We start from the raw sequence: 112,312 nt of genomic DNA, 5'->3' as shown, positions 1-112,312 counted from the left end.
GCTATGTACGAATGACAATAAAAGCCTTGAATCCTTGAAGAAATTGCATATTTCAACACAAGGCAATTTAAAGTGCTTGACAAAAATTATAAAAGCGTTAAGAAATAATGCAACAGAACCATGCGAAGAAACGCTATGGCGTCAGATCAGTTTTAATATAAATGAAAACCCAGAGAATGACTTTAAAAATCTATATAATGTATATATATATATATATATATATATATATATATATTTATTTTCTCTCACAGATAGTTTTTTTGCTATAAATTATTTAAAAAATATATAAAAACATCCACATGTATAAACTTAAGTTTAAAATATATCATTCTGATCCAGACATACATATTTCTTGTTTTAAATACATGTGAAATATTTGTTGGTATATATAATATTTATTTTAAACAAGAAATATTTATGCGGGGATCAGAAATATATTTGTGGAGTTTTTAAATATTATTTTTTTATTTGTGGATTTGTTTTTAAGCAATGATAAATATCGTGTGTGCACATTGAAAACACATCACTGCATGATGTTTTTTGTGGGCACCTCATGACCATCAGTAATCCAGAATAATACCCATCATCCTGCAGGAATGACTCCTTCACCAAACTGCTGAAATGTGAAAGGGTGGCATTTGATTAAAGCCATCTGGAAGAGCTCAGTCGCAGCCCAAATTATTCATTAAACGACCTGGCTATTATGCAGAATAATCGCCTCAAACCGCGGGAGAAACAACGCCAATCTGTGCATGAATGTTCTCTCTGTTCCGTCAGGCTTCAGAATCGGTTATATGACGTCTCCGTGGTGGTTTCAAGCGAGGGGAACGGGAACATTTTGGGGATAAAAAACAAACAGTTAAGTATCCATGGCTTCCCAACAGCCTCTTAACTGGCAGAGGACATACTTGCTGTTTTTATCGCTCTGCAGCAGCACCCACATGTTGCCTCTAACCGCCCTGATGTGTGGACTTTGGCTGAGGAGCACTTTGTTCCTATAGACTGCTTTTAGTTCTCCCTGGAGCTCCGTAAAGTGGCAAATACATCAGAGGGCCAAGAGGGATCGAACCGGATCGAGAGACATTTGGTTTCAACTTCAACACGTCTGCATTGTGTTCATTCCTGATACTGATGCTGAAGCCATGTCAAGGATCCAAACACAACAAATCAATGTGTCATCTACTCTCATATTTTAAAGGTTGTATCATGATCTATTAAAACAATTCTGACAAACACATGCACATCATTCCTGCTGTTTGCCAGGAGTAAAGGTCTTAGATTGTTTTGCTTTCTGCCAAGTAGTGAGCACTGCAGTTTAGACTCAAGATGGTCTTCATCAATTACAAGTTTATAATATTCCGGTGGTAAAAAAGTGGGGAGGAAAAAGAAGAAATATCAAAGATTAGGTGCTGATTATGTGCTAGAATACTTCAAAGTAAAACAACGGTTTTTAAATATTATTTTTGCCCTATTTTCACAAGTTTTTTATCAATCAAAACATTTTTTTGAATTTCATTTGAATAATAAAAAATACTTAACCCTAAAATTCACGAACGTAAACTTAATTAGGTTAATAATGAAAAAAAATAAGAAAATAAAAATCACAATGCTCACTATGTTACGGAAGTAAACAAAGGAGATGATGCAGAGAAACAGGGATTTTAGCCTCTGCAGACCATTTACATGCACCAAAACCTTTAAAAGCACACTAAAGGAAAGGGGAAAACCACCAAAATCATAATAGATGAGAGTAACACCTGCGTCACTTCCGGGCAAAAAGTACGGCTCCGCCCACTTTTGGGGGAAAACAACGCTGTCATTTGAATGGCGGTCAATACAAATTCTGAAGTTTTTGCCAATCCGATCAGAATTATTTGAAAACCGTGGATTTGTGGATCTTCAAAGAACCCGATTACGATGGCCAGTCAGGCAAACAATTACATTCAATCATTTGAAATCGACAATCGGTCTCGATATATGGTTAAATTAAAATCAGTAGGCGAGGCTGTAATTTCTCCAGCTGTTACTCTCATGAGCGAGGCGGAAAATAATAGTTGTATCATGCCAACATGCTGCTGTGTCGTTTATTGCACCTCAAACATTAAAACAAATCCAGAGTTACGTTTTTCTGTACTTCCTCTAAGAAGAAAGGACAGTAGAAGAACAGCTCTGTGGCTTCAGGCTTGATCGCCATTCAAATGACAGCGTTGTTTCCCCCAAAAGTGGGCGTGGCCGTAAAGTGACGTTGATGTTACTCATCTATGAAAATCGATAGCCTACTGCTCTATTTAACCATATATCGAGCCCGATCGTCCATTTCCAATGGCTTAATGTAATTGTTTGCCTGTCTGGCCGTTGTAATCGGGTTCTTTGAAGATCCAAAAATCCACGGTTTTCTTACATTTCTGATCGGATTGGCAAAAACTTCAGAATGTGTATTGACCGCCATTCAAATGACAGCGTTGTTTTCCCCCAAAAGTGGGCGGAGCCGTACTTTTTGCACGGAAGTGACGCATTAGTTACTCTCATGTATAGGACCTCTGATCAGACTTCCTGTTTCACTCTGTATGAACTGTTCTCTGTGACATGTTGTGCATTCTCAGACATCATGGATTAAAGTTGACAGTTCACATTTACTGGCAAAATTACCCCTCTCTCTAAAACCTGGCGTCTGACCTGCAGTTTCTTTCTGGCCCCCTAATGATGATGAAGTGGCAATAAAACACCGCGCTGCAGACGTTACTGAGGCCTTCATGTTTAACCTTAGTGGGTTTCTTTGACAGAACAGCATCACCAGATCTCCAGTAACAGCTCCTTTAGTGGCTAACAAGTCTCTGCTCTGTAGCATTTAAGTGCTTTCTATGGCTGGAAATCAAACTGTGCTTCATGTGCTGTGAGGCCTTATGCTTTACATGTTGAGCCAATTCAGAGCCGTTAGAAAGGCGACTCTCTACATGCATTTACTCAATGCCAAGGGGGTCCAAACTACGGCCCGCAGACCATTTTGAATCGGCCCTCACTCAGCAAATTAAAAAAGTATACTGACTTAAGTATAATAAACTTCTGCATGTCTTATATTGTACTTCTTAAATATATATGTTCAAATATATTACACAGTATTCATGTGTTAATAGGCCCAACTTTCAAATACATTCAGTCAAGTGGAAAACATGTTCTAACTAATCTAAGTTGATAAGAAAAAAGCCCAATAACTTATTTACATAACAACCTTGAAATAGACCCTTCATATTTCCTCTTATGATGAGCAATCTGAAGCTTTAGTTTTAAGGAATGAGCTGCCAACACAATAAATGAAACCCTCTGGAGAGCTGTGAGCTGGTTTTTTCTTAAAGCATTTTCAAGTATCAAGAATAATTGACCTACATTGGATTGATTTTTCCAATTTATAACTTAAGTTATGAGTCAAAATACCTCTAGTGAGTGACCCAGCGCTTCGTATATTTGTCTGTATGTGGCCCTCGGTGAAAAAGGTTTGGATACCCCTGCTCGATGCTAATCTTCTGTCTCAGGCTCTCTTTCAATGGGATTAGGAAGTCATTAAGCAATGAAGTGATCAGCTATTCAGGTACTGGGTTTCACTGCAGAATAATCTTCCTCTGACAAAGAGTTGTAACACGAACTGTGACGGAAAAATAAATAGCACTTAATTGGTGTTTTCAGTATCTGGCACTTCATGCAGAACTAATATCCTTCTTGAAATGCTGTAGGATTATGGGATTCATGTTTTGATTGGGATCAAATAAAAGTCACTTGGAGTTAAAAGGAATAACTAATCCAAGCTTTAATCACATTGATAGATCTTGAAAAGCATGTTTGACGATACTGTGCCGTCGGCCAAAGAAATCACTCTGATTGGCTGTTCAGCTTAGCGAATCAGTGCATGAGAAGCGAAACGGAAGTGAGGGACCCAAACAAACTATTAAGAAGGCAAATCTGAGAATTCATTTAACTCCAGCTCTCGACACAGGTTGGGGAAAGCCCCATGAGCTTCTCGCTGTAGAGTGAAAATGGAACGCACACGCTATTTGTTGTTTGTTTATATCACGCAGTCTGTTCTTCTTCTCTCGGTGTATCACGCAGTCTGTCTTCCGGTTGTTGCCTCTTTTGAATGACGAATACACACTACCGCCGCCTGCTGGTAAGGAGAGTTATTGCCACTCACGCATGCGCAGTTCGTACGAGCTACTTGGCCGTCGGCTGAAGTCTTTGCGGTGTGTTCCAGTGCGACTGTTGGCTAAGACGCAGGAGACGCGAGGCGACACAACAGTCGGGTCCGTCGGGACGTGTTCTTTGGTGTCAGTTTGGTGTGTCTGGGCCTTAAGAAGGCAAACCACAGCTTGGTTGGTAGTTGCCTTCCAATTGTTGATCATTTAATAATACTTATACTGTAGTAGAGGAGTTATTTCCTACCTGTAGTGGCAGAGGACCGTGAGGAAGAGAGGAAGAGACGTCCGGTGAGTTTCTGTCAGGAGTCGAGCTAAGCCATGGAGTCAAACCTGGGAGGAGAGAGAAAGACGATAACATAAATATCACAAATGCAACTTTAAGAGATGATCTAGCAAAACCAAAGGATTGCAGTTAAATGGCATTTTCAATCCTGGTACGTATTTTAAATGAAAGGCTAAAGTGAGTTTAGTTAGGTTCAACTCTTTTCTCTGAGTCCAGAGACTCCAGACATGTTGGCTTTCGCTGGTCTCCCTTTCTGTGTTTGTTCCAAAAAAAGGCAACTTTTGTCAATGGAAATTCAAGAGACGTTAACTAAAGATAAAGCTTTAATATTAGAGACACCACTAAGAAACAACCCCAAAACTAATGGTATTTTCTTAAAACGGTTGAGTCAAATATATAATAAAAACAGATTAGATCTCAGAGAGTAGAGACCAACTACAAGAAAGTAAAGCGGTATATTGTCAGGTAGATTTCAAATACAAGGGATTTGCTTTGGTGTGTTGGTGCAAAGACAAGAGACCTAAATGCAGAATAGAAAAACATGAATTTAAAATGAAAAATAAATATGTACATACATGACTTTTGGAAAACAAAGAGCCACGGAGAACATTTTAAGAGTAAAAAGGCTATACACTTACACTGCACTGTAACTTTGATTAATGTACCTGTGAGTGTTATTCATGTTTTATTATCTTTGCTTTTTAATGTTTCTAATGTGTTTTATACTCTTACGGCCCGTCCACACGGCGGCAAGCTTCAACGCAGCTTCCCATTCACTTTGAATGGGGTGACGTCACGCTTTGCCGAACTGCATTGTGGTTCCGTCGTGGCGCTTTGTCTCCGTTGCTCGCTTCAAAAGTTGAGAAAAGTTCAACTTTTCAAGCTTCGACGGAAGCGTCAGCCAATCAAATCATATGCCGGTACAAGCTTTAGCCAATCAAACCATGTGCTTGTGTGTCCGGGGCGAGAGATTCATGTTGGTCGAGCTTCAGACACGCCCACCGGCAAGCTTCAACGCACGCCGCCGTGTGGATGCTCCGTAAATGTCTTTCATTTTTGTAAAGCACTTTGAATTGCCTTGTGTTGAGAAGTGCTATATAAATAAACTTGCCTTGCCTTGCTTATACTATAATATCATAAAAGTCCAGAAAGATGTGCATTTATGTAACACAAATGAAAATCCATTGAAATAGAAACACATTTACATTCAGAGTACAAAACCTTGAATACATGTGTTTGAAGGTGAGTGGAGAGTAAAGCAGACGATAAGCACCACTTAAAGAGGCCTGAATGAAACTCAGGGTCTCATCACTGTGATGTGTCGAGGTCTCTATGAAGTGGATCCTCCGTGCAGAGACAAAGAAACTCTGAGTATCAACGAGTTCAGAGCTGTAATGGAGCATCAGGCTGCAGCGAATACAAATCAATCAAATGCACAGAAGCTTTCAGGACTCTTCAGGACGATTGCTTCTAAAACTAGATTACGGTTTGCTTTATGTGTCAAATTACAGACACTCAGCAGATAAAGGTCTTGTATATATGATATCATATCATATATGTTTGTATTAATGTTCCTCCCTCACTGCAGCATCATTAAGACCCGCATTATCTTTAGACCTTGATTTCCTAAAAGTCTTTTTTAGTACATTTCCCTAGAAATATAGTATTTGCGCAAAAGTACACACTTTGCGGCGATTGATGTTGACTTCCTGCAGGTTTGTGACATAGAAATAGGAAATATAATGGCATACTAATATGAAAAGATGTATTAAATTGATCTGATATCGACATGGTGATGCGAGATTACATTAGTAATTTAGTATAAGTGGGTTTTTTCTGATTTTAAAGGCTGTTATACACTAAAGTGATGATACAAATTGGGTTTTTATTACCCAATAAGTCATTATATCCCCATTTCTGATCATTAATCATCAAAAATCTCATTGTGTAAGAGCAGAGTCAACCCAGGTGTATTTCATATCAACCAGGCCTAGTATTAAATGATAAATAAAAAGTACAAAAACCCCCTTTTTTTGGCTTTTTTCCGTTTGCTTTAGTAATTTGAATAGAAAAACGACACCTTCTAATCTTTTGTAACACAACATACATTTCCAAAAGTTAAATATGTTAGAAAAAAACGAACACACTTGATCAAATTGCTAGAAAATGCATTTAAATCTTCAGAAATAAAGTGACAGAAGTATTCCAACCGTCAGAGCACTACATGTTGTTTGTGTATATGAACTTGTATATGGAAACAAGGCTAGGTGAACAAGTGAAAGGGAGAAAGGAGGCTCAAAGGAAACAAACAGTCACGGCTGTGGGATAAACATCAGAATCTCAGAGCAGATCCAGATGGCCGCGCTGCGTGTTTCTCTTCTAATGGCAACCGGTACCATGTGTTTCATCAAAGAGCACACATACGGTAAACAAACACACACCAGTAAAGTCAGAGGTGGGCTCAACAGCAGAGGGAATAGAGTGGTGCAGGAACGAGTCCTAAAACCAGGAAGTGAGTCAGCATTTTACCATTTCCGGTTCCCTCGTCTCAGAGTCGATGGGTTTTTTTAACTAGTTTTTGGAAAATAGCTGGAAATAAGGTTTGTGGTTGACACGCATTGAAGAGACGGGTCACGTTTTGTTCTACGACATTAAATCCATCAGCAGTGACCCCACTGGGGATTCTTGAAGAGTTGACGTGTCTTGAAAAACGATGGTTGTTAACATGTGGCTGAATAGGACTGCAGAAGTTGTCGAGGCCGTTGTACGTCGTTACGCCGAACACGTAAACACTCCCGCTAAGTTTGTTTGCCCCTGTTCTGATTGAAAGCAAGTACCTGCCTCCTGAAAACTGTTCAAACAAACGCTTCAACTCGTACCATTTAGAATCTGTATGTTTGAATACGGATCTTAAGTTGGCGTGACGTTGAAGACGTGCGACCCTGCTGTACTCGGCTGTAGTTCCTTTATAGCATAACGTTAGCATTTTGCTTCTGGCGATTAGATTTATGATTAGAAAATTATAAAAGTAGGGTAGACAAGTGGAGATTATCCGGCTGAACAAAACGTGCATTTATCAAACCGGTTTGTTTTCCACAGATCTTATCTTTTTACAATATTCCAAAATCCTATGGAGATATCCCGTAGCTTTTTTGTGGAGGGAACCCATGCGCAGCTTACTTCCGGGTCAGCCTACAAAAATACATCTTCCCTGCACCACTCTATAGAAATGTTAGCACAGTAATATTTGATTCTGCTCAGAGGGAGGCAGTGCTGTGTTTTCCTGTCACTGGGTGTGTGTGGTATTTGAAACCTTGGCACAGGTGATGAAGCAGCTTTGTATTGTGCTACAACAATAAATATCAACAAGTGTACCCATCCCTTCCCTGTCAGCACGTAACCAACGCACTTGGTAAACATGTGGGCCAACAACCTGTAACCTCTATACAACATGTATTTAAGACTAATTGATATCCTGTGTTTCCGCTGCACCTTGATCATTACAATCTAAAATACATAGAAATAAAGCTCTTCCCTTTCCTCTATGAAGCTTAGACACTTACAAAGAATTGGATTATTTAAAAGTTGCAGGTGGTTGCTCTTCTGAATGAGTATCTTGATGGTTGATTGAATTTATTGCAAGTTTTTGGATAAAAGCATGAGCTAAATGAAAGTCAATATGAATACAAAAATAAAGTATATCGCTGCCATCAGAAACAAATAGCCCTTTAATGCATGTATTACTCTTGAAACACTGGTATTGGGTATCAGTGCCACACAGACAATGATTTCCAGAAGCTAAATAAGTTAATTTTCAATCAGTATTTGTACAGCTAGTGAAGAAGACAGAGAGAAGAGTTTACGGAGCATCAAGAGTGGAAAAAGTGGACAACCTGCTAGGGCTGTCCCGAATACAATTTTTCGGGCTCCGGATATTCGGTAGTAATCAGCAGCGAATATTTGGCCCATGCGGGGGGGGGGGATACGTAATAATCAGCAGCGAACCGCTTCAACACGTGTATTTCGGTTTATTCACGGCATTCATTTTGTTATTCTACAGTATTGTTGTTTTATAGTTATTTGTTAATGTATATAACCCAATTTGTGTTCTTTGAAATTGAAAAGGATATTGCATTGTGTTTGTTACTTTTGTTGCAGTTAAGTGTAATTTGGCTTGGCTTCCTATTTTGTATGGACATGCTTTTATTTTGAAGGAGAGTTAGCGCTGTTGATAGGAAGTTGTTGTTGCTATGGAAACAACGTGGCGGAGATTAACGGAGGAAAAAGTCATATCTACATATAAAGGCGGAGAAAGTAAACAATAACGTTTATGGTTAAGTGTTAGCACCCCCCGAAGAGGCACAAGCTCTTACGTTGATATTGGAGATTTCAATAAATTCAATTTAAAAAAAAAAGAGAGAAAAAAAAAAAAAAAAATCCGAAAAACGAAATTGAAACCCGAATAGTACTCCAACGAACGAATAATCGGATATTCGGGTACAGCCCTACAACCTGCAAGGGCCTGAAAAGTCAAAAAAGTCCCGCCAGACTCCATTTACATGCACTAAAACCTATACAACATGCTACAAGAGAAAACCCCAAAAAGCATAATCGGGGCCCTTTACCTTGAGGGACACTAACATGGACTTCTGTGACGGTTGTTTTTTAATATATACCTCCTAAACACCCAAAGCTCATTGTGGAACTCAATACAATGCCAGCATGTCAGAAAAAGCCAAATTAACCAGGTTTCTAACTGAGAACAACAACTGGTTTCAGGTCTGTGTTTTATTATCTCCAGCAGATCAGAGTTCAACTAGGTAATCCATTGAGTGGGCATTTTGCCAGCATGATGGCAGTATCTGGGAGTGTCTTTCGCCCCAAGGCTGTTCTTTCTCTAGCAGACATATAAAAGATTACACATTTGCAGTGCAGGTTTGACGGTTTATGACCTTTGACTGCAAACATCTTCTTTGTAATTGTCTTAAGGCTGATCGGATTGAATGACAAACACACTAAAGCGCTTAAATACATGTGGATTCAGGATGTTAGGCAATATTCAAAGTCTAACCAGTGTTTTACAATCCTGTTTTCAGCGGAAGAACCAGCGAATCGATACTTTAGCAGCCATTCAGAGAGCCACGTATCCACAACAAGGAATAAACAGACTCTTGGTATCTTCCTGAGAAATACCAACACTTCCCAGTCTCTGGCATACCAGGTCAAGGGTTAACTTTACTACAAATAGGCCTGGCTGTGAAGCATTCGTGTTATGAAGTACCCACAAGCACTCACACTCGCACATCCACTGACAGCAGGTGACAACTGAACAGTGAGGTCTGTAAGAGCTGGTGAACCATAAACAATAAGGGGGTCTGGATTCTGTTAAAGGACATCAACACACCTCTGACAATTGTCTACATGAAAAAGAACATGTGTTGAAACAGTAATAACAGCCCTATTGTAAACTAGAATACCCCAATCTAGTCAAGTTGCCGCTAACATCCATGTTTGTCCAAAATGTCATCACTTCAGCATTTTATCCCATTAGAAATTGGTTCAAAATGTCATAATTAGCATTTGAAATTATTGAGTTGTATCCAGAAATATGTTTTGCGAGGCCTCGGTGATCTTGACCCTTCACCATCAACATCTTATTAGTTCATTCTTGAGTCCAAGTGGATGTTTGTGACAAATTGGAAAACATTCCTTCAAGGCATTACTGAAATATCCTGTTAACGAGAATGGGACAGACAACCCGAAAACATGATGCCTCTGGTCACTGCTTTCATCGACGCAGAGGCATCAAAACAAAAGGCCTAGGATCATAGTAAAAGCCTTTGTCTAAAAATCTAGATATCCCATGTTCTGGATCACTGGGAATACTCTTAGCATAAAAAGACTTGCTCATTTAAGTCTCAGAAGAACAAAGGGGGATGCTTAGAAAAAAGCGTGTTTTTAAAACCTCATATCATCAAAGATTTTGCTTGTTAAGTTGTATTAAAGGGTGACACATCAACATAAATACTGTTGGGATTAGTGCAAATTGCTCTATAATCCAATAATGATTTAACTATGTGAAGGATACTAAAATAAATGTACCCAATAGGAAACGCACACACACAAAGCATGAGAACCACTCTATGCCAAACTCTAGATTGAGTGTGCAGTTTTCTGGGCCTGAAATAGACCACGTCTGGTTCCAACAAAAATGTCTTCTTTATCCAAAGATAAGAAAGAAATGATGTCATCTGTGGCTCATTCTCCAGAGTCACCGCTCTGCTCTGTTCCCACAGACACACATGTCATTTCCTTCCTTTGTGGACTTTGCTCAAAGGAGCTTCTAACAAGAGTACAAAGGTATCAATGGCTGGAAGCCAAACACAATGGCCCTGCCTCACCTAAAGGCCCTGACACACCGAGCCGATTTCGGCCGTCGAAAGATGTCTGGCCGTCGATGAGCGTCCTGTCGCCCTACTCGGATTGGTGTGTCCCGCACAGTCGTGTCTTTTCGGTCGTGCCGACACCTTCCACCCCGATTCAACATGTTGAATCGGGAGGCTGTCGGCAAAAGAAATCACTCCGATTGGCAGTTCAGCTTAGCGAATCAGTGCATGAGAAGCGAAACGGAAGTGAAGAAGGCACACACAGACGGCTATTATGTTTCATTTCCCAGTACCCCACTAAACATGCTTTCGATTACAAGTCGTTATGTGAAACAGTCTGTGATGGACGAGAGTGAAAATGGAACGCACGCTATTTGTTGTTTGTATATATCACGCAGTCTGTTCTTCTTCTCTCGGTGTATCACGCAGTCTGTCTTCCGGTTGCCTCTTTTGAATTAAGAATACACACTACCGCCGCTTGCTGGTAAGGAGAGTTATTGCCACTCACGCATGCGCAGTGCGTACGTGCTACTTGGCTGAAGTATTTGCGGTGTGTTCCAGTGCGACTTTTTGGCCAAGACGCAGGAGATGTGAGGCGACACAACAATCGGGTCCGTCAGGACGTGTTCTTTGGTGTCAGTTTGGTGTGTCAGGGCCTTAAGAAGAGACTATTAAAGCAGCTAACAAACCTTAATAGAGAGTGGCCTGCAATAAAGACAATGTGTAGGCTGGTTATGTAAAGTAGTTTCTGATACTATGGGTTGCACGCTTTCCTGTGGGTAGATAACCCTCAGTACTAATGTCTCCTGCAACTCTTTCCACTTGGAGGATGGAAAAACTGTCAGAAATAGGACATTTTCATATATTTAATAAGTCTCTAGTGCCATTTAATTTGACACAAGAGACACTGAACCCCTAGGCTAAAGGGATCTGGGTAGACGGTCTTCCTGCAAGCTTATAGTGCACGGGTGGCTCTAAAATAAGCAAGAGATATACGACACACAGCCTTTAAGGATAATAACTTTCCCTTCAGCCTTACACAGTGTTTAGGTTAACTCTAATAATTCACACTTTTCCGTGTCAGACTTGGACAGCAAAGGGCCGCCTGTGAAACAACACATCCTGCCAGTCTTTATGACTCACACACACCACAATGTGTTTGGATTTGCTGCAGCACTACCTCACTTTTCTCACTTCAATCAATGGGGAAGGCAATAAGATAACATCATAGGGTTTAAGAGGAAGGGAGGGGGGGGGGGTCTTGTTAACAGTGTGCATGGTTAGTAATATTTAGTAGTGTTACTTTAGAACCACATGCTTGTCATCCCCTCTCTTTCCTTTTTCCAACCTATCTGTGCCATCTATAACAAAGGTAAAAACACCATCTATAAGAAAACACGAGTTCAGTAATAGCAGGGTGATAAGTCTCCCAAATCACAGCATGCCCCAGCCTTTGATAGCATGCTAGCTCAAGTAATAAGCATGCAGTACCAGTGGTTTAAAGTAAATAAGTACATTAACCAAAGTACTACTGAACTTAAGTACAATTCTGAGGGACCTTTTTGCTACTTTCTACTCCTACCCCACTATTATTCAGAGGTAATTCATGGACTTTGACTCCACCATATTTACAAAATATCTTAAATTACTTAGCAGATTTGGATTAATGATGTGAAACATAAAAAAACACCTTAGTACACCTGGAGTGAATTAACAAGCTACCCTGCAGTATACAAAGTCATTCAAACTAGCTGCACCTTTACCAGCTTTGATAACACTTTAATGATCAATCATTATTAAACATATCATATATATATATTCATCTGAAATGGGCCAATGTGCATAATGAGTACTTTCACTTTCGGTACTTTAAGTATCTTTTTGTACTTTTACTTGAGTCACATTTTGAATGCAGGACTTTTACTGTAACAGAGTATTCCTACATTTGGTACTTCTACTTTTTACTCAAGTACAATATCTAAGTACCATCTCTCCTTGACAACTAGATAGCATTAGGAGAAAGGACACATATGTCCTATAGAGGTGTTATTGCCTGGCTTGGCTGTCTGCAGTGTCTGTTATCGCAGAGGTGGGTGTGGGATCAGCTAACGTTGTTTAGCTACTTTAAATCTGACAGGTGAGTGCAGACAGTGCCAATAATTAAAAACATGATGAAGCGGCCATTATTACAATGACTTAAAACACCTCAATATGAGGAGCAGTCAAACCCTTAATGTCCACATTGCTGTGTTATTGCACCAACCCTCGTCTGCTTATCACAAACGCTGCTCAACAACAACCACCTCACAGTTAGCTCGGCTAAGCTAACACATGCTAACACATGCTAAAAACAAGACAGCGTCGCCCCGGGTCTGTGGACTCACCTATTTGAGAATACTTGAAACCGGATTGTGTTCTGTTCACAATGAGATATCCATTATCCCGGGGGAATTGTCGCGTGTGTGTTGTTTTGTTTCCTGTAGCTGTGAGATTGAAGTTTATTTCGCGGAGTAAAATGGCTGCGACTGGGTCTAGGTTCGGATGCGGAGTGACGTAATGACGAAGCCTTGGGGGGGAGTGGCGGAGGGATCTGTCCTGTTTACCGGTCAGTCAGCATTTATCGTCCTACCATCAGCATGACTCGATTTTTTCAAACTAAACTACATCACAACAACACTCATACGTTGAACACTCATAAAGAATATCCTATGTCTGTTTTTTCCCCTCACATATGAGTAGTGTTATGTAGTGGTTGCTGTGTAAATCTGGTAGATATTCGAGGTGACACAAATCACAAATGCTCATTCTCACAACACTATACAGTCAAACTAATGCAGGAAACTCCTTTTAGATTTCATGATGTAATCCCAGGACTTCCTTGTATGTATGTACCCAATAATACAACTAATTGTGTGTCTTTTTTCTTGAATGAATGCAGTTTTTCAGAAACTGAGCAACATAGAAACACCATGCCCAGCTAATGGGTGATTTTCATTTTACAATTTTTTTTGACTTTTTACAAATCATAAAGTGGAGTTTCTAAAAGGGTCTAAGTACAATAAAGGGGTTATAAAACAGCGTTGTTCTAGATAGATTTATTTATTTAAACAAGAGGTAAACAAAACAATTATAAAATATTTGATTCTGCCAAGTTATTTAAGAACATGTCCCATTTTCAGAGTAGTTTACAAAATACAATAGAAAAAAACATTGCAGTATATCAGTTCATTCTGTACATAAATATAATACTTTTTGATGACAGACTCATTCTGTACGGTGTGAATTTAGTCTGCATCATTTTACATCATGCCATTATCATCAAAATGTACATTGAAAACTAATCCTCCTGATACCAGGAACATTATAATTATATACATAAGTCCGATGCTTTGAAGAAGAAGAAAGCCCATTTGATTAATCCCTCTTGAAGCAATTCAATTTCCACACCCATCATGTCCACTTGCCCTTCTGCACAGGAGCAGGGACATCAGCATCATTATGCAGAAACTCAAACAGCTGCTTAGCATTTTTAGCATTCTCCAGTATTTCTGCCAACCTTTCCTGGCTGAGTTGGGCTAAATCTGCCAGGCTGTCTGCGTTTTTCACAAGAGCCCTGTAGTTTTTCATATTGACCCCAGGCATTTTCAACAGGAAGTCATACGGCCCGGGGTTGTAGAGGTCAGCTGATTCGGCCACCATGTCTGACTCGGCTGTGATGGCCTGAGCGGCGGCACCATCCGGCTCCAGGCGACCTTTCTTCAGATCCTCGAAGAGCTCGGCAGTGGCGTGGGGGGACGGGCACCAGAGAATACGGAGCCGAGGGAAATGCAAAGTGAGTAAGGTGAGTTTGGAAGAAATGTCATTGGCCGATATCTCATGACGGAAATCTGAGCGTGCCATCAAGGAAAAGGGTTTTGCTGGGTCAAACTCAATGAGCAGCACAGGTCTTTTGTAGTATCGAGTCATGGAGAGACACTGAGTGTAGAGGCGGCCGCTCTGCAGGGAGCCAATCAGATCACTGACGCTCTTCCGCTCGACGCACGTGTCCGGGGTCAGGATGTAGTCGCCCACTTCCAGGGTGACGGGCTCGATGTCCAGCCCGCGGCGGTGCAGCAACGAGGGCAGCTCACTGCGAAACTCACGCATGTCAACGATGACTCGGGACGGCTCTTTGGGCTGCTCCTGACCTCCTGGGTTAGTGGACAGGAAATGGGGAAAAAATTAGACACTTATTTAAGAAATCGTGGGGACTTTTATAAGGTAAGACAAAATAAACTGTCCAGGGGAACCAATAGATGTTTGAAAATGACAAAAAATAGAGGAAGGAGGTGAAGGTAGTGGTTAAAACTTTAAAGAACAATTATATATAAAAGAAAAATGTGGGAATGTGGGAAAAAACAAGTATCCTAAATATATAAAAGAAATCCAGAAAACAATAAATAAAAAGGAATCTGACTCTTTTAACAGAAATGCACAATGTCCTTGCACGTATTTTTCTTAGTAGATAAAAGCCTACTTTTACTGGCATCAGAATATTTATCTTCAATACCAATTATTTTCGACATTTTATTTTAATTTAACGTTATAATATATCTTTAAGTACAGAAAATAATAAAAAGTTCCATTCCAGTGTCCGTATTTCTCTCTGGAATCTGCCATTTTTGCAAGAAGAATAACTAACAATTAATCACTCATCAAAATAGTTGAAAATAGCGACTAGTCGTTTCAGTTCTATAGACATGCCTGCTTTGCGGGTGTTGGTGGTGGCGTTTGCAGGCTCTAAATTCCTTGCCAGGTCCAGGTTAGTGTCTGCCCGCCCCTCCCTCTCCTCTGGGATCACCATGGTAGCCTTTTCTCTGCGGAGAAACACACACAGTCACCAAAGAGAAACCAACACAACAAAACATCACCAGACAGAGAGAAGCGTGTTTCTGACCTGATGAGGTGTTCGAAGGCTCTCTTTTCCCTGGACAGCGCCGTCAGGTACTTCTGTTCCTCCGTGGAGCCTCCGTAGATGAGGAAATACACCCTCAGTGTTTTCCCGGGCCGGCTAGCTTTGTAGATCTCCAACTGGCGGACGAAACTGATCTCAGCGTCGTACAGCACCACGAAGCTGGGCTCCACCTCGTGCAGCACCCTGGTGAGGCTGTGGGGGTCAGTGAGGCCCTTCAGAGGGTGGATGACAGTCAGCGGCTCCTTCAGAACTCCATAATAAGCATCTGATGACAAATCCAGCTTCATCTGTTCCTCCTCCTCATCCTCGTCCTCGTCTCCACTGCTGCCCATCATCTCCGCCTCCTCCGCCTCGTCTTTCCCCACCATCTGGGTCAGAGTCAGCGAGGGTCTTTTTTTACTCTTTGTGGGTTTTTTCTGCGCCGGCTCTTTTCCCTTGGCTCCTTTTTTCGGCCAGCTGTTGCCCTTTTTGTGGCAATCGAGATCGAGGGCGGCGGCTGCAGCGGCGTCACTTTTGCCGACGGTGCGGGCGTAGAGGCGGTGGAGCAGCGAGTCGGAGCCGAGCCGGATGTACTGCTGCAGCTGGGCACAGGTCCGGTCATCACTGGCACAGATCAGAACCCGACCTGGGGACACGTTAGGAATGTTCCCTTTTCAGTGTAATGCAGAAAATGCAGATAAAATACTGCCATATTTAAAGTGGACCTATCATGCTATATTTGAATAATATAGTGTAGGGCCATACCTATATAAGGCATATTTATACTTTTTTTTTTTCAAAATACCAAACAGATCATGCATTTTAGCCATGCCTCAGTTTGCCTCATTTTGACATTTTTTAGCTCTGTGTTTGTAAGGGCTGATTCAGTGAGAACAGCACCATCTAGAGGCCTGGCATATGTACTACAGCGTCTCCAGCGCTTTCGAACGGCAATGGCCGTGGCTGTCTCCTGCTGATTGGTGGAGTTGGCCCAATAGCCGTAGCGCCACCGTCCTGACGTCAGGACAGTGTTCAAATCTGGATCAGTTTTTATCAGATCCGTTGCAGCCCCTTTTTTAGAGATTTGGGTATGGAGGAAAATAGAGAGGGTTGTGTTTTCTGACACTTGGTGAGTTCCCTGGAACACCGGGGACACATATTCATGTAGAAAAGACGTACAAAAGTGCATTTTGCATGATAGGTCCCCTTTAAGTTAAGTCTGTACAATAATATAATACCTTTCGCTTTTTGATGACAGAGACTCTTTCTTAATGGTGTGAATACAGTCTGCAACATTCTACATTGTGCCATTATCATCCAAATGTATCCCAAAGATATTGAAGTGACTGTTATTTTGTATATATTGATTGTTGTGCTTTTATTTATGTCTTAATGTGTGCATATGTATAAATGTGTCTGTTGATTGTGTATATATATATATATATATATATATATATATAGGTATATACATATTTTTGTATTCGGGATTGTGGGAAACGGTATTTCGATCTCTCTGTCTGTACACACAAACTGAAAGATTGACAATAAAATTAAAGGGGCCCTATTTTGTTCATTTTGTGTCTCTACTGTGACATGTTTACATGCTTTAATGTTAAAAAAGGTTCTTTTTTTTCTTCTCATACTGCCTGGGGGGGTGGGGGACTTTAGACTTTCCAGACCATTTACATGCACTAAAACCTTTATAACACACTACAGGAAAGGGAAAACCCCCCAAAAAAGCATAATAGGGCCCCTTTAGATTATCAGTACTCCACTACAGCGCGGAGCGTGGTTTAAGCGTGCCGTGCCGTGCCCGGCCTGTTTTTGGTTGCGTTTCCACTAGGCGTAGTTCCGGCTAGCGGGTACTTTTTCACAGTTTTTCTGGCCCTCCAAAATCGAGGTTCTTTCCGGGCCAACAACCGGGCTGAGTATGCTAAACTAGTGAGAGAATCGCTGGCAACTACAACAAAATGAACATATTTGACCGTGATTTAATTGTAATACACGTTTCAAAATGATGCCGAAGTAACAACATACTGATACCGGTTAGTAAAAACCATGAATTAATGCTTTGACAAGTCTGCAGACAGACGGCAGGCGAAAAACCTTTTAAAATGCGTGTTTTCTAAATGGAGATTGGCTAAGCTAACGCAGTATATGCTCCGACCGTCCACACTCACAACAACGGCCTACAGACATAAATAAAGCAGCGACTGTATTCGCCATGACACAGACAGTCTGTGGTTTGTACTTGTTTAACTTTTGTCTAGTTTCTGAACAGATATGAGGAGCTGTGAGCTCTGAGTGCTAACAGCTAACGGCTGATGTTGGTTTTGTGTTTCGCATTGAAGATGACGTCACGGCTCCGCCTACACTGCGTTACTATAGTTACTGCCCCAGTTCCTAAACTGTAATGGAAACGCAGCATAAAGTGAGCCTGGCCTACCAAGGCCTAACTATACTGTACTAAGCCGTGCGAGGCCCTAAAGTGGAAATGCGCCATAAGACTGTCCTCTTTTGTCGATTAGTCAATTTAAAGGTCATTTTTGTCCTAGTCAACAAAGATTCTACAAAACATATTTTTTTAATGCTGTCCAACCCTTTTCTGACAAATGTATAAACTCATCTCTAGGAAACTCAACACATAAAGAGGTGCCTTTGCACGATTCTTTGTAGAGATCTGATAAATCGAGTAATCAATTAGTCTCCCAAATCGTATTAGTGCGAGAGGACTAAGAGTTTCTTATGTCAAGGACAGCCCTAATTGGCCGTAATTCAATTGTTAATCCATCCCTTTTAGCCGACTGTTTCCTCTGCAAATACGTTTAACCTCTGATGTTCAGGTGTTAGAGCTAAACCCAAATCCTTATCTCTACCTCTTTCAAATTACTTGAGCTACTCCTTACTCTTTCCATGTACCCGCAAATAAACTTCAGAAAAAGGTACAAGTAGTCCTGATCTTAGATAACTGGCTTACTGACACACTCAAATTGAATGCAGCCATTGGTTATTAGTGAAGGTATTTAGTTATAAACATGGGCTTCTCCTGCTTTGACACCAAAAAAATATATACTGGGAGAAAGCACTGTTCTATTGTCGTATTTTCTGCAGATTCAGGGGGACTAGTTTGCTTTTACTGCATGTGTAACGTGTATAAGACGAACCAGTGAACCATGACAAAGCAGCATACCCTGAAGAGGATGACTTTGAAATGTCAGAGCTGCGTATGCTGGCCTTTCTGCTGGATGTATATTAAAAATAGAATTGTAGATTTCATTTTCGTATATGCTTTTCCTATGTAGATTCATTTCAATGATTACCAAAAACGCCTTTGGGAAACTAAAACGTGGTTTCTATGAAATTCTGTAAAAGTAGTACATTATATGCTAATCTAAATGATAGAAAATGAGGTGCAGTGTTGACATAATGGACCTGTATATCACTCTGACCTGGTTCATGTTCAGAGCTCTTGTTCTCCTTCTCGATCTCCTGCAGTACTTCGGTCAGAGCCTCCCACTTCGGGCTCTTCTCCAGCACCAGTTGCCGTTTCACCTCTGAAACAAAAACATAATGTGAGCGTTTAGCAATCTAATAAATACACATGCAAGCAGAGAAGGATGCAGATGTCAGGTACCTGAGGATGGCTTTGGTTTCTCTGCCTCCACTCCCAGTTTGACTTTCTTCTTGCTCTCTGGGTAGCGGTACACTCTTCCCCTGGTGTTCATAAACATGGAGGTACTGGAGTCGAGGAATAACCACCCTGATGGTAGCATAAACAAACGAAACTCAGATGAAGGTGCTGAATCAGAACCAGAACCAGAACCAGAATACCATTATTAGTCCCACAGAGGGGGAATGTACATTGTTACAGCAGAAAAGAGCCAAAGACATGCATACAAATCTCTTAACCCTTATGTTGTGTTCGGGTCTCCCGTGACCCGTTTCAAGTTAAAATTATATAATAACTACGCTCTAGTTTTTTGTATCAGAACAAGGCTTCATGATATCCTCCACCACAGATATATAAACACTACAAAACTGATTTTGACCATTTTAGCCAAGTCTGAAGGTCTCTTGTATAAAAAAAAGTGTATAATTTGGTGTTCGGGTCGGGGGAGACCCAGCAGAATTGTTGTGGGTGACTCGAGGTCAAATTTGGCCCAATCAAGATTCATCTTTGACTTTAGACACCCCTCCCCCCCCCCTTCATACACTGTAACAATAATTTTTCGCAACATGCACCTGGTCTCCCCTTCCTCCACAGGAACTCCACCTTTCTCAAAGAATATGTACACTAACACTTGAACCTGAACACACACATGCACGTGTGCAATATGTGGTGTAATGTGTTTTGGGGCCATAACATTACATTACAACAGGATTGTACGGTTATGAATGCATTATAAGTTAGTTATGATGGAGTTAAAACAATATTGGATGATAGTCATTTTTCTTTTGTGTTTTGGACTGAGATAAATCATGGGTCAAAATTGACCCGCGAGCACCATGAACGGTAACAGCTTTTGAACACAACACAAGGGTTAATCACAAATATTAGGTTCAATATTCACCCACAGTATTTCAAATTAAGATGTAGTTTACCTGAGTTGGATCCAAAGTTCTTCTGGCTGGAGCGCAGAGACTCGAGCAGATTGAGGAAGGTGACGCAGTCGTACTGGGTGAGGTAGAGCAGCAGCACCCTCAGCACCTTCAGGTCCTGGACCAGAGCCTTGGTCTTTGAGCCAAGCTGGTGCCACAGGGGGTCCAGGTAGTGACGGATCGTCTGGATAAGAGTAAGCCAAACACAACCAAACCTCAAATACAGGAAACTCAGCTTTCCAAATTAGACACCTAATCAGATAAAACACCTGTCATAAGAATGCCATGTTTGCTGTCTTTAAAGGTCACCTATCATGCAAAATGCATTTTTGATGTCTTTTATAAATATGTGTCCCCGGTGTGTCAGGGAACTAACCAAGTGTCAGAAAACAAAACCCTCTCTCTTTTCCTCCGTGAGAGACAATGCGTGACGTGTTTTGGGCGTAATATGGTCTTTGTTTACATTAGCAAGCATCGCTAACACTCAGAGCTAAGCTGTACTGGAGAGAGTATGTTTAAAAAAGCCTGTTTCATTTTCTTGTTTTAGGTTACATTTGGCTTTCTAAATAAACAACAAGCAGACTTTTCATTTCAACATCCAACTCCATTTAAATACCTTTTCGAAGGCGTTTCCCAGCGTGTTCTCCAGGGAGAGGTCCTCGGCCTCCAGGCTGGGGTTGTAGCGCTTCAGCTCCTTCAGGCAGGCGCTCATGATGTCCAGGATGGAGCTCTGGATGGCCCTCATGGCCGGAGTCAGAGACACGTTGAGCTCTACCACCTCCGGCTTGTGTCTGTCCAGCGCTGTGTTCACTGACGCTTGAAACCTGTTGAATACAGCAGGTTACAGATTATTATTATATACTGTGATATCTTGTTTCAACAGTTACTTTATCACTTTATTAAAACAAATTGTGATCACATTTTTATTGAGATGAATACACAACATGTACAACCAAAAGCACAAAATATTTTCTTTTAAAAAAAATGAAAAAATAACTAAAAGTACATAACAAAAATAAAAATTAGACAACAGACTACTTACAAAATGCAGAATACATACTGTATTTACGCTAAAAATAATAACAATACAGAAATCTCCCAGACATTGAATACACACAGACACACTTTATTTTAAAAACATTTGGTATTATTATTTAAATTTTTTTATTCTATTTTGTCTTTATTTGTACCTTGTGTGAATCCTGTTTTTAACTCTGACCCTGTTGCTGCTATAAACGCCTGCATTTCCCCAAGGGGATACATGAAGTTCCATCTTATCTGATCTCATATGTGCTTTTCATGCGATGAAGTGTCTAAATGTGCAGTGAAATAGGTCTCATACCTGGGCCACAGGTAGAGCTTCTTGACGAAGAGGTTCCTCATCACACGCTCCACCTGGCAGAATCCGGAGGAGAAGGACGTGGCCTTGTCAGTGAACGCTTTAATGAAGCCCGTCTTGTTCTTCTGTCTGAACAAACGGAGGATGAAGGCCTCCTGACACGACTCGATGATTGTATGAGCACGATACACCAGGATGCCTGAGGGCGAGATGCAGAGAGAGAGAGTGTGCATGTTAGTCTGGGTTTCTGTTTGCTATGAGACCACAGGATTCAAAGGTTTAATTCTCATGTGCACAGTAGAAATTAACACAAAAAAACCCATAAATAACCAGCAAATTCATGAAACAAATTTATATTTTTTAATCAATTACTAATTCTACAATAAAGCCATAAAAAAAATATAATTAAACACAGGTCAAAGAGATAGTAATAACCACCATTATGGTCTAGAATGCAAATAAATGACAACAATTGTTCCATGTTTAGAAATAACTAATATGTTCAGAAATAACTAATATTATTGACATGTATATAGACTTTTTGCGCTACTTTTTATTTTGTATTTTTGTATTTTATTATACATGTTGCATTGTTGGAGGAGCTCAGGTCAGAAGAATTTCATTGCCATTTCTACACTGTAGCTTTGTGCATATGGCAATAAAACCTTTGAATCTTTGATCAATAACATCATACTATGTAACAAAATATCATTGTATCCATGATCTGACCTGAGATCAGATGAGCGGGGACGCGGTCGGTGAGGAAGTCGACCACCAGGATCCTGCTGGTGACGAACAGCACCCCCCCCTCGGTGTACACGTTGTATCTCTCAGCGCTCTGCACGTCGCTGGTCACCGTCCTCGGCAGGTGGGTCACACCCTCCGCTCGCAGCTGCTCTGTGAAATACTCCTGAGAGAGAGAGAGAGCATTTTGTTCATCTTCACATGGAGGAGCTCGGGTCAGAAGAATTTCATTGCCATTTCTGCACTGTAGCTTATGTGCAGAGTGCAGCAAAAAGTATCTAACATCTGTACCCAGGAGTCATATTATAAAACTGTTCTACTTAAAGTTATCTTGCCTAGATTATACAATTATAATGTCAAGTTAAAAATGTGATTCCATAATGGTATTAGAATTTACCACAAGCATTTTCATTCTCACTTACTTATATGGTAGTTATATGACTTGTGAAAGGTATGTTACACAGTTCACTTTCAGGGTCATACCTGGCTTTACAGTTGACAACATTAAAATGCAATTCAAATATAAAAAAGTAAATGCTATGAGGCTCAAAAGTCATTTACTGATTTTCCAATTTGTGCAAGCAATATTAAAACATGACATTGGATTTATAAAGACTTAGGCTGCTGTACGATGGACTATTGACATTTGAAAATGGTGCAACACAAGCAATTCAAACACATTAAACAAATAGTTCAAATGAAAACGGCATTTAACCAGCTGTAAAATGGAACAATCATAATATTATTCAAGTGTCATTTAAGAAACGTCCCTCATGAGCTTCCGTAGTGGCGCCTTAATTCGCGTACTGAGCACCTGGCTCCTTCAGAAGCCTTCATAACACACGTGATCTCCCTGCTCACCTGCTCAGGTGTGGTGGTGTTCAGCAGCAGGACCAGGCTGCCCTGCTCGGAGTAAACCCGCATGAACTGCAGCAGGATGCGGTCTATCCCCATGCCCTCCGCCGCCACCAGCAGCCCGTCAACCTCAAACAGACTGAGGAACATCTCCGTCTCAAACTCCAGCAGCGGACCCGCCATGTTGGAGGGAATAAAACACCAACAACTACAAGGTTTCTGTTAATTCCGGTGAAAAATGTCAGCTAAAAGCAAGAAGGCAACAGAAGTCATCGTGAGACAGCTGCTTGGTGCCGCTGCAATCTGTGGTCCTTTGTTTTTAAAATGCACTTCCGGTCATGTGACAGTAAACCAAGAGAGCGTGACGGCTTCACATTGAGGATCGAGAGCGTCATCTCGTGACATGGAGGATGATAGCAGATGTGATCCATACCTGCTATCATCCAATATCATCCACTATGATCCACTTATATATATATACGCAGTGGCGGTTCTAGAACATTTTACATGGGGTGGCAAAGGGTCATGCCAGGGTGGCAGTACGTGGTATTTTATACTGTATATAACCTATTTATTGTTAAATCATGCCCTAATACAAGTGTTCTTAATGCACAAGAGAAACAAGGTGTTAGCTGGGGAGTGACGCCCCCGATCACTTATTGAGAGGAGAGAGAGAGTAGTAACATGTAAATAGTAAATGAATGAGTAAAGACGGTCTTCCTGGTTGAACTTGCGCTGAGCTTCATTTAGTCTCAGATCACTTCCACATGTTCTCCATCAGCTTCGTATGGCACCTTGGACATAACACAAGAAGAACATCCTGTTTTTGTTTTTGAAAGACAAACCTTTATTAATGATCTAAACATTTAATTTGATCACACATCCCATCAGTAAAGTCTGTTCAATGATTTCATGATCAGTTTCACTTTATCCACACCATGTGTTTCATCTCAGCTATTTCAAACAGAATCATACATGATTTCCTTATTGATTATTATCATGATAAGTTATGTTCTATAAAACATCAGAGTACCCACTTTCTATTTGGACAACAACAACAACAACAATTAGTCTGCAAAAAAAAAACATTTTATTTCCCAAGCAAAGACTCTAAGCTATTTACAGGAGAATAATGAATGATGTACTTATTGATTATGATCATGACAGTAAGTAATATCATTTTAAATAAACATGTTATGATGAAATAAGTGTTAGAACCATCTGGGAACTCATTTGTTTGTTAATTTGGGCAACAATAACATTTCATCTGTCAAAATAATACATGTGATTATAAATGCCTCTATTGTTTTAGAAAGTGGGCAGAATAAAATGTGTAGAATAAAAGAAGCTCTGCTGCTTTCTCTCTGAAGACTCGTGCACTACAAGAGAAACAACAACATGAATCAAAAGAAATATCCAACACATATTTAGAGCAAAGTTTACATATCAGTTCAGGTGAACAAGGATCCTCCTGAGCAGTGACAGCCTCCATGGCTACACAGACACAGGAAGGAGCCGGAAGAAAGTCCAACCTTTACAGAACAACTCATGAGGAGATGTTGAAGCACATCCCATCATGTTTGATTGACAGCTGATCTCTGCACAGTGAAGACATGAACAATCAGCTCTGATGGACACACGGTGAGTTTAAGAAGTAGAAGAGTTCCTCCAATGACTTCAGGCTATTTGAGTTTACACAACTCAGCAGTGTCTCCATAATTATAAGGCCGAACTCCAGCATGTAGCGGCTGAGTGAATGTGGTCTGCACTCTGTGGAGGAGAGTCATGGTTTCAGAGACGCTGTAGAAGGACAGAACACCTGCTCTGTGATCCAGGTACACTCCTACTCTGGAGGACTGAGGATCTGAGACGGGAGTGTTGATACTGTTGTAACGAAATGAATATCTGTTTTGGTTACAATCTAAGGACCAAGATTTGTCATTGAATCCAAATAAACCTTCCCCTGCTCTGCTGATATTCTTGTATGCGACTGCTACACTAACTTCTCCCCCTCTCCGCTCCACCTCCCAGTAACAACGTCCAGTCAGACTCTCTCTACTCAGGACCTGAGCATAACAAGTGAATCTGTCTGGGTGACTAGAATAAGACTGTGATTGTTTCATGAATGTTGCTTTTCTGCTCCCCTCAGATAATAACAGCCGTGTGTGTGCTGTGTTTGGATCCAGAGTGATCTCCTGTGAATATTGTAAGAACCCAGCTCTGGTGGTGGGCTCTGCTGCTGACAGTAAAACCTCCACCTCAGTCGGTGAGACGTTTGTCCATTCCTCTCTCAGGACGTCCTGTAGTTTGTCTCTGACTGCTGACAGGGCCGCCGTCACGTCCTCAAAGTAGCTCAGAGGACGGATGTTGATGCTGGAGGAGTGTGTAGGTTCACTGAGGGCTGGCAGTGAGGGGTAGCTGTGCAGAAACTGGTTGTGATCCTCTGTGTGAGACAGCAGCTTCAGCTCAGCGTCTCTCCTCTTCAGCTCAGAGATCTCCTGCTCCAGCTTCTCCTGAAGCTCTTTGACCCGACTCACTTCTCTCTTCTGCTGGGATCTGAGCTGCTGCTTCACATCAGAGCTTCTTTTCTCCATGAGACGGATCAGCTCAGTGAACGTCTTCTCACTGTCCTCCACTGCTTTATCAGCAGAGCCATTGACGGCCTCCACCTCCTGCTGAAGCAGCTTCACCTCCTTCTCTCCGTCCTGGATTCTCTGCTGGATGTTTAGTCGACTCCCCTCCAGCTCTCTCTGCCTCTCAGTCCTCTCTCCTGCAGCTGACACCGTGTCGTGGCCCTTATGGTCATCCATAGTGCAGATTAAACAGATACACTGCTGATCAGTGCGGCAGAACATCTTCATCACCTCGTCGTGACGAGAGCAGATGTTCTCCTGGAGCTTCTTGGAGGGCTCCACCAGCTTGTGTTTTTTTAATGGAGCTGCGTCATAATGAGGCTGGAGGTGTTGGTCACAGTAAGAGGCCACACACTGCAGACAGGACTTACATGCTCTCAGTTTCCTCCCAGTGCAGACATCACAGGCCACATCTTCAGCTCCAGCATAGCAGAGATCAGCAGGAGCAGGTGGGGGTCCAGTCTTCTTCAGCTCCTCCACTAAAGCTGCTAACATGGTGTTCTTCAGCAGGACAGGCCTCGGTGTGAAGCTCTGCCTACACTGAGGGCAGCTGTGGATCTTCTTCTCATCCTCTCCGTCCCAGAAGCCTTTAATACACTTCATGCAGTAGCTGTGTCCACAGGTAGTCGTCACCGGATCCTTCAGTAGATCCAGACAGATCGAACAAGATAAGGTTTCCCGCTCCAGCTGAACTCCTTTCTGCGCCATTTCACCTTTCAGTAGCAGCGAGTGTGTGAGTTTCACTTCCTGAGAGCTGAAACTAGTGTGACAGGTTATCTGAACAGGATGTGTGTGGGTGGTGAATGTGGCCTATCAGCTCTTGTTCTTTACCCACATGTTGGTTACACCCATCCTCCTCAGTGTGGATCTGAAGGGGAGGAACCAGGACACGCAGAGTGGAGCTGGCTGTGTCTGAGAGCAGGAAGGAGGAGGAAGGAGAGGGAGGAGAGGGAGACAGACACAGAGCCTCGGTTACAACCTCCTCTTCATTTGAAAAGAGCTTTTAGTTGTAAAATAAGTTGGTAAACTTACAAAATCTGAAGGAGGTTAAATACTTGTTTCCTCCACTGTAAATGTATAGCCTCAATGTCCTGAGATAGCTGATTGATTTAATAGTTGAATGTACAGTAAGTCGTTTTTTACTGTCTTTAAAGGTCACCTATCATGCAAAATGCATTTTTGATGTCTTTTATAAATATGTGTCCCCGGTGTGTCAGGGAACTAACAAAGTGTCAGAAAACAAAACCCTCTCTCTTTTCCTCCGTACCGAATGAGAGACAATGAGTGACGTGTTTTGGGCGTAACATGGTCTTTGTTTACATTAGCAAGCATCGCTAACACTCAGAGCTAAGCTGTACTGGAGAGAGTATGTTTAAAAAAGCCTGTTTAGTTTTCTTGTTTTAGGTTACATTTGGCTTTCTAAATAAACAACAAGCAGACTCTTCATTTCAACATCCAACTCCATTTAAATACCTTTTCGAAGGCGTTTCCCAGCGTGTTCTCCAGGGAGAGGTCCTCGGCCTCCAGGCTGGGGTTGTAGCGCTTCAGCTCCTTCAGGCAGGCGCTCATGATGTCCAGGATGGAGCTCTGGATGGCCCTCATGGCCGGAGTCAGCGACACGTTGAGCTCCACCACCTCCGGCTTGTGTCTGTCCAGCGCTGTGTTCACTGACGCTTGAAACTTGTTGAATACAGCAGGTTACAGATTATTATTATTATATACTGTGATATCTTGTTTCAACAGTTACTTTATCACTTTATTAAAACAAATTGTGATCACATTTCTATTGAGATTAATACACAACATGTACAACCAAAAGCACAAAATATTTTCTTTTTAAAAAAATGAAAAAATAACTAAAAGTACATAACAAAAATAAAAATTAGACAACAGACTACTTACAAAATGCAGAATACATACTGTATGTACGCTAAAAATAATATCAATAATACAGAAATCTCCCAGACATTGAATACACACAGACACACTTTATCACTTTATTTTAAAAACATTTGGTATTATTATTTTAATTTTTTGATTCTATTTTGTCTTTATTTGTATCTTGTGTGAATCCTGTTTTTAACTCTGACCCTGTTGCTGCTATAAACGCCTGCATTTCCCCAAGGGGATAAATGAAGTTCCATCTTATCTGATCTCATATGTGCTTTTCATGCGATGAAGTGTCTAAATGTGCAGTGAAATAGGTCTCATACCTGGGCCACAGGTAGAGCTTCTTGACGAAGAGGTTCCTCATCACACGCTCCACCTGGCAGAATCCAGAGGAGAAGGACGTGGCCTTGTCAGTGAACGCTTTAATGAAGCCCGTCTTGTTCTTCTGTCTGAACAAACGGAGGATGAAGGCCTCCTGACACGACTCGATGATTGTATGAGCACGATACACCAGGATGCCTGAGGGCGAGATTCAGAGAGAGAGAGTGTGCATGTTAGTCTGGGTTTCTGTTTGCTATGAGACCACAGGATTCAAGGGTTTAATAATTATCATGAGCACAGTAGCTACAGTGTAGTTAAAGAGAGGCCGAAACAATATAAAACCCTTAAAATGTTGTAACACCCATCAATAAATACGGCATCATTTAAAATGTTTAGTAGTCTATATATGGTACATTCACCTTTATACTTAACATTTAAAGTGCCTTTACACAATTACGTAGATTTACAGGGACAAAGCGGGGAATGTTAGGAGAAGAAAGGCATAATTTCCCCCAAAAATCTTGAAAATCAACACCAAAAAAAACAGTAAATTCATGAAACAAATATATATTTTTTAATCAACTACTAATTCTACAATAAAGCCATAAAAAATATATAATTAAACACAGGTCAAAGAGATAGTAATAACCACCATTATGGTCTAGAATGCAAATAAATTACAACAATTGTTCCATGTTTAGAAATAACTAATATGGCTCCCTGTTCAATCCCGCATCAACTTCAAAAACCTACTGCTCACTTACAAAGCCCTACATAACCTGCCTCCCCCCCCCCTATCTGGCTGACCTTCTTCAGGAGTACACCCCGTCTCGCTCCCTCCGCTCCTCTGCTGGTCTGCTAACCGTCCCCACCCCACACCATGGGTGCTCGGGCTTTTAGCTGCACTGCTCCCAGACTCTGGAACTCCCTCCCCCCGCACATCCGACAGTCAGACACAATCACCATATTCAAATCCCGATTAAAAACCCACCTGTTCAGATCTGCCTACTCACTGTAGTGCTCACCATTATAAGTTTCATTTGAGTCCACTTGATTGTCTCCTCCATGATTTCCTGTTTGTGTTTTTATCATGTTCTGTTGCCTATTAGCGTTTTCTTTTTTAACAAATTGTACGGTGTCCTTGGGTGTCATGACAGGCGCCTAAAATAAAATGTATTATTATTATTATTAATATGTTCAGAAATAACTAATATTATTGACATGCATATAGACTTTTTGCGCTACTTTTTATTTTGTATTTTTGTATTTTATTATATATGTTGCATTGTTGGAGGAGCTCAGGTCAGAAGAATTTCATTGCCATTTCTACACTGTAGCTTTGTGCATATGACAATAAAACCTTTGAATCTTTGATCAATAACATCATACTATGTATCAAACAATCATTGTATCCGTGATCTGACCTGAGATCAGATGAGCGGGGACGCGGTCGGTGAGGAAGTCGACCACCAGGATCCTGCTGGTGACGAACAGCACCCCCCCCTCGGTGTACACGTTGTATCTCTCAGCGCTCTGCACGTCGCTGGTCACCGTCCTCGGCAGGTGGGTCACACCCTCCGCTCGCAGCTGCTCTGTGAAATACTCCTGAGAGAGAGAGAGAGCATTTTGTTCATCTTCACATGGAGGAACTCGGGTCAGAAGAATTTCATTGCCATTTCTGCACTGTAGCTTTTGTGCATATGACAATGAAACCTTCGGATTTGAATTTGAATGTTATTTGCAGCAAAAAGTATCTAAAATCTGTACCCAGGAGTCATACTATAAGACTGTTCTACTTAAAGTTATCTTGCCTAGATTATACAATTATAATGTAAACTTAAAAATGTGATTCCATAATGGTATTAGAATTTACCACAAGCATTTTCATTCTCACATACTTATATGGTAGTTATATGATTTGTGAAAGGTATGTTACACAGTTCACTTTCAGGGTCATACCTGGCTTTACAGTTGACAACATTAAAATACAATTCAAATATAAAAAAGTAAATGCTATGAGGCTAAAAAAAAGACAAAGTAATTTACTGATTTTCCAATTTGTGCAAGCAATATTAAAACATGACATTGGATTTATAAAGACTTAGGCTGTTGTACGATGGACTATTGACATTTGAAAATGGTGCAACACAAGCAATTCAAACACATTTAAAAAAAAAGTTCAAATGAAAACGGCATTTAACCAGCTGTAAAATGGAAAAATCATAATATTATTCAAGTGTCATTTAAGAAACGTCCCTCATGAGCTTCCGTAGTGGCGCCTTAATTCGCGTACTGAGCACCTGGCTTCTTCAGAAGCCTTCATATAACACACGTGATCTCCCTGCTCACCTGCTCAGGTGTGGTGGTGTTCAGTAGCAGGACCAGGCTGCCCTGCTCGGAGTAAACCCGCATGAACTGCAGCAGGATGCGGTCTATCCCCATGCCCTCCGCCGCCACCAGCAGCCCGTCAACCTCAAACAGACTGAGGAACATCTCCGTCTCAAACTCCAGCAGCGGACCCGCCATGTTGGAGGGAATAAAACACCAACAACTACAAGGTTTCTGTTAATTCCGGTGAAAAATGTCAGCTAAAAGCAAGAAAACAACAGAAGTCATAGTGAGACAGCTGCTAGTGTGCCGCTGCAATCTGTGGTCCTTTGTTTTGAAAATGCACTTCCGGTCATGTGACAGTAAACCAAGAGAGCGTGACGGCTTCACATTGAGGATCGAGAGCGTCACCTAGTGACATGGAGGATGATAGCAGATGTGATCTATACCTGCTATCATCCAATATTATCCACGATGATCCACTTATATATATATACGCAGTGGCGGTTCTAGAACATTTTACATGGGGTGGCAAGGGGGGGGCAAGAGGTCATGCCAGGGTGGCAGTATGTGGTATTTTATACTGTATATAACCTATTTATTGTTAAATCATGCCCTAACACAAGTGTTCTTAATGCACAAGAGAAACAAGGTGTTCAGACCAACAAACTAAAATATAGTATAAAACAGCAGAAAATACTTTTGATACCCTAGAATTCTGCTTACTGTAAGTAGCCTACAGTAAAAGTACTTAGTTATAATGAAGTACACAAATGACATCACCCATCTCTTCCGAGAGCTAAAGGGGACCTGTGAAGCAACACATTTCAATACATATTTGTCAATACTAAGAGCTGCTAGATTGTGCTGCTGTAATGGAATATGCAAGAAGAATAAAAACATACCATGTGGTCCAGATGGAGTCTCATCTGCCTCCTGATCCCTGCCTCTGTCCCTCTTTCTGACACTTCATCTTTATTCCTCACATACATTTATTCTTCTTCACTAATGTCTTCATCTCCTCCTCTTCCTCCTGCTCTACGGTTTTGATGTAAGAATACATATTTATTGCCAGGAATACACAAATGAATGTGATGGAGTTTTGGTGATTAGGCCCCGTTGTGCAGGAGTATCATTCGGGAGGGGAGAACCGATCCGGTGAACCCCCACGGGGTCTAAACCCTGGTGGTGGTGAACGGATAGTTGGGTTCGGTCTGAAGGGGAGGGGCTTAGCTTGACCCTGGTGGTGGTGAACATAGATATATATAAACATGTGTTTATATATATCTATGGTGGTGAATGGATAGTTGGGTTCGGTCTGAAGGGGAGGGGCTTAGCTTGACCCAGGATTCAGAGGGACAGGAGGTGAAAAGGGTGGAGGAGGGTTGCGTCGAGTCACCTGAAATGACAGCTGTCAGAGGGGGGAGCAGATTTAAAAGGGTTAGCAGAGTGCTATGATAGGCTCTTGGGAATAGAGCGAAGTGATTGGTTAAGCTGGGGAGTGACGCCCCTGATCACTTATTGAGAGGAGAGAGAGAGTAACATGTAAATAGTAAATGAATGAGTAAAGACGGTCTTCCTGGTTGAACTTGCGCTGAGCTTCATTTAGTCTCAGATCACTTCCACATGTTCTCCATCAGCTTCGTATGGCACCTTGGACATAACACAAGAAGAACATCCTTTTTGTTTTTGAAAGACAAACCTTTATTAATGATCTAAACATTTAATTTGATCACACATCCCATCAGTAAAGTCTGTTCAATGATTTCATGATCAGTTTCACTTTATCCACACCATGTGTTTCATCTCAGCTATTTCAAACAGAATCATACATGATTTCCTTATTGATTATTATCATGATAAGTTATGTTCTATAAAACATCAGAGTACCCACTTTCTATTTGGACAACAACAACAACAATTAGTCTGCAAAAAAATAACATTTTATTTCCCAAGCAAAGACTCTAAGCTATTTACAGGAGAATAATAAATGATTTACTTATTGATTATGATCATGACAGGAAGTAATATCATTTTAAATAAACATTTTATGATGAAATAAGTGTTATAACCATCTGGGAACTCATTTGTAGTTAATTTGGGCAACAATAACATTTAATCTGTCAAAATAATACATGTGATTATAAATGCCTCTATTGTTTTAGAAAGTGGGCAGAATAAAATGTGTAGAATAAAAGAAGCTCTGCTGCTTTCTCTCTGAAGACTCGTGCATTACAAGAGAAACAACAACATGAATCAAAAGAAATATCCAACACATATTTAGAGCAAAGTTTACATATCAGTTCAGGTGAACAAGGATCCTCCTGAGCAGTGACAGCCTCCATGGCTACACAGACCCAGGAAGGAGCCGGAAGAAAGTCCAACCTTTAAAGAACAACTCATGAGGAGATGTTGAAGCACATCCCATCATGTTTGATTGACAGCTGATCTCTGCACAGTGAAGACATGAACAATCAGCTCTGATGGACACACGGTGACTTTAAGAAGTAGAAGAGTTCCTCCAATGACTTCAGGCTATTTGAGTTTACAAAACTCAGCACTGTCTCCATAATAATAAGGCCGAACTCCAGCATGTAGCGGCTGAGTGAATGTGGTCTGCACTCTGTGGAGGAGAGTCATGGTTTCAGAGACGCTGTAGAAGGACAGAATACCTGCTCTGTGATCCAGGTACACTCCTACTCTGGAGGACAGAGGACCTGAGACGGGAGTTTTGATACTGTTGTAACGAAATGAATAACTGTTTTGGTTACAATCTAAGGACCAAGATTTGTCATTGAGTCCAAATCCACTTTCCCCTGCTGCTCTGCTGATATTCTTGTATGCGACTGCTACATCAACTCCTCTCCCTCTCCACTCCACCTCCCAGTAACAACGTCCAGTCAGACTCTCTCTACTCAGGACCTGAGACCATGCAGTGAATCTGTCTGGGTGACTAGAATAAGACTGTTGTTGTTTCATGCGTGCTGCTTTTCTGCTCCCCTCAGATAATACCAGTCGTGTGCTTGCTGTGTTTGGATCCAGAGTGATCTCCTGTGAATATTTGAAGAACCCAGCTCTGGTGGTGGGCTCTGCTGCTGACAGTAAAACCTCCACCTCAGTCGGTGAGACGTTTGTCCATTCCTCTCTCAGGACGTCCTGTAGTTTGTCTCTGACTGCTGACAGGGCCGCCGTCACGTCCTCAAAGTAGCTCAGAGGACGGATGTTGGTGCTGGAGGAGTGTGTAGGTTCACTGAGGGCTGACAGTGAGGGGTAGCTGTGCAGAAACTGGTTGTGATCCTCTGTGTGAGACAGCAGCTTCAGCTCAGCGTCTCTCCTCTTCAGCTCAGAGATCTCCTGCTCCAGCTTCTCCTGAAGCTCTTTGACTCGACTCACTTCCCTCTTCTGCTGGGATCTGACCTGCTGCTTCACATCAGAGCTTCTTTTCCCCATGAGACGGATCAGCTCAGTGAACATCTTCTCACTGTCCTCCACTGCTTATCAGCAGAGCCATTGACGGCCTCCACCTCCTGCTGAAGCAGCTTCACCTCCTTCTCTCCGTCCTGGATTCTCTGCTGGATGTTTAGTCGACTCCCCTCCAGCTCTCTCTGCCTCTCAGTCCTCTCTGCTGCAGCTGACACCGTGTCGTGGTCTTTGTGTTCGTCCACAGAGCAGAGATAACAGATACACTGCTGATCAGTGCGGCAGAACATCTTCATCACCTCGTCGTGACGAGAGCAGATGTTCTCCTGGAGCTTCTTGGAGGGCTCCACCAGCTTGTGTTTTTTTAATGGAGCTGCGTCATAATGAGGCTGGAGGTGTTTGTCACAGTAAGAGGCCACACACTGCAGACAGGACTTACAGGCTCTCAGTTTCCTCCCAGTGCAGACATCACAGGCCACATCTTCAGCTCCAGCATAGCAGAGATCAGCAGGAGCAGGTGGGGGTCCAGTCTTCTTCAGCTCCTCCACTAAAGCTGCTAACATGGTGTTCTTCAGCAGGACAGGCCTCGGTGTGAAGCTCTGCCTACACTGAGGGCAGCTGTGGATCTTCTTCTCATCCTCTCCGTCCCAGAAGCCTTTAATACACTTCATGCAGTAGCTGTGTCCACAGGAAGTGGTCACCGGATCCTTCAGTAGATCCAGACAGATGGGACAAGATATTAAGGTTTCCCGCTCCAGCTGAACTCCTTTCTGCGCCATTTCCCCTCTCAGTAGCAGCGAGTGTGTGAGTTTCACTTCCTGAGAGCTGAAACTAGTGTGACAGGTTATCTGAACAGGATGTGTGTGGGCGGTGAATGTGGCCTATCAGCTCTTGTTCTTTACCACATGTTGGTTACACCCCTCCTCCTCAGTGTGGATCTGAAGGGGAGGAACCAGGAAATACAGAGTGGAGCTGGCTGTGTCTGAGAGCAGGAAGGAGAGGGAGGGCTTATCAAACTCTGAGTCATTCCAGGACGAGGAGCAGCGCTCAGACTCTGACCTACACAGAGCCTCGGTTACAACCTGCTCTTCATTTGAAAAGAGCTTTTAGTTGTAAAATAAGTTGGTAAACTTACAAAATCTGAAGGAGGTTAAATACTTGTTTCCTCCACTGTAAATGTATAGCCTCAATGTCCTGAGATAGCTGATTGATTTAATAGTTGAATGTACAGTAAGTCGTTTTTTACTGTAAGTAGTAGTAGTAGTAGTAGTAGTAGTAGTAGTAGTAGTATTAGTATTGTGTGTGTGGGGGGGGGCTTTTATATAGAAATCCTTATCCTCTGCATTCACACTAGCTATGAACCTGAAAACTAGACACGTCCTCTTTAATTGACACCAAAATGATGATTTGTGGTTGAAACCTTCTTTTAAATCTTTTCTTTTTACACCTTGTCCATTTAGAGCTTTGTATGTGAGGAGAAGCTCCTTCAAATCAATTCTAAAAGTGACAGGAAGCCAGTGTAGAGTAGCTAAGACAGGACTAATGTGTTCCCTCCTTTTGGTATTCCTTAGTAGTCTAGCTGCAGAGTTTTGAATGAGCTGGAGTCTTTTCATCGTGTTCTTGGGGAGACCAGTGAATAGTGCATTGCAGTAGTCTAGTCGGCTAGATATAAAAGCATGAATTAGCTTCTCTGCATCATTTTGATTTATGAATGGTCGTACCTTCGCTATGTTTCTGAGATGAAAGAAAGCTATTTTGGTCACTTTGTTTAAATGGGCGTTGAAGTTCAAATCTGAGTCCAGGATGACACCGAGACTTGTCACCTCCGGTTTAATCCAAGTGGTTAAGCTTCCTAGATTATTTGTTAGCATCTCCCTTAGAGTCCATGGAGGTGAGTTCCTCCGAGGAGACGTCCCCCGCTGTGTCCCCTTCCCAGGATCCCCCCCACAGGACCCCATCACAGAGACACCCCTACCTAACGTGATCCAGGAGACTGAACCTCCTTCCTCACTCCCTTCCTCACCTCCTCATCTCCTTCCCTCCTCTCCTCTCAGAGGACCCTCAGACCTCCACAGACCCCCCCCCCCCTCTCCTCCCTGAAGACCCAGCAAACATAGCTCTGTTTGTGGACGTTTCTCAGAGCGCTGACCTCCTGAACGTCCTTCCACATGTGGACGCCTCTGCCTCCCCCCCTCCAGAGTTTCCTCACCCTTTCTCCACGGCAGCCCCCACCCTAAAGATCCCTCTAAGCACCGCTCTGACCGGGGTCCCTGTTTGCGTCACGTTCCAGTTCTACACCCCCGAACCAGAACCAGAACCCAGAGGAGACAGCAAGTGATCCAAAGAGACTAAGTGAAGTGTTTTGGCCGTGCTGCTTTCTGACAGAGGGTCTGTGAGGGTCTGAACGTAATCTGATTTTAAATAAAATACATCATTGCGGTCTGGTTATTATGTACTTTATGACTCTATCATCTTTATTTTCCATTTCATTGTATTTTTGAATGATTTTTTTAATTGTTTTTAATCTATTTTATTTTCACATTTGTATCAATTGCTTGTCAAACCCTTTGAAGTGTATCAGAGGAGCTCTAAAAGGTGCTATATCATTGTTTTAAATGTGATAATTGGTCATAATGTCATCGTTATTTTTACTTTACTTCCTTTATTCTACCTATTTCTATCATTAAGATTTAATCACTGTATTTTCACTTAAATGTTGTTTATTATGACTTTCATTAGTTTTATTTTCAACATTTTACCACTTTTTAACATCCTCGTGTTTGTCAATTGGTCGTCAAACACAGATTAATAAAGTTTTTTTGTTATATCATCAGTTTTATTTTCTATTTCCCAATAATTGTCGTTGATCATTATCCAATCCAATCCACTTTATTTCTATAGCACATTTAAAAACAACAGAGTTGACCAAAGTGCTGTACATCAACAACTGTATAAAAACATAGCATAAATACATGAAGAACAGACAGGACATGAAACAAATGTAAAACACGAGACAATGAAACCAGATCAGAAGCCACAGACTGATAACTCTCCTACATGACGTACAAACAGTACAAAACAGAAGTAAGATAAAAACCCAAATGTAAAAGCACAAGTGTCACCTGGTCTGTAAATGCCAGGGAAAAGAAGTGGGTTTTTAAACGAGATTTAAAAACAGGCAGAGTTGGAGCAAGTCTAACCTGGAGGGGCAATTCGTTCCATACTTTTGGAGCTGCAACAGCAAAGGCTCCGTCTCCTCGCTGCTTCAACCTTGATTTAGGGACGACCAGAAGGAGTCTGTCAGCAGACCTCAGTGACCGTGTGGGTGTGTATGGTTTCAAAAGATCTGCCAGGTACGGTGGGGCTAAACCGTTGAGGGCTTTGTATGCAAACAATAACATTTTAAACTGTATTCTAAAACTGACTGGTAGCCAATGTAAAGAGGCGAGTCCAGGCGTAATATGTTCACGCCTGCCTGTCCTTGTAAGGAGGCGTGCAGCAGCATTCTGGACCAGCTGTAGGCGAGACAGGGAAGCCTTGCTTACTCCAATGTACAGAGCGTTGCAGTAATCCAGTTTAGTGGATATAAAACAATGTATTACTTTCTCAAAGTCATTCAAAGAAAGGAAAGGCTTGACCTTTGCTAAAACAATGTATGACTTGTTTTATTTTACACCACTTTTAACATCCTAATTGTTGTTGGATCGAGAGCGTCATCTAGTGACATGGAGGATGATAGCAGATGTGATCCATACCTGCTATCATCCAATATCATCCACTATGATCCACTTATATATACGCAGTGGCGGTTCTAGAACATTTTACATGGGGTGGCAAAGGGGGGGCAAGAGGTCATGCCAGGGTGGCATGGGAGGGCGGACAGCACGTGGTATTTTATACATAACCTATTTATTGTTAATTCATGCCCTAACACAAGTGTTCTTAATGCACAAGAGAAACAAGGTGTTCAGATGAACAATCAGGTGCCCTTTGAGTCCCCCAAGCTTACTTCAACCATTTTAAATAAAAGGAAACTACAAAATGTATTTTAAAGCAATGAATTAATGGAACAGGTTGTTTTGCATTACAATGTAAAACTAAATATATATATATTTTGTTTTTAAAAAATGGGTTGTCTTAGTAGTAGAGAACAGACATATTTGCATGTCCTCACTAAGCATTATTACATATTAATTTAATATTAAACAAATCAAAATGGCCAATCATCCCAAAATGTTGCTGCTAATATAATCATATGCTTGTCAACTTTAACTGATCAAAAAGAAATTCTGAATAAATACTTGAATTATCTATGAAATTACAATATTGACACACGTCCCTCAGTTTGTTTCAACCCCGTCACGCCATACCATTTACCCTCCTATTAAAATAATGGATCAGTCCATGTGTGATCTGCATTGAGGGAATTACATCACAAAAGTCTTCTGAAGAAAAGATGGCAAAGAAAGGCAAGTGTCAGTTTCTTCTCTTACCTATATTTCAGTTTTTGTATTGTCCGATTAAGATTGACAAGCTCAACATTTCAACTCTGTTGTATGAATTAATAAAAGTAAATAATTGTTTATTACAAAATAAACAATAGTTTTGCAAAAAATTACAATTTTGTAATGTCCTTGACTTCCATGTGGTGCCATATCTTAGCTAGACAAGGTCTCATGGCTACTTTTTGTCAAAAACTTCAACCCTGTCACATTTTTTCAAGGAAATTCCTAGTAATTATTTATACTTTGTGCCTGAGGTGGGAAAATGTAACTAGTCCACGAACAGATGTTATGACCAAACATTTTGGGTTCATTTTTCAAAGATGTAAAGACCCAAAAGGCACCCGATTCAGAGAATACTCAGAATTCTGCTTATTACTGTAGTACAGTCAAAGTACTTAGTTATAAGTACACAAATGACATCACCCATCTCTTCAGAGAGCTAAAGGGGACCTGTGCAGCAACACATTTCAATACATATTTGTCAATACTAAGAGCTGCTAAATTGTGCTGCTGTGATGGAATATGTAAGGAGAATAAGAACATACCATGTGGTCCAGCTGGAGTCTCCTCTGCCTCCTGATCCCTGCCTCTGTCCCTCTTTCTGACACTTCATCTGTATTCCTCACATACATTTATTCTTCTTCACTAATGTCTTCATCTCCTCCTGGCTTCCTCCTGCTCTGACCCTCCTGGTCTCTTCATCTCCTCCTCTTCCTCCTGCTCTGACCCTCCTGGTCTCTTCAGTGTACTCTCTTTTCCTTTTCCTCTATCTGTTCATCCTCATCACTTCTCAGATGTCTTTGTGTTGTTGTTGACTCACTCTAGCTACTCTGGCCTGCAAGAGTCTACTTGTGAAAAGCACTGGTACAAATGCTTGTATAACTTTACACGTTAGGGCCATGTAGCTAATAAGTAGCATATCATAAATATAACATCAGAAAGTATTTATCAAACGCACACAGGCAGCTGTGTTTAGACCCAGTTTGACGGTAAAGGATGTATCCTGGTTTCATTGATCTGGCCTCATTGCTGTGATGTGTAATTTACGTGGATTTAATAGTACCGCATAGTTTAGCAAATAAAAGTGATCGATCTCCCAGCTAGCGCTGTCTGTGAAGTATTTTGTAACGTGACGCCCCAAACAGCGACCGTCTGTTAAACGCTATCGATTCAAACGGCAGCGTTTTATTAATAGTTTTGTTTCAAGCTCCCTTATTAAAAACAAAACTAGTGGAAGGGGAAATGCTCCCAGGGGAAGCTGATCCACCTTCAGGTGCTGGGACAGCTCGCTCCCTCTCTGCAGCGGTGTGAGCCGCGGTCTGTGTGAACGCCGCTCCGCAGTTTAATGCAGGGCCGTAGCTACGTTTTTAACGGGCCTAAGATGATATTTAAAATGATTCACTTTTAATTAATGTAATGCTTGTTTCACTGCTTGAGAAGCTTGTGGACATAGTGTAGGTTTGTTTCTACAAGTACAGTTTTAGGGAAACAAAAGTTAGGGGGGCAGCTGGGGGGGCAATGCTCTACAGTGGGGGGGCAGCTGCCCCCCCTTGCCCCCCCGTAGATCCGCCCCTGCAGCGCTGTCATCTGCCGGTGCGTTAAGACCACCTCAGTGTCGGATTTTGGAAACTTGATTTTGAGTTGTCTCATGGTAGCAGTGGCGTTTTCTCCCGGAGGCCAAGGGAAGCCAGGCTTCCCCTGTTTTTTCGGATTGTAGTTATAATTTAAATAAATAAATAAAAACACTTTGTTTTGTTTCGATAATTCTCCCTTGCTGTGTGTTGCTGCCGGCCCGTCTCTCCCCCACTCTCATTGAGTATTTTACAAAGAGTGAAACAATCAGCGCCCCTCTAGATGTTATGGTGAAACAGTAGATTGCATTCACTGTTGCGAGAGGAGGCCAGTCAGATTGGGTTTCCCTTGGTGAAAAAAATTGAGGGATTGACCAATCAGATGAGGCCCACGTGATGCCCCTGCCAACCTGTGATTGGTCAGGGCCATGCCAAGGGAAGCCAGCTGCTTCTGGCTTCCCTTCAGAGGCGGCTGGCGATTTCACCTGAATAGATGAGATTGTTTATATTTTTTAGTCACTTTTGGACTACGGACTGAGCTAATTACAGAGACGAGGACTGTTGCTGCACTTGCCGTGTGTTAGAAAGGAAAGGGAAGAGAAGGTGGACTATTGCATGCAAATGTTTCTGTACAAAATTGTTTTTGAATTCATGTGTTTCATACACGCCTACTGATACTTTGATGTGAACGTAAAACTTTAAAGGTCTCCCGATTTACTTTGTGAATGAATGCACTGCGCATTGAGCGGCTGGTATTGCATTTGGGGGGGGGTGTGTCTGCATAAATTAATAAGAAAATGCTTAAATTAATAAAACGAGAGTTTCGGCTGGAGAGTGCGTGCGGACCTGTCGGTTAGATAACAGGCGTGTGCAAGTCCTGCATCTGTGTGATACAAATGTGTGTAAAATGATACCGGGCGCTGTAATCACTCATCTGGTTACGTTATTGACCCCCCCAACCAACCCAAAAAAATGGGCTTCCCCTAAAATTTTTTAACAATAGCTGGGGATTGTGGGTAGTGTAGTCTCTTTGGCGCTCCACATTTCAGAGAAAACAAGTTGTCTCAGAATTGAAGGGGAAAAACACAAAAGCATTGCACACAATTTAAACCTATCAATGTCGTTTAATTAACAAAGGTAATCTGGTGTTTTTGAGTGGATGAGTAGTGGAGATATCACTGTCAAATCAATCGACAGTGAGGAGAATACTTACTTCCGGGTGTACAATTCTCCGTTATCCAATGGGAATGGACGCTCACATTGCCTTTAACAGCTGCCGACACAAACGAATGCCGTGCTTCCCTAAGCGTCAAATACCGCCGCCGATGGGAATACATTGCAATCAGTTGAAGCTCTTTGCATCCGTTTATGAAGCTGATGGAGACTTGGCGCGTCACAACTGGACGCCACGGAATTCTGACCAAGCGTCGCTCCTGGACGCGTTGGGAGTGAGAGTGTGTTGTCCAAGTTGCCCATCCCTGCTCTAGAGTCTTTCTTTTAGGCTTTCATTTGTCAGTAGAAAGTGAAAACGGTTGCTTTTAGGAACACCCAACCTCTATAAATTATGATTTTCTCAATTACTGTTCCTTATATAGATATTTACCAGTGGGCATCAGATAAATCTAGTTTAAAAAATCTAACTTATAAACACAAACTAACCCAAACCATTTCTTCAGAGGTGGATAACAGTCAACTTTAAACTATAACCTAAGTGGTTTTCAAGTACAAACCTTACCAAACATTTACTATTGAATGTAATTGAACGTGGTAATGATAAGAGCTTTATCTAAATAGATGCTCTCTGTAACAAAGAGGCACTGCTGGGAGTTGAACCCAGGATCTCCTGTTTACTAGACAGGCGCTTTACCGTTAAGCCACAGCACCGCTATCACAGTTTCTGTTTTTCTCAGATACTGTGCTCAGTAGTTTCCTCTCATTCTTCACAGGCGCTTTACAACTTAGCCAAAGCACCCGTGTCTCCATCCACTACCTCCTTACCTTTTTAACTTCCAGTGTGTTATTTTATTTCAACAAATGTTTATTCATGCTGTAAAAATGTGCAGTCATTAAGTCCCAAATCGAAAACATGTTTAGTTGTCATGTTGCATCCTGTTTGTCCGTTTGTCAAAGTCAGGTATTAGATTGGTAATGCCCTATTATAGTTTACACCCAAACTAAACCAAACCCTTATCTCAGAGGTGGATAACACACCTAATTCAAGAGATATTTTCTGCAACACAGAGGCACTGCTGGGATTTGGACTCAGGATCTCGTGTTTACAAGACAGGCGATTTGACCGCTAAGCTACAGCACCTCCTTCACCACAATTTCTGTTGCAAAAATACAGTGAGATAGCAGATTGAAAAACTACTAGATCAAAAATACTCAGCTTTGCAACAGTTTTTTTGCTAAAAGGAAATTGATGTGACTCTTTTTTAAACCCTATAGATCCTCACAATGAGTTTGGGTGAGTAACTCTGAATATAAACGTAACTTTGTTTGAAAGAATAATGAAGAGGCCACTTTTACCTGCTCCTTGTTGGATGTGATTAGGTGGACTGGTGGGATGTGAAACTAACTTTTTTTGAAAGTAAAGTGCATTCAGTAATGTAGAGATAATCTTGGTATCAAAGAGGCACTGCTGGGAATTGAACCCAGGACCTCCTGTTTACGAGACAGGCGCTTTACCACTAAGCTACAGCGCCTTTTTGTACTATTACTACCTCCTTACTTTGTAGCTTCCATTGTTTCTCTGTATCTCTACAAATGTTCTTTCAGGCTGTTAAATATTGTATTGATAAAGTCCCAAAATAACAATATGTTGAGCTGTAATGTTGCATCCTGTCATGGTCAAGTAATAGATGGGGAATATGGCCCTAATATAGTTTACGCCCAAAGTAAACTAAACCCTTATTTCAGAGGTGGATAACACACCTAATTCAAGAGATATTGTCTGTAACAAAGAGGCGCTGCTGGGATTTGGACCCAGGATCTCCTGTTTACAAGACAGCCGCTTTGACCGCTAAGCTACAGCGCCTCTCAATAGTTTTCTTTTCATTCTCTCTCCTGAATTTATTTATTATAACCAAAGTAAACCAAAGCCATATGACCATATTTACCGTGTGTCCAATGCATATGGCTTCTGTCACATTCATCAATATTTGGCCTGTGAGATTTAATGAATGACTCAATGAGCACCGAAAAACTCTTTCCGTCTGCTTCACTCCAAGTAGTTTAACTCAGATAATATCCTTTGAATGCAGGTTAAAACTTCTCTGCTCCAGGTGAGACTTGAACTCACAACCTCTGCATCACTCTGCAGGTTACTGTCTTATAAGTACCGCGCGCTGACCGATTGCGCCACTGGAGCACAAAATGTCAGTAATATCAAAAACAATAGCCATTACTCTTGAATTTTCTAAATGTATCTGTTATAATAACCAAACACTCTCCTATGCTCTAGAGCAGGAATGGGCAAATGGCGGTCCGGGGGGCGCATTTGGCCCCCACTTCCTCTTTTTGCGGCCCTCAGATCAATTTAGAAACAACGTAATTAATCAAAAAAGTAAAACATATTTGTTTTACTTGTAGTACTGATACCGTCCACTAGACTCCTAGTTACGTCGCAAACTGCGTACACGATGTCATCTTAATGTTTCATCTTAATGCACACGCATGTTCCATGCTTCCAATAGTTTAAAATAGTTGTATTCCACTGTTAAATAACCTGTTCAATACAAACATGCCACTTGTAAAAATTAAATAACATTTCTGTGAACTGATATTTGTTTCGTGAGCTTATTAGAGGATGTTCCCTGAAAGATTGAAACATGTCAATGAAGATGTCAGACTTAGTATATTTGTTAATAATTACACACAATACATGGAATTTGTGTGTGTGTTCCAAGTAAATCTGCGGCCCCCTGGTGGCCAGCATATAAATGATGTGGCACCCCCCCCACCATCCAAGTTGCCCATCCCTGCTCGAGAGTCTTTCTTTTAGGCTTTAATTTGTCAGTAGAAAGTGAAAACGGTTGCTCTTAGGAACACCCAACCTCTATAAATTATGATTTTCTCAATTACAGTTCCTTATATAGATATTTACCAGTGGGCATCAGATAAATCTAGTTCAAAAAATCTAACTTTAAAAAAAAAAACTAACCCAAACCATTTCTTCAGAGGTGGATAACAGTCAACTGTAAACTATAACCTAAGTCATTTTCAAGTACAAACCTTACCAAACATTTACTATTGAATGTAATTGAACGTGGTAACGATGAGAGCTTTATCTAAATAGACGCTCTCTGTAACAAAGAGGCACTGCTTGGAGTTGAACCCAGGATCTCCTGTTTACTAGACCAGTGGTTCCCAAACTGTGTGCCGCGGCACACTGGTGTGCCGTGAGGCAAGTCCGGGTGTGCTGTGGGATTTTGTGACAACCATACATTATTATTGCAATATACAACTACACAAAAATAATTATTTTTTAATTTACTATATCAGTACTTTGTATGCACTCATTTCATAATACAGAGGCAAACTCTATACCTAAAAACAATTATTTTAATAAAAATCCTCACGGAACCCCATATTTCGCAGGTAACGCAGTTGCAGGTGGGAATTATACGACCGTGACACACCGAAGGCTGAAGGACAACATTAAAACAAAGAAACACGCAAGAGGGAAAATGGAGCGCTTTCTTGTGCGGAGCAAACCACCAACCACCAGTGCAGAGATTGCCGAAAACCCACCACCGAAAAAAAAGAGGAAAAAAACTGTCAGCAGACAGTATCATGACAGTTACCTGTCTTATGGCTTCAGTTGGACCGGGGATGGCAACAATCCGAGTGCGTCGTCTGTCGGGAGAAGTTAGCTAATGCGAACATGGTTCCAAGCAAGCTGAAGAGGCACTTGGAAACCAAACATCCCTTCCATGTTCAGAGAAACTTGGCCTACTTCATAAGAGCGTGGGATCTGAACCAGAGGCAGCAAGACCGTTTGTTGGATTGTGTGAAAGTGTCTGAAAAGGCAATGGAGGCTAGTTACATGCTAGCGGAGCTCATTGCAAAGCAGAAGAAACCTCACACAATAGCGGAGACACTCATCCTCCCCGCTTGCAAAAAAATTGTAGGTATCATGCTGGGTCCAGATGCCGCAAATGAGCTATCCAAAGTGCCGTCGTCTGATAATACCATCAAAAGAAGAATCGACGACATGTCAGAAGACATTGAGCAACAATTGACAGAGAAACTGCAGGCGAGCGGCAGATTTTCCCTACAAATAGACGAATCTACAGACATAAGTGGGGCTGCCCAACTTCTGGCAAACGTCAGATATGTTGATGCTGACTCTATCAAAGAGACGTTTTTCTTCTGCAAAGAAATGGAAAGCCATACTACGGGAGAAGAAATATTCAGGGTAACTCATAACTATTTAAAAGAGAACAGTCTGACCTGGAATATGTGCGTCAGTATTTGCACAGATGGTGCAGCAAGCATGACGGGGAGAGTGAAATGATTTATTGCTAAGGTGAGAGCACAAAACCCACATATCGTGACAAACCACTGCATTTTGCATAGAGAGGCATTAGTTGCCAAAACCATGCCCCTGGAGTTGACTGAGGTGCTGAATCAGGCTGTGCAGATGGTGAATTACATAAAATCAAGGCCCCTGAAATCTCGCCTCTTCTCCCAGCTGTGCGCCGAGATGGGAGCCGACCACCAAAGCCTGATCCTCCACGTTGGCTGTCACGGGGGAAAGTCCTATCCCGTCTTTATGAGCTTCGGGAAGAGCTTTTGGATTTTTCACGTGAACACGCTGTCCCACATAAAGACAAGCTCGCGGATGAGAGGTGGTGCGCCAGGCTGGCTTACCTCGCTGACATATTTGGGCATCTCAACGAGTTAAACGCCAAGCTTCAGGGCAGGAATGAAAACATTTTAACATCCACAGACAAGATTCGGGGGTTTATGGGCAAACTTATCCTGTGGCGCGAGGCTTTGGAACAGGGCTCCATGGACATGTTCCCGCTGGCAGGCAGCAAGGGAGCGCGCTGTATATGCCGAACACCTTCAGACCTTAAAAGAGAGGTTTGACCGCTATTTTCCACATGTGGCTGACATCGAGGACTATGACTGGATCCGAGACCCATTCCACCCGGAACTCTCATCAGAAAAGCTCACTATGAAAGGGAGAGAGGAGTGCGCAGAGCTCCGTGTGGACCGCACACTGAAACTCAAATTTAGTGAGCTCCCACTGGATCAGTTTTGGTTGGCTTCTGCATCGGAGTACCCAAGCATCTCCCACCACGCGATTGAGCAACTTCTTCTTTTTCCCACGACCTACCTGTGTGAGTTGGCGTTCTCTACTCTGGTTTACATGAAGAACAACAGGAGGTCACGGCTCTCTGTTGAACAGGACTTGCGAGTGGCCCTCTCCTCAGTGCCACCAAGGATTAAAAAAATCTGCGCGCCCCGACAGGCACATGTATCTCACTAATTTGTAAATCGGCAAAAATATTTACAATAGCACATGTTTCTATGCTGATTGCTGAAATGTTATATTTATAATTTGTAGTTCAGGACCATGGACAGTGCCGCTTCCTTGCATTGACAGTTCTCTGTGCTGAATTTCTGTTGAGTCTTTGCCTCATTTTTTGTGTGACCTGTCTGGTTTAAATGAGTGTGTTGCTGCTTTGATGAAGCCTAATTTCATAAAGTTTCAAATTAATTGAAATATTTCGTTAATAAATATTTCATGAGTAATATAGTTGTCTTTGTCACATTTTATTTGGCATTAGTAACTAATTATGCACATTTACAGATATTTTACATGATATGAGTGATAACATGTGTTATACGGGCTATTTTGCAAAATAGGTGTGCCTTGAGATTTTTTTTTGTCCTTTGGTGTGCCTTGGGCCCAAAACGTTTGGGAACCACTGTACTAGACAGGCGCTTTACCGCTAAGCCACAGCACCGCTCCAACAGTTTTTGTTTTTCTCAGATACTGTCCTCAGTAGTTTCCTCTCATTCTTCACAGGCGCTTTACAACTTAGCCACAGTGCCGTTTCTCCATCCACTACCTCCTTACTTTTTAACTTCCAGTGTGTCATTTTATTTCTACAAATGTTTATTCACACTGTAAAAATGTGCATTCATAAAGTCCCAAACTGAAAGCATGTTTAGCTGTCATGTTGCATCCTGTGTGTCCGTTTGTCACAGTCAGGTATTAGATTGGTAATGCCCTAATACAGTTTTACGCCCAAACTAAACCAAACCCCTATTTCAGAGGTGGATAACACACTTAATCCAAGAGATTTTAAATCTTTTCTTTTTACACCTTGTCCATTTAGAGCTTTGTATGTGAGGAGAAGCTCCTTCAAATCAATTCTAAAAGTGACAGGAAGCCAGTGTAGAGTAGCTAAGACAGGACTAATGTGTTCCCTCCTTTTGGTATTCCTTAGTAGTCTAGCTGCAGAGTTTTGAATGAGCTGGAGTCTTTTCATCGTGTTCTTGGGGAGACCAGTGAATAGTGCATTGCAGTAGTCTAGTCGGCTAGATATAAAAGCATGAATTAGCTTCTCTGCATCATTTTGATTTATGAATGGTCGTACCTTCGCTATGTTTCTGAGATGAAAGAAAGCTATTTTGGTCACTTTGTTTAAATGGGCGTTGAAGTTCAAATCTGAGTCCAGGATGACACAGAGACTTGTCACCTCCGGTTTAATCCAAGTGGTTAAGCTTCCTAGATTATTTGTTAGCATCTCCCTTACGCAGCCTACACACGGCGGCGTGCGTTGCCGCTTGGCGGTGGGCATGTCTTGAGCTTGGGGAGTTTACGCGAGCAACGCGACCAACAACCAATCACATGAATCTCCCGTGTCTCTCCCCAAGGGCTGGAAAATTGAAGAAGTGACCAGAAAGTCGGGTTTGTCAGCTGGAAAAAGCGATGTCTATTGTTTTAGGTACTAAACGAACGGGGGCTTGCAAAACTTTTAGCTGCTGCAGGACACAAGAGTTTGCGGAAACAAGACAGGAGTTGATAATTGGAAGGGGGGGTCTGTGTAAAGTTTGTGATGGGAAGGGGGGGGGGAGGGGGGTTCTGTTTGCAGCGGGGTAAAAAGGCTTTAAAAAGGCTCCCGTGTATGAATCTCACCATAGACATTAATGTCTAAAAAGCGATTTTTAATTAATGTCTATGGTGCTATTTTATGCAACATTGCATGGTGGCTAAATATACTGTCTATGCCTGCTGTCCATTCAAACGAAGTACACTGGATATAAACTCCCCAAACAGGCGAAAACCTACCAGTTTCACCCACTGTCTCTGCCACCTCCCTCCATGCCTGACTCCTCCGGTTTGTATCCCGGTAGGTGAACAGGGACTGAAAGCACCGGGTGATTCCCTACCGCTACGATTATTTTCTCGTCCATTTTTTGGCATATGAGGAAATGAACTGCGGTCTGGCTCTCTCAGCATACACGCGGTTTGATTGGCTAGCGCTTGAACTGTCAGATTTGCATACGCGGGATTTGATTGGCTGCCGCCTCCGCCTCAGCTTCAAAAGTAGAACATTGCTCTACTTTTGCAGCGAGCACCGCGAGGAAAGCTACGCTTTGCTCCCAGAATGCAGTTCGGCGAATCGTGACGTCACCCCATTCAAAGTGAATGGGCAGAAGCGTTGAAGAGTCACCGCACGCCGCCGTGTGTAGGGGCCGTTAGAGTCCATGGAGGTGAGTTCCTCCGAGGAGACGTCCCCCGCTGTGTCCCCTTCCCAGGATCCCCCCCACAGGACCCCATCACAGAGACACCCCTACCTAACGTGATCCAGGAGACTGAACCTCCTTCCTCACTCCCTTCCTCACCTCCTCATCTCCTTCCCTCCTCTCCTCTCAGAGGACCCTCAGACCTCCACAGACCCCCCCTCCCTCTCCTCCCTGAAGACCCAGCAAACATAGCTCTGTTTGTGGACGTTTCTCCGAGCACTGACCTCCTGAACGTCCTTCCACATGTGGACGCCTCCCCCTCCCCGCCTCCAGAGTGTCCTCACCCTTTCTCCACGGCAGCCCCCACCCTAAAGATCCCTCTAAGCACCGCTCTGACTGGGGTCCCTGTTTGCGTCACGTTCCAGTTCTACACCCCCGAACCAGAACCAGAACCCAGAGGAGACAGCAAGTGATCCAAAGAGACTAAGTGAAGTGTTTTGGCCGTGCTGCTTTCTGACAGAGGGTCTGTGAGGGTCTGAACGTAATCTGATTTTAAATAAAATACATCATTGCGGTCTGGTTATTATGTACTTTATGACTCTATCATCTTTATTTTCCATTTCATTGTATTTTTGAATGATTTTTTAAATTGTTTTTTATCTATTTTATTTTCACATTTTCATCAATTGCTTGTCAAACCCTTTGAAGTGTATCAGAGGAGCTCTAAAAGGCTATATCATTGTTTTAAATGTGATAATTGGTCATAATGTTATCGTTATTTTTACTTTACTTCCTTTATTCTACCTATTTCTATCATTAAGATTTAATCATTTTTTTAATCATCATTTTTAATTCACTGTATTTTCACTTAAATGTTGTTTATTATGACTTTCATTAGTTTTATTTTCAACATTTTACCACTTTGTAACATCCTCGTGTTTGTCAATTGGTCGTCAAACACAGATTAATAAAGTTTTTTTGTTATATCATCAGTTTTATTTTCTATTTCCCAATAATTGTCGTTGATCATTATCCAATCCAATCCACTTTATTTCTATAGCACATTTAAAAACAACAGAGTTGACCAAAGTGCTGTACATCAACAACTGTATAAAAACATAGCATAAATACATAAAGAACAGACAGGACATGAAACAAATGTAAAACACGAGACAATGAAACCAGATCAGAAGCCACAGACTGATAACTCTCCTACATGACGTACAAACAGTACAAAACACAAGTAAGATAAAAACCCAAATGTAAAAGCACAAGTGTCACCTGGTCTGTAAATGCCAGGGAAAAGAAGTGGGTTTTTAAACGAGATTTACAAACAGGCAGAGTTGGAGCAAGTCTAACCTGGAGGGGCAATTCGTTCCATACTTTTGGAGCTGCAACAGCAAAGGCTCTGTCTCCTCGCTGCTTCAACCTCGATTTAGGGACGACCAGAAGGAGTCTGTCAGCAGACCTCAGTGACCGTGTGGGTGTGTATGGTTTCAAAAGATCTGCCAGGTACGGTGGGGCTAAACCGTTTAGGGCTTTGTATGCAAACAATAACATTTTAAACTGTATTCTAAAACTGACTGGTAGCCAATGTAAAGAGGCGAGTACAGGCGTAATATGTTCACGCCTGCCCAGTGGCGGTTCTAGAACATTTGACATGGGGTGGCAAAGGGGGGGCAAGAGGTCATGCCAGGGTGGCATGGGAGAGCGGACAGCACGTGGTATTTTATACATAACCTATTTATTGTTAATTCATGCCCTAACACAAGTGTTCTGAATGCACAAGAGAAACAAGGTGTTCAGACGAACAATCAGGTGCCCTTTGAGTCCCCCAAGCTTACTTCAACTATTTTAAATGAAAGGAAACTACAAAATGTATTTTAAAGCAATGAATTAATGGAACAGGTTGTTTTGCATTACAATGTAAAACTAAATATATATATATTTTTTGTTTTTAAAAAATGGGTTGTCTTAGTAGTAGACAACAGACATATTTGCATGTCCTCACTAAGCATTATTACATATTAATTTAATATTAAACAAATCAAAATGGCCAATTATCCCAAAATGTTGCTGCTAATATAATCATATGCTTGTCAACTTTAACTGATCAAAAAGAAATTCTGAATAAATACTTGAATTATCTATGAAATTGCAATATTGACACACGTTCCTCAGTTTGTTTCAACCCCGTCACGCCATACCATTTACCCTCCTATTAAAATAATGGATCAGTCCATGTGTCATCTGCATTGAGGGAATTACATCACAAAAGTCTTCTGAAGAAAAGATGGCAAAGAAAGGCAAGTGTCAGTTTCTTCTCTTACCGATATTTCAGTTTTTGTATTGTCAGATTAAGATTGACAAGCTCAACATTTCAACTCTGTTGTATGAATTAATAAAAGTAAATAATTGTTTATTACAAAATAAACAATAGTTTTGCAAAAAATTACAATTTTGTAATGTCCTTGACTTCCATGTGGTGCCATATCTTAGCTAGACAAGGTCTCATGGCTACTTTTTGTCAAAAACTTCAACCCTGTCACATTTTTTCAAGGAAATTCCTAGTAATTATTTATACTTTGTGCCTGAGGTGGGAAAATGTAACTAGTCCACTACCAGATGTTATGACCAAACATTTTGGTTTCATTTTTCAAAGATGTAAAGACCCAAAAGACACCCGATTCAGAGAATACTAAGAATTCTGCTTATTACTGTAGTACAGTCAAAGTACTTAGTTATAATGAAGTACACAAATGACATCACCCATCTCTTCAGAGAGCTAAATGGGACCTGTGCAGAAACACATTTCAATACATATTTGTCAATACTAAGAGCTGCTAGATTGTGCTGCTGTGATGGAATATGTAAGGAGAAGAAGAACATACCATGTGGTCCAGCTGGAGTCTCATCTGCCTCCTGATCCCTGCCTCTGTCCCTCTTTCTGACACTTCATCTGTATTCCTCACATACATTTCTTCTTCTTCACTAATGTCTTCATCTCCTCCTCTTCCTCCTGCTCTGACCCTCCTGGTCTCTTCATCTCCTCCTCTTCCTCCTGCTCTGACCCTCCTGGTCTCTTCATCTCCTCCTCTTCCTCCTGCTCTAAGGTTTTGATGTAAGAATACATATTTATTGCCAGGAATACACAAATGAATGTGATGGAGTTTTGGCGATTAGGCCCCGTTGTGCAGGAGTATCATTCGGGAGGGGAGAACCGATCTGATGAAACCCCCCGGGGTCTAGACGCTGGTGGTGGTGAACGGATAGTTGGGTTTGGGCTGAAGGGGAGGGGCTTAGCTTGACCCTGGTGGTGGTGAATGGATAGTTGGGTTCGGTCTGAAGGGGAGGGGCTTAGCTTGACCCTGGATTCAGAGGGACAGGAGGTGAAAAGGGGTGGAGGAGGATTGCGTCGAGTCACCTGAAATGACAGCTGTCAGAGGGGAGAGCAGATTTAAAAGGGTTAGCGGAGCGCTATGATAGGCTCTTGAGAATAGAGCGAAGTGATTGGTTAAGCTGGGGAGTGACGCCCCCGATCACTTATTGAGAGGAGAGAGAGAGAGTAACATGTAAATAGTAAATGAATGAGTAAAGACGGTCTTCCTGGTTGAACTTGCGCTGAGCTTCATTTAGTCTCAGATCACTTCCACATGTTCTCCATCAGCTTCGTATGGCACCTTGGACATAACACAAGAAGAACATCCTGTTTTTGTTTTTGAAAGACAAACCTTTATTAATGATCTAAACATTTCATTTGATCACACATCCCATCAGTAAAGTCTGTTCAATGATTTCATGATCAGTTTCACTTTATCCACACCATACATGTGTTTCATCTCAGCTATTTCAAACAGAATCATACATGATTTCCTTATTGATTATTATCAAGATAAGTTATGTTCTATAAAACATCAGAGTACCCAATTTCTATTTGGACAACAACAACAACAATTAGCCTGCAAAAAAATAACATTTTATTTCCCAAGCAAAGACTCTAAGCTATTTACAGGAGAATAATGAATGATGTACTTATTGATTATGATCATGACAGTAAGTAATATCATTTTAAATAAACATGTTATGATGAAATAAGTGTTATAACCATCTGGGAACTCATTTGTTTGTTAATTTGGGCAACAATAACATTAAATCTGTCAAAAATAATACATGTGATTATAAATGCCTCTATTGTTTTAGAAAGTGGGCAGAATAAAATGTGTAGAATAAAAGAAGCTCTGCTGCTTTCTCTCTGAAGACTCGTGCATTACAAGAGAAACAATAACATGAATCAAAAGAAATATCCAACACATATTTAGAGCAAAGTTTACATATCAGTTCAGGTGAACAAGGATCCTCCTGAGCAGTGACAGCCTCCATGGCTACACAGACACAGGAAGGAGCCGGAAGAAAGTTCAACCTTTAAAGAACAACTCATGAGGAGATGTTGAAGCACATCCCATCATGTTTGATTGACAGCTGATCTCTGCGCAGTGAAGACATGAACAATCAGCTCTGATGGACACACGGTGACTTTAAGAAGTAGAAGAGTTCCTCCAATGACTTCAGGCTATTTGAGTTTACACAACTCAGCAGTGTCTCCATCATTATAATAAACCCGAACTCCAGCATGTAGCGGCTGAGTGAATGTGGTCTGCACTCTGTGGAGGAGAGTCATGGTTTCAGAGACGCTGTAGAAGGACAGAATACCTGCTCTGTGATCCAGGTACACTCCTACTCTGGAGGACAGAGGACCTGAGACGGGAGTGTCGATACTGTTGTAACGAAATGAATATCTGTTTTGGTTACAATCTAAGGACCAAGATTTGTCATTGTATCCAAATCGACTTCCCAACCCTGCTCTGCTGATATTCTTGTATGCGACTGCTACAACAACTCCTCTCCCTCTCCGCTCCACCTCCCAGTAACAACGTCCAGTCAGACTCTCTCTACTCAGGACCTGAGGCCGTGCAGTGAATCTGTCTGGGTGACTAGAATAAGACTGTGGTTGTTTCATGAATGTTGCTTTTCTGTTCCCCTCAGATAATAACAGATGTGTGCTTGCTGTGTTTGGATCCAGAGTGATCTCCTGTGAATATTTGAAGAACCCAGCTCTAGTGGTGGGCTCTGTTGCTGACAGTAAAACCTTCACCTCAGTCGGTGAGACGTTTGTCCATTCCTCTCTCAGGACGTCCTGTAGTTTGTCTCTGACTGCTGACAGGGCCGCCGTCACGTCCTCAAAGTAGCTCAGAGGACGGATGTTGATGCTGGAGGAGTGTGTAGGTTCACTGAGGGCTGACAGTGAGGGGTAGCTGTGCAGAAACTGGTTGTGATCCTCTGTGTGAGACAGCAGCTTCAGCTCAGCGTCTCTCCTCTTCAGCTCAGAGATCTCCTGCTCCAGCTTCTCCTGAAGCTCTTTGACTCGACTCACTTCTCTCTTCTGCTGGGATCTGACCTGCTGCTTCACATCAGAGCTTCTCTTCTCCATGAGACGGATCAGCTCAGTGAACATCTTCTCACTGTCCTCCACTGCTTTATCAGCAGAGCCATTGACGGCCTCCACCTCCTGCTGAAGCAGCTTCACCACCTTCTCTCCGTCCTGGATTCTCTGCTGGATGTTTAGTCGACTCCCCTCCAGCTCTCTCTGCCTCTCAGTCCTCTCTGCTGCAGCTGACACTGTGTCGTGGCCTTTGTGTTCGTCCATAGAGCAGAGATAACAGATACACTGCTGATCAGTGCGGCAGAAGATCTTCATCACCTCGTCGTGACGAGAGCAGATGTTCTCCTGGAGCTTCTTGGAGGGCTCCACCAGCTTGTGTTTTTTTAATGGAGCTGCGTCATAATGAGGCTGGAGGTGTTTGTCACAGTAAGAGGCCACACACTGCAGACAGGACTTACAGGCTCTCAGTTTCCTCCCAGTGCAGACATCACAGGCCACATCTTCAGCTCCAGCATAGCAGAGATCAGCAGGAGCAGGTGGGGGTCCAGTCTTCTTCAGCTCCTCCACTAAAGCTGCTAACATGGTGTTTTTCAGCAGGACAGGCCTCGGTGTGAAGCTCTGCCTACACTGAGGGCAGCTGTGGATCTTCTTCTCATCCTCTCCGTCCCAGAAGCCTTTAATACACTTCATGCAGTAGCTGTGTCCACAGGTAGTGCTCACCGGATCCTTCAGTAGATCCAGACAGATGGGACAAGATATTAAGGTTTCCCGCTCCAGCTGAACTCCTTTCTGCGCCATTTCCCCTCTCAGTAGCAGCGAGTGTGTGAGTTTCACTTCCTGAGAGCTGAAACTAGTGAGACAGGTTATCTGAACTGGATGTGTGTGGGCGGTGAATGTGGCCTATCAGCTCTTGTACTTTACCCACATGTTGGTTACACCCCTCCTCCTCAGTGTGGATCTGAAGGGGAGGAACCAGGAAACACAGAGTGGAGCTGGCTGTGTCTGAGAGCATGAAGAAGAGGGAGGGCTTATCAAACTCTGAGTCGTTCAGGAGGAGGAGCAGCGCTCAGACTCTGACCTACACAGAGCCTCGGTTACAACCTGCTCTTCATTTGAAAAGAGCTTTTAGTTGTAAAATAAGTTGGTAAACTTACAAAATCTGAAGGAGGTTAAATACTTGTTTCCTCCACTGTAAATGTATAGCCTCAATGTCCTGAGATAGCTGATTGATTTAATAGTTGAATGTACACTAAGTCGTTTTTTACTGTAAGTAGTAGTAGTAGTAGTAGTAGTAGTAGTAGTAGTAGAAGTCGTAATAGTTGTAATAGTAGTAGTAGTAGTAGTAGTAGTAGTAGTAGTAGTAGTAGTAGTAGTAGAAGTCGTAATAGTAGTAGTAGAAGTCGTAATAGTAGTAGTAGTATTGTGTGTGTGTGTGGGGGGGGGGCTTTTATATAGAAATCCTTATCCTCTGCATTCACACTAGCTATGAACCCGAAAACTATACATGTCCTCTTTAATTGACAGCAAAATTATGATTTGTGGTTGAAACCTTCTTTTAAATCTTTTCTTTTTACACCTTGTCCATTTAGAGCTTTGTATGTGAGGAGAAGCACCTTCAAATCAATTCTAAAAGTGACAGGAAGCCAGTGTAGAGTAGCTAAGACAGGACTAATGTGTTCCCTCCTTTTGGTATTCCTTAGTAGTCTAGCTGCAGAGTTTTGAATGAGCTGGAGTCTTTTCATCGTGTTCTTGGGGAGACCAGTGAATAGTGCATTGCAGTAGTCTAGTCGGCTAGATATAAAAGCATGAATTAGCTTCTCTGCATCATTTTGATTTATGAATGGTCGTACCTTCGCTATGTTTCTGAGATGAAAGAAAGCTATTTTGGTCACTTTGTTTAAATGGGCGTTGAAGTTCAAATCTGAGTCCAGGATGACACCGAGACTTGTCACCTCCGGTTTAATCCAAGTGGTTAAGCTTCCTAGATTATTTGTTAGCATCTCCCTTAGAGTCCATGGAGGTGAGTTCCTCCGAGGAGACGTCCCCCGCTGTGTCCCCTTCCCAGGATCCCCCCCACAGGACCCCATCACAGAGACACCCCTACCTAACGTGATCCAGGAGACTGAACCTCCTTCCTCACCTCCTCCCCTCCTCATCTCCTTCCCTCCTCTCCTCTCAGAGGACCCTCAGACCTCCACAGACCCCCTCCCTCTCCTCCCTGAAGACCCAGCAAACATAGCTCTGTTTGTGGACGTTTCTCCAAGCGCTGACCTCCTGAACGTCCTTCCACATGTGGACGCCTCCCCCTCCCCCCCCCTCCAGAGTTTCCTCACCCTTTCTCCACGGCAGCCCCCACCCTAAAGATCCCTCTAAGCACCGCTCTGACCGGGGTCCCTGTTTGCGTCACGTTCCAGTTCTACACCCCCGAACCAGAACCAGAACCCAGAGGAGACAGCAAGTGATCCAAAGAGACTAAGTGAAGTGTTTTGGCCGTGCTGCTTTCTGACAGAGGGTCTGTGAGGGTCTGAACGTAATCTGATTTTAAATAAAATACATCATTGCGGTCTGGTTATTATGTACTTTATGACTCTATCATCTTTATTTTCCATTTCATTGCATTTTTGAATGATTTTTTTAATTGTTTTTAATCTATTTTATTTTCACATTTGTATCAATTGCTTGTCAAACCCTTTGAAGTGTATCAGAGGAGCTCTAAAAGGTGCTATATCATTGTTTTAAATGTGATAATTGGTCATAATGTTATCATTAAGATTTAATCATTTTTTTTAATCATTTTTAATTCACTGTATTTTCACTTAAATGTTGTTTATTATGACTTTCATTAGTTTTATTTTCAACATTTTACCACTTTGTAACATCCTCGTGTTTGTCAATTGGTCGTCAAACACAGATTAATAAAGTTATTTTGTTATATCATCAGTTTTATTTTCTATTTCCCAATAATTGTCGTTGATCATTATCCAATCCAATCCACTTTATTTCTATAGCACATTTAAAAACAACAGAGTTGACCAAAGTGCTGTACATCAACAACTGTATAAAAACATGGCATAAATACATGAAGAACAGACAGGACATGAAACAAATGTAAAACACGAGACAATGAAACCAGGTCAGAAGCCACAGACTGATAACTCTCCTACATGACGTAAAAACAGTACAAAACAGAAGTAAGATAAAAACCCAAATGTAAAAGCACAAGTGTCACCTGGGGCCTCATTTATAACGCCTTGCGTAGGATTGACGTAGGAAGGTTGCTTACGTAGTACAAAGCACAAAAATAGGTACATAAATGTTCCGCCATTTTCCGATTCACAAAACATTGCGTACCGGCGAGGGAAGTGCGTACGGCACTCCCTACGCCTGTTTCCCTTGATAAATCACAATCGACTCGTAACGCCCATATTTGCCTATACATAGTCAAAGAAACGCCCATTCATTCATTCATTTTGACTGACTGCATGAAGAAGATCGCAGGAAATTACGATAGAACAGCTAAAAAAGACATCTCACACCGTGTCAGATTTTGGTTATTGTGGGGAGGTCGAGATAAATCATATTGTTTGGTGGATGCAGTTTGAACCAGAGTAGCAGCATGGAGGTCGGATCGTCACCAAAATAAATAAATAAGTGGTCCGAAAAAAGTTAATGACAAAACAAATACACATAACCTTCCTCAGGCAGTGTGTTTGTCCCGGGGACAGGAGACACCCCCTTGATGAGAAACTGTAAGAAATGATCGGGAATCCCTCCGGAGTGGAGTCATGACGACTGGATCTGAATTATTTTTGTTGTATTTGGTGGTTTGTGTTCCAGCTGTCGATCAGCAACTATATATCCATAATCCACCAGTTAAAGGAAATACAACTAATGGATTGTGTTATATTAGCTGTACAATTTACCACATATGGTGTTCTTAGTTTCCATACCTCCTGTGTTTTACGAGCGACTTATCAAGTCTTGGCGAACGGCATAAAACACGATTAAACGTGATAGTATATAAAACCATGCTCGTATCTACAACCTATAGAAATGCAAAACGGCGTCAGTTTAGACGTAATTCTGTCCTCCTGCTTACCGCATCATTTATGAGAAAACATTTCATAACATTAACACAACATATTCGAGGTGGTTTTAAATAGCATATCCGTATTTATTTATTTCTCCAAGTTATGTTTTTGTGTGCACTGAGGAGTCTCAAACAGGCGTTTGTTTAATCATTTTAAGATTGGCTTTAATCAATGTTTGAAAATGAATTCTTCATATTTGATAAATGAGAGGTAACATTTTATTTATGGTATTATTTCCACATATTTCTCTCCATTCTTCCTTCTGCCAACGGTGTCGCAGTTTCTCGTCTCTCCCGTTTGTGTGCTTAGTGCGTACGCATGGGTTAGAGTTTGCGTGGAGGACAGCACATTTTCCCGTCAAGTTAGTATTTTATAAATCGCAAACATTGCGTAGAAACTGGCGTACGCCATTTTTTGAGCGTATATCCCTTTATAAATGAGGCCCCAGGTCTGTAAATGCCAGGGAAAAGAAGTGGGTTTTTAAACGAGATTTACAAACAGGCAGAGTTGGAGCAAGTCTAACCTGGAGGGGCAATTCGTTCCATACTTTTGGAGCTGCAACAGCAAAGGCTCTGTCTCCTCGCTGCTTCAACCTTGATTTAGGGACGACCAGAAGGAGTCTGTCAGCAGACCTCAGTGACTGTGTGGGTGTGTATGGTTTTAAAAGATCTGCCAGGTACGGTGGGGCTAAACCGTTTAGGGCTTTGTATGCAAACAATAACATTTTAAACTGTATTCTAAAACTGACTGGTAGCCAATGTAAAGAGGCGAGTACAGGCGTAATATGTTCACGCCTGCCCAGTGGCGGTTCTAGAACATTTCACATGGGGTGGCAAAGGGGCGGCAAGAGGTCATGCCAGGGTGGCATGGGAGGGCGGACAGCACGTGGTATTTTATACATAACCTATTTATTGTTAATTCATGCCCTAACACAAGTGTTCTTAATGCACAAGAGAAACAAGGTGTTCAGACGAACAATCAGGTGCCCTTTGAGTCCCCCAAGCTTACTTCAACAATTTTAAATGAAAGGAAACTACAAAATGTATTTTAAAGCAATGAATTAATGGAACAGGTTGTTTTGCATTACAATGTAAAACTAAATATATATATATTTTGTTTTTAAAAAATGGGTTGTCTTAGTAGTAGAGAACAGACATATTTGCATGTCCTCACTAAGCATTATTACATATTAATTTAATATTAAACAAATCAAAATGGCCAATTATCCCAAAATGTTGCTGCTAATATAATCATATGCTTGTCAACTTTAACTGATCAAAAAGAAATTCTGAATAAATACTTGAATTATCTATGAAATTGCAATATTGACACACGTCCCTCAGTTTGTTTCAACCCCGTCACGCCATACCATTTACCCTCCTATTAAAATAATGGATCAGTCCATGTGTGATCTGCATTGAGGGAATTACATCACAAAAGTCTTCTGAAGAAAAGATGGCAAAGAAAGGCAAGTGTCAGTTTCTTCTCTTACCTATATTTCAGTTTTTGTATTGTCAGATTAAGATTGACAAGCTCAACATTTCAACTCTGTTGTATGAATTAATAAAAGTAAATAATTGTTTATTACAAAATAAACAATAGTTTTGCAAAAAATTACAATTTTGTAATGTCCTTGACTTCCATGTGGTGCCATATCTTAGCTAGACAAGGTCTCATGGCTACTTTTTGTCAAAAACTTCAACCCTGTCACATTTTTTCAAGGAAATTCCTAGTAATTATTTATACTTTGTGCCTGAGGTGGGAAAATGTAACTAGTCCACTACCAGATGTTATGACCAAACATTTTGGTTTCATTTTTCAAAGATGTAAAGACCCAAAAGGCACCCGATTCAGAGAATATTCAGAATTCTGCTTATTACTGTAGTACAGTCAAAGTACCAGTGGCGAGCCGTCAGGGCCCTCTAGGCCCTCTGTGAGGGCCTAAGATATTCTAAAAAATAATATTTAAAAACATTTTAAATTTTTTTTTTTTTTTTTAAATATATATATTTTTTAATATTATTTTTGTTATATTTTTCATTAGTTTTACCGAAAAAAAACTTGATTTAATTATATTTAAAATAACATTTCCAAATAAATAAATCCTTCGAATCTGCCTGTTCAGTCTCTGTTGAATGTGAAGGGTTACATGAAAGAAGCTCGTCTGGCCCTCTCTGCGATTCACAGAGGGCCCGCTATAGTAACTGAACGAGAGAGTAATGTCAAATGACAGTACAATTGACCAATCATATCTTCCCTCTAAATGGGTGGGTTTTATTATCGCGGACTTTATGACAAGTTCCGCCCGCTGTGAAACTTTTCTTGTTTCCATAGCAACAACAACTTCCTGTCAACAGCGTGAACTCGCCTTCAAAATAAAAGCATGCCAAATTACACTTAAGACATACAACTGCAACGAAAGTAACAAACACAATGCAATATCATTTTCAATGTCAAAGAACACAAATTGGGTTCACAGGTGTTGTTTTGTGTGGTAGAGGGTCGCTGTCATTGATGCGTTTTGCACCCTGGGCCGTTGTTTTGATATTCCGCTGAAGTATACGCTGTGACGTAATAACTCTTTTTTTTTCTTTTTTTCGAGGGAATTGGTGGGGGTCAGAGGGCCTAGGTATAAAGCTCACGGCTCGCCACTGCAAAGTACTTAGTTATAATGAAGTACACAAATGACATCACCCATCTCTTCAGAGAGCTAAAGGGGACCTGTGCAGCAACACATTTCAATACATATTTGTCAATACTAAGAGCTGCTAAATTGTGCTGCTGTGATGGAATATGTATGTAAGGAGAATAAGAACATACCATGTGGTCCAGCTGGAGTCTCATCTGCCTCCTGATCCCTGACTCTGTCCCTCTTTCTGACACTTCATCTTTATTCGTCACATACATTTCTTCTTCTTCACTAATGTCTTCATCTCCTCCTCTTCCTCCTGCTCTACGGTTTTGATAAGAATACATATTTATTGCCAGGAATACACAAATGAATGTGATGGAGTTTTGGCGATTAGGCCCCGTTGTGCAGGAGTAGGAGGGGAGAACCGATCCGATGAAACCCCCCGGGGTCTATACACTGGTGGTGGTGAATGGATAGTTGGGTTCGGTCTGAAGGGGAGGGGCTTAGCTTGACCCTGGTGGTGGTGAATGAATAGTTGGGTTCGGTCTGAAGGGGAGGGGCTTAGCTTGACCCTGGATTCAGAGGGACAGGAGGTGAAAAGGGGTGGAGGAGGGTTGCGTCGAGTCACCTGAAATGACAGCTGTCAGAGGAGAGCAGACTTAAAAGGGTTAGCGGAGCGCTATGATAGGCTCTTGAGAATAGAGCGAAGTGATTGGTTAAGCTGGGGAGTGACGCCCCCGATCACTTATTGAGAGGAGAGAGAGAGTAGTAACATGTAATTAGTAAATGAATGAGTAAAGACGGTCTTCCTGGTTGAACTTGCGCTGAGCTTCATTTAGTCTCAGATCACTTCCACATGTTCTCCATCAGCTTCGTATGGCACCTTGGACATAATACAAGAAGAACATCCTTTTTGTTTTTGAAAGACAAACCTTTATTAATGATCTAAACATTTCATTTGATCACACATCCCATCAGTAAAGTCTGTTCAATGATTTCATGATCAGTTTCACTTTATCCACACCATGTGTTTCATCTCAGCTATTTCAAACAGAGTCATACATGATTTCCTTATTGATTATTAACATGATAAGTTATGTTCTATAAAACATCAGAGTACCCACTTTCTATTTGGACAACAACAACAACAACAATTAGTCTGCAAACAAATAACATTTTATTTCCCAAGCAAAGACTCTAAGCTATTTACAGGAGAATAATGAATGATGGACTTATTGATTATGATCATGACAGTAAGTAATATAATTTTAAATAAACATGTTATGATGAAATAAGTGTTATAACCATCTGGGAACTTATTTGTTTGTTAATTTGAGCAAACAATAACATTTAATCTGTCAAACATAATACATGTGATTATAAATGCCTCTATTGTTTTAGAAAGTGGGCAGAATAAAATGTGTACAATAAAAGAAGCTCTGCTGCTTTCTCTCTGAAGACTCGTGCATTACAAGAGAAACAACAACATGAATCAAAAGAAATATCCAACACATATTTAGAGCAAAGTTTACATATCAGTTCAGGTGAACAAGGATCCTCCTGAGCAGTGACAGCCTCCATGGCTACACAGACACAGGAAGGAGCCGGAAGAAAGTCCAACCTTTACAGAACAACTCATGAGGAGATGTTGAAGCACATCCCATCATGTTTGATTGACAGCTGATCTCTGCACAGTGAAGACATGAACAATCAGCTCTGATGGACACACGGTGAGTTTAAGAAGTAGAAGAGTTCCTCCAATGACTTCAGGCTATTTGAGTTTACACAACTCAGCAGTGTCTCCATAAATATAAACCCGAACTCCAGCATGTAGCGGCTGAGTGAATGTGGTCTGCACTCTGTGGAGGAGAGTCATGGTTTCAGAGACGCTGTAGAAGGACAGAATACCTGCTCTGTGATCCAGGTACACTCCTACTCTGGAGGACTGAGGACCTGAGACGGGAGTGTTGATACTGTTGTAACGAAATGAATAACTGTTTTGGTTACAATCTAAGGACCAAGATTTGTCATTGAGTCCAAATAAACCTTCCCACCCTCTGCTGATATTCTTGTATGCGACTGCTACACTAACTGCTCTCCCTCTCCACTCCACCTCCCAGTAACAACGTCCAGTCAGACTCTCTCTACTCAGGACCTGAAAACATCCAGTGAATCTGTCTGGGTGACTAGAATAAGACTGTTGTTGTTGCATGAGTGCTGCTTTTCTGCTCCCCTCAGATAATACCAGATATTTGCTTGCTGTGTTTGGATCCAGAGTGATCTCCTGTGAATATTCTAAGAACCCAGCTCTGGTGGTGGGCTCTGCTGCTGACAGTAAAACCTCCACCTCAGTCGGTGAGACGTTTGTCCATTCCTCTCTCAGGACGTCCTGTAGTTTGTCTCTGACTGCTGACAGGGCCGCCGTCACGTCCTCAAAGTAGCTCAGAGGACGGATGTTGATGCTGGAGGAGTGTGTAGGTTCACTGAGGGCTGACAGTGAGGGGTAGCTGTGCAGAAACTGGTTGTGATCCTCTGTGTGAGACAGCAGCTTCAGCTCAGCGTCTCTCCTCTTCAGCTCAGAGATCTCCTGCTCCAGCTTCTCCTGAAGCTCTTTGACTCGACTCACTTCACTCTTCTGCTGGGATCTGACCTGCTGCTTCACATCAGAGCTTCTTTTCTCCATGAGACGGATCAGCTCAGTGAACATCTTCTCACTGTCCTCCACTGCTTTATCAGCAGAGCCATTGACGGCCTCCACCTCCTGCTGAAGCAGCTTCACCTCCTTCTCTCCGTCCTGGATTCTCTGCTGGATGTTTTCTCGACTCCCCTCCAGCTCTCTCTGCCTCTCAGTCCTCTCTACTGCAGCTGACACCGTGTCGTGACCCTTATGGTCATCCATAGTGCAGATTAAACAGATACACTGCTGATCAGTGCGGCAGAACATCTTCATCACCTCGTCGTGACGAGAGCAGATGTTCTCCTGGAGCTTCTTGGAGGGCTCCACCAGCTTGTGTTTTTTTAATGGAGCTGCGTCATAATGAGGCTGGAGGTGTTTGTCACAGTAAGAGGCCACACACTGCAGACAGGACTTACAGGCTCTCAGTTTCCTCCCAGTGCAGACATCACAGGCCACATCTTCAGCTCCAGCATAGCAGAGATCAGCAGGAGCAGGTGGGGGTCCAGTCTTCTTCAGCTCCTCCACTAAAGCTGCTAACATGGTGTTCTTCAGCAGGACAGGCCTCGGTGTGAAGCTCTGCCTACACTGAGGGCAGCTGTGGATCTTCTTCTCATCCTCTCCGTCCCAGAAGCCTTTAATACACTTCATGCAGTAGCTGTGTCCACAGGTAGTCGTCACCGGATCCTTCAGTAGATCCAGACAGATGGGACAAGATATTAAGGTTTCCCGCTCCAGCTGAACTCCTTTCTGCGCCATTTCACCTCTCAGTGAGAGCGAGTGTGTGAGTTTCACTTCCTGAGAGCTGAAACTAGTGAGACAGGTTATCTGAACAGGATGTGTGTGGGCGGTGAATGTGGCCTCAGCTCTTGTACTTTACCCACATGTTGGTTACACCCCTCCTCCTCAGTGTGGATCTGAAGGGGAGGAACCAGGAAGTACAGAGTGGAGCTCTCTCTGGGTGTTTCTCAATCGCGAGTAAAGCTGCTGCAGAGCCACTATTTCAAGCATACTACGTCATCGAGTGCCGCCGAAGTACTGTTCCAATCTCCAGCATACTTGGAAATCTACCGAGACCGGCGTACTCCGTTTGGAGAAATATCGAGGCTGCACATGAGTAGACTCCGCGGTCTTAAAATCCCCACAATGCTTTGCGCACGGACCAATTTCCCCAAATCTGTGGCGGAAGATGTAAGGCGGGGCCTCTCATATGACGCACACCTGCACACTTGCTAGCCTGTTCCACTCTTTGTTTTCCGAATGGCAGGAAGTATTCTTGCCTCGCTTCTGAAGCAAGATGCTCGGCAGACATGTGCTACCAAGCAAGCGTACTCGCGATTGAGAAACACCCTGTGTCTGAGAGCAGGAAGAAGAGGGAGGGCTTATCAAACTCTGAGTCATTCCAGGAGGAGGAGCAGCGCTCAGACTCTGACCTACACAGAGCCTCGGTTACAACCTGCTCTTCATTTGAAAAGAGCTTTTAGTTGTAAAATAAGTTGGTAAACTTACAAAATCTGAAGGAGGTTAAATACGTGTTTCCTCCACTGTAAATGTATAGCCTCAATGTCCTGAGATAGCTGATTGATTTAATAGTTGAATGTACAGTAAGTCGTTTTTTACTGTAAGTAGTAGTAGTAGTAGTAGTAGTAGTAGTAGTAGTAGTAGTATGAGTAGTAGTAGTAGTAGTAGTAGTAGGAGTAGTAGTAGTAGTAGTAGTAGTAGTAGTAGTAGTAGTAGTAGTAGTAGTAGTAGTAGTAGTAGTAGTAGTAGTAGTAGTAGTATTGTGTGTGTGTGTGGGGGGGGGCTTTTATATAGAAATCCTTATCCTCTGCATTCACACTAGCTATGAACCTGAAAACTATACACGTCCTCTTTAATTGACACCAAAATGATGATTTGTGGTTGAAACCTTCTTTTAAATCTTTCCTGTTTACACCTTGTCCATTTAGAGCTTTGTATGTGAGGAGAAGCTCCTTCAAATCAATTCTAAAAGTGACAGGAAGCCAGTGTAGAGTAGCTAAAACAGGACTAATGTGTTCCCTCCTTTTGGTATTCCTTAGTAGTCTAGCTGCAGAGTTTTGAATGAGCTGGAGTCTTTTCATCGTGTTCTTGGGGAGACCAGTGAATAGTGCATTGCAGTAGTCTAGTCGGCTAGATATAAAAGCATGAATTAGCTTCTCTGCATCATTTTGATTTATGAATGGTCGTACCTTCGCTATGTTTCTGAGATGAAAGAAAGCTATTTTGGTCACTTTGTTTAAATGGGCGTTGAAGTTCAAATCTGAGTCCAGGATGACACCGAGACTTGTCACCTCCGGTTTAATCCAAGTGGTTAAGCTTCCTAGATTATTTGTTAGCATCTCCCTTAGAGTCCATCGAGGTGAGTTCCTCCGAGGAGACGTCCCCCGCTGTGTCCCCTTCCCAGGATCCCCCCCACAGGACCCCATCACAGAGACACCCCTACCTAACGTGATCCAGGAGACTGAACCTCCTTCCTCACTCCCTTCCTCACCTCCTCCCCTCCTCCCCTCCTCTCCTCTCAGAGGACCCTCAGACCTCCACAGACCCCCCGCCCCCCTCTCCTCCCTGAAGACCCAGCTAACATAGCTCTGTTTGTGGACGTTTCTCCGAGCGCTGACCTCCTGAACGTCCTTCCACATGTGGACGCCTCCCCCTCCCCCCCCTCCAGAGTTTCCTCACCCTTTCTCCACGGCAGCCCCCACCCTAAAGATCCCTCTAAGCACCGCTCTGACTGGGGTCCCTGTTTGCGTCACGTTCCAGTTCTACACCCCCGAACCAGAACCAGAACCCAGAGGAGACAGCAAGTGATCCAAAGAGACTAAGTGAAGTGTTTTGGCCGTGCTGCTCTCTGACAGAGGGTCTGTGAGGGTCTGAACGTAATCTGATTTTAAATAAAATACATCATTGCGGTCTGGTTATTATGTACTTTATGACTCTATCATCTTTATTTTCCATTTCATTGTATTTTTGAATGATTTTTTAAATTGTTTTTAATCTATTTTATTTTCACATTTGTATCAATTGCTTGTCAAACCCTTTGAAGTGTATCAGAGGAGCTCTAAAAGGCTATATCATTGTTTTAAATGTGATGATTGGTCATAATGTTATCGTTATTTTGACTTTACTTCCTTTATTCTACCTATTTCTATCATTAAGATTTAATCTTTTTTTTTAATCATCATTTTTAATTCACTGTATTTTCACTTAAATGTTGTTTATTATGACTTTCATTAGTTTTATTTTCAACATTTTACCACTTTGTAACATCCTCGTGTTTGTCAATTGGTCGTCAAACACAGATTAATAACGTTTTTTTGTTATATCATCAGTTTTATTTTCTATTTCCCAATAATCGTCGTTGATCATTATCCAATCCAATCCACTTTATTTCTATAGCACATTTAAAAACAACAGAGTTGACCAAAGTGCTGTACATCAACAACTGTATAAAAACATAGCATAAATACATGAAGAACAGACAGGACATGAAACAAATGTAAAACACGAGACAATGAAACCAGATCAGAAGTCACAGACTGAGAAACTCTCCTACATGACGTACAAACAGTACAAAACAGAAGTAAGATAAAAACCCAAATGTAAAAGCTCAAGTGTCACCTGGTCTGTAAATGCCAGGGAAAAGAAGTGGGTTTTTAAACGAGATTTAAAAACAGGCAGAGTTGGAGCAAGTCTAACCTGGAGGGGCAATTCGTTCCATACTTTTGGAGCTGCAACAGCAAAGGCTCTGTCTCCTCGCTGCTTCAACCTTGATTTAGGGACGACCAGAAGGAGTCTGTCAGCAGACCTCAGTGACCGTGTGGGTGTGTATGGTTTCAAAAGATCTGCCAGGTACGGTGGGGCTAAACCGTTTAGGGCTTTGTATGCAAACAATAACATTTTAAACTGTATTCTAAAACTGACTGGTAGCCAATGTAAAGAGGCGAGTACAGGCGTAATATGTTCACGCCTGCCCAGTGGCGGTTCTAGAACATTTTACATGGGGTGGCAAAGGGGGGGCAAGAGGTCATGCCAGGGTGGCATGGGAGGGCGGACAGCACGTGGTATTTTATACATAACCTATTTATTGTTAATTCATTCCCTAACACAAGTGTTCTTAATGCACAAGAGAAACAAGGTGTTCAGACGAACAATCAGGTGCCCTTTGAGTCCCCCAAGTTTACTTCAACAATTTTAAATGAAAGGAAACTACAAAATGTATTTTAAAGCAATTAATTAATGGAACAGGTTGTTTTGCATTACAATGTAAAACTAAATATATATATATTTTTTGTTTTTAAAAAATGGGTTGTCTTAGTAGTAGACAACAGACATATTTGCATGTCCTCACTAAGCATTATTACATATTAATTTAATATTAAACAAATCAAAATGGCCAATTATCCCAAAATGTTGCTGCTAATATAATCATATGCTTGTCAACTTTAACTGATCAAAAAGAAATTCTGAATAAATACTTGAATTATCTATGAAATTGCAATATTGACACACGTCCCTCAGTTTGTTTCAACCCCGTCACGCCATACCATTTACCCTCCTATTAAAATAATGGATCAGTCCATGTGTGATCTGCATTGAGGGAATTACATCACAAAAGTCTTCTGAAGAAAAGATGGCAAAGAAAGGCAAGTGTCAGTTTCTTCTCTTACCTATATTTCAGTTTTTGTATTGTCAGATTAAGATTGACAAGCTCAACATTTCAACTCTGTTGTATGAATTAATAAAAGTAAATAATTGTTTATTACAAAATAAACAATAGTTTTGCAAAATATTACAATTGTGTAATGTCCTTGACTTCCATGTGGTGCCATATCTTAGCTAGACAAGGTCTCATGGCTACTTTTTGTCAAAAACTTCAACCCTGTCACATTTTTTAAAGGAAATTCCTAGTAATTATTTATACTTTGTGCCTGAGGTGGGAAAATGTAACTAGTCCACTACCAGATGTTATGACCAAACATTTTGGTTTCATTTTTCAAAGATGTAAAGACCCAAAAGGCACCCGATTCAGAGAATACTCAGAATTCTGCTTACTACTGTAGTACAGTTCAAGTACTTAGTTATAATTAAGTACACAAATGACATCACCCATCTCTTAAGAGAGCAAAAGGTGACCTGTGCAGCAACACATTTCAATACATATGTGTCAATACTAAGAGCTGCTAGATTGTGCTGCTGTAATGGAATATGTAAGGAGAATAAGAACATACCATGTGGTCCAGCTGGAGTCTCATCTGCCTCCTGATCCCTGCCTCTGTCCCTCTTTCTGACACTTCATCTTTATTCCTCACATACATTTCTTCTTCTTCACTAATGTCTTCATCTCCTCCTCTTCCTCCTGCTCTGACCCTCCTGGTCTCTTCATCTCCTCCTCTTCCTCCTGCTCTGACCCTCCTGGTCTCTTCAGTGTACTCTCTTTTCCTCTTTCTGTTCGTCCTCATCACTTCTCAGATATGTCTTTGTGTTGTTGTTGACTCACTCCAGCTACTCTGGCCTGCAAGAGTCTACTTGTGAAAAGCACTGGTACAAATGCGTGTATAACTTTACACGTTAGGGCCATGTAGCTAATAAGTAGCATATTGTCGTGATCACTAATTAACGGGGTTACATAATTCAATCCAGGAACTACAGGTTGGGGGTATTGTTTCTGCATGGACATATATGTTGACGGTACCTCCGGGGTACCTACTGTGTGTGTGTCCCTTTCACTTTCTCTTGCCTTCTCGGGCTGCGACCCGACAGCATGTGCATTTCTGCTGCTCAATAAAGCCAGATTTGTACCTTCATTGCACCGCCTCCGACTCCCTTCTCTCGGCACTACAATATCATAAATATAACATCAGAAAGTATTTATCAAACGCACACAGGCAGCTGTGTTTAGACCCAGTTTGACGGTAAAGGATGTATCCTGGTTTCATTGATCTGGCCTCATTGCTGTGATGTGTAGTTTACGTGAATTTAATAGTACCGCATAGTTTAGCAAATCAAAGTGATCGATCTCCCAGCTAGCGCTGTCTGTGAAGTATTTTGTAACGTGACGCCCCAAACAGCGACCGTCTGTTAAACGCTATCGATTCAAACGGCAGCGTTTTATTAATATTTTGTTTCAAGCTCCCTTAGTAAAAACAAAACTAGTGGAAGGGAAAATGCTCCCAGGGGAAGCTGATCCACCTTCAGGTGCTGGGACAGCTCGCTCCCTCTCTGCAGCGGTGTGAGCATACTTGCCAACCCTCCCGATTTTCGCGGGAGACTCCCGATTTCATTGCCCTCTCCCGGTTTCCTCCCGGGGTCATATTTCTCCCACCTTTCTCCCGATTTCTGACTAAATCAGATTTACTCAGGACTGTTTCCACTCGGACTTTAATACAGCTACACCATTGTTTGGTTTCCATGGTAGCGCGTCTCTTTAGACGCAACTGAAAGTCTGAGAGGGTGAGGAAGATAGTCACAGCAAACAGAACCAGAATCGACAATTCAACCCTCTGCTCACTCCTTTCCTTTCCTTTCCACATATGCTCCATCAAGGATGGTGCTACAGGCCGCAAGGCAGTGCACTTACAACTACAATAAGCATGTTAATGCTTGTTTCGCTGCTTGAGAAGCTTGTGGACATAGTGTAGGTTTGTTTCTACAAGTACAGTTTTAGGGAAACAAAAGTTAGGGGGGCAGCTGGGGGGGCAAGGCTCTACAGTGGGGGGGCAGCTGCCCCCCCTTGCCCCCCCGTAGATCCACCCCTGGCAGTGGCGGTTCTAGAACATTTTACATGGGGTGGCAAAGGGGGGGCAAGAGGTCATGCCAGGGTGGCATGGGAGGGCGGACAGTACGTCGTATTTTATACTGTATATATAACCTTGTAGTGATCACTGATTAACATAATTCACCATGGTACTGTGGGTTGGGGGTATTGTTTCCGCTCGGACATATATGTTGTTGACTGTACTTATTGTGTGCCCTCCTTTCTTCTTTCTCTTCTCTTCCCGTTCCATGCACCGCCTCCGACTCCCTTCTCTCGGCACTACAACCTATTTATTGTTAAATCATGCCCTAACACAAGTGTTCTTAATGCGCAAGAGAAACAAGGTGTTCAGACCAACAAACTAAAATATAGTATAAAACAGCAGAAAATACTCATGATACCCTAGAATTCTGCTTACTGTAAGTAGCCTACAGTAAAAGTACTTAGTTATAATGAAGTACACAAATGACATCACCCATCTCTTCAGAGAGCTAAAGGTGACCTGTGCAGCAACACATTTCAATACATATGTGTCAATACTAAGAACTGCTAGATTGTGCTGCTGTGATGGAATATGTATGGAGAATAAAAACATACCATGTGGTCCAGCTGGAGTCTCATCTGCCTCCTGATCCCTGCCTCTGTCCCTCTTTCTGACACTTCATCTTTATTCCTCACATACATTTCTTCTTCTTCACTAATGTCTTCATCTCCTCCTCTTCCTCCTGCTCTACGGTTTTGATAAGAATACATATTTATTGCCAGGAATACACAAATGAATGTAATGGAGTTTTGGCGATTAGGCCCCGTTGTACAGGAGTATCATTCGGGAGGGGAGATGAATACAACCGATGAAACCCCCCCCCCGGGGTCTAGACCCTGGTGGTGGTGAATGGATAGTTGGGGTCGGTCTGAAGGGGAGGGGCTTAGCTTGACGCTGGTGGTGGTGAATGGATAGTTGGGTTCGGTCTGAAGGGGAGGGGCTTAGCTTGACCCTGGTGGTGGTGAACGGATAGTTGGGTTCGGTCTGAAGGGGAGGGGCTTAGCTTGACCCTGGTGGTGGTGAACGGATAGTTGGGGTCGGTCTGAAGGGGAGGGGCTTAGCTTGACCCTGGATTCAGAGGGACAGGAGGTGAAAAGGGGTGGAGGAGGGTTGCGTCGAGTCACCTGAAATGACAGCTGTCAGAGGGGGGAGCAGATTTAAAAGGGTTAGCGGAGCGCTATGATAGGCTCTTGAGAATAGAGCGAAGTGATTGGTTAAGCTGGGGAGTGACGCCCCCGATCACTTATTGAGAGGAGAGAGAGAGTAGTAACATGTAAATAGTAAATGAATGAGTAAAGACGGTCTTCCTGGTTGAACTTGCGCTGAGCTTCATTTAGTCTCAGATCACTTCCACATGTTCTCCATCAGCTTCGTATGGCACCTTGGACATAACACAAGAAGAACATCCTGTTTTTGTTTTTGAAAGACAAACCTTTATTAATGATCCAAACATTTCATTTGATCACACATCCCATCAGTAAAGTCTGTTCAATGATTTCATGATCAGTTTCACTTTATCCACACCATACATGTGTTTCATCTCAGCTATTTCAAACAGAGTCATACATGATTTCCTTATTGATTATTATCATGATAAGTTATGTTCTATAAAACATCAGAGTACCCACTTTCTATTTGGACAACAACAACAACAACAATTAGTCTGCAAAAAAATAACATTTTATTTCCCAAGCAAAGACTCTAAGCTATTTACAGGAGAATAATGAATGATTGACTTATTGATTATGATCATGACAGTAAGTAATATCATTTTAAATAAACATTTTATGATGAAATAAGTGTTATAACCATCTGGGAACTCATTTGTTTGTTAATTTGGGCAACAATAACATTTAATCTGTCAAAATAATACATGTGATTATAAATGCCTCTATTGTTTTAGAAAGTGGGCAGAATAAAATGTGTACAATAAAAGAAGCTCTGCTGCTTTCTCTCTGAAGACTCGTGCATTACAAGAGAAACAACAACATGAATCAAAAGAAATATCCAACACATATTTAGAGCAAAGTTTACATATCAGTTCAGGTGAACAAGGATCCTCCTGAGCAGTGACAGCCTCCATGGCTACACAGACACAGGAAGGAGCCGGAAGAAAGTCCAACCTTTAAAGAACAACTCATGAGGAGATGTTGAAGCACATCCCATCATGTTTGATTGACAGCTGATCTCTGCACAGTGAAGACATGAACAATCAGCTCTGATGGACACGGTGAGTTTAAGAAGTAGAAGAGTTCCTCCAATGACTTCAGGCTATTTGAGTTTACAAAACTCAGCAGTGTCTCCATAATTATAATAAGGCCGAACTCCAGCATGTAGCGGCTGAGTGAATGTGGTCTGCACTCTGTGGAGGAGAGTCATGGTTTCAGAGACGCTGTAGAAGGACAGAACACCTGCTCTGTGATCCAGGTACACTCCTACTCTGGAGGACTGAGGACCTGAGACGGGAGTGCTGATACTGTTGTAATGAAATGAATAACTGTTTTGGTTACAAAATAAGGACCAAGATTTGTCATTGTATCCAAATCGACTTTCATCCCCTGCTTTGCTGATATTCTTGTATGCGACTGCTACACTAATTCCTGTCCCTCTCCACTCCACCTCCCAGTAACAACGTCCAGTCAGACTCTCTCTACTCAGGACCTGAGAACGTGTAGTGAATTTGTCTGTGTGACTAGAATAAGACTGTGGTTGTTCCATGAGTGTTGCTTTTCTGCTCCCCTCAGATAATAACAGATGTGTGTTTGCTGTGTTTGGATCCAGAGTGATCTCCTGTGAATATTGTAAGAACCCAGCTCTGGTGGTGGGCTCTGCTGCTGACAGTAAAACCTCCACCTCAGTCGGTGAGACGTTTGTCCATTCGTCTCTCAGGACGTCCTGTAGTTTGTCTCTGACTGCTGACAGGGCCGCCGTCACGTCCTCAAAGTAGCTCAGAGGACGGATGTTGATGCTGGAGGAGTGTGTAGGTTCACTGAGGGCTGACAGTGAGGGGTAGCTGTGCAGAAACTGGTTGTGATCCTCTGTGTGAGACAGCAGCTTCAGCTCAGCGTCTCTCCTCTTCAGCTCAGAGATCTCCTGCTCCAGCTTCTCCTGAAGCTCTTTGACTCGACTCACTTCACTCTTCTGCTGGGATCTGAGCTGCTGCTTCACATCAGAGCTTCTTTTCTCCATGAGACGGATCAGCTCAGTGAACATCTTCTCACTGTCCTCCACTGCTTTATCAGCAGAGCCATTGACGGCCTCCACCTCCTGCTGAAGCTGCTTCACCTCCTTCTCTCCGTCCTGGATTCTCTGCTGGATGTTTAGTCGACTCCCCTCCAGCTCTCTCTGCCTCTCAGTCCTCTCTGCTGCAGCTGACACCGTGTCGTGGTCTTTGTGTTCGTCCACAGAGCAGAGATAACAGATACACTGCTGATCAGTGCGGCAGAACATCTTCATCACCTCGTCGTGACGAGAGCAGATGTTCTCCTGGAGCTTCTTGGAGGGCTCCACCAGCTTGTGTTTTTTTAATGGAGCTGCGTCATAATGAGGCTGGAGGTGTTTGTCACAGTAAGAGGCCACACACTGCAGACAGGACTTACTGGCTCTCAGTTTCCTCTCAGTGCAGACATCACAGGCCACATCTTCAGCTCCAGCATAGCAGAGATCAGCAGGAGCAGGTGGGGGTCCAGTCTTCTTCAGCTCCTCCACTAAAGCTGCTAACATGGTGTTCTTCAGCAGGACAGGCCTCGGTGTGAAGCTCTGCCTACACTGAGGGCAGCTGTGGATCTTCTTCTCATCCTCTCCGTCCCAGAAGCCTTTAATACACTTCATGCAGTAGCTGTGTCCACAGGAAGTAGTCACCGGATCCTTCAGTAGATCCAGACAGATGGGACAAGATATTAAGGTTTCCCGCTCCAGCTGAACTCCTTTCTGCGCCATTTCCCCTCTCAGTAGCAGCGAGTGTGTGAGTTTCACTTCCTGAGAGCTGAAACTAGTGAGACAGGTTATCTGAACAGGATGTGTGTGGGCGGTGAATGTGGCCTATCAGCTCTTGTTCTTTACCCACATGTTGGTTACACCCCTCCTCTTCAGTGTGGATCTGAAGGGGAGGAACCAGGACACACAGAGTGGAGCTGGCTGTGTCTGAGAGCAGGAAGAAGAGGGAGGGCTTATCAAACTCTGAGTCGTTCAGGAGGAGGAGCAGCACTCAGACTCTGACCTACACAGAGCCTCGGTTACAACCTGCTCTTCATTTGAAAAGAGCTTTTAGTTGTAAAATAAGTTGGTAAACTTACAAAATCTGAAGGAGGTTAAATACTTGTTTCCTCCACTGTAAATGTATAGCCTCAATGTCCTGAGATAGCTGATTGATTTAATAGTTGGATGTACAGTAAGTCGTTTTTTACTGTAAGTAGTAGTAGTAGTAGTAGTAGTAGTAGTAGTAGTAGTAGTAGTAGTAGTAGTAGTAGTAATAGTAATAGTAGTAGTAGTAGTAGTAGTAGTAGTAGTAGTAGTAGTAGTAGTAGTAGTAGTATTGTGTGTGTGGGGGAGGGGCTTTTATATAGAAATCCTTATCCTCTGCATTCACACTAGCTATGAACCTGAAAACTATACACGTCCTCTTTAATTGACACCAAAATGATGATTTGTGGTTGAAACCTTCTTTTAAATCTTTTTTTTTTACACCTTGTCCATTTAGAGCTTTGTATGTGAGGAGAAGCTCCTTCAAATCAATTCTAAAAGTGACAGGAAGCCAGTGTAGAGTAGCTAAGACAGGACTAATGTGTTCCCTAGTATTCCTTAGTAGTCTAGCTGCAGAGTTTTGAATGAGCTGGAGTCTTTTCATCGTGTTCTTGGGGAGACCAGTGAATAGTGCATTGCAGTAGTCTAGTCGGCTAGATATAAAAGCATGAATCAGCTTCTCTGCATCATTTTGATTTATGAATGGTCGTACCTTCGCTATGTTTCTGAGATGAAAGAAAGCTATTTTGGTCACTTTGTTTAAATGGGCGTTGAAGTTCAAACCTGAGTCCAGGATGACACCGAGACTTGTCACCTCCGGTTTAATCCAAGTGGTTAAACTTCCTAGATTATTTGTTAGCATCTCCCTTAGAGTCCATTGAGGTGAGTTCCTCCGAGGAGACGTCCCCCGCTGTGTCCCCTTCCCAGGATCCCCCCCACAGGACCCCATCACAGAGACACCCCTACCTAACGTGATCCAGGAGACTGAACCTCCTTCCTCACTCCCTTCCTCCCCTCCTCATCTCCTTCCCTCCTCTCCTCTCAGAGGACCCTCAGACCTCCACAGACCCCCCCCCCCCTCTCCTCCCTGAAGACCCAGCAAACATAGCTCTGTTTGTGGACGTTTCTCCGAGCGCTGACCTCCTGAACGTCCTTCCACATGTGGACGCTTCCCCCTCCCCCCCTCCAGAGTTTCCTCACCCTTTCTCCACGGCAGCCCCCACCCTAAAGATCCCTCTAAGCACCGCTCTGACCGGGGTCCCTGTTTGCGTCACGTTCCAGTTCTACACCCCCGAACCAGAACCAGAACCCAGAGGAGACAGCAAGTGATCCAAAGAGACTAAGTGAAGTGTTTTGGCCGTGCTGCTTTCTGACAGAGGGTCTGTGAGGGTCTGAACGTAATCTGATTTTAAATAAAATACATCATTGCGGTCTGGTTATTATGTACTTTATGACTCTATCATCATTATTTTCCATTTCATTGTATTTTTGAATGATTTTTTAAATAGTTTTTAATCTATTTTATTTTCACATTTGTATCAATTGCTTGTCAAACCCTTTGAAGTGTATCAGAGGAGCTCTAAAAGGCTATATCATTGTTTTAAATGTGATAATTGGTCATAATGTTATCGTTATTTTTACTTTACTTCCTTTATTCTACCTATTTCTATCATTAAGATTTAATCATAATTTTAATCATAATTTTTAATTCACTGTATTTTCACTGAAATGTTGTTTATTAGGACTTTCATTAGTTTTATTTTCAACAGTTTACCACTTTGTAACATCCTCGTGTTTGTCAATTGGTCGTCAAACACAGATTAATAAAGTTTTTTGTTATATCATCAGTTTTATTTTCTATTTCCCAATAATTGTCGTTGATCATTATCCAATCCAATCCACTTTATTTCTATAGCACATTTAAAAACAACAGAGTTGACCAAAGTGCTGTACATCAACAACTGTATAAAAACATAGCATAAATACATGAAGAACAGACAGGACATGAAACAAATGTAAAACACGAGACAATGAAACCAGATCAGAAGCCACAGACTGATAACTCTCCTACATGACGTACAAACAGTACAAAACACAAGTAAGATAAAAACCCAAATGTAAAAGCACAAGTGTCACCTGGTCTGTAAATGCCAGGGAAAAGAAGTGGGTTTTTAAACGAGATTTAAAAACAGGCAGAGTTGGAGCAAGTCTAACCTGGAGGGGCAATTCGTTCCATACTTTTGGAGCTGCAACAGCAAAGGCTCTGTCTCCTCGCTGCTTCAACCTTGATTTAGGGACGACCAGAAGGAGTCTGTCAGCAGACCTCAGTGACCGTGTGGGTGTGTATGGTTTTAAAAGATCTGCCAGGTACGGTGGGGCTAAACCGTTTAGGGCTTTGTATGCAAACAATAACATTTTAAACTGTATTCTAAAACTGACTGGTAGCCAATGTAAAGAGGCGAGTACAGGCGTAATATGTTCACGCCTGCCCAGTGGCGGTTCGAGAACATTTTACATGGGGTGGCAAAGGGGGGGCAAGAGGTCATGCCAGGGTCGCATGGGAGGGCGGACAGCACGTGGTATTTTATACATAACCTATTTATTGTTAATTCATGCCCTAACACAAGTGTTCTTAATGCACAAGAGAAACAAGGTGTTCAGACGAACAATCAGGTGCCCTTTGAGTCCCCCAAGCTTACTTCAACAATTTTAAATGAAAGGAAACTACAAAATGTATTTTAAAGCAATGAATTAATAGAACAGGTTGTTTTGCATTACAATGTAAAACTAAATATATATTTTGTTTTAAAAAAATGGGTTGTCTTAGTAGTACACAGACATATTTGCATGTCCTCACTAAGCATTATTACATATTAATTTAATATTAAACAAATCAAAATGGCCAATTATCCCAAAATGTTGCTGCTAATATAATCATATGCTTGTCAACTTTAACTGATCAAAAAGAAATTCTGAATAAATACTTGAATTATCTATGAAATTGCAATATTGACACACGTCCCTCAGTTTGTTTCAACCCCGTCACGCCATACCATTTACCCTCCTATTAAAATAATGGATCAGTCCATGTGTGATCTGCATTGAGGGAATTACATCACAAAAGTCTTCTGAAGAAAAGATGGCAAAGAAAGGCAAGTGTCAGTTTCTTCTCTTACCTATATTTCAGTTTTTGTATTGTCAGAGTAAGATTGACAAGCTCAACATTTCAACTCTGTTGTATGAATTAATAAAAGTAAATAATTGTTTATTACAAAATAAACAATAGTTTTGCAAAAAATTACAATTTTGTAATGTCCTTGACTTCCATGTGGTGCCATATCTTAGCTAGACAAGGTCTCATGGCTACTTTTTGTCAAAAACTTCAACCCTGTTACATTTTTTCAAGGAAATTCCTAGTAATTATTTATACTTTGTGCCTGAGGTGAGAAAATGTAACTAGTCCACTACCAGATGTTATGACCAAACATTTTGGTTTCATTTTTCAAAGATGTAAAGACCCAAAAGGCACCCGATTCAGAGAATACTCAGAATTCTGCTTATTACTGTAGTACAGTCAAAGTACTTAGTTATAATTAAGTACACAAATGACATCACCCATCTCTTCAGAGAGCTAAATGGGACCTGTGCAGCAACACATTTCAATACATATTTGTCAATACTAAGAGCTGCTAGATTGTGCTGCTGTGATGGAATATGTAAGGAGAATAAAAACATACCATGTGGTCCAGCTGGAGTCTCATCTGCCTCCTGATCCCTGCCTCTGTCCCTCTTTCTGACACTTCATCTTTATTCCTCACATACATGTCTTCTTCTTCACTAATGTCTTCATCTCCTCCTCTTCCTCCTGCTCTGACCCTCCTGGTCTCTTCATCTCCTCCTCTTCCTCCTGCTCTGACCCTCCTGGTCTCTTCATCTCCTCCTCTTCCTCCTGCTCTGACCCTCCTGGTCTCTTCAGTGTACTCTCTTTTCCTTTTCTGTTCGTCCTGATCACTTCTCAGATATGTCTTTGTGTTGTTGTGGACTCACTCCAGCTACTCTGGCCTGCAAGAGTCTACTTGTGAAAAGCACTGGTACAAATGCGTGTATAACTTTACACGTTAGGGCCATGTAGCTAATAAGTAGCATATCATAAATATAACATCAGAAAGTATTTATCAAACGCACACAGGCAGCTGTGTTTAGACCCAGTTTGACGGTAAAGGATGTATCCTGGTTTAATTGATCTGGCCTCATTGCTGTGATGTGTAATTTACGTGGATTTAATAGTACCGCATAGTTTAGCAAATAAAAGCGATCTCCCAGCTCGCGCTGTCTGTGAAGTATTTTGTAACGTGACGCCCCAAAAAGCGACCGTCTGTTAAACGCTATCGATTCAAACGGCAGCGTTTTATTAATAGTTTTGTTTCAAGCTCCCTTAGTAAAAACAAAACTAGTGGAAGGGGAAATGCTCCCAGGGGAGGCTGATCCACCTTCAGGTGCTGGGACAGCTCGCTCCCTCTCTGCAGCGGTGTGAGCCGCGGTCTGTGTGAACGCCGCTCCGCAGTTTAATGCAGGGCCGTAGCTACGTTTTTAACGGGCCTAAAATGATATTTAAAATGATTCACTTTTAATTAATGTACTGCTTGTTTCGCTGCTTGAGAAGCTTGTGGACATAGTGTAGGTTTGTTTCTACAAGTACAGTTTTAGGGAAACAAAAGTTAGGCGGGCAGCTGGGGGGGCAATGCTCTACAGTGGGGGGGCAGCTGCCCCCCCCCCCCTTGCCCCCCCGTAGATCCGCCCCTGCAGCGCTGTCATCTGCCGGTGCGTTAAGACCACCTCAGTGTCGGATTTTGGAAACTTGATTTTGAGTTGTCTAATGGCAGTTAGGGTATAAGGGACAAACTAGGGGACTTAACTTCCTCTTGATACCGTCGGTTATTTACAAAAAAACACCTAAATATACTTGTTATTGTGCTTCTGTCTTTCTGTGTCTTTTCATCTGTAAACTCCCTCAACGGGATCGCTCGCTCTCTTTTCTTGATCGCCCTCTCACAGGAGACCACTTCACTGCCCGCTTCATTGTAGGATTTCTGCAATGTCTCTACTTTAGTTTGACCATCTCTGTTATTAAGTTATGGAATACTATATAAAGAAGTAATTGGATACCTTACCGTTACTGCGCTCATAAAGAATGATAAGAATAAGAATAATGCGTATTGAACTGGTTTCATTAATTAGTGAGTTTATTTAAAGGGCCCATGTCATGGCCATTTCCACTGATCATAATTACATTGTTGAGGTATACTAAAATAGATTTATACTGTGCAATTTTCCAAACTCACATTGGTTTCGCATACAGCATCTCTGTCAAGCATGTGTATTCAGCAGTATTCACTTTCTCCACTAAACGACTCGTTGGAGCTCTTGCCCCCCCCTCCCTGTGAGCCTAGTGTGCTCCGATTGGTCAGCTCGGCCACTCGTTCTGATTAGTCAACCACCAGAGAGGCTGCGCCCATGTCAGTGCTTTTCCCGGCTGCTCTCAGCGTAACATCAGTCTTATCATGGCGTCGGTACAGCGGTATATTTTATATACATATATATTTTTAACTGTTGTTATAGAAGAGTGTGACGGCCCCAGGGCCTTTGTCTTACGGTGGAGCTGAAGAAGCTAATCAGCACGATCACGGACACCTCCGGACACTACGGCCCCAGTCTCTCTCCAAAGCGGCTGCAGGAAGACTAACTCTGCGATCCTCTCAACCACCTATCTTTGCATTTACCAAAATAAATGTGCCGTGGTTTTGTAAACTCGTGTATGTCTCCTTGTCTTTCCGTTGTGGCCTACGAGCTACTCTCATAACAAAGAGTAAGTTATTTTTACCCGTTATAAACTACTACTGTTTGATGAGAAATCAAATCATGGTTTGCTATATATGAATTCAGGGAAGAAAGGATAGGCCTACTAAGTATTTCCATTAAACTTTATTTTTAGAAATGTACAAAATGAACATAAATATACATATATACACGGTATATCATCCATTCCTCCTCCTCTTGCCTGCGCACAGCCGGTGCGGTGCGGTGCCTTTTAGCACGAGGCCTCAGTAGTAGTAGAATCCCTTCCCCGTCATGGATTGTCCGCCAGGATCTGGCTGGACGAAATCAAATGCAAATCACAAAATATTAGAGAAACTTAGTTGTTTTAGATTCGTTAGTAGTAGTTGTGTAATGAACAGCTTGCCTGCTAATATGCTAACCTAGCTTTGTTTACCTTGGTAGCTAACACGATATGAACGTTAGCTTGGAGGAAAGGCAACTATAATGCAGTGTAATAAAACTACTATGAACAAAAGCTAGTGGTTCATATTAGGCTAGCAATAACGTGTTTATAATTGCAATCGTATACGGGTATTCTGCTACCATACAATGTAACTTTCATGAATACATTGTTTTGCGCTAGCATACAGCTAGCCTCGTTAGCTACATGCAGTATATGTACGGTCACAATGTACGGTAAACCGGAGTATACTGTATGAGTATTCCGTGTGTGTGACTGCAGACATTCTCCTGCCATGACAAACATGTAAGGCCATCTGCTGACATTGTAGTTGATATATTTAAACGCTAGCAACGTAGCATCACAAAAATGTTTTTCTGACCAAAACTAGCTCAAGCTCCGTGTGTTAGATCGCTACGCCAGCTATAATGTAATTACGTTTCGCGACTGACCGGCAAATCACCCGCAGTATACTGTCAATAGGTATTTTGTGTGTGAATGCAGACATTCTCCTGCTATGAGATACATGTATGCAAGGCCATCTGCTGATATTAGAGTTGATATATGGAAACTCTAGCAACTTAGTTAGCACAGTTAGCACTGTGTCAATGGCTTAGCAGTCCAACACAGTTTACACATTTAAACAGTCTTGTTTGATAAATACACAAATAACAATGCAAACTTACAGGTTGTATACCCAGATCTTCCCCTGCTCCAAACGGTCCAAACAAGCTGTGCATATCCGGCCTCAAACTGGGCAATGTTTTTGGAAGCTTTCGTCTGTGAAATGCCGGTTCTTCGAACCTCTGGAGGAGGAACACGCCGCTGCTGGTGTGGCCATAGCTCTTCGGGATTGGTCCATTTCGTTCCGGGTACCGCATGACATCAGGCGGTACCCGGAACTAAATGGAAGACTCAAATGGGCAGTGACGTATCTCCAACGAGGCGTTTTGGGGAGGTATTTTCTGTGTTAGAGTTTTACTCGCTACAGGGTGTACTTTGAGGGTTTTGACTCTGCACACCGTTTACATGCATAAAAACCTTCATAACACACAAGGGGACGGGTAATAACCGGAAAAGCATGACATGGGAGCTTTAAGCTAATTAGTTAGAGGCCCTATTTTATCAGTATGTCTGCACAGCAGTTACAATGGTCAAACTACATTAGAACAGAATTGTCCCCATTTTGTCTTTAATAGTTACTAACATTAGCCTAGATATTTTAATGAGATATGGACCGCAAAACAAAAAATGTCCCTGGTTTTCATTTTTAAAATCAAGTCATCGAATGCAAGTAGTCGCCTTAGCTTATTTTGTTATGAGATGTGAATTACTGTTCAATTTAGTTGATGTAATAATCGTTTGGTTTCTTTTACATTAAAAACAAGTTACAATTTTCAAAAGGTCTTATGTTTTTTTTCGGTGGGGGAGGCCCTTTTTCCAGTTTAGAGCAATAGCCCCTCCAAATGTCTGTGCACGTCCCTGTGTAAGAATACATATTTATTGCCAGGAATACACAAATGAATGTGATGGAGTTTTGGCGATTAGGCCCCGTTGTGCAGGAGTATCATTCGGGAGGGGAGAACCGATCAGATGAAACCCCCCGGGGTCTAGACACTGGTGGTGGTGAACGGATAGTTGGGTTCGGTCTGAAGGGGAGGGGCTTAGCTTGACCCTGGTGGTGGTGAACGGATAGTTGGGTTCGGTCTGAAGGGGAGGGGCTTAGCTTGACCCTGGTGGTGGTGAACGGATAGTTGGGGTCGGTCTGAAGGGGAGGGGCTTAGCTTGACCCTGGATTCAGAGGGACAGGAGGTGAAAAGGGGTGGAGGAGGGTTGCGTCGAGTCACCTGAAATGACAGCTGTCAGAGGGGAGAGCAGATTTAAAAGGGTTAGCGGAGCGCTATGATAGGCTATTGAGAATAGAGCGAAGTGATTGGTTAAGCTGGGGAGTGACGCCCCCGATCACTTATTGAGAGGAGAGAGAGAGTAGTAACATGTAAATAGTAAATTAATGAGTAAAGACGGTCTTCCTGGTTGAACTTGCGCTGAGCTTCATTTAGTCTCAGATCACTTCCACATGTTCTCCATCAGCTTCGTATGGCACCTTGGACATAACACAAGAAGAACATCCTGTTTTTGTTTTTGAAAGACAAACCTTTATTAATGATCCAAACATTTCATTTGATCACACATCCCATCAGTAAAGTCTGTTCAATGATTTCATGATCAGTTTCACTTTATCCACACCATGTGTTTCATCTCAGCTATTTCAAACAGAATCATACATGATTTCCTTATTGATTATTATCATGATAAGTTATGTTCTATAAAACATCAGAGTACCCAATTTCTATTTGGACAACAACAACAACAACAACAATTAGTCTGCAAAAAAATAACATTTTATTTCCCAAGCAAAGACTCTAAGCTATTTACAGGAGAATAATGAATGATTGTCTTATTGATTATGATCATGACAGTTAGTAATATCATTTTAAATAAACATGTTATGATGAAATAAGTGTTATAACCATCTGGGAACTCATTTGTTTGTTAATTTGATCAACAATAACATTTAATCTGTCAAAATAACACATGTGATTATAAATGCCTCTATTGTTTTAGAAAGTGGGCAGAATAATATGTGTACAATAAAAGAAGCTCTGCTGCTTTCTCTCTGAAGACTTGTGCATTACAAGAGAAACAACAACATGAATCAAAAAGAAATATCCAACACATATTTAGAGCAAAGTTTACATATCAGTTCAGGTGAACAAGGATCCTCCTGAGCAGTGACAGCCTCCATGGCTACACAGACCCAGGAAGGAGCCGGAAGAAAGTCCAACATCTACAGAACAACTCATGAGGAGATGTTGAAGCACATCCCATCATGTTTGATTGACAGCTGATCTCTGCGCAGTGAAGACATGAACAATCAGCTCTGATGGACACACGGTGAGTTTAAGAAGTAGAAGAGTTCCTCCAATGACTTCAGGCTATTTGAGTTTACACAACTCAGCAGTGTCTCCATAATAATAAGGCTGAACTCCAGCATGTAGCGGCTGAGTGAATGTGGTCTGCACTCTGTGGAGGAGAGTCATGGTTTCAGAGATGCTGTAGAAGGACAGAATACCTGTTGTGTGATCCAGGTACACTCCTACTCTGGAGGACTGAGGACCTGAGACGGGAGTGTTGATACTGTTGTAACGAAATGAATATCTGTTTTGGTCACAATCTAAGGACCAAGATTTGTCATTGAGTCCAAATAAACTTCCCCCCCCTGCTGCTCTGCTGATACTCTTGTATGCGACTGCTACATAAACTCCTAACCCTCTCCACTCCACCTCCCAGTAACAACGTCCAGTCAGACTCTCTCTACTCAGGACCTGAAGACAATAAGTGAATCTGTCTGGGTGACTAGAATAAGACTGTTGTTGTTTCATGCGTGTTGCTTTTCTGCTCCCCTCAGATAATAACAGATGTGTGTGTGCTGTGTTTGGATCCAGAGTGATCTCCTGTGAATATTGTAAGAACCCAGCTCTGGTGGTGGGCTCTGCTGCTGACAGTAAAACCTCCACCTCAGTCGGTGAGACGTTTGTCCATTCCTCTCTCAGGACGTCCTGTAGTTTGTCTCTGACTGCTGACAGGGCCGCCGTCACGTCCTCAAAGTAGCTCAGAGGACGGATGTTGATGCTGGAGGAGTGTGTAGGTTCACTGAGGGCTGACAGTGAGGGGTAGCTGTGCAGAAACTGGTTGTGATCCTCTGTGTGAGACAGCAGCTTCAGCTCAGCGTCTCTCCTCTTCAGCTCAGAGATCTCCTGCTCCAGCTTCTCCTGAAGCTCTTTGACTCGACTCACTTCTCTCTTCTGCTGGGATCTGAGCTGCTGCTTCACATCAGAGCTTCTTTTCTCCATGAGACGGATCAGCTCAGTGAACGTCTTCTCACTGTCCTCCACTGCTTTATCAGCAGAGCCATTGACGGCCTCCACCTCCTGCTGAAGCAGCTTCACCTCCTTCTCTCTGTCCTGGATTCTCTGCTGGATGTTTAGTCGACTCCCCTCCAGCTCTCTCTGCCTCTCAGTCCTCTCTGCTGCAGCTGACACCGTGTCGTGGCCTTTGTGTTCGTCCACAGAGCAGAGATAACAGATACACTGCTGATCAGTGCGGCAGAAGATCTTCATCACCTCGTCGTGACGAGAGCAGATGTTCTCCTGGAGCTTCTTGGAGGGCTCCACCAGCTTGTGTTTTTTAAAGACAGGTGATTCATAATGAGGCTGGAGGTGTTGGTCACAGTAAGAGGCCACACACTGCAGACAGGACTTACAGGCTCTCAGTTTCCTCCCAGTGCAGACATCACAGGCCACATCTTCAGCTCCAGCATAGCAGAGATCAGCAGGAGCAGGTGGGGGTCCAGTCTTCTTCAGCTCCTCCACTAAAGCTGCTAACATGGTGTTCTTCAGCAGGACAGGCCTCGGTGTGAAGCTCTGCCTACACTGAGGGCAGCTGTGGATCTTCTTCTCATCCTCTCCGTCCCAGAAGCCTTTAATACACTTCATGCAGTAGCTGTGTCCACAGGTAGTAGTCACCGGATCCTTCAGTAGATCCAGACAGATGGGACAAGATATTAAGGTTTCCCGCTCCAGCTGAACTCCTTTCTGCGCCATTTCCCCTCTCAGTAGCAGCGAGTGTGTGAGTTTCACTTCCTGAGAGCTGAAACTAGTGTGACAGCTGATCTGAATAGTATGTGTGTGGGCGTTGAATGTGGCCTATCAGCTCTTGTTCTTTACCCACATGTTGGTTACACCCCTCCTCCTAAGTGTGGATCTGAAGGGGAGGAACCAGGAAACACAGAGTGGAGCTGGCTGTGTCTGAGGCCCAATCCCAAACCACGCCCTACACCCTACCCCTACACACTACCCCTCCGTTTGCGCGTTCGCGCGGAGGGTCCGCCACATTAAGTGCTGTTCCAAACCAACGAGTGTGGAGAGGTGTGGAGGGGGAGTGGGCTATCAAGCCCTCAAACAGCGAGTCTGCATCGGTGCTGACTTGAGACTGGTCTCTACCTGACCGGAGTCACGCTGTGTGTGTCCGTCAGGAAACACGCTGTTTACAAGTAGTTCCAGCAAACATCCACTGATAAATTGCGATGTTAACAACCTCATGATAACCTCATATTTTTTTAACTTAGGATCGTACCTGTGTTTAGTCTAGAAAAAGGTAAATGTGTGCATTTTATTATAAAGTTGTGTATATTTACAGACTGTTGCAAAAACTAAGAAGCTTATAAACATCAGGTTTAAAACTAAAAGAGCTTTACAAAAAAGTAACACAATGAAAGATGTTTGGAGTTTTATTTGAGTTATTAATTTTAATTTGTTGTCAAAGAGATGCTGATTTGAAACCGTTGTTACATACAGTTACGGCATTTCCTGTTTCTGCCGGAGAGAGGGGAGTTTGTCCCAAAGCTTGCCGCTGTATTTACTCCCTCCATCTGACAGGAGGGAGCCTTGTTGAGCTGCGAGTGTGGCTACAGACGGAGTTCACTCCGCCACAGAGGGGTAGGGTCGAGGGAGTGGTTTGGGATTGGGCCTGAGAGCAGGAAGAAGAGGGAGGGCTTATCAAACTCTGAGTCATTCCAGGAGGAGGAGCAGCGCAATTATACAGAGAGGAATACATGAACCATGGTGTAAAAAAGCTATAAAGTGCATATGAGTAGTAGTAGTAATTGACAGAGTATTGCCCCTAATACTGTAACAGCCTGGTCTATTCAACATGCTAACAATGTGCTCCTTTACATGAATGCATCAGTTATAATGAACAGTATCTGCCTTTAATATAGGCTTTTCAAACAGAAGAATAATGTCACATTGATTTGTGAGCATACTGAAATCAAGTATAACCGCTTTGAAGGAGTGTTAGCAATAAAGTATATGTGACTCATTTGGTTAAAAAATCCTTTATTCGTACATAGCTACAGCAAAGGGGACATGTGCATATACGCTGATAAGTAAAAGCATGAATTGCATGTGTTTAAATTCAGTTTTAGAGGCATTTTCAATCGGAAAATCAATAAGACCTTGTAATATTTTAGCATCAGCACCACATTTTAAGTTAACAGATGTGGTTGGGACCTTGTTTGAATGCATCGATGTAATGATATCAGTGTCAAACCTACAAAATGGAAATACACCACAAAAAGCAGTTTGTATTATTCACCTTTATGTGGATCATTGTTACATTAATATACAACAATAGGTATTTGTTTGTGCATTGAAAAATGTTTTGTGAATAGAGGCATTTATGTGTTAATACTAATAATAATACTCTTTATTTGTATAGCATCTTTCATACAATAAGTGCAGTTCAATTTGCTTCAATTTGCTTCACATGAAAATTGATATCACACAGAATACAGTTACCAGTAAAAGACATAAAAAAACACACTAAAAATAGCATATCGATATATAAAAAACATGGATAATGCAAATTCAACGCACAATCAGATGACAGGTTAAAATACATAGCAAAGCATTGAGAAAGTGCAGCAGAGAGCAGTTTGCTTCCTAAAAGGCTAAACGTTTTTTTTTTAAAGACTTCCACCGAGCTTAACTCAGAATTACATTTCCTTCAGTGTTCATTAATTCATTTAGGAACAGATCTGACCCCATGATCTGGCACCGCGATCTGTTTTAATGACAGTATTATGTTTTTTTCTGGTGGATTATTCCTGTAATGCACCGACAGGAACAGCGCGTACACAACAAAGCCTGCCAGCTGGGCTTTGTTAAAACTCACTGTTGTGTCAGCCCACATTTCTCTGCCATGAGAGGGGGGGGACCAGAATAGGCTGAGCTCAGGAACGACAGCACAGTCACACACACACACACACACACACACACACACACACACACACACACACACACACACACACACACACACACACACACACACACACACACACACACACACACACACACACACACACACACACACACACACACACACACACACACACACACACACACACACACACACACTAATAATCACAGAGGTTTTTGTTACACAGTTGTATGGACACCATCATTTTGAGACTGCAGGCTTGATTTTAGCCACTCTGATGTTTACATGTGTCACTCATCCGCTGTGATGTCCAGATGTGGAGCCCGATAATATAAAACTACACCCTTGAGTGGGACTAATATACTGATTCATCTGAACAATACAGCAATATTTTCTCAGTGCGTCCTACTAAAGTTAGTTATCCTTGAAGAGACAGTTTAATCGTTGTGCATGTGTGCGTGTGTTAACTTGGAATCTGTCAGGGAAACTAATTTCTTTTAATATCCTGCTTTTGAATAAATGAGGGGTGAAGGGCTGTTGCATACATTGTGAAAAAGTGTCTTAATTAAAACTCATATTGCAGTGACTCTTCCATAACTAATGAATTTCATTAATCCTGTCAACAAGTGAAGGATAGAGGAGCCTAATATGGAAAGTCCTTTAAAGCAGAACATAGTTATTATAAAATCTGTCACCTGAACTCCGTCAAACCTTAGAAAGAAGAAAACCGACTATAAGCCTTTGTGTTCAACACTGGTGAGGGACTACCACTTGTACAAGTACCTCAAATGTATACGTAAGTACAGTACTTGAGTAAATGTACTACCAGATTCTAAAACTTAGAAATAAAAAAACCCAGTGAACAGCTTCCCAAAAATATACTCGGATGTAAATACAAATGTATGAGGGGCCGTACAGGCCGTAATTCATACTGGTCCTCTCACACACATACACTCTCCTTTTACATTCATATACTCAGACGCTCTTCCGTTTACTTGTTTAATAAAGAAAAACAAATGGTCCGAAGATACATGGATTCATCTCCCTCCATCATGTTGATTTGAATAGAGAGGCGAAGTCCCGCCCATCTACTTCCGACCCATGGGACCTTATTTCGGAAAAAGTATGTATTGAAGTCAATGGGGAGAGAAAGATTATCTTTAGATCACGAATTACACATATGATGTTTGTCAATCTTAAAAAATAATTTCCACGTCAAAAAAGTCACAGTTTGTCGTAAAACTGTTGAAATATAAGACTATGAAAAATACGCAACTAGAAAGACTACAAATCCCAGAATCCCGGTCCCGCATGCTGGCTCTTAGGAACCGACTAACTCCCCTTGTGTGTATGTACAGCTCTCAACATGCCCAGACTTGGAGTGATTTTCACCTCTTTTAATACTTTCCGCCTCATTCTGAAAGAAAGAGGTGAAATGTGCCAACGTGACGGCCGTCTTGGTGTGTAGTGTGAGACGGGAGATGTAGTTCATTGAGCAGTTTCACACAAAAAAAAGAGTTACTTTTTCACCGCATTTTAATTTTTTTAACTTGCAAAATTATCTTTTAAATTGACAAACATTGTAATTTGTGGCACAATTCAAACGGGATCAAAAGATAATCTTTCTCGCCCCATTGACTTCAATACATACTTTTACCGAAATAAGGTCCCATGGAGGTCCCCCGGAAAGGGAGGGACTTCGCCTCTCTATCAGAAGTTCTGAACATGAGCCCGCCCCGCTCGAACTTCTGAGCCAATCACAGCGCGATAATGACCTGCCTTCCGTTTCAACTATACTCCTTCCGTTTCAACTATACTTTATCTCACACATACATTCTTCTCTTGCATACATATATTGTCTTCAGACATGCATATATTATTTATAATATTAAATGTAAACATTGAATGAATGTGCACGAGAGAAAATGTCTAAATGTGTGAGTGAAAAATGTATAAATATGTGAGTGACAATGTATGAATGTATGCATTGAAATATGATAATATGAGAGCAAAATGTATGAATGTGTGAGTGTAAATATGAGAGTGAAAATGTATGAAGGCAAAAGGAGAAAGTATGAGTGTAAGAGTGAAAATATATGTATGTAAAAGGAGAAAGTATGAGTGTAAGAGGGAAAATATATGTATGTAAAAGGAGAATGTGTGAGTGTGAGAGGACCAGTATGAATTACGGCCTGTACGGCCCCTCATACAAATGTGTATTTGACATTTATGACTTAAATTAGACCTGACAGCCATGTTTTATATGATATCCAGTTGACTTTGAAATAGATTCATTAGCTAATTAACAACATTCTGTTTCTTTGTCTTCAAGGGCACATTTAATCTTTCTAACAGCAAAAAACCTTGCAGAAATAAGTGCATTTAGACAGAGAAATACATCCTGCAGGATTAAAGTGATGCACCGTCATGAACGAGCCTATAGAGAGCAGTGGAGCGCTGCGTTCTGCAAACACTCAGCGACCTCTGAAGTAATCCATGTGTGTGAGACTGTGTCCATTCAGCTTCTCCTGCAGCTTCATGTCAGGATGAAACATGAAGCTGGCGGTTTGGATGGAGTTGTAACAAGACACCATTACGACTGACCAAACAGAGAGCAGCCACATCATTGATTCTGCCATTATTTGAGTTTTATGGTACATGAAATTGAATCAAATGATGCATGAATGTGCTCGGAGGATCCAGGACGTCATGTGAAGGATTGCGTTTTCTGCGAGATGAACAAAAGGTTTGGCAGCTGAAGTGCATCCGGACATCACGGATGGTGTGGTGTTATTGTAAATGATTGGAGAACAGCTTGAACATGATGGCAGGCTGCAGGATAAAATAAGATATTTAACACTGACTGCAGTGTAGGAGGAATAAAGAGGAATGGAGAGAGAAGAGAAAACAGCTGAAGGCCCGACTCATCCAGCCTCATTAAGAGGAGAGTGGAGCAGTGTGTTGTAAATGGAGGGCCAAACTCAACGCCTCCGGAGGTTAACACACACACACACACACACACACACACACACACACACACACACACACACACACACACACACACACACACACGAAAATATGCACATTTGCTTTGTATCTTGAGTTGGAAATAAGGTCAATGCCTGAAACGCCTCCATTGGACTCCTTTGTTTACTTCCTGAACATAATGACATCACTATGTAACACTCACGCTCTTACTGGCTTGCGCGCAAACACATTGACCGTGATAGGCTAAGGGGAGGGACATCTCTAAGCTGTTGACCAATCACAACAGAGCCGGCCAGCTAACCAATCAGAGCAGACTGGGCTCTGGTTTCAGACAGAGGGTGAAAAGTGGTGCTGCAGCACAGACAGTATGAGAACAATAAAGAGCTTTTTGAACATTAAAGCATGGAGACATGTCACAGTGGAGACACTACATACTGATATACACCTGAACATCAGCAGGAGAGGACTCTTTAAAGTAGAGACACTACATACTGATATACACCTGAACATCAGCAGGAGAGGACTCTTTAAAGTAGAGACACTACATACTGATATACACCTGAACATCAGCAGGAGAGGACTCTTTAAAGTAGAGACACTACATACTGATATACACCTGAACATCAGCAGGAGAGGACTCTTTAAAGTAGAGACACTACATACTGATATACACCTGAACATCAGCAGGAGAGGACTCTTTAAAGTAGAGACACTACATACTGATATACACCTGAACATCAGCAGGAGAGGACTCTTTAAAGTAGAGACACTACATACTGATATACACCTGAACATCAGCAGGAGAGGACTCTTTAAAGTAGAGACACTACATACTGATATACACCTGAACATCAGCAGGAGAGGACTCTTTAAAGTAGAGACACGACATACTGATATACACCTGAACATCAGCAGGAGAGGACTCTTTAAAGTAGAGACACTACATACTGATATACACCTGAACATCAGCAGGAGAGGACTCTTTAAAGTAGAGACACTACTGATATGCACCTGAACATCAGCAGGAGAGGACTCTTTAAAGTAGAGACACTACATACTGATATACACCTGAACATCAGCAGGAGAGGACTCTTTAAAGTAGAGACACTACATACTGATATACACCTGAACATCAGCAGGAGAGGACTCTTTAAAGTAGAGACACTACATACTGATATACACCTGAACATCAGCAGGAGAGGACTCTTTAAAGTAGAGACACTACATACTGATATACACCTGAACATCAGCAGGAGAGGACTCTTTAAAGTAGAGACACTACATACTGATATACACCTGAACATCAGCAGGAGAGGACTCTTTAAAGTAGAGACACTACATACTGATATACACCTGAACATCAGCAGGAGAGGACTCTTTAAAGTAGAGACACTACATACTGATATACACCTGAACATCAGCAGGAGAGGACTCTTTAAAGTAGAGACACTACATACTGATATACACCTGAAAATGACAATAAGATTTCTCCTGTAATAAAAAACAGCAGCAAAAATAAATATCTTCAGCCTCGATATAAGATAAATTAAGTAAAGGTTCAAGGTAAAAGCTTTTAGAAATGTTTCCAAAGGACTGTGAAAAAGAATAACCTCCTTTCAAACACTCATGGACTATTTTTGACTAACATCACAAAAACAGATCACTCATCCAAAATGTAATTAAAGTGCACGAGGCCAAAGACTCCTAGACTGCACTTCAGATTTAAAAATGACACAGGGACAAAATCTAGATAAACAAGACGTACTGAGAGCCTTTTAGAGTCAATAGCCATCAGAAATGTGCAGCTGGGTTTCAGAGAACATAAATAAATGGCACAGAAGATGGCCGCTGGCTGCAGGCTCTTCATGTAGAGCATTTCAGGCTGTCATGAAGCTTGTTTCTCCAACACCTCAGTGGACTGAAGATTACAATGCTTGGGAAATGGCAGAGTGGTGCCTGCATGTTCGCAAATTGGGATTATTACAGAACACCCTCAGCGCTCTGAAATATAGATGAGAGAGCAGCATTTTGGCACTCAGAGCTGGGTCAAGAAGCACCAGTCAAGCAGCCCCTGTACTGCTCATCCATAACAACACACAGAAGTCAGTTCTTTGTTTACCAAATGTTGGGAGCTGATTAACAAAAGCAAAGAGACCTTTTTGTTTTTCCAGGGCTGCAATTTGCATATATTATCAATGACAAAACAAGGGAATAAACATGTGAGCAGAGCAGAAGAAAAACCCACTTACGGCCGAACGCAGCGTGCAAAAGAAGCAGAAGAAAATGAGGAAAATTCGATTTAAGCAAATATATGACTTTTATAAGAGGCTTGAACAAGGAGCGCTGCCTGTCACATCCACTTTAGCAAATCGCGGTGACAACAGATGCCAATCGAATGTGGCATTTGTGAGGAAAGATGAGGAAAATAGGGAGAGGAAAAGACAATAAAAGGAAGTGAAGACACACAGATAAACACATTTGTCTTGCCTGAATTGCGCAATGGCTGGCTTTGTCAATGAGCATATTAGATGAATAATTCAAGGCGGCTGGCGGGGTGGAGGTTTTAGAGGGTGGTGCTGGGAGGTGACAGGGGAGACATGTTGCAGACTGGAGTGGATGTCAGTGACGCATTAGAGGGAATGGCTGTTTGTGACAATGTTTGGTGGGAATATGAGAAACAGATGAAGAGTGTGAAAGAAGAGAAACACTGCAGAGGGACTCACATGCAGAGTTTTCTGGATCGATTAGCATATCTCTCTCATTCCCTCTCAAGCTGTCTGTTTGATGTTGCGGACACACATTCCCTCGCTCTATAAACCAATAAAAACCTAAATCCTGAACAGGATCTGAGGCCTGTTATCGACCGACGGACCTCCAAACTACAGCTCTGCACTTCCTGGACCAGAGATAGATAGAGAGGCGAGGCAGAACAAGAGGAAAACCAAAGGAGAGAAGCTGAGATCAAGGCGGCTCAAAGGATGATTTGATCTCTACCAGTGATGTCCTGTATAGAGGCGAACCTCAAATCTCTCCATCGTGTGGAGAAGAAGGGGTGTGAGGTTGAGAGAGAGTGCTTGTGTTGAATTTAAAAACTCAGTATAGGTGTTTTCACATTATCTTGTCATTGAGGGAATTGAAGGCTATTGAACTTCTTGCATAAAACTCTCATCCACCTGTTGAAAGCAGCATCATTTAAATTCATTAGTGATCACTTTTTGTCATGGTTATTAATACAGGTACAGACATTATGGGATCCATGAGCTATGAGATCATTACATTTAATAATTTTAAAAGCATATGCACCTGAATAAATGTAATAACGTCAACGCAATAGATCCCAATAGCTATTTTTTCCTGGATGACACCTGAATTTGAAAAACACAGGTGTAACTAATTAAATTAATCATTACTTTAACAGTATGTGGTTTGCTAACAGATGTGAGTAGAAGGAAGCCAATGTTATTAGTCACACCTGTGCATTTCCTGCAGTGACATCAAAACGTCTGCCATGAAAAAGGTTGAGGTTCTCATTAGAAGAAGGAGTCTGGTGATTTCACACAATTCCCAGAATAGCTGAACCAAGGTCTAATCAGCCAGAACAACGTAAAAGAAAAAGACCTGAGTGGGTTTGTAATTCCCAGGTTTTTTTGTTAGTTGGAATCTATATTTACACATAAGGTATAATCAACAGTGAGAGCCATAACGAGTCCGTTACAGGGACCGGCAAAACAATGAGTTGAAAGCAATATTTTTATCTTCCATTCATGACCATGTAATTACCTTTGAGGTTCAGCAGGTTGGCTAATTAGCATAGGTGCATAGGGCTGCAGGTTATGGCTGTTGTGAATTCAGGTCAGCTAAGCTAATAAGCTAACGGTGGAAATGTCAGCTACGTAGCTTTTTCTATGTGATTATCAAGACTGAAGTGAAGGTCTTTGTTGTTGGAGTCCCAAAGGTAATGAGAAATTGTGTTAAAGGTCGAATAGAAAACATCTTAAGAAACACACGGCTCATTTTGACCTCATAAAGCTCAGGGGTGCAAAAAGTGAAGTGAAGCTGGGAAAGTGTTATGTAGTGAAGGTTTAGCTAACGTGTTTGTGAAGCATCCTTAAGAGTCTGATTGCAAATGTTCCCTATGCTACAAGTTTTGACATTTTTAGTTAGCTCTGCATTTCTTAATGTACATACAGGTACTGCTAACTGAGGTCTAATTAGCCATAACAACGGAAAATATCTGTGTGGGTGTTTAATTCCTTGTTTGTTTGTTTCTAGATATGTATTTAAATATATAGCAGTCAACAGTTACAGGGACTGGCAAAACAATGAGTGGAAAGCAATATTTGTATCTTTCATTCATGACCTTGTAATTACCTTGGATGCTCAGCAGGTTGGCTAATTAGCATAAGTGCATTGGGCTGCAGTTCATGGCTGTTTTGAATTCAGGTCAGCAAAGCTAAGCTAACAGTGGAAATGTCAGCTACGTAGCTTTTTATGTGATTATCAAGACTCAAGCGAAGGTCTTTGTTGTCGGAGTCCCAAAGGAGATGAGAGATTGTGTCAAAGTTCAAATAGAAAAGATCTTAAGAATGGTTTGCTCTTATTTTTGACCTATCAAAAGCTCAGGAGTGCGAGAAAAGAGCAGCTTGATACGTGATGCAAAGTAGATGAAGCCGAGAGCTAAAGGCAGTGTTAGCATGTAGCGAAGGTTTAGCTAACATGGTTACGAAGCATTAAAACCATGACAGATCAAAACACACAAGACACCTCTCCTTATTAAAGCCAGACATCTGTCAAGCTAGTTGCCAATTTCTCCACATGCTACCAGTTTTTACATTTTGAACTAGCTCTGCATTTGTGTAGGGAGGCTACTGCTAACCAAGTTGTTTTTAAGATATACATTTAAATAAAAGGCAGTCAACAGTAAGAGCCATCAAATCAATTCGTTGAAAGCTGGTTGTAAGTGATATTATGATCTTTCATTCACCATGTAATTACCTTGGAGGTTCAGCAGGTTGCTAATTAACACAAGTGCATAGGGCTGCAGTTTATGGCTCATTTGAATTCAGGTCAGCTAAGCTAACTAGCTAACGGTGGAAATGTCAGCTTTGTACTGTTTTATTACTTTGTTGTTACAGTCCCTAAGGAGATGAGAGATTGTGTCAAAGTTCAAATGGTTGACATCTTAATCTTCTGCTCTCATTTTGACCTATCAAAGCTCAGGAGTGTGAAAAGAAGGGCAGCTGGGAAAGCGATGCAATTTCTGAATGAAGCAGAGAGTTAGCGCTAGCATACGGTAAAGGTTTAGCTAACGTGTTTTCTAGCATTTCCATTAATTCAGATCCACACACACAAAGAAGTACACACCTCTCCGTATAACACCCAGATCTCTGTCAAGCGTTTGATACATTAAGTCAAAGGCAAAGGAGGATTTCAAACATTAGCATTCCTCCATAATTCCTCCTAATCCAAACACTAACATAACAGTAGGAAATTCAATCTAATTGAGGAGGGGATGAAAGCCAAGGATATCCTGTGTGGGAAAAAGACATCTGGATTAATTATTAATTATTGTTACTGTGTGTTTGGTTGTACAGCTGCTTGTAAGTGTGTGTTAAAATGAGCCTGTGTAGCGGTGTGTGTGCTTGGACGTGTGTTTGTGCGCTTGACAGTACGTGAAAGGGTAAGTGTTACTGTATTATATCTCGTATGTGGAGCCGCGGCGCCACCTCATCAGCGAATGTTCACCGACATAAGAAGCATGTGTGATTGGATTTTCCTGTTTTAATCACTCCGCCTCTATTTTTACTTATGTGTTGAAGCCTGTCTAATTACAAAGTCGGATTCAATTTGAATGTCAACATGTTAAAGGCATGCAATCACGGCCATAAAACACACAGAGGAAAATCTGTAGGCATCATTTAAAATAATTTAACCACAGTGTCTGTGTACGTTTATGAGGGCTTGTGAGGACCATGTTCATGTGATGCATATCAACATGTGCTTCTGAAGGACATATAAAAGAAACTTGGAAGAGTAAAACAATTGGTTTGTTGGGGAAAATAACTCAAAATGTTTAACAGCAATAAAATTGAAGTGATATCTTCTGCTTACAAGATTTACTTTAAAATGTGAAATAAGCAATGACAAGTTAAATTAACACTGCATATAAAGTTATCTAATACGAATAGTACATAACTCCTATGAATAGTCATTTAATCTGCACTACGGTAGGTGCTGGTATTTTCATGTTGATCCGTGCTTTGACCTGTTTTAATTATTGTCATTTTTTCTTTATTATGTGTGTTTCCAGGGGCAGCAGATGGAAACAAGCTAATAGCTAAATCTGGCTTAATCATTTATTCTCTTATGATAATAACGTTTGAACCTTTTCTACTAATAACAAGATTTACCAACATTACAATTAGCCTTGATTGGTGGACTAGCTAATGAGAAATGGTTGAGAAAAAGGCCTCAGATAGATTCTTCCAGATCAAAACTAAGAGCACATGCTTGGCATTATTATTTAAATATTTTATGTATAAGAACATGGGAATGTCCTTTCGTCCATGTTCCTGTTGACTGATGTTTCCTCCACTATAGGGGAAGAGTATGATTAAGATTCATAATGTGCATTAAGCCTGGGCTCTTCATCTTTTCATCCTTCGCAGAGGAACTAAAGAATATTAATATTGAGGATGATAGCTGCGTTGCCTCGGCCCGGAGGCGCTTTCATCGATGCGCAGCACGTCGGCTCCCGTCACTTCAGAGCGTTGTTAGACTGCATCTCTGGTGCTAATGTTCCCAGTTTACTGCTTGGTGAAATGGCTCCATTAGTGTCGAAACTCAAAGTAATGACATGCAGATGGGCCGTCGGGCTTATAGAAAACTAAGAGTAGTGACAAGGGAGAGTTGACTGACAGGCGGGAAGGTAACATGTAAACCTGCTTTCATACTGTTTGTGTGTGTTTGTTTTATGAAGTGATGAAAACGTAGCATATTTGTCATCATCATATGTACAGGTGTGTCTGTGCAGCTTTAGCACATGAGTTTCTCAGAGTGTGTTTGCTTTACCATAATTATGTCAGGTTGTTAATATGTGAGTGTTTCCTGGGGAAATTTGGAGATACAATAAAGCAGTATATTTATTTAAACACAAGTAGCTAATTTAAAATGTAAAAAAATACAAAATAAAATATTAAAATAAACAAAAGAAGTAAAAATGTGCAATAAAAAGTTTAGATAAAAGGTTTTCTTGAGGTTTATAGTTCATGTGTTCACCACTTACTGTTGTATTCATGTTTTTTTAAATAATTATTCGTGGTTGTTTATGAGAGGCTTTGTGTGTCTTTCCCTGTGTTGTTTTTATTGCTACTATAGAAGAACCAATTGTACCTCAGGGACAAATGAAGCTCAGCGTAAGTTCAACCAGGAAGACCGTCTTTACTCATTCATTTACTATTCCCATGTAACTACTCTCTCTCCTCTCAATAAGTGATCGGGGGCGTCACTCCCCAGCTTAACCAATCACTTCGCTCTATTCCCAAGAGCCTATCATAGCGCTCTGCCAAACCTTTTAAGTCTGCTCTCCCCTCTGACAGCTGTCATTTCAGGTGACTCTATGCAACCCTCCTCCACCCCTTTTTCACCTCCCGTCCCTCCTGAATCCAGGGTCAAGCTAAGCCCCTCCCCTTCAGACCGAACCCAACTATATCCATTCACCACCACCAGTGTCTAGACCCCAGGGGGGTTTCATCGGATCGGTTCTCCCCTCCCGAATGATACTTCCTGCACAACGGGGCCTAATCGCCAAAATCACCATTACATTAATTTGTGTATCTCTGCAATAAATATGTATTCTTATCAAAACCGTCTCTCCTGATTGAAATAAAGGTCTTGAAATTGGACAAAAAATGGACGAAGAGAACATCTCCAGTTTGTCATACTCGGCCTTGTAGAACTTTACAAAAATATCTTCAAAAATGTCTTTAAATCTGTCATCAAATGCGTTAAGAATAGCTTTTCTTGTGCTTTACATCCAGACGGCTACTTCAGTCAAATAACACACCGATGGTTTCTGTATCCAGGCTTGTAACAATGGACCATTAGCACTTCCCGCTACATGTTATCGAAAATAAACTTCTCAAAGCTTTCTTTGTTCATGTTAATTTAAACACTTTTATGTGTGAAGACACTGACATCTTAACCATAGCTTCTCAGCAGGCGGCCTTCATGGCAACTGAGCTAACTTTAACATATAACTGCGGTGTTGTGATCACAGGAATCGCAGGAGACCGCGTCAAGTTTACACTTCAGATGGACGCAAATTACGCAGAACTGTTACAGACTGGGGTAATATTGGCTTCACAGAGCCAGACATATCTATGGTGTATGATGCACGACAAACTTTGATCAAGAGGTGTTACATTCTGGCATTTAATCCCGCAATTATTATTATGTTTCTCAATATCGGGAGTCATCCAGCAGTTCATACTCATGCAATGGAGGCACATAATGTCCCTGCAGCTTCCTCACAAACATAGCTTTCCTCCTCTCACACATGTAGTAAAACACACGCACGCACAGTTAGTGGGCACAGGTGCAGCTTGTAGCCCTGATGACCAACTCCTGTCTCTCTCCTCCTCTCAGACACTACACCCTCATCCCGTGTTCAGGTAAATAAACAGCAATTTTTCAGTCAGCAGGTGGCTGGTTGTTGGGGAGGACGTCCAAAACAAACTGTGGAAACAACAATCCTCCATGTTCACTTTAAGAGAGTGGGAGTCCAGTTGGTGGTGGTGTGAAGAACAGTATTGTGGGTAAATGTCACAGGCAGCCTTCTGTTCCAGATCTGACTAAGTGAACCAAAAAAACCCAAACAAAATCCACGGGTGTGTGCACCTCTTCGTCTGTCTAACGACGCGCAGAGAGGATCGCTGTCAATGTCCTCTTTTTAGTGCTCAGACGCAGAAAGTTGATGCAACTATTTAAAGCTTTTTTTAAATTGATTCATGGACAAAACATGAACAGATTTTTCAGAGGAATTACTGTGTCTTCTTGCCAAAAGTTAAGTTGCGGTAGAGCAGAAGATATCTCTATGTTGTTGGTGCCACGATTGAGTATTGAAAGGGCCCACAGCTACAAAATGTACCTCAAACAGACACTTACCAACCAGTAGGTGACTTTAAATTACCGTAGGACTACAAAAATACTATATTAAGACTACAAAAAGACCAGAACAACCACAAAGAGATCAGAACAGCTATAAAGAGACTCAGAACAGCTATGAAATGTGACAAAAACTGGTCATTTAACCAACCTTTAAGAGAGGCAAAACAGCTAGAAAATGGCCTCAAAGACACTCATGACCACTATGAATGGGACCTCTAAACAACACAAAATGACTACAAACTATGACATTTTGTTTTATATCGCTCAATTTAATCAAACGCTGACGCCATGGATGTTTACACCAGAGATCTGCACTCTAGTTATAGTGCATTTTTCTAATTGTTAAGATATTTAAATTACATACAGACCAACCATATGACATTGCCACACTCTTTGAGCACTATACAAATCCCATGTATTATTATAGAGCCATGGCTAAAAGGTCACCCTATAATCCTCATGTCTCCTCAATAACTTGAACCAGAAAGCAATCGAAAGACGCCATGTTGAAGGACGTCGCAATACCTTAAATCCTCATAGAGGAGTCAAGGTCCGAGGAAAGAGAAATTAGGAGAAGAAGCAATGAAGCACGATGAAGAGACACAAGTGAGGACAACGAGGACGCTTTCCTGAAAGGTCAGCATTTGGCCACGGAAAATCCCCTTTAAATGTCAATCATAATGTTTCCTCTTGGGTCTAATTCTGACATTTTAGTTAGTAATTCTTTGCTGGAATTCAAATGAGACTCATATTAAGCTTTCAGTTCTAGCACGAAGAGAATTATGATTTTAATTTCCTCATCACACCCCCTGCCTCCACCTCTCAATTATTATCCAGTGATCTCACTAAGATATGTGCATGTACTTTCCTGTCCTCCATGATTAAAATCTCTCACATGTTGGGTCTCCATGCTCTCGTTTCAGAGCACTACTTTTTATTTTGTATTTTATTATATATGTTGCATTGTTGGAGGAGCTCAGGTCAGAAGAATGTCATTGCCATTTCTACACTGTAGCTTTGTGCATATGATAATAAAACCTTTGAATCTTTGAATATGGGAGATTTCTCAGAAAACAGAAAAACACAGGTGAAATGTCATCATACAAACCGTGACTATTTCTGAATGATCTCTTCCAAGACAGTGATCAAACATATCAATATTTATGTGAAAATACAACTTATTTACAGCCATTATGCAACAGGTGAGATACATGTGCGACCAGTCATCCCTACGTGGGATTTGCGCTTATTTTTGACCCCGCTGAATGCTAGCATCATCAAACCATGCTGCTTTTTGGCGATGGAGGATCCCAGTGTGTCCGGCTGGCTTCGGGCCCAGAGGGGGGGGGGGTATGAGAGGGCGGGGGGGAGGTATGAGAGGGCGGGGGGGATGGATGGCCTGTCGCGGCTCTCTGTGCCCAGATGGCTCTCTGTGTCAGCGGGAGAGCGGCCAGGAGGGGGAGGCGCCCTGACGTCAGGCCATGATTGGATACGCCAACTTTCATTTGCTTCCCCCAAACACCTGTGGACCGTGGAGAAATGAAGGGGTGGTGGTGGTGGAGTCTGGCTGTGTGTGTGTGTGTGTGTGTGTGTGTGTGTGTGTGTGTGTGTGTGTGTGTGTGTGTGTGTGTGTGTGTGTGTGTGTGTGTGTGTGTGTGTGTGTGTGTGTGTGTGTGTGTGTGTGTGTGTGTGATCGATATCCTTCAGAGAGACAATTTAAGGTTAATTGCTGCAGCGTGAGCAAATTAATTGGATATAGATTGTCATTTTAGATGAGATCTGTAGCCTTGCAAACAAGACTTGACAAGGCATCTCACCACATCGTCTATTGAGTAGGTTTTCTGGAGCTTTTTCATCTTCTTCAGAAAGGGTTTGCTCAGTTGTCTTGTTCAAATATAATTTCCTGAGCATTTTAAGCTGCTATAATCATCTGTTTAATATCAAGAAAATAAGACATCAAATATGTGAAATGTGAAAAGGGCAGTTTGTAGGTACAAAGAGACAAAAAGCTGAAAGGGCTCTTGAAGAGTGCAAGCCTCCACCAAGGCCATTTCCATAAGGGAAAAATAATGCTCGTATCTGGGATTCAGATCCACTGATGATTAAATATGTTCTTCTTGATAAATGCTACAGCCCAGACTCTGACTGTTTGACTCGGACTCGAGAATTGATGACTTGACTACAACACTGCTACATCCTGATCCTACCATCATTCAATTCAACAAAATACAAAAGAAAGAATGTGTCTTCAGACCGAAAAAAGGTCTTCAGTTGCTACCAGTAAATAGCACAAACCAAGCCGGAAATCTTAAATTCTTACATTAAAGAGGACATATTTATATTTGTATTTTGGGCCTCTTATAGACAATTACAAAAGCCTTCTAAAAACGTAAGAATATATATCAAGAATTAAAGGTCGCCTGTCGCTGCATGATTTACAAAAATGTGCTTCTGTATTAAATAAATGTAATTCTGTTGTACATTTGTTCGTTTTTTGTGCACCACTAGGTTTCATTAAATTAAAGTGGACCTATCATGCTATATTTTAATAATATAGTGTAGGACCATACCTATATAAGGCATATTTATACTTTTTTTTTTTTTAAATACCAAACAGATCATGCATTTTAGCCATGCCTCATTTTGCTCAATTTGACATTTTTTAGCTCTGTTTTAGCAAGGGCAGATTCTGTGAGAACAGCACCACCTACAGGCCTGGCATATGTACTACAGCGTCTCCAGCGCTTTCGAACGGCAATGGCCGTGGCTGTCTCCTCCTGATTGGTGGAGTTGGCCCAATAGCCGTAGCGCCACCGTCCTGACAGTGTTCAAATCTGGATCAGTTTTTATCAGATCCGTTGCAGCCCCTTTTTTAGAGATTTGGGTATGGAGGAAAATAGAGAGGGTTGTGTTTTCTGACACTTGGTGAGTTCCCTGGAACACTGGGGACACATATTCATGTATAAAAGACGTACAAAAGTGCATTTTGCATGATAGGTCCCCTTTAAGCTTGAGACTACTTATCATGCACTGTAACGGCACTATCTTTCTATTTTAGTTGTCTCTTTAAACACAATTTCAATGTTTAAATAATTTCCGTTTCTTTTCTTTGTGCGTGTCTTAATGTAAAGCACTCTGAAAGGTGCGATACAAATAAACCTCGAAGTACTTTGACTGAAATCAAACCAAAGTGGCTTCAAGTCCTCGGGCGTTATCCTGGAGAAGATTTGTGTTTTTGTAAAATGACTTTACTCCAGAAATGGGAATGTGAGTCCTAACTCATGGAGCATGAAATGTAACTGTCATCACTCTGAGTTAGAGAGCTGTGATGAACCCTGGATGAGATTTGGAGAACATCATGGCTGTGTTTGCTTTAAAAAAACTGGCTGCTTCACCTACTGTACAATGTTTGGTATCTTTTCCTCAGAAACCCACGCGCACGGCTAACTGCACGGAGCCAAACATATCTGACGGCCAAATCGATGTAACCACCGTGTAATGATAACTTCTTGGATTCCATTAGGATCCGAAACACTCAGGCGAACATGAAAGAAGCCCCTGTTTCTGTCTCTCTGGTGGGAATATTCCCTCGTACCTCTCATGTTCACTCAAAAGCAGGTGACCCACAAACCCTACATGTACTTGAAGTGAGCATTTCAGTGGAAAACATCCCTTTTGTAGACTCAGTATGATGAAAGTGCTTTTATGTGGGAAGTCGTGTGTTTTTGTGACATGCGTCTGCGTCTGCATTTCTCCGTCAGAAAGCACTGAGGGAAACAACAGGATCAATAAACAGGAACTAGCTTTTATCCATCACAGAAGAATCAACTCCTGCAGGAATGGGGCTGAGAGGAAAGGCCATAATGTTGACCTCATGTTGGTCCAGAAAGCTGCCATCTTGTGAGGACTTCTTTTCATTTATTTATCTGGAGTATCAACCAATCGTACGGAAACCATGAGAGGTAAGTGAAAACATTCTTGTGATCCATTTTCTATTTCTGATTGAAAGGGTCAAAAAAATAATGTGTTTTTGCCTAAATAATTTGAAGTTTGAAAAGGAAGAAATATATAAATACAGAAATTAATTAAAAAAAAATTCAGGTTCAGTTTTCAATCTTCAGTTTATATGTACAGCCCCAATGTTTTTTGTTTTCTATGTTTTTACCAAATGAAGAACTAGGTAACTTAAAAAAAGTATCCTAGCAAAACCTTTTTTTCACCAGGCAATTTTTCACCCTTTTTCATGATGGACTTTTTTTTTAAGAACTTATTAAGATTATCCGAGTAAAATTGTTTATTTCCCCTGGTCTTTACTCATGCACTCAGAAACAGAGAAAACAAGATCAAACCTAACAAAATGTATTATTCGATTTTATTTACCCCACTTGCCTCTCTGGGCTTCCGTACTTTTGCCCTCAAACCTTCGATGTTCTTTCATAGAAAATAACAGCGACGGAAATGTTTGCATCACAATTTTCCAGAAGTCAAGTGAGAGACCTATACACTCAATTTTGGAGAAGCTTAGATTGAAATGTGTAAGCACCCTGCTGTGTGTGTGTGTGTGTGTGTGTGTGTGTGTGTGTGTGTGTGTGTGTGTGTGTGTGTGTGTGTGTGTGTGTGTGTGTGTGTGTGTGTGTGTGTGTGTGTGTGTGGTTTGTAGGTGATTTTCCATCAGTGACCTCATTTCACACTGACGGTTCTGTCTCTTTTTCGAAAAGTCAAAATGTGATGGAGGTGGAAGTGTGTGTGTGGCCTAGCATTACTATACTTGTGGGGACCTAAATCTGTTTACACAGTCACGTGTGGGGACTCGCCTCCTTTATGGGGACATAATGGAGGTCCCCATGAGGGGAATCATTAATTTTAGGGTGAAGACTTGGTTAGGTTTAGGGTTAGGGTTAGGGTTAGGCATGTGTTGGTTATGGTTAAGGTTAGGATAAGTCTCCAGGAAATGCATGTAAGTCAATGTAATGTCCCCTGAAGTGATGTATACATGGTATGTGTGTGTGTGTGTGTGTGTGTGTGTGTGTGTGTGTGTGTGTGTGTGTGTAGGTGTGTAGGTGTGTAGGTGTGTGTGTGTGTGTGTGTGTGTGTGTGTGTGTGTGTGTGTGTGTGTGTGTAGGTGTGTAGGTGTGTAGGTGTGTAGGTGTGTGTGTGTGGTTCTGTAAATGAACTACTGTCCAGTAAGCAGTCAGTTGATCACTCAGTCTTTGCCGTTACGTCCAATGGCAGTCATCTTTTGGACAGTTGAGCAAAACAAACCCCATCTGCTCACTCTCCTCTCCTCACATTTAACAAGTGAGTCTGGAAAAATATGAATTCAATATGCAATGAGTCAGCTGGACTTAGCTGAAGATGAACATGTTGATATCTTTCTGTTAGAATGCCACATCTTATCAGCAGCCTCAGGGAGTCAGTGTCTCTGATTTCTAATACATGACACATCTCCTCCAGATCTGTGTCTGTATTAACGGAAAAAAAACTTGACATGATGAAAGCATGTCAGAATCATCGTCGTACATTAAGCAATCAGACAAGAGGAGGCGTTATTGAGACGTATATATATATATATATATACACACACACACACACACACACACACACACACACACACACACACACACACACACACACACACACACACACACACACACACACACACACAGTCACATGAATACTAAAACAAACAGAAAGCCACACACACTCATGCTGGAGTTTGATAAAGGTGCTTCTGATCAAAGCTATGAATTACATGCCAAAAAAGCTTAATTGTGTACAGTCAGATATCTGAGAGGACTACTCTATTTTGTTGGGAGAAAAGTAGAAAATCTTATCAAGGGTATCTTATTTTGTATGAAGGGTTTTGTTTTGTACAATAGTTCTCCTGTCCTGAAAAAAGGTGAGAAAGAAACAACCTCTGAGCAACAGTTCAATATGAATAGAATATGAATGTCGTTTGTTAATGAAAATGAAAGGTTGCCATGAAAATGTCTGCAGATTAGAATAGAAACAGCTTCCTGCTTTAGTGTCGGGTGCAAAATGATGCCCCTAACAAGCTGGAATTAAAAGAAAATTAAAATCTATTCTTCAAATATCATTATAGAAGAAGGTAAGTGTAGGATTAGCACTAGTGCACATGTGTCAAATTTAAGGCCCGGGGGCCAATTCAGGCCCTTGGTGGATTTAATTTCGGCCCGCAGGATCATTTCTAATTACTATTACAATTATTGCACGCACACCTTCACTCAATCCTGAGGATCTCCTCAGCTCAGAGCCTGACCCCAAACATTGATGAACTTGCACCCAAGATGAGATGCCAAGTATCTGGCTTGAGCTAGCATCACAGAGCAGCACACTGAGTTGCAATGGATGTTTCCTTCTGCACTTTCTTGAGACAACAGGGCATGTTTGGTTTGTTCTTTGAGGGAAATTGTTTTTTTGAAGCTGTTGTTGGCCTGTGGAAAAATGTAATCATAAGAAATGACTCTGGAAAAGCTGCAGATAGAGCCATAAGAAATGAATGCAACTGATTATTTAATGTTTAATGTTGTTTTTATAGGCAATCATTGAAGCTTTGTTAGTTCCAGGTTTAATATGTGCAATAAATTCATTTCAGTAAGTTTTGCTATAAACATTGAACCAGTCCGGCCCTCGACTAGTACTGTACCCATTTTGGCCCACTGTGTATTTGAGTTTGACACCCCTGCACTAGCGTAACTATACATGGTCGTTGTTCAATCAAATACAATGCAAAAAAACAATTTTCTTTTACAAATAAATATTTTTTTTTACAAATAAATAAAAATAATTACAAATAAATAAAGTAAAATAAAAAATAAAAAATCTAACTGGAAAGTAAAGACACTGGAACAGAAAGCAGGTAAAATTCGCTGAGTCATGAAATGGGTGGAAGGAGCTTAACATGACAAGGCAAGATTAAATTAGGGTGTTTACCTTTCCTCTATCCAACTACTAAGTAAACCCCAGAGGCAACAACAAAAAACGACTTCAAAATATTGAGAGACTAATTTAACTTTTAAATAATAAAAAAGATAATTTAAGCTTTTCCGCGGGAAGCATAACCTTAAAAACCTCCACAGGCTCAGGATAAAGCGATCTCTTCTCTCTCTCTAAACACTTATTTAAATCCTCTTTTACTCTGCGATCCATTAGCACCCCCCCCCCCCCCCCCCACCCCATTGTTGTTTTATTTGCTTTTATAATAGTTATTGCTTTTAAAGTCTTGGTAACCATGTGAAGGGCCTTTCAGTAGCCTCTAAAGCACTATACAATTAAAAGGTTTATTATAATTATCACTGATTAATCCTTAAGTGCCTTTTACTAACCTGTCCATTGAAAAGGTAGAAAAGGTTTCCATGGTAACTTAGGTCAGACATGTTGAAACGTTATGAAACAGTCCTGAAGCTGAATTACTGAGAAATATTAATTACTGATTATATTGTAATGTTGGTAAATATAAACACCTCTCTGTAACCCTGGGGTGTAAATAAGAGGCAGAGCGACAGGTTGGGTTTAAAGTGTAATTGAATGTCGTTATTTCAAAAGGTTTCTAATCGATAGGAGTTACGACTCAATACTGTTTATAAAACACGTGCCCTGAAAAAGATTGAGGAATTCAAGATGATCCAGTTTCAAAGGTCATGTTTTTTCTCCTTTGTTTGAGTGTTTAAAAACAGGTGAAACAAATCAGGATATTGTTTCCAACTTCATTATTTTTTGGGGTGTGAAAAACAATTTTAAAAATGTTTAAAGGGGACCTATCATGCAAAATGCACTTTTTTATGTCTTTTATACATAAACATGTGTCCCCGGTGTGTCAGTGAACTCACGCAGCGTCAGAAAATAAAACCCTCTCTCTTTTCCTCCGTACCCAAATCTCTAAAAACGGGGCTACAACGGAGCTGATCCAGATTTGCGTCCGATATGACGTAATATCGGAAATGTGGACCCACGGCCCTATCAGAAACGTTGCTATCAGAAACAATGCCCGACTGTTTTGGACGTAATATGGTATTTGTTTACATTAGCATCGCTAACACTCAGAGCTAACCTGTACTGGAGAGCATGTGTGTGAAGAAGCAGGAAATAAAAAGGAACTCACCTTGTGGTATAACCGGCAAGAGAGAAAGCCTTTGAGCTCCATACTGTCTCAGAAACAATCCTTGATAATCCATGATATGGCGTTTCATCACGGCAGTATTTAGTTTAGACGGTAGCTGCCGGGTCCCGCATGAGCTCAGCCCCCTCCTTTTTTCTTTTTAAAGCTTTATACCCCAAATCAGCACTTTTGAAACAGGAAGTGAAACAGAGGGATATGAGGCATGGCTAGAATGGGTGATCTGTTTGGTATTTTGAGCAAAACACTTCATAGACATGTTTTTTATATATTTGGATATATCTGAGACCTATGCTATTGCCTAAAAATAGCATGATAGGTGACCTTTAAATATTTTTTATAAATATCTGTAAAATAAATCAAAAGTTTTTTGTTCATTTTGGTTAGAGTACTTTTCTAAATACTTTTAGAAAAAATTATTTTTCACAAAAAATGAAACAGTTGGGAAAAAAGTTTCTTTGAGTTTTTGTGTGTGTTTGTAAAACTGATAATTCAACTTTGCACTTTGAACACACAAAACATATTTTAATCGCTGCCTCTCAGGGCCTCTGTAAAGAATATTGAACACAATACAAAAAACACAGGAACACACTGCCATCATTATATAAAATCAAGATTTATTATAAAAAATACAACCAATTATGTCACAGTCATGGTGTCCTGTTCGCTCGGTCCCTGATTCACGGAGCAGAGGAGCTCCATTTTACACACAGCAAAGATAAAGAACACAGTGATGGAGTCCTGTTACTCTGAGGATATAAAAATAGATAAAGACTTCAGGTTCCTCCTCTGACAGGAAATGAAGGAAATGGACTGAGTCGACACATCGCACTCATTATACAGAACAGTCCTCCCAGAACCCCCCCCACCCCACCTCCCCCCTAACTTCCACCTCCATCACATTTTGACTTTTCGAAAAAGAGACAGAACCGTCAGTGTGAAATGAGGTCACTGATGGAAAATCACCTACAGACCACAACACACACACACACACACACACACACACACACACACACACACACACACACACACACACACACACACACACACACACACACACACACACACACACACACACACACACACACACACACACACACACACACACACACACACACACACACACACACACACACACACAGGGAATTTAGGCGAGTTGTCATAGAAACCCTTCAGCAACACAACCAATTGTGTGTATGCAGGAGCGTACAGTGTGTGTGTGTGTGAGTGTGTGTGTGTAATCCAGTAGTCATTTAGGGCTCAGAGAGAAAGTCATTTTCGTGCAGAATCGTCACTTTAAAGGTGATTCCAGGAGTGAGAGCTTCTATATCAGACTGTGAGAGAAACTCAGCGATAACTGAACATATCAAAAATTCATCATAAATGTGTCTTTGCTTTTACCCGTTTTCTATTGCAAACGTTTCTTTATCAAACATACACTGACTTCCTTAGTATTATAGCTTTAAGTAAAAAAGAATATAGTCATTTTTGTTGTAATTGATAAGGATTAAGAAAACAAATGATACAATAATCCTCTAATCAAGCTGATTACAATACAGTATATTGAGAGAGTAACTAAAGCAGACATCTTAACATCGTACCACGTTATACAGAACACATTATGTATGTGATTAGTTTGCATAGGTTAGCAGCAAAAGAAGCCAAAGTGAAATCTGCTGCGTGTGCTGGATTTATAGGATCATTTAAATACTGATATAAGATTAGACTGAAGCTAAAAAGTATCCTTCATTTCCACCTGTGTGATCTATTTGTATATACATTATGATTTCCTACGTTTCCCATGATGCCTTTCAACAAACTTTAATCATTACTGAAGTGAATTTAACCAAGTCTTCCTTACCCTTTCCTCATATTCCTCCTTTCCTCTTTGAAGGAAATCCACCTCTAGGAGTTGTTGGAGTAGATATCTTTAAAGCTACACGGACAACAGCTGACTTCTAACACAGTTTCATAACACATTCAATGTTCTTATGTGTCTCTTTTGAGTCGGCAAAGGCAGAGACGAAAACAATGATTAGAGCCACTAGAGAGAAAACATACATTCAAGTACATTTTAAGTATAATTTGAACAGCATTTGGTTGGCATCAATAGGCGCTTTCACACCGCAGTACTTTTCCCACTTTAGTTCCGATATAGTTCTGAAATGTCGCGTTCACACCAAAAATATCCGGAACTCAAATTAGTTCATGAGAACCTTTTTACCCCCTTTTCAGTCCCTGCTAGAGAGCAGGGACTTTCGTGGGAGAAAAAGGTTCCTATGTCTGATTGGCTGGGCGGATTGCAAACCACGCCCCGTAAAACTCCCAAAAAGATTTGTGAAACCACCATTTTATTATCCTCGCATTAGCATTATTAGCATTAGCATTCGCCCAGCGCACAAACGCAGAGAGACTAACTTATGGCAACACAAAATAAAACATGGGAGCGGTGGAGATGAGGAGGTGTCGGCGTTCTGGCGATTTACTCTGAAGGCTTCAGTAGAAGCTGCTGGGGGTCCCAGCAGCTTCTACTGAAGCCAGTCCCCAACTCCGGGGACTTCCGGCCGGGGACTTCGGGTGGCAGTATACGCCGTGAAGTGGTTTGCGGCCTGCCAGTAAACCCAAAGCAGAAGAAGAAGAAGTGACGTCAGTGGCTTCATTTGCGTAATCTTCCCTCAGGGATCTTATTCCGGTGTGAACGCGATCTGTACTTAGTTCATGAGAACTAAAGAGTTCTCATGAACTAAGTACTGATGAACCTTTGTGGGAAAAGTACTGCGGTGTGAAAGCGCCTAATGAATAATTGTTGGTTTTAAAATGCAAACTTTTGTAATACTTTAACCTCATCTTTCCATGTTTTTGTATGCAACAGTCAATGTATGTCCATAACAATTATGAATCAGTACTTTCTAAAGTGTTTTGGGTTAACAAATGGCAGTTAAGAGTTTAGAAAGACTAACTGGTGATTGTTGGGGATTCCTTTCCATATCTCCAGATTTAAATTGATTTGTATTATTATCTGTCAGAAAACATTATGGAAAGGACTCAAAATAAAACATGTGAAAACCTTCTTGTGTGCCTTCGAGTGCAGGGGGCTCAAAACAGCACAAGAAATACTGAGATTTTTCCCGGTTTTCCTGGTTTCCCCTTCCCCTCCTCCTCCTCCTCCTCCTCCTCCTCCTTCATCCCTGCAGCAGCTCCTGGAGGTCTCGGTCCGCCCCCCCCACGCTCAGCTGCTCCAGGCTGACGTAGCGGTGCACGATGGCCTCGTCGGTCACCAGCACCACCCGCAGGCCGTGTGCGTCGTCGCCCAGCTGGCAGCCGATCGCTGAGCTCACCACCATGTCCAGCCCGTCGTGCAGACCCCCCGCGTTACGGTGGTAATGACCCGAAAACACCGCCTTCACCCCTGGGGGAGGAACACAAGCAATCAATGGGGGAACATAGAAAGCAAAGAGGAATCAATAAAACACAGACACAGAGATGGCTGGAGGTTCAAGGTTCAAGGTTCAAGGTTCAAGTTCAAGGCTTTTATTGGTCATACGAACATAGCTACAGTGTAGTTATGACGATGAGAATCTGAGGTCACAGGCTCCTCCAACAGAGCAACACAAAACAGAAATAACAGTGCAAGTAAATACAAAAAGAAAAAAAGTGAAATAGTGGAATAGTGCAATAAGAGTCTATATGCAAGAGATTGAATATGATATATTAGATACATGATTTCTAAATAGCAGCCAGATGAATGTTTGTCAAAAGTTCAGGTGTTTAACAGTCTTACGGCCACATATGATATTGCTGTGCAGCATTACAAGAGACACATTACCTTTCTTCAAAGCAGTCTAAAGCGTAATGTCCCTTTAGTCTAAGAGAATCTCAGAGCTTACATGCTGCTCAAAACGGCGTACTACGTAGTTGACCTCCCACTGACCTCATGTTACATCTTCTGTCCCCCCAGACGTTAAATAATCCCAGGTTCCATGTGACCCTTTTCTGCTGATACCTCACATGCCAATGTAGACAACTATTGGCTACAGAAAAAGGTATGCCTCTTTTTGGAAACTAAATGAGTAACCCACTAGCTATGGCTTGAAACACATGTTTATATAAAACAGCTTTTACATTTACAATAGTTTTTTTAGTGGTCTGATCTGTGACTGGGATGTGACGAGGGATAGGCATTCTTTTCTTTAGAGAGCCAGGTCACTCACGTCTGACCCCTATATGAACGGCTACCATCGAATCGGAGATACAGGGTCCATCCTTACAGTTAATACAGAGCTGATCCCAGATCAAATGCAC

At 41.7% G+C, this 112,312-nt stretch overlaps 8 protein-coding genes and 4 non-coding genes across 12 annotated transcripts in view; all 12 read right to left on the bottom strand.

Annotated features, from left to right (window-relative positions):
• Positions 1-13,936: 13,936 nt before the first annotated feature.
• Positions 13,937-23,827, bottom strand: LOC117473870 (DNA repair endonuclease XPF-like). The gene is made up of 10 exons (XM_034119805.1): positions 23,333-23,827; positions 22,457-22,637; positions 21,731-21,926; positions 21,005-21,212; positions 20,392-20,572; positions 19,424-19,549; positions 19,239-19,343; positions 15,793-16,435; positions 15,600-15,712; positions 13,937-15,046 (listed from the first exon to the last, which is right to left on the bottom strand). The coding sequence occupies exons 1-10, from the start codon at positions 23,507-23,509 to the stop codon at positions 14,307-14,309; spliced, it is 2,670 nt and encodes an 889-aa protein (XP_033975696.1). The 5' UTR covers positions 23,510-23,827; the 3' UTR covers positions 13,937-14,306.
• A 190-nt stretch (positions 23,828-24,017) lies between these two features.
• On the bottom strand, positions 24,018-30,922 carry LOC117473869 (DNA repair endonuclease XPF-like). Its single transcript, XM_034119804.1, has 6 exons — positions 30,520-30,922; positions 29,595-29,775; positions 28,173-28,368; positions 27,433-27,640; positions 26,795-26,871; positions 24,018-24,120 (listed from the first exon to the last, which is right to left on the bottom strand). The coding sequence occupies exons 1-6, from the start codon at positions 30,694-30,696 to the stop codon at positions 24,084-24,086; spliced, it is 876 nt and encodes a 291-aa protein (XP_033975695.1). The 5' UTR covers positions 30,697-30,922; the 3' UTR covers positions 24,018-24,083.
• Positions 24,684-26,751, bottom strand: LOC117473868 (tripartite motif-containing protein 16-like). The gene has a single exon (XM_034119803.1). It carries the CDS (start codon positions 26,665-26,667, stop codon positions 25,009-25,011), a length of 1,659 nt encoding a protein of 552 aa, XP_033975694.1. The 5' UTR covers positions 26,668-26,751; the 3' UTR covers positions 24,684-25,008.
• A 10,884-nt stretch (positions 30,923-41,806) lies between the features above and the next one.
• Positions 41,807-41,878, bottom strand: trnat-agu. The gene has a single exon. It is a non-coding gene; the product is annotated as a tRNA-Thr (tRNA).
• A 749-nt stretch (positions 41,879-42,627) lies between these two features.
• trnat-cgu lies at positions 42,628-42,699 on the bottom strand. The gene has a single exon. It is a non-coding gene; the product is annotated as a tRNA-Thr (tRNA).
• A 259-nt stretch (positions 42,700-42,958) lies between these two features.
• On the bottom strand, positions 42,959-43,031 carry trnat-ugu. Its single transcript has one exon. It is a non-coding gene; the product is annotated as a tRNA-Thr (tRNA).
• A 239-nt stretch (positions 43,032-43,270) lies between these two features.
• trnai-uau lies at positions 43,271-43,364 on the bottom strand. Its single transcript has 2 exons — positions 43,327-43,364; positions 43,271-43,306 (listed from the first exon to the last, which is right to left on the bottom strand). It is a non-coding gene; the product is annotated as a tRNA-Ile (tRNA).
• A 9,048-nt stretch (positions 43,365-52,412) lies between these two features.
• Positions 52,413-55,135, bottom strand: LOC117473337 (tripartite motif-containing protein 16-like). The gene has a single exon (XM_034118887.1). The coding sequence runs from the start codon at positions 54,939-54,941 to the stop codon at positions 53,274-53,276; it is 1,668 nt and encodes a 555-aa protein (XP_033974778.1). The 5' UTR covers positions 54,942-55,135; the 3' UTR covers positions 52,413-53,273.
• A 7,146-nt stretch (positions 55,136-62,281) lies between these two features.
• Positions 62,282-64,404, bottom strand: LOC117473339 (tripartite motif-containing protein 16-like). Its single transcript, XM_034118890.1, has one exon. The coding sequence runs from the start codon at positions 64,297-64,299 to the stop codon at positions 62,638-62,640; it is 1,662 nt and encodes a 553-aa protein (XP_033974781.1). The 5' UTR covers positions 64,300-64,404; the 3' UTR covers positions 62,282-62,637.
• A 7,365-nt stretch (positions 64,405-71,769) lies between these two features.
• LOC117474017 (tripartite motif-containing protein 16-like) lies at positions 71,770-74,437 on the bottom strand. The gene has a single exon (XM_034120009.1). It carries the CDS (start codon positions 74,295-74,297, stop codon positions 72,630-72,632), a length of 1,668 nt encoding a protein of 555 aa, XP_033975900.1. The 5' UTR covers positions 74,298-74,437; the 3' UTR covers positions 71,770-72,629.
• Positions 74,438-83,569: 9,132 nt separating this feature from the next.
• On the bottom strand, positions 83,570-85,609 carry LOC117474018 (tripartite motif-containing protein 16-like). The gene has a single exon (XM_034120010.1). The coding sequence runs from the start codon at positions 85,539-85,541 to the stop codon at positions 83,874-83,876; it is 1,668 nt and encodes a 555-aa protein (XP_033975901.1). The 5' UTR covers positions 85,542-85,609; the 3' UTR covers positions 83,570-83,873.
• A 25,136-nt stretch (positions 85,610-110,745) lies between these two features.
• The window catches only part of cpped1 (calcineurin-like phosphoesterase domain containing 1), a 48,878-nt gene continuing 47,311 nt past the window's right edge, over positions 110,746-112,312 (bottom strand). Inside the window, exon 6 of the mRNA XM_034118867.1 lies at positions 110,746-111,419. Coding sequence (XP_033974758.1) covers positions 111,193-111,419 — 227 coding nt within the window. The 3' untranslated portion in view covers positions 110,746-111,192. The remainder of the gene's footprint in view (positions 111,420-112,312) is intronic.

The sequence above is a fragment of the Trematomus bernacchii genome, unplaced genomic scaffold, assembly GCF_902827165.1.
Source record: "Trematomus bernacchii unplaced genomic scaffold, fTreBer1.1, whole genome shotgun sequence".
In the NCBI taxonomy this organism is placed as follows: domain Eukaryota; kingdom Metazoa; phylum Chordata; class Actinopteri; order Perciformes; family Nototheniidae; genus Trematomus; species Trematomus bernacchii.
This window is presented reverse-complemented; position numbering and strand designations above follow the sequence as displayed.

Excerpts from the sequence above, each read along its gene's own strand:
- LOC117473869 (XM_034119804.1), bottom strand. The coding sequence starts at position 30,696 with ATGGCGGGTCCGCTGCTGGAGTTTGAGACGGAGATGTTCCTCAGTCTG. Across the intron at positions 28,369-29,594 it reads CCCCGCTCATCTGATCTCAG|GCATCCTGGTGTATCGTGCT; the intron begins GTCAGATCACGG and ends TCTCGCCCTCAG. Across the intron at positions 27,641-28,172 it reads AAGCTCTACCTGTGGCCCAG|GTTTCAAGCGTCAGTGAACA; the intron begins GTATGAGACCTA and ends TGTATTCAACAA.
- LOC117473339 (XM_034118890.1), bottom strand. The coding sequence starts at position 64,299 with ATGGCGCAGAAAGGAGTTCAGCTGGAGCGGGAAACCTTAATATCTTGT.
- LOC117474017 (XM_034120009.1), bottom strand. The coding sequence starts at position 74,297 with ATGGCGCAGAAAGGAGTTCAGCTGGAGCGGGAAACCTTAATATCTTGT.
- LOC117473868 (XM_034119803.1), bottom strand. The coding sequence starts at position 26,667 with ATGGCGCAGAAAGGAGTTCAGCTGGAGCGGGAAACCTTATCTTGTTCG.
- LOC117473870 (XM_034119805.1), bottom strand. The coding sequence starts at position 23,509 with ATGGCGGGTCCGCTGCTGGAGTTTGAGACGGAGATGTTCCTCAGTCTG. Across the intron at positions 21,927-22,456 it reads CCCCGCTCATCTGATCTCAG|GCATCCTGGTGTATCGTGCT; the intron begins GTCAGATCATGG and ends TCTCGCCCTCAG. Across the intron at positions 20,573-21,004 it reads TGGGAAACGCCTTCGAAAAG|ACGATCCGTCACTACCTGGA; the intron begins GTATTTAAATGG and ends ACTCTTATCCAG.
- LOC117473337 (XM_034118887.1), bottom strand. The coding sequence starts at position 54,941 with ATGGCGCAGAAAGGAGTTCAGCTGGAGCGGGAAACCTTAATATCTTGT.
- LOC117474018 (XM_034120010.1), bottom strand. The coding sequence starts at position 85,541 with ATGGCGCAGAAAGGAGTTCAGCTGGAGCGGGAAACCTTAATATCTTGT.